Consider the following 144,179-nt stretch of genomic DNA (forward strand, 5'->3'; position numbering starts at 1 on the left):
ACCTGAATTTTCAGAATGATATATGGGTCTCATTCTCTGGTTTGTGCCCAAAAAACAGAAATACATTGCCCAAAAAGTAGACAGTTCATCAAATCTGGGCTTCCAACACCTATGCTCTAGGGAAGTGGAAGGATACTGGTAATTGGATTGTTAGGTAAAGACAATCCTGAAATCTTCCCCTAGCTCGCTTTGTGTTTGGCTTTACTTGAATAGATCGGTTCATGCTGACAATAGTTCATGTCATTACTTTTGCTTCAGTTAGTACACATAAAATAATTAATGTAGAATTGGACAAAATTAATGCATTGCATTTGTATCCAAGGACAGGAAGAGAGTTTTGGACAGCTCCCAATTACAGGCATTTCTGGCAATTCGATGCGCCAGAAAGTAGGATGGGGTTACTCTGAAAATTTGCACCATGTTGAATGTTGGCTGCTTGCAAAATCGTGATTTAGCACTTGCGCTCTCAATCCCATTAAAATTAAATCTTTCTTTGGGAATTTTCATATGATGTTCGTCATAAGGTCTAACCACTTCTCTCATAATCTGTTCCCTTCAAAGTCGAATTTGAGCGACTGATCGGGTAAACCATTGCCAAAGAAAAAGCATATTAGGTAAATCAGGGTTAGATCAGTTGCAACACAATCATCATATTTGAATTGGACTGGCACTCAGGCATTTGAATAGTCAATGTTGACTGGCTACAATTAAAGTTGGGCTGCAAAAATCATCACATAAAACAAGTTTTAATTGTATTTTGGGTGTGTAACATAGGGGCCGCAGTGGCTCAGTAAATAAGACACTGGCTCACTAACCCAGATATCTGGGTCAAGATAGTTCCCTGGGATCCTTCGTCTGTATTGAAGTGACTAGTTGTTCGAATGGTACAGAAAACACTGGCATTAGCGCAGTCGAGAATGACGTTAAACGCCATTCCATTTGTCTCTATAAAACAGTGCATAAAAACAGGAACACTGCAGCTCCCCAACCCCTATGTTCTCGAAGCGGACCAGCAGGGAAACAATTTTGAACTCTGAAGAAAAATAGATGGTTAATGGCCCCTGCTCGAATCCCAAAATAGATGACATATTAATTACTTTCACATTTATCAGTTTCTGTAAAGCATTGAGCAATGAAGTTAATTATCATTCTGCTTCAACTGAGCATACACCCAAGTTTCATCACTTTCACTCATTTAGAATCAAAGTCCAGTTTTCTAAAGTATGACAAATTTAACTGCTCAACCCATGCAGAAAATGCTTATCAAGCTCACACTGACAAGACTATTCACCTCCAGACCATATACCTTGATTAGAAGCAGAGAGAAATGGGATTTAACATCCACTTGACACAAACTAGGTCATTTCGGGACTAACATATGGTTTAATTTTATTTCAATAATTCGCTTGCGCACAGGGGTCTTTAGCAGTCGGAGAAAACCCACGAGGTTGGATTGATTAGAAGCAGAGTTTTGCATTCCTAAAGTTGACCGACCAACATCCATTTTGAGAAAAACATTCAGATTTAAGTCTTGTACACAACTATCAGTGTCTATCTAGGTAAATACTGGTTAAAACTAGACGAATTGATAGAAAAATGAACAAAAAGCTCCCGTATGATATCATTTATTTACCATTCTTCCTACATTTAACTACACCAATAAACTCCAATATAATATATTGAAGTGATAAATAAAGTGACAATAATGGTACAAATTGGTTAAAACAGGACCTCAAAATCTGTTCTTATTGTAAGTTTAAAAAATAATATTGAGAACACAATTTCAGAGAAGAAACTAAATACAAATGTAAAAGTTAATACACTGAAAAGAAATACGCTACAAAGTTAATAACCCACATACAATTAGTTTATTTGTATCCACGGAGATAATACAGATGATTGTACAATCACTGTTCTATTTAAGGTAAGCGGAAGACTAAAGATTATTTTCAGATAGGTTGGTAGAGAAAAACGCAAGATATTTTAGTTAGGAGAAAACAGGCCTCTGAAAAATTCAAATGATTTTTGTTAGCATATATGACGAATATCATTTCCTGTTAATCAGATTTTTGTTGTACTTTTACATTTGAAATTATTTTAAAATAAAAATACACCAAATTCATGGTATTTTGTTACATAAAGTACAATAGTATTACATTCGTCTTGAATAATTTTCTGAAACATAATCTCAAGAAATTCTTAAGCTTTGTTACTTACATGGAATGGTAGAAATAAAAGGACAAGACAATGAGGATGAGCAATAATAAAATATTTATAAATACTCAAAAACAAAAGAAACCATAAATTAATACTAGTTGACTACCATAAAGAAGCAATGTTTTGGGGATAGAGTAACACAAGTGCAAATATTGTATGATTTTTGTGACCAATTAAAGCATCTAGTTTAATATTTTAAAGAACACAGTGAAAATATATAAATTATTAATGACAAATGGTCTGCTAGGAGATTGAATACAAACTAATCAAGTTGCAAGAATATTGATACAAGAGTTCTACTAGCAGCAAAGATCATGTCATTGAAATATACAGTTGTACCTGTACTGATACTCTAAAAATTTTCAACTTCTATTTAAATGCAATTGAAACCCGGGTATAACAATAAAAATCTCTAATTCCATTGTAAGATTATCTTGATATACAGCTTGGATATATTTTATTTTGTCAAATATATACTCTTCAAAAAAAGTAGGGGATATTGAAATGCAAATACCTATGCAGGTTGTGAAATGATATGATAGTCATGGACATTTGACATGCTTTGAGAGTATGTTCACAGATGAAGAACTTATTGCCCCAACAGAACCACTGAGCTACACATGGGTTGATGAAAACTGCTGCGTGCTGGTTTATCTATCCATGTTAGCATTCCTATTGGTTCTTGCATAAGATTTACTGTTTAGCGTATCTTTGCCTTAGTGTGTTACGTTTATTTTCATCAGGAGATGTGTTCGTCAACGTCAACACTGCAAGGGGAGTGGGTCAGATTGCCCCAAATGCTTTAGTGTGTTACGTTTATTTTCATCGGGAGACGTGTTTGTCAACGTCAACACTGCAAGGGGAGTGGGTCAGATTGCCCCAAATCATGACTGGACGGTTGATTAGGAGCATGCCACAACGAATTGCTGAATGTCTGATGATTGGTGTAGCAATTACTCATTATTAAGACAAAAATCAAAAAGGTCCACTCTCTTTGCGAGTGAAATGGGGCTGTCAGATAAGCTGCCCATATGAACTGTTTATGTTCATGTGTAGGCAATTGGCCGGTTATTAACATACACTGGTTACCTCTAATAAAAACAGCAGAGCATTTCCGCAGTTTTGTATCTGAATATCCCCTACTTTTTTTGAAGAGTATATAATACTTGTAGTTGGGTAACAGTTGTAATTTAAAGACTAATAGAATAACGAAACTCGCCCCCAAAAAATACTAACAATGTGTCAATGGTACAGAGCAATACAAAGCACATACTTTTTAAATTGAAATACTACCCACAGATTGAGAGAGAAAAAAAACTCTACTTGTACTAACGAACTCAACTGGTATTTCCAGATTGCACAAAGATGGGTAAAATTGTTAACAATTATTTACAACACAATGCATAGTCCATATTATAGGCATTAGCGATCAGGCATAAAAGCTGTGTTTGGCACTGACTAAAACAAAAACAAGCACATCTACAGAATTACGTTTAAGGGAATAGTAATATATTAAATTTTAGAATGCCCTATATATCTTATTTATGAGAATTTAAATCACCTGCAATCAATGCATTATTATCTACATTGTTATTTAGCTTTCTTCACATCTAGATATTAAAGATATATTCCCTTGAGGTTAATTAGATCAACTAATGCAACAGTATATTTTTTTATGACCTAGAAAAAAGAACCTATAGACTAAAAGCGATTGGTAAGTTTACTGATAAATTGTGCTATATAAAAGTTTCAGTAATAAGCAATAAAGTAACAATCTGTTCATTTCAAGTTTGGCAGATGACAGTTTGTGTCTGTGACAGGTCACTGTTAATCATTACAACATAGGCATGGGTTTATACAGTATGTTAGGATTTTCCCATCTTCAACAACAAATATAGTTTTCCCTGTAGTCTAGACATAGTGTCTAACGCATGGTTACCAGTATGTAAATAGGATGTCATACGTCAATGGAATGTAAGTTTCCATGAATAAAGCACCTGTGCATTCTATATTTGAAACTTAGAAATACTCGTATGTGTTTATGACATGCTGAAGATGTTAAGCATAATATAAAATCTGTCAATTTCTCCATATATACATGTACTTTTTAAATACAAAATGACAAAAAACATTAATACTGTACTGAACTGAAAACAACATTTACAAGCGTTAGGTTTATAATATATATTATTACATTGGTTCTATAATGTGAAAGTTTTTGGTTCAAGAACAGCAGCTTTACCAGAGATTATGAATTTCACATTTTAAAATTTTAAAAAGAAGTACAACTGCTAATACAAACTAAGATGTAGAAGAAATCCATGCACCACTTTTATAAAACAAAAACAAATCTTTATTTCATATCAGTTTCTGTAATTTCAATGGCCTACATCGCATATCATAATTTGTTGAAGGTTAGAAACATAAACAACCAGCGGTTGCCAGGCAGGATACGCCCACATTTTGCAAGAGATAGATGAGTACAACCTTAAAAAAAAGCTATTTTTCGAACAATCAGGGGACATAATCCAGGAAGTTATGGTCCGATATGGGCAAACATAAGGAATCGAAAACTCTGGGATATAAACATAGCCGATATTTTAAGTTACATCAAAATCAGAGGCCATGATCCAGGAACTTACAGTCCGATATGCACGATTATTGAAAGGAACCAAGATCTTTGGAACATAAACATACGTTTTAAGTTTCATAAAAATCGGATCAAAATTGTGACCTCAAAATTGGATAAGAATTGTGACTTGTGAAGTGTACACAAACGGACGAACAGGGGCGACGACAATATACATCCACATGAGAATGTCGGGCGTATAAAAATTAGACTTTTACCTATACTTAAAGAACACATAAAACTTGTGATATGACAATTTCAGACTACTCTATTTAAACCATTACAACCCATCATCTTTATCACAATAATTAATGACTCATTAATAAGAATTATAATAAATTAATTATCTGACCAGCAGCTCTAATTTATTTGAAACTAATTATATTAAATTATATATAGAAATCTTGTTTTACCTAGTACTACATCCAACACCTCAGATTCAGAACTTCCAATAATTAACATTTAAACAAAAGAAATAAAACTGTAAAATAATTGCTATATACAACAATCAAATTTATCACTTGTGCAGTTTTATAGACAAAGAAAGATAAACAATTTATAATAGACAAATTATTCTGTTAAAAAAGAATCAAATTTAATTTATTACTACAATGGGACAACTCAACCCCTCTCACTCCTAATAACATTCCCATTAAGTAGGTAAAATTCTAATATTTTCTATTGTTTATTAATTTTTCTAATATTTAATACTACATTGTGTAAGTTTTAAGTAACCTATTCTATCTTGGGGTTGCTCCAGAAAATTATAGCCCTATGAAAAATATACAAATCGTTTCAAATCATTTCTTGATTTTCATAGATGGATATAATTTTACAAGAGCAACTCTTTCCTAATACTAATCACTACAGTTTATAAATTTGAATATTTACAATTATCTTAATATATCTTAAAAATAACAAACATTTCTTATCTAGTAACAGGATATATTGATATTGAGCCCAAAATTCTACATTAAAGTACACATTAATTAAAGAAAAGAATAATTTAAGAGAATAATGTTTTCATGTTAATTGATTTATTAATCAATAATAACTTATAACATGCCAGAATAAATGTTAAATATATATAAATCCATTAATTATGTTCATTTTAAGTTTACATTGGTTTCCATTGATTTCACATTGTGCATCTTTATATCTCTGACACAAATATAATAATTATAATTGTGTTATATTTTTCGTACAAGCCGCTCCATTCTTCATGAAAGTGTTTATACTCAGATGGGCTTATAAAATCAGTCTTTACATTAAAATAATTTTAGAAATACATGTCAACAATCTGGCTCGTTGTGTCATTAATTAATAAATCAATTAACATGAAAAAACAGTAGGTAAACAAGCTGTCATCCTCTTCAAGTCATATTTCTCACTTAACTTTCTATGTGAATGAAAAACAAATATATACAGTATGTTTAGGTGTTTTTATTTTAAAAAAAAAACTTAACAGTTTCATAGAAGAAATATGAAATGTACGATGGTTAAAATAATATTTCAAAAACTATAATACATACATATATATATATATTTGAGAAAACTTGTGTCAATTCTAAACTATACAATGCATATATAACATTACTATCTAAAATAGTTCATTGTTTTTAATATTTTTATATATACACATGATTATACGGGTTTAATCGTAAAACATTAGGCCAAAGAAATTTGAATTCTAGTTCTTCTGGAAAGGACATTAAATTGTTGCTTCCTATTTCTTGGAAAACCAAGCTCTTAGATCTAAATTTATCAAATGAAAAAAAACTGAAATGTGGTTTAAAGTCCTAATTTTTGCAGGTTATTTATCAAGATCCTGAATAAATTAAACTTCAAATTAATTTGGCCTTAATAAAAAAAAAACCTGTTTAAATTAACTGACACACAGAAATCAAAGAATCTAGGTATTTACTTTTAGCTGCTCTAATTAAACCTAGGGACTTGATATTCTATGAATTAAATGCGGAACTATTAAAATTTGTGGTGGGTAATGTGAACATTTATAATAAACAAATTAAATATTATTTCTATTTTGATGGATTACTCAATAATTTGTGTGTTTTCCCTACTACATTGTAGAATTTTTACAATGACAAAATTTACAATTTACAGATTTGCACAAGAACGATCTTATGGTTCCTAATGTTCACATTAAGATTTTTATTTTTTAAATAAGATATGACTTCCGATAATGCCACAAACACAAACAACAATTTACATATCATTTGATGATTGTGTAATCAAAAACATCACCGTAACGGTACAACAACATTAACATAATTAACCGGGAAATAACCCACTATTCCATTTAATGATCCTTCAAACCAATTTTCATCAACTTGACTCAACAGAGTTATCATGTCACCTTCACGGAATCCAAGTTCTCCTTCATTTTCTGGTACAAAATCATATAGAGCTTCAGCAGACGCGTCTTGCTTGTTAGAGACTGAAAAATACAAACAGAAACCATATCAATATTTGTTTTAATAATATTCTTGGTCAGTTCAAATAGTTCGAACGGTTATGGTTTTATTTAAACAAATCTGTTCACTTGACAAAGATAATTTAGTAGTGTAATATAAAACTAACGATTTAGAATGATTAAATCCCCATTGGGTCAATTTCATATGTTAATTTGTTTTGTGGGATGACAGTCTGTCTTCGATCTTTAGATAAACCGTAATTGAGAAATAACTGATTTTGTAAGCCAAAATTGAAACTAAAATAAAAAGTCGGCTTCCATTTCATTTTTTCACAAACAAAATTCAATCAAATACAGTCTGACATATCACTCATTGAAATAATACATCAGATCAGCCCAACTGAATACTTTATTTTTGTCTAAATCAAAGAGGCTTAGCTCCCTTTAAAATCCAATCAAATGGTGAGCACTGGGATAACTCTGTCAAGAACTCATACCATGGTATATTATGCGGAGTTATAAAATATATTTATGCTTTGATAAGATACAGGTAGTGTAATTTAAAAGAAATCCTGATAAAAATAATAACTGCTGGTATTTGTCAGCATGCATACATCTTTTTGTCAAAATAAAACTCATAATTAACACAAAATATCAGCTTACAGAAGTTGTCCAGAAGTTTTTAATATAGATTTTTAAAAAATTTGGCTTAAATTTCTAATAATTTAACACAAATAATGATATTACAGATGATCTCTCAAGGACATATATGGATGACAACAATACATGCCCATTTTATTCATATAAAAATGATATTACAGACGATCTCTAAAAGACATATATAAATAATAATAATACATGCCCATTTAATAAAGTAGGTCATCGGATATGCGATGACTATAATGTATTCAAGGGGATATACTTAAAAGATACAAATTTAAACACAATATAAGCATGAATTTATAAGAAGAATCAGAGAAAATTGATGTAATATTCATAAATATCAAAGTTAAAAATATAGATTCATGCATTATAACTAACTACTTACTATGTGCAGTCATAACTTTTAAAAATATTCAGAATTTAACTATAAAGTCATGGATTAAATTCAATCAACAAGTTTATTGTGACAGGCAGATGAAATAGTGAAAATGGCAGAGATGAAAATCTACAGTATACAATCAATATTTCTATTAATATATTCTGTAGATATTCACAGTCCTTATTTGAAATGGATCAAGCTTTTTGAAATGAAAACAATATTATATAAAACTTTTCTAAAAAGCTATTTGCATTCCTGTAAACTAAGACTTTACGACACTGAGTGTTTAATAACCATTATCCGAGCCTTTTTATGAAAAGTGTACATACTTTTTCAAGCGAAAACAAAAATCATACAAAATTTTCTAAATTAATGGGCATTCCAGTAAACTATGACTTTACGACACTGAGTATTTATAACCTACTCATTACTTACCATCATAATTATTATCAAACCCGTCAAATCCTACGATGGCATAATATAAATAATTCAAACTTTGTATATTAAAAGAAACTATTTACAACAATGGGGTCAACATAGACTCTTGCTAGGGTCCCTGCGTGAATTTTTGTTTCAGGCCACATATACAATAAAATTAAACCATATTAAACCATATAACATTTGAATTAAATTCTTTATTACTAAAACCGGAGCTGTTTGATATAATTTTAGTATGTACACTGTTTTACAGAATCCATGGCAAACTACAATATTGTGAAAGTTTGATCTCTCAGAGGAATGTTTAAGTCCAAAAATGAATTTAATTTAATCTGACCGAATCCAAGCAATTTAAGTACATCGTAGTGTGGAAAAGCTTTTTTTGAGTGAAATATGCTCATGACAATCTGTGCTTTTAATAAACTTTGATCATGAGTTAAAAGTCCTGATGTGTCATTTTAGCACTCTAAAATCACTTGCTAACTACAATATTGTGAAAGATGAATCTCTAATAGGAATTCAGTCCAGTTCAGTATTTACATAGATATGTAGAATTGAAATTTCATCGATCTATGCTGCTTGCTCTGTAATAATCCCGCTGCCATTTGTTCTCTGCAAGAATTTATTGATGTTTTTTTTTTAAATCCAAATGAATCCAAGCCGGGACATTATCTACCGTTGGTATTTTGAATTTGGTTTCTTAATTAAATGTTAAATAACCGATTTGAGTACATATTAGTGTAGATTAAGCTGTGAGAAACTTGATATTTTGGTGAAGAATGCCAATGACGCATCACGACTTAAATGAATAATGATGTTGCTACATTTTTAGTAGCTGTATAATAATGATATTTTAATTTGGCAAGTTGCCAATTTTAATTGTGTAACTCTATATTACTATTAGTATTGGTGTTAAAGTGTATTAGTCATGCACATACCAGACTGATTATAAGAAGGTGGTACATTGGACTGGAAGTTGTAGCTACCTGAACCACCGAAATTATTATCATGTGGTGTTTCATACAGTGGTGATGGTGAGGGGCTTCGTCGGAATGACGCCACACGCTTTGGAACATGTTCAATTCGTGGTTTGTTAGCAGCTTCATTACGTCTGTAAAAAAAAGATATAAAATTTACATTCAAAAACATATATGAAATCTCACATAAGCAAAACACCATCATTCAGCAAAATTTTTTCTCATCATAAATGATAATGGAAGCTGCGGCTAACCAGGAAATCCCTGTGTTTAGCAGTAAGTTCCTCAGAATTTTCCAGTCTGGTTTTCCTTTGTAAGTACATGTAGTGCAGGAACAGAGGGTCTTGGCAAGGAAAAATGTCTAAGTCATTCAGATTGCTAAAAAAGCGAAGGTCTGGTGTATATCATTGTCAGCATGCTAATGATTCCCTTATAGTTTGAAATTGAAATTTCCCTAATGTCTGTCTTAAACATGCATTATGCAAGAGCAAAATCTGCTTATTACAAGTCTTTCTTTAGGCCTGAAATGTTATCTAAATTATCAATTAGACATTAATTAACTTATCCAGACCATAATAAACTCTTGATGTCAAGACTAGCCTTCGATGTTGGCTGGATTAGATTCCTATATGCCGCTAACGGCCATTGATAATTAAATCAAAAAAGTGGATAATCGAGACTATGCTGTTTATATTAATGATTTTAGTAATGATCACCGAGACTATGCAAAAATTTCACCCGCTTCTTTCTCGGCTCATAGTGGATCAATTTGACTGAAATTTTCAGCAAATTACCTTTACACTATCTAGTTTTTAACTATTATAGCGAGAACTGCCATCTCTTTATCTTATCTCCCATAATGTATCTTTAATTATCTCAGTTGGTGCACAAAAAACATTTCATTAACAATAATTCCTCAAAGGTTTTAATTCTGACTTAATCCATGACATTTTTAATATTAAGTCCACTATTAATGCAAATTACTTTACCGTCATACTCCTCGCAGTGTTTCGTTTGATTAGACCTAATCCCACTCAAGCACTGCCGTAATGAAAGCAAATTTCTGTCCTAAATTATGACTGGTCAATAGTCAGATCAACAACCAATGCCGAACTGCGTAACAATGTCATTCGGGTTTAAACAGAGCTCCACATTGTTTACATAATGTTATGTCATGACTTTTACCCACAATTAACCAGTGCATAGCAGAATATTGCAGAAAAACTAATTGCGTGACAAACGAGGCTATCAACGGTTACAATGTAAAAAATACTGATTGGAGATGAACAATATTTTCACCGTTTTTAATACCCTAAATAACTGTCCAAAGTTTTAGGGAAGACCCGAGATCAAATGAAGGGCTGTCATGTTGCTGTAATTAGGAGAGATTTGATTGAACGTGAAGAATAGACACACTCCCTCAAAAGCTCAAGTATCATAAGTCAATCCAGCAATGGCCAGAGAGGGATATCTCAGGAATATGCTTTACCGTGTGATCTCATACACCTCTAGATCAATTTGTTGATGAAACATAACCAAACTTACTTTTCTTCTAAAGTCTCACATAAACTCTGTAAAGCTTCCATAGACTGTCTATGATAATCTGTCTGAGCTTCAATAAAAGACTGAAGTTGAGCTATTTGTTCAATCTATAATATATATATAATAATATTTTAATATATAATATACAACAGTTCATCATTTTTAGAAATAGCTTGGGAAACTAAATCGTCTGAACAGGAAACTAATCACAGCATACCAAAAACTAATCAATAACAAAAATGTTTCTTATCATAACCACAATTATAGAATGTTTTCATTAAAAGTGATCAAGAGCAATAACTCTGAAAACAATTATCAGAAATTGTTGAAAATCATCATTTTTGTCGCTAACATGATGAGTAATAACATGAAGTAAATTAATCAAAAACTCCGACTTTTGAGATAGTGAAAGTAGAATCCTGATTTAAATATACACTGCCTGTTCCAGCTGTCGTGATTGGTTGGGGTGTTTTCTTTTTCAGAGAGAGTGAGAGAGAAATGGGGTTTAACGTCCACTCGACACAAACTAGGTCATTTCGGGACTAACATATGGTTTAATTTTATTTTAATAATTCGCTTGCGCATAGGGGTCTTTAGCAGTGGGAGGAAACCGGAGGACCCAGAGAAAACCCACGAGGTTAGACAGGCGACATGTACAATCGGGAAATCGAAACCACGCCAGTTGACTCAATGACAGACTTTATGATACAGCCATCCACCCCCCCCCCCCCCGTTTTTTCAGTAAACGTGTACGTTGTAGCGCAAAATCCCTTTTTTTAATTCGACTGTCACTATTTGTATTATGGAGAGAATTGAATTTTGAAACGTTCAATGGAAAACCTCAGGTTCAAGCTTCGAGTTTGATGCCAAAATCAATGTTATTAAAGTTGAAGAATGACCTAAATTTATCCTGTACTTCAATTTACTTAAATTTAAACTCACCTCATTGTCCAATAAATTATTCATAGCTGTTTCAGCCAATGACTTTGATTCATCAAATTTTTCTTCAGCAGAATATAAATCTTCTTCCGTAATATTTCCACCTGTAAAAATACACATTAATTAATTACGATCTATCTTTATACTATGGTCCATGTTTTTTTTTACTAAATGTAATTGGTACACAAGTCAAATTTTACTTTCAAGTATGATGATGTATGAAGAATATGGCGTATAATTTAACTATATAGTTGGTCTAAAATAGTCCTTACATATGGTGACCACTTTTCTACCACAAGCGAAGAAAACCATTATAAATTGACTTTTTAAAAATCATTTACAAATATCATATAATATGTGTATATGTGTATAAGCGCATCCCATTCCCAAAACAAGCATGCTACAAGAGTCTAAATATCATATAGTATGATATAGGCCAGCATTTTTCATCGAAGTCTGTACTTAGTATCTATTTTATTCTATTTGCAGTTTTCAAAAAACATACAGTTATATTATAACTACAGTTTAACAGGCCTATTACCAAAATCAACATACGACCAAAATCAACCAAATAAGATCCATTTAAAGCTTATCTAGTCAAAAAATGTTAAATTACAATTTTTCATTTGTTTATATAAAGGGAGATAATTCAAAAGAATCAAGAAGTTCACGTAAGAGCTAAATCTGCCCAGTCTTTTTCTGGGGTTCAAATGTTACATAATTATTATTAAGACATTTATTCACATAACAAGTTGTTAATCAACTCTCTAGAACATCTAATAGTAATGGCTGAGATATTAAGTGGATTAGACAATTTCTGCCACATCTTTATTAAACGTTGAAATGGAAAATCCAGACTATTATTTTAACAATGGTACTTGACAATCTAGACTATTTACACCATTTCTTGTCAAAACTTCAAACCTTCATAACTTCACTTAGAATAAAGTAATTTGAATGATTCTTTTTTCATTATCTATTTAAACTATAAAAGCTCTTTATCTAAATCTTAAATAATTACACCAGCATTTCCTTCATTGTCTTATTTGGTTGAATATGATACAAATTATGTTGTAAGACATTTACATGCAATTTAAGACAAAAACATGCTGAAAATCAAGATGTACAATAAATGCTTTTTTTAACATTCAAAATCAATTTTTATGGTATCTTGATTGCTGCACCACATTGTGATGGACATGTTAATGTGTATCGCTCATGGTAGAAGTAAAATTATGGAGCAGATAATTCTGTTGTCGATATTGTGATGAATAGCTGCATAAGTTCATAAAGTATGGTAATGACAGCTTGATGCAACTTTATTCAAACACACATCCTATTTCTTTATGTTTTTTGTAGTTCAAATTTGGTTTAGTCTTTACAACAAAGGTAGCCTAGGTCAGAAAAAATTCTGATCTGTATTTTCATCAGATTTGGGTCCGTTAAAGCTGCAATGTCAATCAAGCTTTTTCTTATTTAAATTTAACAAAATTTGAGATGAAAAGTGTTTTTATTGATACTGTAGTGATCAGGTCTACGAAAATGAAAAAACAAACTAGGTTAGATACAATCTTGACCTTCATGTGTGCAGACATAATGAGTTATCCTTCAGACACTGACGGACAATTATAAGATGATAGAAATGGTGGCATGAAATCAATAGAAAGTCATGTGATATCTTCTGAACCAATATATTATTTGTGTCAATTTAAAATCATTTCGCAATTTGAATGGTTTTTAAATTCCCTGCGCTAAAATTTACCGTAAAGTCCGAATATGTTGTTTATTTGTAAATATTAATTTGAGAGACGTTTGAACTAATACTACATTCTCAACCCATTTACTATATTAAGTTCAGCTTTCTACTATTTTAACTGATAAAAGTGACAATATCTGACTGAGTATTGATATATACCACATGCTTTACTCGTAAGTGTATTTATAATGATATATTTTTTTTTGTATGTTTACTAGTTAATAGGTTTACAAGTTCTATTGTGAAAATCAATTTTGGCTATAAAAGTTTATAGATTCAATTGTTGATCATTGTAATTTGGGAGTAATATGTACAGTAGTAAAATATTCTAATAGTACTATTATTTACATTCTCATAAACTGAGACATTACTTTTGGGATTCTTGTCTTTTGTGATATTTTCTCAAAGTCACCACTAAAATATATTATGGGCCAAATAGATGACCTAAAAATGCTGGAGAGACTCTATCTTTTAAGTGTAAATAAACACTGAACAAATAGACACTTCTACCAATCCAATACCCGACTTATAAAAATCTGTCTTATGTGTTTCCTTTTCAATTTGTTATAATGAATGGCGTAATTTAATTCAGTGAGTTATAACAATGATATAACCAGTTATTAAAATAAATATGGTGTAAGAAACAATCTGTGTTGATGTTAAAAAAAACATAATTTAAACCAGAACACCCTAGAAATTAAGTAATGACGCAGTTTGAAACAAATGCCAACAGAATTTATGCAAAGTTTAGTTAGAGGAGAAATACTGTATGTATTTCAGTGAATAAAACTGTTTAATTATGTTTGGAAGGCTCCCAGAAGCCTTTATTTTAGTCTCACCAGCTTCCTAATATGCTGGATTTATCTATAGGCTTGACAGGTTTATAGCCTAGGGCACTAGGGTCTCAAAATCTATAAGGGCCCCTGTTCAATAATATAAAATTTTTGACACCGTCATAAACCTTTCTTACATGCAGTCTTTTAGATCGATCATCTTCCTCAGATCTGCTCAATTGTGTTAAAAACACATTTACGTCTTCCACTAGTCGTGAGAGTTGGGTATTGGGAGGGGCTTCATAAGTGTAATAGCCTAATGCCTCTTGGGTGGAACTGGAGACAAGTTTTTTTCACTAGCAATCACCTTGAGCCTGGATAAACCTGTCTACAACTTCTCGCTATACCCTTGGCTTTTGCTTTCTAATGTGTAATCGAATTTTGATGCATTTGAATTACCTCTTGGCAAACTTTACAAATGATATCGAATAGTCACATTTATCAGGTCACTTATTGAAAAAGTTGAGGTGAACACTCTAAAAGAGTTCTGTAAGACTGCAAACTGTTGGTGATCATTACCAAATAGATCAATATTTTGAGCAGCAACTTTCAATTTAGCATTTGATTTTATTAATCAACTTTTTTTAAATGGAACATTCCTGTTAGTTAAGCTCTTATAAATATAAATAACTTAAACCAAAAATCACCATATAATAAGAAACTGTGAAAAGCATAAACAACCCTATACCATTATATTAAAACAATAATTTTCCCTGTGTATTCTATTCATTATAATCTTTCATTCTAAATTACAGCAATGCATCATCATAAATAAGATATGCACACTTAATTTGATTCCTTTTCTCTTGGCACACATTTGAATATTTAGAAATCCCTTTTACACTAATTTTTTTTTCTCTGAAAACACGTCACAAGAAAGAACACTCAATTTTCTACCAAAGTGTTTAATTCTGATTGATTCAGCATGAACAACTGTAGGCTACATTATAAATCAATGACATAAATTTAAGCCAACCTATTTTAATAAATGCAACCTATTATAATAAATGAAGGTACGAATTTAGAAAAGATAATCATCTAAGGATATTAGACAATTCAACCATTTTCATGAATAAATGAAACTGTATATTAATAACAGTATTTATATGATCTAGGTTCTAAAAATTTCCGTTGTTATAATTTGGAAATAAAAAAAAATAATTTGAAAAAAATAGAGAGAAAAAATTCATCAACCCAAAATATTATATCATATTTACCGGGTACTTTGATAATAAAAAAAAAAACAACAACTGAATTAGAGTGACATTGTATAAAACGAAAAGCACAAGTTTTTATACTAACAAAAACATATATATAAGCTTATATGGGGGGGCATTTAAACTAAATATAATTCAGTACTTTGTATTATAACTTTCACACTTTGTTTTATTTTTCAATTAATGTTAATAGTATCCACTTGTAAACCTATTCAGACATTTTGAATATCATTTAGAAAAGTAACATGCATTAGCAGGCAAGTTGTGGATTAAATAAATGAACTGAAAAGACATACTACCTGTCACTGTTGGGTGCATGCAGAGAGAAAGATAGATTATATGTAGACAGACATGTCATTGTAAACAAAACTTTTTGTGACAGAGATAGTACATATATTAAATTATGTAGTTAAAATAAAACATATTCTTACAAAATAAAAGAGACAAGAGGCTGGTTTTTAAATTATATTTTGTCTTCCTTTTTTTAGGTGTTAAAACATTTTTTAAAAATATGTTCTTCATCTTAAATATTTTTGTGGCAAAAATAACTCTTTGCATTGTTAATATTTTCCTTGTACCTACATTAGGATAAGGATAAGGATGAGAGATGACCTATATATTTGAATATGATGATTGATGAATTGATGATACAACATAGTCCAAAAATGAGATGCAATAATTATAAAACCATTTTTGTTAACCCACTATTTAACCTCTCTTGTTCCTTTTCATGAAATAAAATATTCATTTACATTATAAACAAAGAAAAATACAATAATTATTAACTTATTATATATACACATCAAAATAAAGATTATTAACCAATCAATGAATTAAGATAAGAAGAAAAGAGAGAGAGAAAAAAGACAATATGAAATCAGTTTACTACTATTCATGCACAATAAATTCTATAGAGAGAGACAGGTTAAGTATCTCCTTCAATTACCGCACTTATAGCTACCCGATAGCAAATGAAGCTGCTTATATGTCACATGATTTCAAGAAATGAAATAGGTTTGGTTTAATAACCAACTGTTCTGTATTATACGGGCCACATTTTCACAAGAAATGAAATAAGGTTTAATATCCCACTTTTCTGTATCATTTGGGACACATATTTTCAAAATGGCAGAGTGGTACCCTCTTGTTATTAATAATAGGCTAAATAAACAGGTTTCGGATTATAGTTCATCTGTTCATCAGAATATGTTCAATTTTTAGGCACAAAGATGGTCTTTTCTTGTTAAATATTTTACAAGGAAGGATATTTTTTTTTCTACCAAGTTCTACTCCCCTAACGAACTACCAATTTGAAAATTTAATATCATTGTGTGAACTCCGAAAAATACATAATTAATGTTCCAATTAAAGAAATAATGGAATAAGCCCTTATAATTTGTGCTTATAATAGCTAGTAGCTATTAGAAATGGCACCACAGACATGATAGAAACTGTCACCACAAGCATGTGAAAGATAAAGACTGTTTAATTAAATGACAAAGTTTGAGATTTGAAAAGTGAGAGATGATGAGTACAAGAATATTATATTGAATTATGAAATACTTAGCTGACGTCAAACCAACAGCAACGTAAACATTACCAGGGGTGAAGGAGAGAATGATAATGGAAGACACTTACCGCCTGTAGGGGGGAAAATAATGAAATAATATTATAATAGAACAAAATATAACATAAATAAAACTCAGTTAATCAATCAAATATAAGTAAATGGTTCATCTATTCAAAACATATCTCAATGTGTCGATTGTTGGTTTCTTACGTTAAATATTGCCTGTCGGATTTATACACGCTGTGAAAGGCTCTGTGTTAGGTTCGATAAATCATACCAGTATTTGGAATTTGGTATTAGAAAACGTTTTATGTATCTTTAAGTTTTTTCTACAATACATTTTTAAAATGAACCGCGGTTGCTATGCAAGATACGACCACATTTTGCAAGAGATGGATAGAGAACAACCTACAAGATTTTTTAGTACAATCAAAGGACATAAGCCATGAAGTTACGGTCCGATTTGCGCAAATATTGAAAGGAACCAAGATCGCTGTGATATAAACACATGTTTTTCATATAAATCAGATCAAAATTGTGATCTCTAGAGGGTCCGCAACTTTGATATTACATACATTAACAATTTTTGCGTACAGGGAACGGCCATTTTGTGCAGCAGTTTCAGCCCGATTTTCACAAAATTCAAACTCAATCATCAATTTGGTGTAACAGTGATATATTGGAACATTTTTTTTGTAAATCAGGTAAAAATTGTGACCTCTATAGGGACCACAAGCTAAAAATGTGATTTTTCGTACAATCAGGGGCCATAATCCATGGAGATAAAACCACATTTCAAGTTTTGTCAAAATCAGATAAACATTGTGACCTGTAGAGTGTCCACAAACAAATTGTGGATGGATGTCTGTATGAACAGGAGCGACGATAATATATGCCCAACGCTCACATTTTCAATGTATAAAAATAAAAAAATAGAACTTTGAGGATTTTAGATGTCCCAAAGTCTTTCAAAACTCAGATAAAGAATTTTATTTTTCAAATTGAATTGAATTAAAATGGTTTTTGAAGACATAAAATAATAATTTTGATATGCACAAGTTTGGGTAGACAATAAGTAGTCCATAATTTCTGATTCAAACTGCATTGTGGAAATGTAATTTAGAAACAAGGATATTGAATTAAGTGTGTTGGATTTGTTTACTAAAATGACTGGAATTTTAATATTATTTAGCAAATGTAAATTAGTGAGTGTAGAAGGAAAAGCAAAGCTACATGTAATTAAGTTGATACAATAAGGAACACACTTACAAATTTAAAACTAATTAACTTTCAAACTAAAAAACCCAACTCTAACACAAAATTAATAGTACAATAATAATAAAGGAATTTATATACCAACAAGAAAACTTTGAAGTGATTTAATGCTATAAAATTTTCTACATTTGTGTTTTAAATTTAATTACCTTTTTCTTTCTTTCTTCTTTTACAATCATAATCCAATCTTCTTCCTGATAACTTCTTTCTATGGTGCTGCAATACATAATTCAACAGTGTATAGTAAGTAATTCAACACTCTATTAAAAAGTGCTGAAACACATGTATGCAATTTAACACTGTATTAAATAGTGCTGAAATATGTAATTTAACACTGTATTAAATAGTGCTGAAATATGTAATTTAACACTGTATTAAATAGTGCTGTGCTGAAATACGTAATTTAACACTGTATTAAATAGTGCTGTGCTGAAATACATGCAAGTTATTTAACACTGTAGTAAAGAGTGATGAAATATGTAATTCAACACTGTATTAAATAGTGCTGTGCTGAAATACATAATTTAACACTGTATTAAATAATGTTGAAATATATAATTTAACACTGTATTAAATAGTGCTGTGCTGAAATACGTAATTTAACACTGTATTAAGTAGTGATGAAATATGTAATTTAACACTGTATTGAATAGTGCTGAAATTTAACACTACATTAACTTCAGGAAGTTGAGTAGTTAAGGCACATGACTCACTTACAAGAATGTCCTGGGTTCAACCCAAGTGGGCCAAAAAGGCCCTTGGGAATGACAGTTGAACAAACCTGCATGTTCTGATCATGTGACGCTATGATTCAAACCCAAAGTGTAATCTACATGTAACCTATTTCTATCAAACTGTGTTCTGTCTGTGCTAGTTCTATTAACATCAACCAATAATGGGCATAAGCATACACAGTTATTAGTTAGGACTGTGAGAGGATGATCCCTATTGTTTTTCAGCTGCAGGATGAACCCTGGTGTGAAGCATGGAGATTGGAAAGGAAGAATTCTACTTCTAAGACTTCTTGTTCCAAAGATAAAAATACATGGTCGGAAAAACTTGTGATCAGATTTCTCGAAGGCATAAATAAAGGATCCTTATGTAAAAATCCAAGTATTCCTTTCAGATAACTTGCTGTCTACAAATATCTTTTTATCAAGATATAGCTACTGTGTGGGCATATTTCAAAGTGCGACTATCTTTCAATTTCTAATCATTATCTGATGGAAGTTATTTTTAAAAACATACAAGCTTATAAAAACTATATTGAACTGGGTTTGTTTATTTTTAACTAGTTATTTTCCACTTCACTGGGCTAATGATTTTCTTATTACTATGTAATCAGTGAAGTGTGTAATGATTGCCATTTAATAGAAATGTTGACAAGATATAGAAGAATATTACATTGATACTGTTAGGACGACATGTATGTATATTAGCTACAACCCAATAAATGCATTAGGGCTGTATATAAAATGAAATGAAATGGGGTCTAACGTCCTACTTATCTGCTCAGACTGGGCTAATGAAGACGGGCAAGCGTAATATGGTGTGCCATAACTACATGTATAAGGGGAATTTTGCCCGGACAGCCTACTCTTATATAGAATTCCAACGGTCATGGGATCTATTAAGTGCATGCCAATGTGTACCTCGTTTTTGTGTTCCATCCGAACACCGATACATTGTCCCTTGCCAGACCCTCCGTCCTGCGCCAGACAAGGAGGAACCACGTCAGAATATCCTGATGAACTTTCTCGGCCAACGCAGGGACTGAACATGGAACCTCCAGGTTAGCAAACCAACATCTTACCCACTGAGCCATCGTAGCTCCAATTAGAGATGTATACACTAGGTGGTTGGGGAGAGGGGACTGCAGTAAATTTTACTCAAACCCAAATATAATATGAGATGCTGAACCTAGATTTTATATCAAATATTGAATTATTCAGTTTCTACTGCATTAATTATCAGCAATCATTGATTTTTTTGTCATCTATTTTTACAATTTGTCATTATGATGAAAATATTTAAACCAAATACTTATATAGTACACAGCCTGTTATACAATTAATAAAATGAATTTATAAAATCTGTATTTTTAAATCCATACTGAATCTCCTGTGGACAGTTAATCGTGAGTTATAAAGGAATATATAAAAATATAAATACATTGACTTCTTTGATCTCTTTGCTTTGAAGTTGTACCCAGGGATCAAGGAAATTCTGTTTGACAGTATCTTCTAAACTGTATTTTACTTCTGCTAGATGTTTAAATGTTTCACCACATTCAACTAAACTACTACCTGTAATATAAAAAATATTTCATATTTATAATTAATATGTAAATGTGATATGATTTATCTACCTGTTTTCTCTTCACATGATCAATTTAATGGCTTTAGGTGTGACATTCTTTATTATTGCTTCCATGCCCATTCTATAATAAGGAGATTAATATGAGGTCATGATACAATCTATCATTTACATACATTGTATATTAGTATGCATGTATTTAACTTTTCAAAAGTTAGTTTGCCAGGCAACGATGATCATGACAACTTTTCCTTTTTTAGTGCAACGAAGTAATTAACAGAAATTGTTGACATCCGATAGGCTGCCTGTTTTACTAATCTAGATAAAGCATTTAAATTTCAAACAGATCAGGTGAGCGTTCAAAAGATTCTACAAAGTTACCAGGGACAATAACTATCAGAATTATTAGAAATATTCGATTTAATAGGTTTAAGGGAGGCAAGTCTCTAACTCAATATCATCCACAGTCTTTGACATTGCAAACACTACTTATTAGTCAATTTAAATCAACATTGATGTTATCTTACAATGAAAAGATGTGCTTCTGATTTCCAATATTTAAGACAAAATGAAAATTTTAAAATTGGTGCCAAAGACTAGGAATTTAGCTCCTTTAATCATGTCACTTATGTAAGCAACACATATAAATTCTAAAAAAGATTGATGACAAAAGTAGTCCTAGAGTGTTCACAAGATGTTGTAGATTACCAATAGAAGGATTATGGTCGACAGAAATATACAACATTTCAATGAAGGTGCACTACAAATATAAACAGGAAAGCAGTCTTGCATATAATCTGCATTCTGAAAGACCGGACATACTTGCCAGTTTCACAGGTTTAACTGACAAAGAACTGGGATAAAAAAAAACAATCTATAGTTCTTCTCCATCCAACCATAAATTATAAACCAAGATTGTAGAGTCATTTTATTTGTTTCGTTTCATCTCAAGTTTTGATTAAGGAAGATTTAGAACATACTTATTATTTATTTATTTATAATATAACCCTGAACAATACATCAAAAAACTACAATCAAGTGAGAAACAAATGGGGTTTAACATCCACTCAACACAGCTAGTACATCTTGGGACTAAGATAAAATAAATATTTTATTTATATATTATATAGAACTTAACTATAGGTGTTAACTAAGTTATTATCATTCCCTTGATGTGTGTCATATCTTAAATATCAATAGGGGAATGTACGACTTCAGGTGTCAGTAACAATTTTGAATCAATTACAATACTTGAACTGCTGGAGTTTGTCATGATTTGAAAAAACATTGTAAAATTTTGAGGCATTTAGCTACCTCAATCTTCAGACTACCAATATCAATGACTAAGCACGTATATGTCATGGTCTATCACAGTGGCTCAGTGCTGGCCAAGAAAGTTCCTTAGGATTTTCTGGTGTGGTTTCCCATTGTCAGTGGTGCAGGACAGAGGGCCTGATAAGGACAGTATCTAGTCATTCGGATGTTACAAAAAAATGAGGTCCCATTTCCACATTGGCATTCCCGAAAAAAAAAACCACCTTGACAGTTGGAATGCAAATTAAAAGTAGGCTGTAGCGCCACTGTTCGGGCAAAATTTCTCTCAAAGCACATTGTATGACTAATGCTCATCTTTATTAGCCCAGTTGGTGCAGAAAAGTAGGACGTTAAAACCCATTTCATTTCCTTTCATTTGTATCACCTTGATTGGTAATTTTAATAGATACACTAAAATACTAGAGGCTTTATTACAGACTGAATAATTGTGATTAGAAACTAGAGGCTTTATTACAGACTGAATAATTGAGATTAGAAACTAGACAATAATTATATAACTACGGTATATTCTTGTTGTTTATATTTGATTTGATATTTGTTGTTTATTTCTTGCAATGTCTATGTAGTATGTCTTGTCAGCAAGTTTTGTTTTTTATTTTGTCTATTTTGTTTTGGTGTAGTGCCGTCCTTCTGTACTTACTATAATAAGAACAGAAAAGACTTGATTAATGATTAACCACCAGTATGTAATGACTATAATGACTAGTGTGCATGGTGGTACCAGCCTATATCATTATAATTAATATACCATGTTTAATTATTTAGGTCAAAAGAATACTCATTTCCCTTTCTCAGCTTTATATAATTAAATACAGTATTATATATCATGTACAGGGCTATACATAAAACTCATGACCACAATTGTTTGTACCAGGTACTTAGCCATTGTGGCTCTGTGTGTATGCTGTCGGCTCACTAATCAGGTCACAGGTTCAATCCCAGTGTTTGCCCAAAAGTTCCTCTGGATTGTCCAATCTGGTTTACCTATAGCAGTGGTGCAGGACAGAGGACCTGACATGGAAAAGTATCTGATCATACGAATTGGACGGAAAAAAAAGATTGGAAATCGAAATAAAGAGTAGCGCCAGTGTCAGAGTAACCTTTCCCACATAGCACACTGCATAGCGTATGCCAATCTTCATTAGTCTAATTGGTGCAAAACGGTAAGATGTTAAATCCAACATCATTTCCCAAATTTTCTTATTTATGAAAATTAAATCGGAATGAATAATTTTTTTGTCATTAACCTCGTTTTACATGTGCTAGGAATGGTTCCGAGAACAGGACAATAAAATTTTGTGTAGTGTTAACGAGTTCCAATCTGGACAACACAGTTAAATTTCTGTGGTGTCAACTGTATCCGCTCTAAGAATGCTTATCTGCACATGTGTCAGTATTAACTTTTTCCCCAGCAACTTTTACCCAAGTAATGCAGGCTATTTATAAACAGTATGACTATTCGTTTCCTCTAGTAGGGTCATATCTATCATTGACAACTTGAAGAACTCTAGTATAACAAACAAGAGCATCGCTAACGCAGCAATATACGTCCACATTCCTGTTTTGTTTGATATGGTCCAGTTTGCATTGAGGGTCTGTGAAATAAAACTGGGTTGTAGGACTGCTATCAGTTTAACGTTTCGTTCACATTAACAGAACACAATTTTTATTTTAAAACAATCGATGTCTTTATTCTAAAAGCATGACGTTTAGAATAGGTATCCCCATTTCAAAAGGATCGGTTAAGAATTGCGGCCTGTAGGCAAAACACAAGACACACAAACATTAGGCGTGACTCTGTCCCAAGGGGTTGAGCATGCACCAAAAATAATAATAGAGGCCAGCCTTAGGATTAAGGAATAAGTGTAAAAACGTAGCCTTAGGCTATAAGGAATAAGTCTAAAAAAAATTTCAAGATGATCGATTAAGAAATGCGGTCTGCAAGTGACACACAGACATAAAAAAAGAAAATGGGCGTAGCTCTGCCCCTGGGGGTTGGGTATTCACCACAACTAATAGGGATGTTCCTTAGGATAGAAGGAATATGTATGCTAAGTTTCAAGGTGATACGATAAGAAATGCGATCTGTAGATGACAAACAAATAAATAAATATAAGGGATGGGCGTGGCTCTACCCCTGGTGGTCGGGCATGCACCAAAAACAATAGGGATCATACTTAGGGTATAAGCAATTCATATGAAAAATTTTCAAGACGATTGATTAAGAATTGTGGCCTGTAGGTGACACACAGACATAAAAAGAAAAGAAAATGGGCGTGGCTCTGCCCCTGGGGGTAAAAAAACAATAGGGGTCATCGTTAGGGTATAAGCAATTCATATGAAAAAATTTCAAGACAATTGATTAAGAATTGTGGTCTGTAGGCGACACACACACATAGAAAAAGAAAATGGGCGTGGCTTTGCCCCTGGGGGGTGGGCATGCACCCAAAACGATAGGGATGTTCCTGAGGGTACAAAGAATAAGTATGCAAAGTTTCAAGATGATACGTTAAGAAATGCGGCCTGTAGACGACAAACAAACAAATACAAAAATGGGCGTGGCTCTGCCCCGGGGAGGCGAGCATGCACTAAAAACAATAGGGATCATCCTTAGGGTATAAGGAATAAATATGTAAAGTTGATACGTTAAGAAATGCGGTCTGTAGATGACAAACAAATAAATAAATATAAGGAATGGGCGTGGCTCTGCCCCTGGGGGTCGGGCATGCACCAAAAACAATAGGGATCTTCCTTGGGGTATAAGGAATAAGTATACCAAGTTTGAAGAAAATCCAGTAAGAATTGCGCCCTGTAGGCGACACAAAGACACACGAAAAGAAAATGGGAAATGGGCGTGGCTCTGCCCCTGGGGGTTGGGCATGTACCCCAAACGATAGGGATGTTCCTTAGGGTACAAAGAATGTGTATGCAAGATTATAAGTTAAGAAATGTGGCCTGTAGACGACAAACAAACAAATACTAGAAATGGGCGTGGCTCTGCCCCTGGGGGTCGGGCATGCACCAAAAACAATAGGGATCTTCCTTGGGGTATAAGGAATAAGTATACCAAGTTTGAAGAAAATCCAGTAAGAATTGCGCCCTGTAGGCGACACAAAGACACACGAAAAGAAAATGGGCGTGGCTCTGCCCCTGGGGGTTGGGCATGCACCCCAAACGATAGGGATGTTCCTTAGGGTACAAAGAATGTGTATGCAAAGTTTCAAGATTATTAGTTAAGAAATGTGGCCTGTAGACGACAAACAAACAAATACTAGAAATGGGCGTGGCTCTGCCCCGGGGGGTCGGGCATGCACCAAAAACAATAGGGATCTTCCTTGGGGTATAAGGAATAAGTATACCAAGTTTGAAGAAAATCCATGAAGAATTGCGCCCTGTAGGCGAACCACAGACACACACACACACATACATACACACACACACACACACACACACACACACAGACAGGGGCGACGGCATAATACGTTCACATTATGAATGTGGACGTATAAAAAGGAATGGTTCCATGAACTGTTATATAGTAATGTAAATAGTGCACATTTTGCGAATTTGACCGTTGCCTGAATCAGTTCTGAGAACAGAACCATTATAACAGCAAAGAATAAACACAGCTATTGTTGGCTACAAAAATGTGGGCCGATTTGTTTAATTTAACACAATAATATGCTGTTCAGGTTCACATTGACTATAACTGTGTAAGTCAAAGCAGGTTAAATGTTTTAACAGTCAACATTTTACGGTCATATACTTAACTACACATGTGCATATATATCCTATTTGAAACAGAAAACTTCCACAAAAAGGTTTATTCGTCCCACCTTTGCATTTAAAAATTAGATGACAAAATTAAGGAAGCTTAATGATATCACTTTTTCTAAACCGGCCTTAACTAAATTTAAGTCTATGAAAGACATTTCCCACAAAATAATTTTGTAGAATTTGAAATTGTTAATGGACAGCAAGTATGGCTCCCAGGGATAGTTTAGGTTACAGAATAAAACATTGTGTAAAGAAAACCTGTTGTTGATATGTTTGTTTATTTATATTAAACTAGCTGTTCACCCAGCATCGCACAGGTAGTGCCCTACAGGAGTTTCACGAGACCAAAAGTAGTATAGCTCCCAAATTGGAAGTGGGAGCGTAATGCGACCAGGTCTATGACATTCCCAAGATCCAGATGTCTTCTAAACAAAAGGTCAGCTGTTGGGCAAATTTAATGTTGTTCAATCCAATTCAATTTATTGAATAAAATATTGTTTAAACTAACTCTAATGTAGACACCAACCCTGAACAGACAAACAACAATAAAAATATGTATACATATCACATAACATTTTAATATTTGAAGAAAACAGAGCCTAAATCACAGAAATCGTAGAATAAAGCTGAGCATATGTGTGCATCTAACCTTGGAAATAACCCAATTTACCTCCCTTGTCGTTTGAGAATGCGTTTACAAACAATATTACTTTGATCATTTGCCATCAAAATAATGTGAAAGATGAAACTAAAGTCCAGACTACACTATGCCATTTTTGTATTTACCGTAGTATGGAGAATTTTCTAGCCACATTTTGGGGGTCACTCGATCTCTTAATCATTGACAATACCAGGTATGTTATCATTTATAATAACCTTGGTTAGTGTGTACTGGCCTTATTTGATTCAAAAAATGATCATACATGTCAGGAAGTATCTTCAAATGTCTGACAGCAATTCTGAGTTGAATATTATATATAAGCCTTTTATCTATCAGAGATGGTTGAAAGTAATTGCTGACACTTGAACAAGATCCTTGGTCAGTAAATTCGCCATATGGTCGCTAGTAGTAGTTCTATTGTCAGACAAAAAAAGTCAATTAACTTCATGAAAAAAGTGGGTAACATATGGATTATTTTCTTGTACAAACTCCTTTTGTGGATAAATTCCAAAACGTTCTTTTGAAAAATAAAATCTTGTAAAAACTCTTGTGTGCACAGGGCTTAAGACAGTAAAGGAGATTTATTGGGTAGTACACAGTATATTATACATGTATGTGTGTCAAGTCAGTGAACCAAGAAATCTATAAGATATTTATTTATACAATGATAATAACACATGTTGTTGTACACCTACAACACATGGTGATCACAGACAGAAATAGAAAAACTAATGAACACATCAATTATTGATAAAATCTTTGGTGATTTGACTTAACTAAAGAGAATATCACGAGTGGTTAGTAAAGGAATTCTACTGCTAGTCTCACTGGCTAGCCAATTCACCATTATTATAATCCTTTTACTTTCTTATTACCCCTGTAGGCCAGGAACAGTAGTCAATAGTCAGACTTATAACTACGTATGACCTTGTATGGGCAATGTTAACAATTCCCCTCTATATGGTGAACATTAGCTTATATAGTTGGGTCATTCTGTGTCAGATCAACCAAATAGGTCATTCTCCACCAAGAAATATTATCAATCATCATCATGTTTTGTAAAATGAGCAATAATCATACACTAATATTAATATTATTAATTTTTTTTTTTATCAGGAAACCTTGTTAAGTGAAATCTGGTCTGAGACAAGCTTCATAGTCAAGTTGTAAAATCAGTTTAAAATAGAACAATCAATATTATGTGCATTACAAGATATTTTAAGTACATATTTCTCAATAATGACCTACATGTAGATTACATGTCATTGTCAGATGCTTGATATACGGAAAAAAAAGCCACACCTATTTATTACACAAATCCTCCTTTATTACAGTAACTATTGTATTTTTTACTACTAGTTTTTAAACTGGTATCTCTACATGAAGGCTAAATAAATTAGAGGAAATAAATTAAAATATATGAGGCTTTATGTACATAACTAAATGTCAGCTCTACATTAAAACTTAACTGTTGTTAAATAAATCAAACATTTATAGTGTGTTTAGTGTAAGTTAAAGTGTAGAATTATTCAATGGACTTGTAACACTTCCTCTTTCTAATGTGGTTATGTATTATTATCTAAGAATTGGTTTCTAAATCAATCTTTTTATGTGCACTGTGTAGCAAGATATTATTTAAGGAAAACCAGAAAGAATTGTATTCAAACGTTTCAGATAAAGATATTTAAAATCACCAGAGCTATTAGTCAGCTATGATCAGTCTAGAGTCAACATCTTACAGTAATAAGTGAGTCAACAGTTTTTCTGTAAGATGAAAATCACTACAATTACAGTCTTTGGAATAAAATAAATCTATATGCTACTCGATCACAAAAGTATAAAAATAAAGATTTGTTTTGATTTCTTCACACATAAAAATAACATAAAAATCATAAAAAAAAATGTGATATGGTAATTTATCATTTCAAATTTAACTTTATCATAATTTGATTACCCAGTAGGTATTTGACTGAACACTGTATGTTTGTTTATATAATACATGTAAATGAACTTTCATGACTGTTTTAATCTCACTGGGAAATTTTAATACATAATTAAAACCTAATGATAGGTACATGTTTATATATGATTAATGAATGATAACCTTGGATGAAAAATTTGACCCTTTAGATAAATATATTGTTATGGTTGTATCATTCATTTTATCTACAAATCAAAGGTTAACACATGGACTGACATTGTATCAATAAACTCTCCTGGCCAGAATACAGAAAAAGTCTAGGGCTGAACCAGGGTTCTTAATCCATTTTGAAACCAACCGGCCAAAATAGGGTAATTAAGCTCCCATTCCCTTTAACATAGCCAGACTTCCACAAAAATAATTCTTGGTAATTTGTTATATAGAATGTCCTATTCTGAAAGACTCTCTTAAAAATGAAATGGGGTTTAACGTCCTACTGTTCTGCTCCTAAACTGGGCTAATGAAGACAGGCATATGCCATACAGTGTGCTATGAGGGAAATTTTGCCTGGGCAGCGGCGCTACGGCCTATTCTTGTATCGAATTCCAACTACAAAGGGATCTGTTACGTGCACTCCAATGTGTACACGGGACCTCATTTTTTTTCCCATCCGAACGACTAGACAGCTGTCCTTGTAAGGCCCTCCGTCGTGCATCACTGACAAGCGGAAACCACGCCGGAAAATCTGGATGAACTTTCTCTGCCAATGCAGGGATCGAACACCCGACCTCCAGGCTAGCGAGCCAGCGTCTTACCAACGTGATCCCTGACTCTCTTAAAATAAAATACTCACAACTGAGTTGGCAAATTCAAACTAAGTCATTGATATTGAGATATGAACTACAAAGATGAGTGAATAAACTATATTTATGATCTTCAGACAAGTCTTTTTCTTATCAAAACTACAAGTAAATTTCTAAGGATGACACCAATAGACAAGACAAGGACAAGTTGACCTAACTAACTGCCCAGTGTCCATCACTTACTTGACCAGTCTATTGATTGCAGAAATATAGCTGTGTGTCAAATATTCTAGCTATGTTTAATTTGCAATGAAGTGATCAGAGTTTGCCTGTCAAAGATTATAATTAAACACACATCACTCAAATCAATGTGAAGATGTTCTAATCTGCCAATTATTTATATATGTCCTAATCATTATAGTATGTTTGATGTGTAAACAGTTCAATTTGTGTTGTTATTTAATTTAAACAGACCCCATATAACATTCTTTTATTCCACAATATAAACAGAGTAATATATGTCATAGATTTCAATAGTGAAGATTTTCTAACCTGTCAATTATGTCCCAAACATTACCCAGTATGCTTGATGTGTAAACAGATTAATTTTTGTTTTTATTTAATTTAAACAGTGCCCATATCATATTCTTTATTCCACAATCTAAACTTAGTAATATATATGCCTTAGAGAACAATTATGATTTAAATTTAAAGGATAATGTAACAGGTTCCCACGGTATAATCAAAAGAATATAATCTTCGTGCCACTGTGTTAAAATATTGACAACTGCATCCTGTTTTATTTTAGGTAATTTAACTGTGGTGATGTTAATTTTGAAAGTTGTAATCGAAGCCATTAATTATGTTTTTTTCCATTCGGTTACATCCAGAAAATTATTAAAGGGATAACTTTGAATATAAGAAAGAAGACTTCTTGGAAGTCATTTTGGAGGTATTAGATATTCCATTGGAAATTATGACAAACGCTGTATAGCCTAGGCAGAAAATGCTTATCAAACTCAGTCATTATATTCAACTAAAGAACATCTAGACCAAATTTTGAACATTTTCCGTCAATTAAAAGCAGGTTTATTGTGCACAAAGTCTCGAACAATCAAATTGCTTCTCTATGTTTAGCCTAAACAGAAAATGCTCACAATCAAACCAGATGAACATCTACACCAAGTTTGAACATTCTATCGCAATTAGAAGCAGAGTTATTGTGTCCCAAAAAGTGTGAAAGACAAGCAGACATACAGAAGGATGAACCCATTTTAATATTCCAAGGCTATATTCAATGGCCAGGGAAAATAACGATAAAGCATGACTGAGACAGTCCCTATAAATATTGGTAGTTTTCTTTATTCACTTTGTACAAAATAAAACATTCATTGATTTCCCTGATATATATGATAAGGGATTAAGATAATTGTCCTTCACATAAAAATAATAATAAACTTATAAATTATGTAGTTAATGTGACTAGTAAAAGTACAATCAGAATCCTTTTGTTTATCTACAGTTATTGATAGATAGAAAAAAATATTCTAATAAATATCATCACCATTAACAAAAACAATTTGTGTATTCCATCTACACATCTTACCGACATGAAACAAAACAGTCAAATATAGGTCTCAAAAATGTAATTTATTATTTATACCTAAAGTAACCATATAGATGATGATTCATTAACTGATTAATTGGTGATCTCAAATGACTGACCACACAGTGGTGATTTTTTTTTCTCTTTGTAATTCTTAGTAAGATGTCTAGAATATAACTAAACTATAATTTCCTGTTCAAACAAGCTCAAGAACCATATAAGTTAACAATCTGATTAAAGGCTCAATACCACTCTTGTTGTAACTGAATTATATGTCCCGATCTCTATTCTGGTCAACAAATTGCGCTATTTTACAATATTCCAATTAATTGATGATACAAATTTCATCTTAACACACCTAATTTAAAAAATTGGAAAAATTCAACGTAAAGTTTTTCAAATGTGACTTGGATTTAAAAATATTTTTGAACCTCTGGACAAGTAAAATAGGATTTAATGGATAATTTACACAACAGATAGAACACTAACACATCTAGAATAAGGCTATTTTTTTATTTTTTGGAGCTGTCAAGCCAGCAAGAGTGTTATTGTCCCTTTAAAATCAGATGTCAATTTACTCAATTACCTTTCATTTAATTTTTTATGTGATATATATACATTTTCTTTGAAGATGGTGTTCAGATCACATGAAGTTACTGATCAATCAAATATATTAGTACAAATGTATACTGGATTAGGTTAGGTGGTGATTTATAGAAATTTTAATACCTAAGCTTGATGCGTCTTCAGATTTTGTGTGATATAGAAATGACACTGACAGAATAAAACTTAAGTTGGATGTTGTAAAAACCACCCAAAAATATACAAAAAAAAATTGTACTCGATTAAGAAAGCTTAATGTTTATATATCTAATTGTTCATAAAAAATAATATTCTAAAATTCAATCAAAAACATTTGACATCTTTTAATTTTCAGGTATTTTATTTGTGAAGCAGTGTAATAAAAGTGTGAGTAAAGAGAAATAATATTGACCATCAAATGTCCTTGGTTTAAGGAAGAGGTGAACAAACAGACTGATATAAAATCAAACAGACTTGAGTAATCAAACCACCAATTCTGTTACATCACACCACATAGCATCATAATCTATCTCTCAAATCTCAATCATTCTTAAGTTAATTATTATGGATGACCAAGGTTCACTTATACAGAAAAGTATATAAACTGTATGTAAGAGTTAAATCTGTCCATTTGGGGGTTTTTTTGGTCTCAAACATGATATAAATTATTAATCAGACATTTTTTCACATGACAAGCCTATAATCAACTCTCTAGATCATCGGACGGTTGTGATTTTTGATGGACTGAAACACAATCGCATACTTTTGATTCACTAACTAAACAGTATAAAGACACAGTAGTTTATTTGAATGTACGTAATAAACCAAACGTAGGTAAGAATATTCTCCACAGTAGAATAGATATTATCCACATTATTATAAACTGTTTATTGATGTCTGATCAGGTAACTTTAAGCATAATCAGGTCATCTATTTAACCCCCATTACTTATCTTTATCTATATGTATGACATTTCCAGGCCTGGAAATCACCATTTTTTTTTAATATCATCTGATGTCCGGCACTATTGTACGTGATACTATTTTAACATTGAGTCAGGCATGTATCAATAAAATCAATAAAAACCAAGGCTGGAAATAACGCACCAGTCACAAATTCAAGCTTTGTCAGGTACAACCACTGTTGCCTGTCATTTTGTGTGGCACAGATTTGGTTTTTTTTGTCTTAATTAATTAGTGTCGGATATTTTGCAGATACAACTAAAATCATTATTTCATGTCTGATAAAAACACAGAAAATTGATAACCTGTTATAATATTGATATCAATAAACCTATCTTGTAAGTGTAACACGTTTATATTCCAATAATTAACAGATTATCTATTTTGAGTTAACAATTCAATAACTAAGTCACAATTTATTATGATTATCTATATATTAGCTTATTCATTATACTTACCAAATACTGATTCATCTCCTAAATCTTTTCCATGTTTTATCATATGTTCTCCTAAAATACCTTCAGGTTGTGGATAGGGTGCTATTTTGCCCTGTCCACGAATCTTTGATATTGTGTGCATGGTTGATAATTTAGCTCTTGATGCTATAAAATTGAAAGGAAATATTTTTTAAAAACTTTTGTGTCTTAAGTTAGCTTAAGAATTGATATACTGAATTTAAAATATCAAATTTGAAAACAAAAAATATTTATCTAATAATTACCTGGGTTTGGTTGGAGATATTCTTGTGTTTTAATAATAAGATCCTCCACCAATTTGCCCATAACATCAATTTTCTGTTTGAAAAAATAAGAGATTCATTACAAGAAATATGATCACGAAATGTAAGCATCGACATTCCCTTGAAAATTTGTACTGGTATAATATATACAGGACCACATTTTCCAATAATATGAGTAGATTGAATTAAACTCGGGGGACCTCAATTCCAAGTGATAATAAGAAGACTCAGTCACCAACATCCCACACCCTTGCACATGTTTGTATAAGTTACAGAGAGAGAGAGAGTTTAACGTCCACTCATCCACTCGACACTAGGTCATTTCAGGACTAAAATATGGTTCAATTTTATTTCAATAATTTGCTTGTGCGTAGGTCTTTAGCAGTGGGAGGAAACCGGAGTACAGGGATAGTACTAGTAGTAGTGTACATGATGTATAGCAAATAGTATCAGGCATCACTTATTTTATCAATTTCAGTTACAAACTACCACAACCATATTTCACAATTATGCTACCTGGTTATATCAGACATAAATTGAGTTCAATTACAAACTAATGCCAATGTTTTATTGTAGAATTGCACTGTCCAAATATCAAAAGATTGAAAACAGTTCTAGATCATCCATGTATGAATGATGCAAGTTTGAAACAAAATTTCGAGAAGTTTCAAAACATTATCTTGAATTGTTCTTGATATGTGCTGTGGAATAATAATTGCAAAATGTACCAAAATAGGTTGATCCGTGTACAAAGTTTTATAAACATATCATGAAAGGTTATGAGATATGATCTGGAATAAAAACTGTATGCCAAATAGTCAAATACTAGGTCAAATTTGTTAACAATGGCTAGTGTGACAACTTTGACCCTTGTCTCGAGAAGAAGGAACGGAAGTACCATAAATTGTATTACATCTGTAAACAAAATGTTCTGTGGACAATCTGAGTGTCACAAATATACATCTCAGTCAATATTGTAACAACCTTCTTTTATTAACAAAGCCTCCCATATATGTACATTGAGAAGAATTGGAGACAAAAAACCTAATGCTTCAATAAATACATTAGGTAAGGTCTAAAGGGGGCATAAGGTCGACTTTGCAACTCAAAGCAACTAGTTGCAGTCAGTTGCAAGTGCGCTTATGTCGATCATATTAGCAACTAAGGGCAACTGAGAGCAACTAACTTCAGAGTGCTCATATCAACTCGGAACTGACAGTGGTTACACTTTACACGTGATCAACAAAATGGTGAATACCTTAGAAAAAGCACCCAAAAGGCATGGTCGGTCTTGCCACAATTCTTTTAATATATCATTGTCAACATCATCAACATTTGAAAAGTGGGTGTCTTCGTTTGCTTCCATTTGCTTATTTATAAACTCACATGACACATGTCTTTTATCATGTGATGTTATTTCCATGGAAATGTGTCGACTGCAACTGTGAGTTACAGAAAGTTGAACATGTTCAACTGACTGCAACTAGTTTCTTTGAGTTGTAAGGGGCGCTCAGGTCAACCTTTTTCAGTTGCATTCAGTTGCTTTCAGTTGCTCCCAGTTGCCAAAGCACCAGTTGCTTTCAGTTGCAAGGTCCACATAAGCCCCCCCTTTAGAATCAATAATTTTTGAATAACCAAAGTATCAAATATCTCATATTGCGACATTGCCATGGTGTGTGTTCAATGCTCAATGGACCTTTAACAAGTTAAAAATCTTGATCATTCAGTATAGAAATTTGGTGCATTTTATTGAAAATTATGAATCACGTAGAGCTATTATAAATACCATACTATATTTCCAATGTGTGTAATTTGTTTATTGTGTTATCTCATTGCCAAAAACTATGGAAAAGGAGATTCTCTATCATGTGTTCATTCAAATAAAAGATAAGCTAATGTATCAGCTATACACATATGTACATGTATATCAACTTTTTGATAAATTCTAGTAGCCAGTGTTCAAATGCTACAAATGATCATGCATATCATGAAATTTGGCAGGTCTCTGTACTTAATTAATAATTATAAAATTTTCTGTATGGGAAGATACCATAAATGAGACTCAAACCTAAGCCTATTAAAAATATGCAAGTCTGATCAAAAATATGCAAGGCTATGGAAACAACAACCAATGCTAAAAGACTTCACAGACTGTGGTCTTTAACAACAATCAACATATCTAATTCAATAACACAATTAGCTATACACAGCTTTACATTAATTACATTTACAGAAAAGAATCATGGCTATCTACATAACTGAACACCAAACACTGAATAAAAATTAATGTCAATTTTAAGATTAGCTAGTAGCCACCTGTGAAATATAGGAATTGAGAAATCAATACTTGAAGGTCTGTTTGGTGAGTTGTGGAGGTTGAGTACAGGCTAGTTATTAATAGGAAAGGTATAGAACCTACACACTATCATATAGACATAAAACGTATCCTCCAGTCTTATACATTAAACTACCAGTAGCAGGAAGAAAATAAGATTGATTCTTACAGCACAAACTAGCCAAACTTATAGGCTAGTTCCTGTGAGAATCTAGATCTCTAGAGGAAACTAGAAACAACATAAGCTCTCAAGATATCCAACAAGAATGAAAAACAATTAACTAAATTGAAGACTTCTCTTCACTGACACTGGAGAGAAAAGCAACAAGTGGTATGGGAATCTCATTAACATCTACAGTCTTAGTTATTTATTCAAATTTCACTCTCTAGCAATTGTGTCATGAATGAATTAAATAGTCAAAATAGATGTCATAAAATAATCTATAATCTATAGGAAAAGACACCAAATAAAATACTAAAATTCAATGCATTTCAAATGGTTTATGAAGACCAACAAAGGGTTATTTTAATTAAATGTTCAATTATCAAAGGTCGATCAAGGACGTTTAATTTTTTTTATAAAGAACAATTAGTAATACTGTGTACTCCTGTTGTAGATTTTACAGACTTTGTTTATATAAGCTTGTGTAATTACACAATAGACAATAAAATCCTTCACACTTAAAGACAAGAGTTAACAACATTGTTATCATCATCATGTTTATTATTCTTAATACCTAACAACACAACATTACTATGAAAAAATAGACACTATTTAAAATATCAGCATAGAGGTTTAAAAGGATCATTAATTCATACAGACAAGAGCAGTAACATTGTAATCGGCAGACTAGTTACATTACTTCAAAATTTTAAAATGAAGTTTAATGTAACAGTACATTGTACTTACATTTTCTTAACCGTGAAAGTAAAAGCCTTAAAAATGTGGTTTCGAACTCTTAAACGGAAAGTAGATTGGACATCAAGTGGTTTGACTGTATAACTATATTTCTACAGGGGAATCATCAATCATTATTGGTGACAATAATTGAAACTATTCTTTTATAGTTCTGACATGTACTGGAACATTAATAAATAAAACAGAATAGATTTTATTATTTATTAACTTACTCGCTCCATTTCCATAAATTCTTCATCTAGCTCTGTTCCTTTAGCACCACCAATCTTTTCACTCATATACTGTCAACATAAATTTAACAGAAAATAACATTTTATTTTAGTTTTTTTTGGTTAAAAACAAGAAGAAATCTCCATGTAAATTATACATTTCAATACAATTACAAAAGTGTATCTTACACAAAACATTGACAAAAAAAAAATATAAATAAATAAGCCAACAGTGAGGCTGATGTCCCCTCGCCAAAATCCAAAAATAAATAGATGACACATATTAATTAATAGCACATTTATTTTTTTCAAAAGTATCAAGCAATCAAACAGATTTTCAACTACAGTTGTATACACGTAGTTTCATCACTCTCTGTAGAATCAAAGTTATCTTGTCCCAAAGCATTGACCAATGAAATTGCTTAGCTCTGCTTAGCTTTAGCTCGAAAAGGTAATCATTGAACTCAGTCAAGACATTCAGCTAATGAACATCTACATCATGTTTAAACATTCTACCTCAATTAAAAGCAGAGTTGTTATGTTCCAAAGTCTTGACTTATCAAAATGCTTATCGCTCCTTAGCCTAAGCCGAAAATTCTCATCATCGAACTTAGTCAAGATATTGATGTGATAAAACTATACACCAAGTGTATTGCTTATCGCTCCTTAGCCTAAGCCGAAAATTCTCATCATCGAACTTAGTCAAGATATTGATGTGATAAAACTATACACCAAGTGTATTGCTTATCGCTCCTTAGCCTAAGCCGAAAATTCTCACCATCGAACTTAATCAAGGTAATGATATAATGAATCTATATTCAGAGTTTCATCACTCTGACTTCATTATAACCAAAGTTATCGTGTCCCAAAGCATCAACCAATCAGATTGCTTATCTCTGCTTACCGTAAGCAGACAATGTTTATCATCGAACTCCATCATAACATTCACCCAATGAACGCCAACACCAAGTTTGAACATTTTACCTCAATAAAAAGGAGAGTTATTGTGTCCGCAAAAGTGTGACGGACAGGCGGAGGGACGGATTGACAGGCAGATGGTCAAACGGACCCATTTTAATAGTACCCTGCTTTCTTTAATAAATAAACATTAATCACTGTCAATTACCTTATTTATTCAAAGCGCTTAGTTTAAAATACATTATGTATTTTTGAACATGATTAAAAATGATTTCGCTGTACGAGTATAGCACATGTAACTGTCGTTGGGATCCTCATCATAAAGAAACACTTTTGTGTGTTTGGAGAGAAAAAGAGAGAGAGGGAGAGAGATAGAGAGAGAGAGAGAGAGAGAGAGAGGTGGGAAAATTTCCACTCAACACAAACTAGGTCATTTTAGGACTAAATTTGTATATTGAAGCTTACTTGATAATATCTGAACTGTCAAATAATAAAGGCCAACAAGCAAGAATAAAACTTCAGGGAGAGAGAATGGGGGGGGGGGGGAACAAATGTACATGTTGAGTGCAGATTTCAGCTCGCCTACAGATTACCCCCTTGCAAATGTGCAAACATTTATTTTCATGTATAACTTTTTTCCATATAAAAAAAAAGTCACATTTTGTTTGAACTTTGATAGAAGGTAGCACACTCTAAAAAGTTTTTTTTATTTTCTTATTTTATTTTTTTTTTTTCATTTTTTTTCTTATCAACTCCAACATGAATTGAGGGTAGCCCCTTAACTTTTCAAAATTTTGCAAAATAAGGACCCTCTATTGTAGGGGTATCTTTGAATATTTAAGGGCGGACAGAAATTATTCTTATGGAAACATATATGTGTATGAATATCATTTATATCATGAGAAAGTAATAAAAGAATAAACCAATGGATTATCTAAATCCAGCCAATTAAGTAATAAGAAAATATAAACTAATTAATTGGATAATGTAAAGTTATATACAATAATCAAGAAGGTGCTGATGTGGAGATTAATCATTAATTGCTTGTCAATTATGATCAATTTAAAAGGATTAGATCATAAATCATTTCAACACTAAAGCTACAGGAATATATGAACTAAGGACATTCATTAATAAGCTGTTAAAATACTATAGTATTTACAAACATTATCTTTGTGTACTGTAGTTGGAGTTGTTGTAGAATTTCACAGTTCTTTATTCTGAAGTGAGGGATGTAATATAGGACTGTCATACAAAAGGGGTACAGGTTATATTTCTCCTCAAATTGACACATTTCATATTCATAGTAGGCCTATATAGATTTATGAATTATTATTATTATTATTATAATATATAATTTAATCTCTCTCAACTTACAAGTAAAACGTAAAAGATTTTGAATGGTAGTGGTTGTTGGTAGTTCAAGTTGGTAAGATCATATTACACATCCGTTTCAAGGAAACTGTTTTCATGTTACACATGATATTGTCTGATATGCAAGAATATCGAAAGGAACCGAGATCTTTGGGATATAAACATACATTTCGAGTTTCGTCAAAATAGGATAAAAAATGTGACTTGTAGAGTAAGAGTGCCCACAAACAAATTGTGAACATTAACTATAAAATTGATCTGTCATTTAAAACTAACAGGCACAGTCAATCAATGGGGATGACTTATATGGATATGGGCTAATGGATGGGGATTCCTCCTTAAAAAGCTGTTAATAACCCATATACATAAAATATTAACTGGTAGAAGGTTTCTGCTATTCCAAATAAATTGCTACTGTTCAATACAACTGTTCCTACTGTCTGTCAGTCAGAGCAGATCATATTTTATTGAAAGTTACGTTTCCTTCAAATTCTAGTAGCAGGCATACAAAATGTTAATCACATAATTTGTGATTTGTCAGTCAAAATATCAGAATTTAAATAATATAAACATTACAAATATGTTTCAAAATAACTTAATTTTGTCATGCGTACCTGGTTAGCCTTATTGAACTGTTTCTTTAAACCTGCTAACGACATTTTGACAATTTATATCAGAATAGTCGACACACGTCTAGTGTAAAATAACTCCCACTGTTGAGCTATCGGGCTTCCCTCATGACGTCACAAAACAGGTGCCCCGCACAAAGTTTATAAATAGGTCATTGAATAAAAATTTATGTTTATCAAAATTATTATTCCGAAAATATGAAAACTTTTTTATATCATAAAATAATATAGAACATTTAAAAAATACTATAACCTGCTAATAATGACCAATAAAATGTCAGTGAAATTAGAGATCCGGAAAAACGCGCGAGATCAAAACATTCGCGCCAAACTTTGAAGAATTTAGACTCAATAGAGTGAAAATGACATTCGGTCTAGTCATATTTTAATTTATATTTTTAATTCTCTACTTTCGGCATTAATTACACGTATTTGAAATAATCTAGAGAAATGGACTGTGCTGTCGAAAAAACAGGTAAATTTGTAAAACACTGGCACCAGGAAAAAACTATTTTTATTATTTTTCAACTCATCCCATCATTCGTAATACATACTGATACTAATAATAACTCTAGACCGATGTCAACAACGACAACAGACAAACTCAACAACGAAAACTTAATCCGTAACGTGACATAAATAACAACATAGTTTTTGAGAATTATGTCAAGTCTGAGGGTCTAAACCTAAAATTACAATTTAATGTTCTCATTCACAAGATAATTTATCTACGGTAGCCGTAGAGTCTATTTACCAGCCACCCACCTGGGCCTGACCTGGCTTGACTTGGCTGAGCGAGACTGTCTAGACAAAACCCCACCAAATTAGTACGGTACAGTAGTTCCATAGACTGAACAGTTCAACACAAGACATGTAAATATATCTTCCAATAAGAACCACATTTTGAGATAAAAAAAATAAGTTTTGATCGTTGGTACAGTACTACAGTAGGCTATACGTGTAAATTAATCCTGGGAAGAAGAGACCTTCTGGATCAGTCTACTGCTTCAGTTTTCAACCTGGGGAACGCTTCCCGCTGGTGGAACATTTTGTGATTCTGCGTGGGACGTGAGCATGGTCTATATTCCAATAAAATCTTCCCAATGACAGACGTTCAGCCAACAGGCAGCGAGACATCCAACACGGACAACTGTGTTGAAAATGTGGGACTAATTATTTTCTTGTAATGTATGTCAATTCTGCGAGAGAGACTGAATCTTCATCCATTGGACGAGGTAGAATATTTGGTACAGATTTGGGATGTCGGCTAACAAAGGTTGTAAGCAGGGGGTTGTCTACTATTATTAATGATACCAGAAGGAATCTTAAATGAATGGAATTGAATTATTTTACAGATACAATGGATGAAATCCTTGAAGTAACTGATGCTCCACCCATGAAAAAATTTAAACAAGGTTAGTGAGATTAAATTAACATTTACTGCTTTTGAAATATGTTATGAAAGAGTAATATAAGATCAGACATTTTGAAGCCATGTGAAAAAAAGCAAGTCTGATACAGAAACATACCAAATCACATTGGTACAAAATTTTACAATCCATTGTTTTTTACTTTTCAGTTTGCCTTCAATTTAAACCAATGGATGTAAAAGTCCAAGTTAAATCAGCATCAAATACAAACAAGAAAAGAAAACTATCTGATCAAGAATCACCGAGTGCCAAAGCTCCTAAAACCATTAAACCAATAGTTCAAGAGAACTTTAAGACTCCTGTTTTAGAAAATGATCCTGAAGTAAGCTCAAGCTCAGAAGCTGACAACCTACAAGTAAATTCAATGCAGAAAAACAAAACAACACGGTCAAATATTTTAGAAAAATTCATTCGGAAGTCATCTCAGGAAGAAATCACATCAACTATTGATGTTATTGATATAGCCAAAACTGAAAGCAAGACTGCCAGTAGTGCTGGTGATCTCACAAGTCGTAAAACAGCAGGAAAAGTTTCACCAAAACAGAAGACTTTAAATTCAATGTTTATTCAAAAAACTAGCACACCAAATTCCAAGGTTATCCGTAATAAAAAGCCATTTGATCCTAAGGTTGAAAAAGAAAATGTAGATTCTGCTGAATCTGAATCAAAAAATGTGAAATGTGACATTGTTGAAGTTTCTGAAGAAGACCAGTCTTCACAGAATGATGAAGATTGTTCATCTGATGAAGATAACACATCATTAGATAAATCAACAAGTTTAGATGAAAGTAAGATTGACTTGTCACTCATGTCAACTCCTGGTAAAAGTTCTACAGGCTTAGATAGTTCAATTAGTGAAGCGCCAATTAGTATAGATTCTAAATCAGGTAGTGTTCCGGCAAGTGATGCTTCCACAACACCTCTCACCAAAAAACCAAGAGCCTCATCAAAGGTTAGTTTTTAGTTCCATTGGTATATTGCACATATCGGAAATAACAGCAGTAAAATTTTCTACATTGAAGTAGCTAAGTCTCTAACTTAATATAATCCAAAGTCTTCAACATTGAACACACAAATTATTTGTCAATTTAAATCAACATTGATGTGATCTTGCCAGGAAAAGATGGACTTCTGATATTTAAACATACATTATGCAAGAGCTAAATCTGCCTATTTCAGGTCTTTCTTTAGGCCTGAAATGTTATCGAAATTATTAATTAGACATTAATTAACCTATCCAGGCCATAATCAACTCTAGATGGCAGCGCTAGCCTGCGATCTTTAGTGGATTGTAAGCCGATTTACTGCATGACTTTCCTTCTCGATTAAACGATTAAATGGATAATCCAGACTATGCTGTTTATCGTACTGACTATAGTAATGATGACCGTGGCTTATGGGAAGTTCAGTCGCTTAGTTCACGGTTCATAGTGGATCAATTTGAATGAAATTTTCACCAAATTGCCTTTTAATACATTATCTAGTTTTTAACTATTATAGTGAGAACTGCTAACTCGTTACCGAATCTCCCATAATGTATCTTTAAGACAAAATAAACATTTTACCATTGGTACACAAAGAATGAGGCTAGACATATTCCACACGTCAAGTCAAATGGTGACGCTATATTCATATCTGGAAAGCATGTGCAATAAATACTATAGGTGTAGTTTTGAATAACCAGATGCTAGAGATTGCCATTCTATATTAAGGCTTCTGGCGTAGTTTGCCGAACATAACTGATTGAAATACAGTAAAAACGGAAACGAATGAATGTAAATCAGTTTATATACATTCATATTACATTATTATATGTATTGTGACCCATTTGTGTCAATTTCTAGATCCCAAATATTTGCGATTTAGCTACTTTAAACCATATTTCATTAATACATATATTGTCTCAAGTTTTTAAAAAGATATTGAACTAACCACATTTGGATATTTTTTGTAGATGTCTGAGAAAAAGAAGCAAGAGAGATCAGAAATGAGAATGCGTATTAAAGAACAGAAAGAAAAAGAACGCATGGAGAAAAAACTCCAAAAAGAAAAGGAAATTCAAGAAAAGAAACAAAAATTAGAGGCCATGAAATTAGAAAAGGAGAGGTTAAAGAAAGAAGAAAAGGTACTTCTTCTATTTGTGCTTAACATCCACTTCCACAGAGGTTGATATCTCAGACAAGTTGTCTTATTTTTATTATCATATTGCACATGCAGGGGCTTTCCTGCAGGAGGAACCCGGAGTAAATCCATGAGGTTGAGAAGGCACCCCTATCTCCAAGCCATATACAGCCACACCAGGAATCGAAATCATGACCGTAAGCAAGAGGTGACCGGCCAACTAGTGCAACACTCTAGACCATCCCAACCCCCCTAGAGAAAAGGTACATTGATAATTAGTTTAAATACTTGAATGCAATGGGATTGCACTATAAGCCAGTAGTTGGTGAACTTTTTATATGTCGCATTACATTGACATCTCAATACAGTTTACTTGTTACTTTATTTTGTCATATTTTTGTAGGAACAAAAAGAGAGAGAGAAACAAGAAAAGATAGAAAAATTAGAGAAAGAAAAGTTAGAGAAACAACAATTAAAAGAAGAGGAAAAGAAAAAAAAACAAGAAATGTTAGAGTGAGTATCTGATAGCTATTGATTTCAAGTTAACGACCCTACATTTGAAGATAAATGTGAATGTTAGTATGGACACGTCAGGAAATGAAGTGATGCAGTTAAATTTCAAATAAAATAAAACATACATTATGCAAGAGCTAAATCTGCCTATTGCAGGTCTTTCTTTAGGCCTGAAATGTTAACTAAATTATTAGACATTAATTAACTTATCCGGACCATAATAAACTCTCGATGTCATCGTTAGCCTACGATATTTAATAGATTACAATTCGATATGCTCAACGCTCATCGATGATTAAATCAAAAAATGGATAATCTAATCTCCCATAATGTATCTTTAATCCAATAAATTTATGTACGCTCAGATAATCACATGGCATTAATAATATAGATTAAGAGTGAATAAAGATATATCAATCAGTGTTAATGAAAGCACATTACATCCCCTGACTGTAAACAACTATTTAATTATTGATATGTCTTATGTTTACCGGGGGGTGGGGTGGGGGGTGGATGGCCAAATGGTTAGCACATGCGCGTTGTATCATAAGGTCTGTCATTAAGTCAACTGGCGTGGTTTCGGTTGTAGTGACAAGGAGTTTGGTCGCCTTTCCAACATGGTGGTGTTTCTTCGTGTCCTCCGGTTTTCTCCCACTGCTAAAGGCCCCTACACGCAAGCGAATTATTGAAATAACCTAGTTGTGTCAAGTAGGCGTTTCACACCATTTTTCTCTCTTATGTTTACTGTTATAATTAACAGTGCCAAATTGGAAGAAAAAAAGAAGAAGGAAGATGAAAAGAAAATGAAAGAAGAAGAGAAAAAATTGAAAGAAGAAGAAAAAAAGAAAGAAGAGGAAGAGAAGGTATTTACAAATTATCACAAATCAAATATTATTTGCAAAATTTAAATGCAATCTAAATGAGTCACAATTAACAGAACTTTTGACTCTATTTCACCTAAGAATTTGACATTTTAGCATACTGTCTCTCAAGGACGTGTGAACAAAGTTTGTGTGCAGCCAGTCAGGACAGACTAGTTATTATCATGTCTTTCTGTGATGTAGCATGGAGTAAGATATAAAAAAAATTCTATTTATTATTTCAGTTGAAGAAACAGAATAAAGTAAAACAAGCATTTGAAGGTTTTTTTGTAAAACAGAATACATGTGTACCTAAGGTTTGTAGATGGAAGTTATAGCATCTAAACATTGAACGTTGACTTACAATATGAAACATTATTATTAATATTAATAATAACATGCATATAGCCCTTCAGATGGCAAAACCTCATCAAAACAGTATATTGAGAAATCAAAAACAATCCTGGTTTTGTATTTAGTTATCTATTGCAGATGTGTTTAAACCTTGCAGTGTGACCTTTTTAAAAAAAAGTATAGATGTGAGGATTTTATTTGGGGATTTATGTCATGCCAAACCTCTAATGTATTGGTTGGGAGGGGGGGGGGGGCAAATGGTCTAAGATATGCACTTTACATCCCTTATTTATTTGAAATAAAAAAGTCAAGAAATATTGCCTAAAATAAACATGTAAGTAACTTGTATTTCTTAAATTATGTACATGTATGTCCTGTTTTATTTGATATCAAGCAAAACTTTATAATAGTACAATATATTGTGTTATTACAGCCAGCTGAAGTAATAAAGACAGATTTGTGTAAATATTATGAAGTAAAGAAAGATACATACAGAGCTCCACGAGTTTGGAGAATATTAAATACAACAGAAAAATCAAACTTAGACAAAGTTGTGCAATCTCAGGTAAGGAGATTCATAGTATTTAATAAAACTCTGCATCCAGTTGTGAAGCAGTTTTCGGGATTGTCCTCCAAACTAATAATGTCGTTTAGCACCTAAGATCTTTTTGGGAAGAGTTGGTTGGATCTTTTTGGGGAGGAGTTGGCTAAAAACATTAAAGATACATTATGGGAGATTAGATAAAGAGCTGGCAGTTCTCACTATAATAGTTAAAAATTAGATAATGTAAAGGGAATTTGCTGAAAATTTCAGTCAAATTGATCCACTCTGAACTGTGAATTTAGTGATTGAATTTTTGGCCTAGCCAGTTATTCATTTCATGATTTAATCATGTATGAAAGTTGAGCAGCAAATCAGATCCTAATCCAGTAATTCAAGAATTAATTGCGACATGATTTACTTAATATACTTCATATACACTGGGGTGAATTTATTTGTAAAGAATGTATATATTACTGTTGCAGGAATCTTCCCCATTATACATTGATAGTATTAAATGTAAAAGTCATCAACCTCTTCATGCTGATCCTGATCAGTATCAGTAAGTTCTTGTCATTAAATTAAATATAAACAGATAAATGTATAGTTGTCATGCATTGAATTAAGTATAGTTGTTATTAACCAACATTCCCTTTAATTAAACATGAAGACAAACATTACTTTGTTGCTTTTATAATCCTAGTCTTACAACAAAACATACTATAATGTTTTATCTCCCTTTCCCCACTCAAGTCATATTTTTGTTACCGAATATGTTACGTGACAGTTTCTTCATAATACAATCCTTGTAGTGTTAGGATATATTTTAAGAAATTGATGATTCTTTTCCAGACCTAAGAAAGATAATGATGAAGAAATAATTATTCATGATTCTGAAACTGTTAAAAAGATGACGCATCATGTGAAATATATATTTTTTCACACTAATTATCGACCACCATATTATGGTACATGGAGAAAAAAGAGTGATAAATTGACGCCTAGAAATCCTTTCAAGATGGATAGTGTAAGTATCATACTATTAATAAGTGAGACATAAACCTATAGAATATAAAGAAAGACAGTTTTCTACTGGTTATTGCAGAACAGAGAGTATGTTGAAGGGGCCGTATTGTATGAAATAGTGATGATGTTTATATATTTACAGGATTTGTTAGATTATGAAGTAGACAGTGATGATGAATGGGAAGAAGAAGAACCTGGTGAAAGTTTATCAGCTTCAGAGGTTGGTTATTTATCTTCAATTAAATGAAAATTAAATACACCAACCGGGCTAATTAATACTGATGTATTTGTGAGACAGCTGCATTTGTATTTATTGTCCCCCGCCTTTCGAAGAAAGCAGGGGACTATTAAAATGGGTTCGTCCGTCTGTCTGTCCGTCTGTCTGTCCGTCTGTCTGTCCGTCTGTCTGTCCGTCTGTCCGTCCGTCTGTCTGTCCGTCACACTTTTTGGGACACAATAACTCTCTTCCTAATTGAGCTAGAATGTTCAAACTTGGTGTATGTGTTTATTAGGTCAATGCCTTGATGGAGTTCGAAGATGAGCATTTTCCGCTTAGGGTAAGCAGAGATAAGCAATTTGATTGGTTGATGCTTTGGGACACGATAACTCTCTTCCTAATTGGGCTAGAATGTTCAAACTTGGTGTATGTGTTGATTAGGTCAATGCCTTGATGGAGTTCGAAGATGAGCATTTTCCGCTTAGGGTAAGCAGAGATAAGCAATTTGATTGGTTGATGCTTTGGGACACGATAACTTTTAATTGAGCTAGAATGTTCAAACTTGGTGTATGTGTTTATTAGGTCAATGCCTTGATGGAGTTCGAAGATGAGCATTTTCCGCTTAGGCTAAGCAGAGATAAGCAATTTGATTGGTTGATACTTTGGGGCACGATAACTCTCTTCCTAATTGAGCTAGAATGTTCAAACTTGGTGTATGTGTTGATTAGGTCAATGCCTTGATGGAGTTCGAAGATGAGCATTTTCCGCTTAGGGTAAGCAGAGATAAGCAATTTGATTGGTTGATGCTTTGGGACACGATAACTTTAGTTCTAATTAAGTGAGATTGATGAAACTTGGTGTATAGTTTCATTACAGTAATACCTTGACTAAGTTTGATAATGAGCATTTTCTGCTCAGGGTAAGCAGCAATTTGATTGGTTTATACTTTGGGGCACGATAACTCTCTTCCTAATTGAGCTAGAATGTTCAAACTTGGTGTATGTGTTGATTAGGTCAATGCCTTGATGGAGTTCGAAGATGAGCATTTTCCGCTTAGGGTAAGCAGAGATAAGCAATTTGATTGGTTGATGCTTTGGGACACGATAACTTTAGTTCTAATTAAGTGAGATTGATGAAACTTGGTGTATAGTTTCATTACAGTAATACCTTGACTAAGTTTGATAATGAGCATTTTCTGCTCAGGGTAAGCAGAGCGATACGCAATTTGATTGGTCGAGACTTTGGAAAACAATAACTCTCCTACTTTGATTGTTAGACTATAAGTAAAGATATACTGTTTGATTGTTCAATACTTTGTAAAAGATAATTTGTGATAAATTTATATGTGTCCTCTAATTATTTTCCTATTTCGGCGGGGGACATCAGCCTCACTGTTGGCTTGTTTTTAATAACATTGTCTGTGATACTTGTTTTTATTTATTTATATAAATATATTTATGTGATATTGGTTTAATTTGTCTCGTCAAAATCACCATATGTTTGGCACCATATAGCCCGGTTGAAGCTGACATGCCATAAAACTCCATTTCATTCCATTCATGTCAATAGTATAATGATTTTTGTTTGCATTTACTTGGAAGATTCTCAGTATCTGATAGTCTTCATGGACTGTTATGACAGCGTAGTTGCTGTGGGTTTATGTCGTGTTGCCTTTTATTAGAAAATTAGATTTTGAATTTCAACATCTTATTTCATGTGAAATAATTTGAGGTACCATAAGGATGAAGCTGTGAAACCTGTATTTATGATGGCTAGATTCAACATTTCTTAATAAACATAAAGAGAATTGACAATGTTTTGTATCTTTAGGGAGAAGATGGAGATGATAAAGAAAAGGAAGATGAAGAGGAAGGTGATGATGGGTGGATGGTACCTCATGGTTATCTATCAGAAGATGAAGGCTGTGATGATGATAAAGAGGTGAATTATTATATCTAATCATACCCTGGAAAATATATTCTAAAAATCTAAAAACAGATAGCAGAAAAAGTTTCTTTCTCAGATTTTCTGGCAGCCTGTTTAGTGTCACAAACCCCAAGCAAACACCCACATTATGTAGCCAGTGGAATGTATTAAACTTATTATGGCCTTTAATGATATAGTGGTTTTATTAATTCTTCAGTTGGAAATAATTGAATATTGTGCTAGACAAGATAGAAAAGCATTACTTGCTTTAGACCAGTGATTCCCAATGTGGGGCCGAGGAAAATGTGAGGGCGCGTAGGTCGCACCAGTGTAGTGTTGGTTGATAGTGAGGTACAGGTCCGTGTATCTGCATTTGTTTAAATGCCTTACATTGTATTTGTGTGAATACGCAAGTGAATTTAATCAGAAATACTGTTATTGAAGGTATATTCTGATCATGAACTTATAAGTTTTTATTTGAATTATGGGTCTGTGTAAATATGGGGGGTTGGATGGCTGAATGGTTAGCATGTGCGCGCTGTATCATAAGGTCTGTCATTGAGTCATCTGGCATGGTTTCGAATCCCCGGTTGTATGTCACAAGGAGTAGGGTCGCCTGTCTAAACTCATGGGTTTTCTCGGGATCCTCCGGTTTCCTCCCACTGCTAAAGACCCTTACGCACAAGCAAATTATTGAAATAAAATTGAACAATGTGTTAGTCCCAAAATGACCTAGTTAGTGTCGAGTAGACGTCAAATCCCATTTCTCTCTGTGTAAATGTTGTGGGGCACCAGATTTTTTCTTATCAAAAGGTGGGGCACGGGGGGAAAAAAGGATTGGGGAAACACTGCTTTAGGCGTTTACAAGCTCAGTACTATAATGGTTATTTTAATACTATAGATTACTCCCGAAGTATTAAAAGCTCGACAGCAAGCTAAAGCTGATCAGTGGGAAGCAGATTTAAAACGTCAATGTCAACCAGTTAAAACTGTTGTGCTTGGATGTTATTGGGAAGAGGAGGAAAGTCAGTTAAGTCAAATAGATTTAGATATTCTGGAATCCTTTTCTGTAAGTATCTTACTACATATTTCTATATTCAATATCTTTCTGTTAAAGGGGCTGGATATATTTTAGTAAATAAAACTGTCTAATTCTGTGAGAAAGTCTTAATTGACCACAATAGTGCTCTAACAACATATATCTAATCTCTGACTTTATTATAGGACCATTCCCTTGGATAGTTGGTGGCACTTTTATTAGGCTCCCCTATCGATATGTTTTTATACATCCCCATTTAACCATTTAATGTAAACATATATGTACATTGGCATGTTACGGCAGCCGCTCTTAAAAAGCACTATATAATAGATTTTACAAGTTTTGGAGGGGACAAGAGTTCATTGATGTGTGTTAACAGGCCTGTCTGATTCTTAAAATCATGTGTAAGGCTTTATCCTCCTTGGTAATTTTTAAATGAGCAGCACCCCTTATGATCTAGTGAATACCATTATATTTATTTTTGAAGGCTGTTTGCTTGTCAATGGTACCTGTAGATACAACATTATCTATAGATAAAACTAAATCTACAACCATGACACAAGGTACAGAAAGATGTGCTACGCCAAGTGGTTCAAAAGGAACAAAACCCAAATCAGTTCCTGAAGAAGGTATAAACATTATTTTGATGAAAACGTGATATAAGATGTGGTTTAAACAATAGACATTCAGTTAAAAACATTGTTTTTGCATTGGAATGACACTTCCATTTGACACAATGGTAAACAAAATGTGTTGATTTTTCAACCCATCTGCCAATACAATTACTTTTAAAAATTGTTTGCCAAATAAAACCTAAAGAACTTAATTGCTCAAGACCCCATATTATATACGGTATAATACCTTTCAACAGAATGTTACATTTCTCACACCCCAACAAGTTTGAAAATGCAATAGTCCTCATATAATCCTTTAGTGGCATTTAGCAATTGGAAACATAACAAAACTATACAGTTATATGGGACAACAATCACTGGTTTATTATACACAAGCACGACGTTTCGATAAGTGCTTGATAACGATAAGAAAATACTTATCGAAACGTCGTGCTTGTGTATAATAAACCAGTGATTGTTGTCCCATATAATAGTCCTCATGTTTGATAGTATTTTGTTTTTGATTATTAATTACTCTTAATTTCAGCAATGCCAGAACTAATTAAGCTCCTTCATGGTAACACATCTGGAATAAAGAAATTAATTCATGAATTCCGTGTTTATTGGAAACAGAAAACGGGTGGATTAAATAATGTGAATGGTGATTCTACTGTAAAAACAGAAACAGCCATGGAGGTAGAGGAGGAAGACTCACCTAAGAGAACAAATTTAAATGAATCCTTAAAGGAAGAAAACACCCCAGCTAAGGAGGATCAATTTAGTATAAGTAAACGTCAACTTGAGTTGAAAATTACATCTGTAGCAGTGCGTGAAAAAAGAAGTGCTTACAAAAAAATCTGTTGGCATGTGCATGACACTATTTTAAAACAATATAATTTAGAAGATCTCAGTTATCCTAATACATGGGAATATGTGACAGTGACTAAAGTTAAACGAGATGATAATAATACAGTAGATGTGGCGACACCTACTACTGGTACAAATAGTACGGAAGCAGATTTAAATATGTCTGTTTGTGATGAAAACCAAACACCTGTTAAAGTATTACCTAAAGATCAGCGATCTATAATGGATTTTACTAAAAAGTTGGCTCACCCACCAGAAATTGTTGCTAAGCCTGTGGAAATTATTAATGGTGCTAAAATTAATCCAGAAACGAAAAAAGTTGTAAAACCAAACGTTCTTAAATTATTAAATGCTGCTGCAAAACAGCAGCCAATTACTGTATCTACTTGTGACAATAAAAAACCTCCAACTACTAGTGAACCTGCTATCAGGGCTCCTGAACTTGTTCCAGTAGTAGAACGTATGGAAATTAATGAAGACAGTAATGGGTGTATTTTATTAGACTAGACCGGGGTAAATTATTTTATACCAAGTATGACTATTCTATTTATACTTTTATCAAAATGTGGTCTAGCCAAATTAATATTTAATTTTAGTTATCAATGATCATTTATTAATAAAATATTATCATGGCATAAATAACAAAGAATTATTCTGAATTATTATTTTGGGTGTATAAATTAACCTCGTGGATAATTTGTTTTTCTTGAATACTTTATAGCATGAATTAATACATGTACCGTAAACTTTGCATAAGTCGGATCTAAGTGGACTGACCAATTTTAACTGAGTTAGCCGAAGACCGAAATTCAATCTTAGCTTGATTAGAAATAAACTGCATGAGCCGGATAATAATTGATTCAAAGGCACATTTCAAGCTTTTATTCGTATGTGCGAGTAGATAACTTCCGTTTTGTTGCCATCTTTGAAAAATGTCCTAAATTTTTTCGGAAAGTGTATTGTACAGCGAGTTTCAATTTTTCTGGGAAAATTCTATTATTGCGTCGCGTCAAATAGGCTGATTTGAGGCAAAATGATAGAGGAAGGTATTTTGGGCTCTGTGCATAGAAAACATGTACCTAACCGCGATTTAGACCATTCCATTGGGATGAAACAGTCAAATACTGCCGATCCGACATGGGCAAAGGAAAAACGTCGGAATTAGATCAAATGGACCAAACATTTTAATCCAAGTTGAGCAAAGATCCGACTTAGGAAATCTGACTTACGCACAGAAATTTAATAAGAAAACCATGCAGTATCAAAGGGTCCAAACGATTTTATCCAAGTTGAGCAAAGATCCGACTTAGACAAATCCGACTTATGCAAGGTTTACTGTATCTTCTTCAGATTTATCAATCATAAAATTAATTCTTTATTCTTTTGCTTCATATCCTTTGCCTGTGAAAAACGTGTTTACAATTTAATCAGGAAACTGTTGTTATGGTAATATTTTATCCTATAAATATACATGTATGTATGTAAATCCTCTATTTTAACAGATATAGTTTTGTAGTAATATTAGTATCTTTAACTAATTTATAAGTCACTTGTGTATCTGTTGGCATCATTTTACAGTCTATGTGGAAGAATATTTTGTAGTAATATTGGCAGTAAATTTTTAAGATTGGCATAAACTATTGAAGTGCCATAAATATTCATTAATACATTGTTATGTATGTGTCGTGCAATATGACCAATCATTTTATTTTCATAATTTCCAGCATCACAAGCCTTTGTTAAACCTGATGTGATATAACCAATCCATTGATTGTGATCTTAATTGTTTATTTGGAGACTGTATCTTATTGTATTAATTAAATAAATACTATCAAATAATTATTGTGAATAAAAACATTTTTCATCTACATGTACTTACGTTCAAGTAATTTTTAATAAACTATAGTTTAATTATATATGTTAGATGTCATGTTAATGATTCATATAAAGGGATTCATAATTGTATTCTCTTAATACAGATATAAAATTTACTTATTTATTATTGTCTTAAACTCTTTTTTATGGTTGCCCTTCAAAGATGTCATTATGTACACAAATGTTAAGGCGCGGATTCCAATTGTGCATTTTTCGGACAAAATCTAATTTTCACATCTTAATCTGCATTAAAATATATTCAGAATTGTTAAAACATTAAGAAAATGCTGAATGTTGTGAAATTTTCAATTGTTCATAAATACTAAACTGACATTTTATTTTTTTTTATTTAGAGATTCAATTTTCACAGTATTTTAGTTTGCAAGATATTCTAATTTCATCAATTGACAATCAGCATCTTTAATCAAAGAATGTGCATTCTTTAGCCAAATCAAATCCAAATTATTTTGTCATGCCCAATAACAGGACCTAACCAATTTAATGCTGTTTTGGGGATATTTACATAACACTGTAAGAAATTGAATGATTTCTCCCAGAATAAAAAGAGTTCAATTAATTTAAGCTGCCAGTAAAAGAAACAAAGCACTGCTTCCCACCAGGCTTAATAATCATGGGTTTAACTGGGAATAAAGCCTAGTAAGAACTCTTCTAATATGTAACATTAGGAAAACCACCTTTGAAAAAAGTTGATGAAAACTTTTGTTCTATATGCAGCATGGGAAAACTGATGCATATGTGGGTAAATCTTTCAAGTCCTCAATTGCAGCTTTATTTTAATATCTATTAAATAACAAACAATAATATGATCAGCACTGAACACTTGACGTATCGGCAAATTTAAAAGCTTTGAAATGTCCAATTTTATTGCCATCTTCATCATAGTGTAAACTGGTTAAACAACCATCACATAAATAACAAGGTTCAACCGGGGTAAACACACTCTCTTCAACTTGCCATCTGAAATGTGATATAAATCATACAATTAAACTACATTCACTTGTAATGCAAAGATGCAGCTTATTACAGTTTTCAATAACATAGCATTGCCAGTCAACAAATAGACGGCCACCAGCAATATTCTAAGACTGGCTTACAACTTTCGATGATACTTAGCCCCACAACAAACTTTAGACCCTTAACAGCCAAACAATCCAAGAACATTTTATAGTTCCAAACTTCAATTCAAGTATGCTTTTATTTGTCTTCACAACCCCTAAAACCCTTTGCAGCATTATAAGAAACATGGACAGAATCACAATATTATAATGCTAGCATATAAAAACCCAGAAGGTGAATGTTCATTGGAGTGGAGTAGTTTCAGGATCTCTCCACTACCAACATCACCTATATTACACAGAACAGCAATGAAGGGAGGTATAGTCATACAGAAAATTTGAAGCACAGACTCTGAAATCGATCCAAAAACTCTTTAAATTACAGTTGTACACTGGTTTAGAATTGTTCATTTTTGATATTCCCTTACACTAATCTTATGTGCGTGTCTATTAAACAATAAGCAGTTTAAATGAAAGCATACCTTGCTGTGTACATCATACAAGATCTACATAGAACGCGCCTTCTAGACACCTGCCTAACAACAAATGGATAATCATCAACACACTGTGGATCATCTGCTATCAGCATTCTAACAAACAGAAATAAAATACATGTATTTATGCTTATACTATCATTTTTCTTATATAAAGCAGATAATGAGCAAATACTTAGTAATGGGAAGTAACTCTTTGCATTTATCCTTAACCCCATATTATCTCCCCTTTGACCACACAACAACTTGGGTACTGCTGAAAATATCGTTATAACTATGGATAGTTATAGCACTATAGTTATACATGTACATACAACAACCGTTTTCTGGATGATTGACAGGTCTCGGTTATCAATATAGGTAAAATATCCTAATTCAGAACATCACAAGCAAAAGGAAAATATGGCCAGGAATCTATTCTTGCCGACAAACTGATCATAAGAGATGTTTAATTCTTTGAAAGCAAAATAATCTACTCGTCACTGGAGAATTAAAACAAGACAACAGTGAGGCTGATGTCCCCCGCCGAAATCCCCAAATAAATAGATGACACATATTAATTAATCGCACATCTATTTTTTTCAAAAGTATCGAGCAATCAAACTGATTATCAACTATACACTAAGTTTTATCACTCTCTATCAGATAGAATCAAAGTTATCTTGTCCCAAAGCATCGACCAAGGAAATTTCTTATCTCTGCTTAGCTTTAGCTTGATATGTTAATTATTGAACTCAGTCAAGACAAACATCTACACCAAGTTTAAACATTCTACCTCAATTAGAAGCAGAGTTGTTATGTTCCAAAGTCTCGACCAATCAAAATGCTTATTGCTTCTTAGCCTAAGCAGACGATTCTCATCATCGAACTTCGTCACGGTATTGATGTAATGAAACTATACACCAAGTTTCACCACTCTCACTTAATTAGAACTAAAGTTATCGTGTCCCAAAGCATCAACCAATCAAATGGCTTATCTCTACTTACCATAAGCAGAAAATGCTCATCAAGGCATTGACCTCATAAACACCTACACTAAGTTTGAACATTCTAGCTCAATTAGAAGGAGAGTTATTGTGTTCCAAAGTCTCGACCAATCAAATTGCTTATCGCTCTGCTTATCCTGAGCAGAAAATGCTCATTATCGAACTTAGTCAAGGTATTGATGTAATGAAACTTTACACCAAGTTTCATCACTCTCACTTAATTAGAACTAAAGTTATCGTGTCCCAAAACATCAACCAATAAAATTGCTTATCTCTGCTTACCCTAAGCAGAAAATGCTCATCTTCAAACTCCATCAAGGCATTCACCGAATAAACACATACACCAAGTTTGAAAAGTCTAGGTCAATTAGAAGGAGAGTTATTGTGTCCCAAAAAATGTGACGGACAGACAGATGGATGGACAGACAGACAGACAGACAGACGGACGAACCCATTTTAATAGTCCCCTGCTTTCTTCGAAAGGCGGGGGACAATAAAGTAACAAATAACTGTATGTAATGCGCTACACATGTAGCCACAACTGAAAATCCAAATACTACTGTTTGAAGGAAAATTCTGGATGTCAGAACAACACTTGTATTTTAGATTTGAACTTACCTTATATCTGTAAATGAAATAATATGTTCACAGTTTCCTTGATGCATATACAAATAAGGTTCACCAAGTTTTACAGTTAAATCATTAAATCGGACAGATTCCATTGCAGTTGTCTTGTGGGGTGTTCCACAATTATTTGAATTTTTCATCCATTCAATGATAGGTCTGAAATAAAATGATATATTTTACAAATATTTTGTTAATAAAATCATCAAATCTTAAATTTTCTGCCAGCTCAAATTCATAATTCTTTCACTATCATGTAAATTTCCATACTGTGTTAATTTTTCTATATAACTTTATTCTTTAGAAATATTTGTACTTGTTAAAACAAATAAACCTATATCAATAGGTTTTCCGAATATGTAAACAACAATTTACTAAGTCAATGCATAACCATCTTGTTTTCCGAACAGTATTGGCATTTATTTGCTTTAGTATGGTCACCTGACCATATTTTATTTGGCTGTTATACTTCGTTCGAGGTAGGAAACAAGTGAATGGACAAGTGTGTAATGTCTTTTATAAATTGAAACATCGTACTTGCTATAATCTCTGTTGTCATCATGTCTGAAATCATTATAAAATGTACCCTCTATATACAGAAAACCAGACTTAAAAGTTTCCTGAAAAAATATAAAATATGCATTATAATCAAATATGCACAATTAGAATCAAAATTATTGTGTTCCACAGCATTGACCAATTAAATTGCTTATCACTGCTTAGCCAAAGCAGAAAATTCTTATAATCATTCAGTCAAGGTATCCACCTAAGAAACAGCTACCTGGTATATTGTGTTCTAAAATTAGAATCAAAGTTATTGTGTTCCACAGCATTGACCAATTAAATTGCTTATCACTGCTTAGCCTAAGCAGAAAATTCTTATAATCATTCAGTCAAGGTATCCACCTAAGAAACAGCTACCTGGTATATTGTGTTCTAAAATAAAAACAGATTGACGGACCCACACACAAACTGACCGATGGACAAAACCATTTCAATAGTCCCCTGTGTTCTTCAGAGGGAAAGGGGCAATAAAAGAATTGTGTAATCAAGATTACTATACTTACTCCACATGTAGGCGCTACCTGAGCTGCGGCTAAATTCTCACTAAAATCACCAGCAACCGCTAAATTATTTACACAGTCTATAGCATCACGGAATTCGGTTAAAAACATATCACCCCTCACTAATATTTTTTGATCTACCATTGGCTGAGAAAAAAATAAAATTATTCATTAATCAACAGGAAATATAAACATATGATGAATATTAATTGACAGTAATAGTGTCAGGGATGTAGATGGGAAATCCAGTCAATACATAGGTAAAAGAACTGAAGAGCAGATAACCATTTTGGAATACAGTAATCCCAGCCCCCGGGGGTAAAATGATCAAACCCGAAATGGACTTTAATGTCATACTTTTCTACACCAACAAGACTCATGAAGGTGGGCGTAAACCATGAAGTATGTCTAGGTTGTTTCTACATGCAAGTCAACGTGTAAAAGGCACTTCAGTTTTTTGTATCATCCAAATGACAAGAGACTGTTCCTTGCCAGGCCACGGACAAAGGCAATCTGATTAAAATACAGATCTATATTTTGTTTCGTTTTTTTTTTTTATACTTTCGATGGCCTACAGTACATGAAGATCTGACCGCCGTGACCGGTTGTAATGGAAGTTCACGTCAGAGGTCATACAAGCGACTTTTTAACCTATGACGTCAAACATTTGATTAACCAATCAGCATTGATGTTTCTAGTGGTTTACCCACAGTTCCTTGCACCTCACAGCAAAAACACGTTGTAACAGACTGTTTCATTGGCTAATCCCTTATATCATCCAGAATGCAGGTTGTATAACAACTCATCCAGATCATAGTGTAGTAAAGACAAGTAAAACAAAATTTTGAGCTATAAAAAATGAAACGAAACGATTGAGGATGAGGGGAAACCATTCTGTAAAATCACGAGAAACTTGCTTGCCACAACTAGAATTGAACCCAGAACGTCCTGGTTAGTGATCCTGTGCCTTACTCCCTGAGCCATTGTGGCTCTGTGATGGAACACAAATATCCATCTTTAGAAAAAGTGTTCCAATAGTGAAATGTTCTGGAAAAATACTATGAATTGGGTACCGAAAAAATTAATAATAGTGTAGAAGACATATATTATAGTAATAAACATTATCTTAGCATATGAACTTACATGGGTTAACTTGAAATTATACGGTCTATGTATATTAATAGATAAAACAACATTAGGTGTTGGCACTTGTTTTTCTGGAGGTAATGTTGCACGATTTTGTAATTTAGGATTCTGAAACACAAATTGAAATACATAGAGGGCATTACACCTGGAAAGTAATTTATACATATTCTCAATTCTTAAATAAAGCACTTCAAATTTCACAAAAGTAAAGCATATTAAACAGAGTGGCAGTAGAAGTATGTAATAATAAATCCATGTACAAAAACATTACAACATTATTTTTATGTGACATTATTGTCAAAATTACTTACATGTACAGTATCATTAACATTATATTTCATATTTTTTAAAACAGAGTTTTTATAGAAAAAGCTTTCCTTTCTTCGTTGCAAGTCTTGACTCTGGTAACTGAAATAAAAAATAAAATGTATTGCAACAGTATTAAATAAAATGTATATTTATCTCAAGACAACATTCCAGATCATAATTATATCCTCAACATTTCAAATCTTTAAAAGCATATCATGAACTATTATTGAAGTATTCATGATTCGCTTTAATTACCCACCAAAAATTAAAATTATGAAAAATAAATGGGATTTGTGTGTGTGAAATAGCTTTATTTAACCTCCACTTCCACCGAAGTGATATCGCCGGCAATAAATGGGATTTAATGAGTTCATTCATTTATACTCCCAGGTTCTGCTCACTTGAAACACGATTGTTTCAAGGTCAAAATGTCATTCCAGTGATTCTTGTCTCACATAAGTGTTACCGGTAGTTTTGTTGCGTTATTAGATGACAGATCGTATTATTATCGTAGTGTACCGTACTTACTATAATGTTTTTAAATCTGTTTCAGGTATAACTTGATAATATAGCTTTTTATCTTCTGGTTCACATCCACACAGAAGTGTCTCCAAACTGAAATATAATAAATTTTACCATTAACCACAAAATAATATTACATCTTGCAAGTAAATTTATAAAGTCTACAATTCAATTAGATATATTTCATAAATCAAAGCAAATTCTAATTATGTTTATGAATCATAGATCATGTCCAAGCAATAGCATTGTGAATCACTCGTCTGTCATCTATACAAGCCATGATTTTGATTCCATGATCGTATGTGAAATGTCAAATTCCTAATCTCAATGGGTCTTCTCTGAATTTTCTGACTTTCTTCCACCCTTAAAGATACATTCCCACAAAAGTGGGTTGATAGCCGATGTGGAAAAAGTGAGAGACTTAAATGTACAACAGTTTCTGAAATTAAAACTGCAGAAAATGGACAGCGATTAAAGACAACATCGTCTTTTATATGCAATGAATTCTCCTCTCAAAGATCACAATGGAATTTATCTTACCTACATACGGCAGATAAATCAGAAACAGTTTGTACGGGTAGATCTATATCTTGAGCAATTTGTTCAAGTGGTGATTCTTTCTTTTCGAGTGCTTTTGTGGTGAAATCTTCAATTTGACTCCATTTTTCTAGAAATTCTTGAATATTTATCAAGTTTGTGGAATCTTGTTCATTGTCACTCTTTGAATCAGTCATTCTAAGCGTAGGTATCTGCATTCAATACTACAAATATGTTAACAGTCAAAATCTGTAAGAAATAATGATGGAACTCATGAACATTAATCAAGAGGGAGATACTACATTCCTGGAATTTTGGAAGGGGTAAATAAAGTTAGCAAGCTTGCCCCTTCCTTTATAAATTTCTGGTTGAAGTAGACTAGCTGTGCAAATAATCATATAATATATAATTAAGAATAAAACTATTAGATTAGACTATTACCAGACCAGCATTATTTTGATTAATTGAGTCAGTTAATGTGTTTTTTTTTATACAAAATCATAAATGTGCTCCCTTAAATTGGTGATCGCCTACCCTATGAAGTAGAGTTTGTAGGCCTATCATGTGTTCACTTCTCAAATTTTATCTATAGGTTGCTTTTTTCTCAGTACAAACACAAGCAGTAATATGTTAAATTATGTATATCATGCATAAGTGTCAATAGTCATTGATATTTGTATGTACCTAATAAATACAAAAACACCAAACTACAGAGAGTTTGAGAGAGAGAAAGAGAGAGAGAGAGGGGTGTGGTTTAAGTCCACTCAACACAAACTAGGTCATTTTGGGACTAACACATGGTTCAATTTTATTTCAACAATTTACTTGCACGTAGGGGTCTTTAGTAGTGGGAGAAAACCCATGAGGTTGGACAGGCGACCCTACTCCTTGTCATGTACAACCAGGGAATCGAATCCATGCCAGTTGACTCAATGACAGGCCTTATGATACAGCGCACACACGCTAACCATTCGGCCATCCAAAAGAGCGTTTAAAGATTATCAATCTATAAATAATCCATTGAATCATCAATTGTCAAAATAATGGATAAAGCTGAATGATTGTAAAAAAAAATAATGCTGAATTCAGAAATGTTCTGTGTTCTATCATCATGGTGCATGATAACATTTACATATGAATAATGAAGTGCATGATCGCCTAATGTCCTATAGCCTATAGCATAATAATATAGAATTTTCAGTGATTAGGCCTATTTAAGCACATTTAAGCCACTCTGGTGCACTATAGTCGTATTTGAATTTTCGGTCATTTTTTTTTTGAACATGCAATTTTGTTTTGGCAACTGTTGATAAACTTGCTCACCTATCTTGATGTTATGTTTCTTTTAACGGTACCGGTATTATTCGTTTCAGTGTGTTGATTCCCAGTTTTTAATCGGAAGTAAACTTAGGCGAGTCTTATTTTTACGTGAGGGTACATTTTGTATTAAAACAGTATGAATTTTGTTTTTAAGAAAAGCGTGCAACAACACATTTCCTCACATGTATTCTCTGTATTATAAATTCATGGATGGAAAAGCTATCTTATCAAAATATTTATGGATTTTGCCGTATACGCCAAAGCTCGAAACACCATTTTACACCAATGGACTCGTCCAAATTGCCACGGGTTGGCGGGAATCTTAACTGTTTATTTTGCGGTAACTGTTGATGCAGCTGTCTGAAATTTGTTTGAATTGTCAGTTCTAACAGGTATAACATTTAGATCATATTTTGGACAATACCGTCGATGGGCCTATAGCATACAGCCGGCCTTAATTTTCACTGTGTAAATACGGTTATTATGACTCTAGTTACAGTTTGTAAACCATGTTGTAATTAGAATCATGTATATATTCACTCTACTTAATATATCAAGGCATACCTTGACATTTGGTGACACCTTTTAATCCCCTGTTTTAACAAGGGGGAGGACGAAAGATAATGATGATAAACCAATATGTTAAGTTAATTAAGCCATTAGTCCACAGTTTAACAGATAATGTAGGGAAAGGGTGGGTTGTAATAGAACCACTAGCTGTGAGTTATTCTATAAATATCACGAGTTGTGAAGTATTGTACATGTATATTAATTATGTCCCATGGGTTATGTTTTATTGGACTGTACATATATTCTATACCAGCTAACACCAGGGAATAGAATGTCTTTGACTACAATCTATGTACCAATATATCAGTACTTCATAATATAACCCAAAACCCCGCATCATCAGATCCATGCAGAAAAGATTGATTTGTAAAATTAATTCATAATTATTTACCATAACACACAATTTTTTTAAGGCTATCAACACAGAAAATTTTAAATAACATGATCTGAACATGGTTTGAAAGAAATATCACTTGACAATGTAGTTCAAAGTAAAAAATATAATGAAACGTAATTGATATTTAATTCAAATTGATTTTTTCCAAATACTATGCTCTGTATATTTTATATTACAGACTAACAATGGTTCTTGGTGCTTTAATTGGTGCAGCTTTATCCTGTGCATTGGGTGCAGTATGGTATGCACCAGTTGTTTTTGGAAACGCATGGATGAGCGTAACATTTCCTGGAAAAAGTGCTCGACAAATCCGAGCTAGTGGATCAGTTGGTGTTTCAATGGGTGTTTCTCTCCTAAGTAGTGGTACTCTTGCACTTTTAATGCAGTGTATCTTAGTGTAAGTAATGTGTATGTGTAACTTGATAGATGGTGCTAATTCTATAGGTCTGACTGACCTAAACCTGATAACCCACCCACATCATGATCAAAAATATGTTACATGGAGGAATCATCATATATAAAATATCAAAACGTTCTAAAAAAAACATGATAACTTAAGAATGGACACTTGGAATGTCATTTTCTCACTTTTAAAGTTAGTTTTATCATCTCATCATTTTTCCTTTCAGGAACTTTTTCAAAGTACAGAGTCTGACTGAAGCAGCATCTGTTGGTTTTGGACTGGCATGCCTTTCAATTCTGTGTGATATTTCACATTGTACTTTCTCCCAGAGATCAATTCTTGGTTTTTTCATTGATCATGCTTATGATGCTGTTTGCTTAGTTATCATGGCTGTTAGCATTGTATATTTTAACAAATTAGGACTCGATATTCCCATACCTATTATAGGAGGATCCGGTAAAAAATCAGGCCTTTAGTTTCATAACTTACTGGTATCTCAAGATCAGTAATACATTTATTATACATTACATTGTATATTGTCATTTATTTTAAATCTTATCCTTAGTATCATTTATCTAGGTTATGTTTAGTCTGCTTAATGATTTCTTTAAGTTTTATTATTTGTTATTCATTGTTTAAGGCTTATGTAAGACCACTTTGCTTCTGAGATTTTATTCATCATACATTTAGCAGTAATCTTAAATTTCTGATGAATAAGACCCCATGTCATTTAGTTATATTTACATATTTTATAGTGTTTTGTAGAGAAATAATATTTTAGAATAACATTAATAATGGAGATTTGATAAAAAATTTATGTTGGTTATGTAAAGACATGTAGATGATCGTATTATAGTACACTCCAGTTTATGTATCATAGTTAATCATCATCATTAGGTCAGGAACTGCAGACATGTTCGCATTCCATAAATTTTATATGCACACGTTTTTTGGTTTTTTTTAGGCCAGTCATTTTATTATTGTTAATATTTAGTCTTCATTAAATCTTCATGTAGCTGTTTTATACATATATTTGTCACTTTTAATAGATATTTAATAAAAATTCAGTAGGAAAATTAATACAAACTTATACTCATTATGTTTATACGGGTTAGCTCAGACCAAAAATTTTTGCTTGAGGAAAATTAAAAAAGTAAAAATAAAAACCTTGCAATTATGCAACATTCCAACAAAAACAAGTCCTTATAAACGCTTGCATTGGGCACTACATAAGCGCATGAATTGTGATATCAGGATTGCAACCATGTTTGGTGCACAACCCATGTCAGTACTTCTATAGCCAAAGAATGCTGCAGTTTGTACAAATACAAATACACTGTACATTATATGTAATAAATCCTAAGCACTAATCAAAGGCAAATGATCTAATAAAGATACATGTCATTTCATTTTTCAGAAATTTTTATCCATTGTTATTTTCTGTTTAACTTTGTAGGTCAGGCTCCAGAATTTTGTATACAATGTACAGTTAATTGTGATAAAATATTTAAATAAAATAGTTTTAACTTTATGCAATAAATTAATTTTTTCAGTTATTTCAGAATATAAAGTAGATAACTGTTTATAGTTTTGCAAAAATTAAATAGTGGTTTCTGCACTGACTGGGCTAATAAAAACGGGGAATACACCATGAGTGGTGCGGCACTTGGGTTAACACTATTTACCTTACTGTCCATATCACTGGACCCTGTTCCTTCCCAAACCCTCCATCTTGGACCACTGACAAGCTATATTCTTGGTTCCTAAAGTTGTCTTTGAAAATTTATATCCTATCTATATTTATAAGACGAAGAAGCCTATGAAATTTCAGCAATGGATGATAATTTCCAGGGTTATTGCTCTTGATCACTTTGTAGACACTATTAAATGGCATCTTTTTGCACTTCTGTTTATTCCACCAAAAGTTTTGAATGTTATTGATCAAATTCAAACAGGAATCTTCCGGACTAATATTCCAATATATAGTACCAAGAATCTCAGTAATATTATTGATCACTGTGATTCAGGTAAATAGGTGCCAGGCTATATTTGGAGTAATCGAAGCATCAAACCTGTGAAACCCCACTTCCCTGGTCAATCAAATAGTATCATCCACCTATGATTGTAGTAGTGAATGGGGAAATAATAATTATACACGACATCTAGAATTTCAATGATTTTAAATATTCACATACATTTTTACCTTGCTTCCTTCTAAATGATTGTTGATGCAAACTAATCCTTGACTGAATCTATTTAGTGTTTAATTATTAAAATATATTAAATTACGGACCATCTATTAAACATACATTTTGCAAGAGCTAAATCTGATTATTGCAAGTCTTTAATAAGGCTTCAGATGTCATAGAAATTATAAATTAGATCTTTATTTACACAACAAGCACAAAATCAACTCTGTAGACCCACGGATGGCTTGGATTTAAACAGGATTTCGTTGACTGATTTAATTTTAAGTAAACGTTTGTCCAGATCACAGGATGTTTGAATGGTTGTGACCCGATTTATGGAAAGTTATAACTTATTAACCTTGTTTAATATTAAATATGAAGAAAAACTAAATTATACTTTTGTCTATACACAATACAACTCACTCAGCAATATGGGTTCAATAATCAAAACCAGATTAAATATTTTTCAATCGTTTTTATAACCGCTTTAACAATCGCCGATCAATTATCGGCAATAATCACAACTCACTATATATATAAGCAGAATGGGTTCAACTTATTTCAATTTATTTAAACAACATATAGAAAAAGGTAAGAATTTGAGGTACGAAGTGAGAAACAATGAACTAAGTACGAAACAGCTCGGTTACGAAACAGCCTGCACCCATTAAAAACAGTCTTTGAAACAAAGCCAATATAAAAATTCGGCGCAACCGAATGGGACCACTTATATGAAACGCACTATAAACTATACTGACATGTACAGTTAAAGCAATGTGAACGTGATAAAAATAGTTTACCGGAAGAGCGAAACTGTGAACATAATTATGACAATGCATTTAAACCTGAAATAAAAAGGGGTAAATATATATGTAACTTATTTAACGGTATCGAGCAATAACTATTAATAAGATGTTTAAAGTAACATAACTTGGAAGCGTATTTGCTGTAAGATACGAATGTGGAATACGGGCCATGATCCGTCATACTATTACTAAATTATAGTAAATATTGGTTCGATCGGTGAACAGTGATGTAACGAGTTGCATGAACTTCGTTATGAATTATCCAGACCGAGACATAAACATTTTGTTGTAGATCTAATGATTACGATACCCTATATAATGATTATGATTCTGAAATTTCAAGATATTTGGCAATTATATATATATACACCTGTTGACTCTTGTGTTCTCTGATGTATATTAATGATAGAAATATATCAACGAAATCTTGGTCAGGCATTATGTTGCTATCAGTAAAATATTAAAGGTAATGACCCCTAGCTTTGATATGGTAGGAGTGTGGGTAATTGATTTGCGATACTGATACTTTGAATTTTACATTTAATTGCATGGAGCCACGGTGGCTAAGTGAGTAAGATGCTGGCTCGCTAGCCTGGAGGTCGCGGGTTCACTTTCGGTGTTGGCCAAAAAAGTCCATCAGGATTTTCCGGCATGGTTTACCCATGTCAGTGATGCAGGATGGAGAACCTGACAAAGACAGCTGTCCAGTCGTTCGGATGGGATGAAAAACCGAGGTCCCTTGTACACATTGGCATGCATGTAAAAGATTCCTTGGCAGTTGGAATTCAATATAAGAGTAGGCCGTAGTGTGCTATCCGGGCAATATTTCCCTCATAGCACACTGCATGGCATATGACCATCTTCATTAGCCCAGTCAGAGGAGAACAGTAGGATGTTAAACCCTATTTCATTTAATTTCTTACATTTGCGACATTCATTCTGGAACACCTGATACAGGTTCTCATTTATTTAGGATGTTCAGGAAGTTGACATTTAAAATTCCTTGTATAAGTCAACAGTACCATCGGACACTCTGGTAATTGGAATATTTTGGGGGATCACGTGGCTAAGTGGGCAAGACGCTGGCACGCTAGCCTGGAGGTCGGGTGTTCAATCCCTGCATTGGCCGAGAAAGTTCATCCAGATTTTCTCCCTTGCCAGTGATGCAGGACGGAGGGCCTGACAAGAACAGCTGTCTAGTCGTTCGGATGGGACGAAAAACTGAGGTCCCGTGTACACATTGGCGTGCACGTAAAAGATCCCTTGGCAGTTAGAATTCGATATAAGAGTAGGCCGTAGTGCCGCTGCCCGGGCAAAATTTCCCTCATTGCACACTGTATGGCGTATGCCCGTCTTCATTAGCCCAGTTAAGGAGCAGAACAGTAGGACATTAAACCCCATTTCATTTCATTTCATTTCGGTAATTGGAATAACATATTATACAGTTATATATACTAAAATCAAACGAGTTGTTGTCTTTCAACTATTGTTAATCCGGCTACTGATAAATCTCAGTTTGAATATTATTATTTATTAACAAGTGACATGTTAATTCTTTTTTTTATTTCAGATGAGCAATAATGAGCATGATGGCTTTTATTACTACATAATGTGAACAAATACAAGCAATAAGCCAAGACAGGCAAAATGTCACAAGGTGAAGAAAAGGGAGTTATAAAGGTGAAAGCCACCACACCAATGTGCAATAAAGATTTCAAAAGTAAACCACCCCATGAAAATTATATGGTGTTTAACATATCAGATTCTTCAGTAACAACGGTGCACAATAGAATCACAACATCTTCTGATACTTCTGCATTGTCTGTTGCTGCCATGTCGTGTGGTAGTACTTCTACATGTGGTCAAAGTTCTTCTTCGTGTGGTTCTGGTGGTGCAACATGTGGTCCTGCATGTGGGCCATGTGGACCAGGATGCTCCCCTTGTGTGCCCAAACAGAAACCAAGGACTGATTTACCACTTAGTGAAAAATTGCGGCTGATACAAGTTAGTGAAGCAACTGGGAAAAGCCAGAGAAATCTAGCTCAGGAATTTAACATATCATTAGGATCTGTCAACAATATATTAAAAAGAAAAAAGGAATATCAAGATGCATACGAAAATAATGAAATTCCTTTGAACTGTAAAAATTTTAGACGGTGCAAGAAAGGTGAATATTTAGAAGATTTAAACAAGTTAGTCCTTCGATGGATTGGTATAGCCCAAAGTAAAAACATATTACTTAATGGAGCTATGATACAAGAAAAAGCTAAAGATTTTGCCACAAAGTTAGGTGTATCGTTTACCCCTTCAAATGTATGGTTAAGTGGTCTCAAGAAAAAGTTCAATATCCAATTGCGCACCGGTGGTTGTGACTGTGCAGATCCAGGGAGCAGAATTTTTAGCACGTGGGCAAAGATGTTACCATATCAAGTTCAAGGTTGTGAACCCGAGAATATATTTACCTGCGGTGAGACAGCTTTGTTTTATAAAGGTCTTCCCGATCGTTGTTACGTTGATGGTACTGTTTGTTTTGGTTCCCATCACAATTTAGATTTTACCGAAAACAAACTTACTATTTTGTTTTGTTGTAGTGCTGCAGGAGAAAAATTGAAACCACTTGTTGTTGCTAAGGAAGGCCGACCACCATCTTTACAAGACTGTAACATGGATGAGTTACCTGTTCGCTGGCTTCAAAACAAAAACTCTTGTATGACGGCTGAAATATTTTCAAACTGGTTAAGAGAATTAGATGAACAATTAGAACAGCAAGACAGACACATAGCACTGTTTATGGAAATGATTCCGGGCCATTTAGCTAGTGTTGTACTTAAAAATATCAGCATCAAATACTATTTAGACAATTCTGGTACATTTCTTCAACCTTTACAACAAGGGATTTTAACCAACTTTAAGGCACATTATCGTAGACGATTTTTACAGGCTGTGTTGGCTAGAAATGAGTATAATGAGGATACAAGGAGTGTGCTTCAGGATGTAACTGAGTTGGATGCTGTTTACTGGATTAAACAGAGCTGGAATAATGTTCGTAAATCAACCGTCGCTAGTTGTTTTGAAGCAGTTGGCTTTGCGGCAGATACAGGAGGAGAGGAATGGGAAGATAACAACCCAACTGATTTAATAGAGCTTGTTGAAGAAACAGGAATGGCCTTCAAATTCATGCCCATGTTTACAGAGGTCTATCTTCAATTTGATTCTCAAATTCCATGCCATGTTTATGAGACAGAAGATTGGGAGAGTCAACTTATTCAGGAGGCTATTGCCAGTAATGTCAAAATGGAACCAGAAGACCCAACTCCTGAAACTAGTGGTCAAAATCAAAGAGCAATAAATCAATCTAATGAATCATCTACTTCCAGTCAAACACGGACTCAAGAGATTGTGCTGCCCGAGGTCACACAAGAAGATGCTCTGTCTTCTCTTAAAAATCTGAAAATATTTGCTAAAGGTGATAATGTACTTCTCGATAAAATCTATCATTTGGAAATATCAGTGTTAAATCATATAACTAAATTAAGGAAAAAATCTAAAACACGCTTAAGAAAACCAATCTTTTACCAAAAAGAAAGTACTTCACTCAACAGTTCAAACTTACCACAAGTACAAGTTCACGTGACTGAAAAGAACTAAGCTGAAAAAAATACATGAAACTGAATGAATGTGACTTGATTTCTGTGTTATATATATATTCAGTAGATACAAAATTTGATCCATGTTTGATGACTCTATTAATTTATAAAGAAAATTTTGCCAATTTAGTAAATGGGCTAAAATAAAATCTGATCTGTGATTTAAAGGCTTTTGATTTGTAAAGAAAAATGAGTTTTAATTTATTGCTGCAGTCTATATTAGGGGTGGTGTAGCCTCTGTGCCATCTTCACAATGTCAAGGTATTATGACTTGCATCCGACCCTAAAGATATTTTAACAAGATTTGAGGTAATTAAAGATGCATTATGTAAGAGCTAAATCTGCCTATTGCAGGTTTTTATTTTCGCTCAAATGTTATATACTGGTAAACTATTATTTAGACATTTAAAAATTGAACAAAAAAATGGATGTAAAGTAGGCCTACAGTTGCTACTGCTAATAAACAACCTACACTACATCTTGTCAAAACTTTGAACATTCATAACTTTGCTTAGAATAAAGTAATTCTAATTATCTATTTTTAAATAATATAGTAAGAATGGACAGCCTTTTCTCCAAATCATACGTAATGCATCTTTAAGAGCACATAAAAAAAGCTGCACTCAAAGACAGTAAATGACCAAACAGCACCACAGTCATCCATACAAGCCATATAAGATTTCATTAAAATTTAGTCCTTCGGCTCATATTCTAGTCTATATTTCCATGAGCAGAAGGACTGAAATTACATCACAGCTTTTTTATTGGTGGAAATGTTACCTGTGGCAGGTAACATTGACATTCAGGATCGTTTTATACTATGGAAAGGATATGTTGACATAATTACTTCCTATTGTTCTGCTTCGACTTGGCTAATGAAGACGGGTACATGTATATGCCATACAATGTGCTATGAGGCGCTACGGCCTCCTCTTATCTTATATCAAATTCTAACTGCCAAGAGATCTTTTATGTGCATGCCAGTGTGTACTCACAGGACCTCAGTTTTTCGTCCCATCTAAATGACAAGACAGCTGTCCTTCTCAGACCCTCCGTCCTATACATCTGACACGGGGGAAACCACGCCGGAAAATCCTAATGAATTTTTTACGGCCAACACCAGGTGCAAACCTGCGACCACCAGGCTAGCAAGCCAGCATCTTACCTGCTTGGCCACCATGGCTCCCAGAAGATGTCATTAAAAACCCTTATCGCTATTCCCTAACTGAGTTAACATAACCTAAAAAAATTCAAAAATTCTAAAGTTGTTACATAAGCAATGGGTATCTGTGAGTGAATCACTGTAGAAAAGTATCAAATAATAAAACTGATATCTATGCTTAGTCTAAGCAAAAAATATTCACTATCAAACTCAGGTTTTGAAGTACCTTGTAGTGAGTGAAACTATACACTAAGTTTCATTACTCTCCATCAGTTAGAATCAAAGTTATCTTGTCCCAAAGCATCGACCAAATAAATTACTTAGCTCAGTCTAGCTTTAATAGGAAATATTATTCATTGAACCCAATGAACATCGATACCTCAATTAAAAGCAGAATTGTTATGTTCCAAAGTCTTGACCAATCAAATTGCTTATTGCTACTTAACCTAAGCTGAAAATTCTCATCATCGAACTAGTCAATGTATTGATATAATGAATCTATACTCAGAATTTCATCGCTCTCACCCAATTAGAACCAAAGTTATCGCGTTCCGAAGTCTCAACCAATCAAATTGCTCATCTCTGCTTAGCCTTTGTGGAAAATGCACATGAACGAACTATCAAGGCTTTCACGTAATGGACACCTACACCAATTTTGAACATTTTACCTTTTAAAAGGAGAGTTATTGTGTTCCAAAGTCTCGACCAATCGGATTGAAGTCTGACTTTGCCTAAGCAGAAAATGCTCAGCATCGAACCTTGTTAAGGTATTGATATAATAAAACTATACACGAAGTTTCAGCAGTCACCACCATCACTCAATCTGAATCAAAGTTGTCGAGCTCTAAAGTCCCAACAATCAAATTGTTTATCTCTTTATTTACCCTGAGCCGAAAATGGTCTCATATAATCAAACTTAGTCAAGGTATTGATGTGATGAAGCTATACACCAAGTTTTACCACTATCGTGTCCCAAAGCATCAACCCGTCAAATTGCTTATCGATTCGAAGGAGAGTCGTTGTGTTCCAAAGTCTCGACCAATCAAATTGCTTATCGCTCTGCTCACCCTGAGCAGAAAATGCTCATTATCGAACTTGGTCAAGGTATTGCACACTGATCAGAAGTGAATATTCGCTAGGCCGCTACAATCACTGATAAGGATGACATCAATGCGACTTAATGAGTCTCAATTAACTTTTTTCCACCGACAAATTAAATTCTAATTTTGATTTTGTACAAAAATAAATAAAGACGTTTGACGTATTTTTAGATAAAAATTATTTCCTATTTAGTGTAAATGGGTATTAAAATGGCTAAAAGGCGGAATTCTGCCCGAAGCAGTAACGTCTTACGTAAACAATGCACACGCCATTCAGCCAATGCGCTGTGACGGCACGTGTTAAAGGCGGTCATCTTTTACAGAGATATTAGAATACTCGTAATTCTCTGTGAAACAGATTGAAGGTATTGATCTAATGAAACTATACACCAAATTTCATCACTCTCACTTAATTAGAAGTAAATTTATTGTTTCCCAAAGCATCAACCAATCAAATTGAATATCTCTGCTTACCCTAAGCAAAAAATGCTCACCTTCTAGCTCAATTAGAAGGAAAGTTATTGTGTCCCAAAAAGTGTGACGGACGGACAGTCAGACGGACCAGGACGAACCCAATAAATTTAATAGTCCCCTGTTTTCTTCGAAAGGCGGGAAACAGAAATTAATGAGAAGAAGATTTTTTTTTAAAAAAAGTTCTTAAATACTCCAGTATTTAGAGCAGGCCCGTAGCAACCGGGGGGCAAGGAGGGGGGCCTGAATAAATGCCCCCCCCCCCCCCCGAAAAAAAAGTTGCCGACCATCACTCTAAATCCACTGTAGACTGTGCACCCACCTAAAAACTGGCCTGATTTACGGTGTGGCTTTTGTAGGACTCTAATTGGCTACTGACTGGTACTGTGAGGTCCTTAGAAATGCAGTTATGTCTTATAAATTTATGAAATTTCTACCCAATTAGACACAGGATATCTTTTTGCTGTATTATGTATACAACCAATATTTTATACAGTATATATCATTGACTTTAAAAAGTACAAAATAAAGTCTCTGGTTATCATTTGAGGGATTTTTAATATTTTAAAAAGTTAACTTCTAACATTCCAAAAATGGTTCAGTTCCGTTTAGTATTGAAAAATAATGATGTGAACAGGGTATATTGTCAAAACAAGAAGCCTATCATATTTTGAAATTTTCTGACATTTACATAGGTTGTTGCCCATAGCTCATTTTTATTGTGCCATTACCCCATTAATACATGTACTTACAAAACAAGTAAAATATGACCGATTTTATGGACTAGCTAGGTGGACAACTTATAATTGGCTGCTTTGAGGGTATATGTGTGGTTCTTACTTATTTGCACTGTATGAGCTATTAACCTTACACATGCCATACTGTGCTAGTTATTTGCTATAAGGGATATTTAGCTCGGGCAGTGCTGTGTATACACGTTTTAATGCACATAAAAGAACTCTGGACATTAGTATTGTCCAGAGTTCTTTTATGTGCACTAAAACGTGTATACGGTACTTTGCTTTTTGACCCATCTCATGAGCAACTCTGTTCCTTGCCAGGCGATCCGTTCAACAAATACAATAGGACTACTGCCATTTATATGTGAATTATTTGTGGGCTAAAATGTGGCAAATTCATTTGAAGATTCAGATATATTTTATATTTATAATTCCTGAAAACAATTCCTAGCAATAATTGAATTAATACTGGTCGACCTAATTGGATACTATTACTAATTAAATTGTAGGTACAAATAAAATGAATTAAAACAAGTACGTTACCGGCGGGGCCCTGTTACCGGTACTTAATTGATTCATAACCATTTTTAAACATTTTAATGGTAGTTAAAATTAATTTATTGTTGAATAAGCTTATAAAAATAACTTATATTAAGTTATATGATAACCGTTACGTTGGGATTATACAATGTACTTTTTTTTATTCAGTAGACAATGTAATCTCGTGGACCTGTAGGCCTACATTTTGAAGTCCAGTGTGATACTCCACATCATGGCACATGGTGATTTTACTATGTTGAACATTGGACCCATTCCGTTAACTCCAGTTTCACGCAGTTAACTCACAGGTTATTTATAGATTTGGAAAAACATTTGACTCATGCGCCAGCAATAAACTATCTTTTGACCAATCACACACTCTCTACCGCTCACCCAAACTGACACTACTCACAGTAAACTAACCGTCACGTAGAAATCACGATTGACCTTTGGACTACGGCTGACGAAAACAGTATTTATAAAAGCAGTGGGGTCTCAAAACGGTACATTTATGTTGGAGTTGTCTTCAATAATAGTTCGGTGAGTGTTAATTGTTTTGGAAGCGTTTGTTATTCTTGATAATGCACATGTAACATTTTTGTATTAAGCCAAAAATAGATGAAGGAACTAAAACGATTACTATTTTGCATATTATTATAATTAATGCTGGACACTGGCCGGAGAATTTTCTTTGTTTACGTGTAGTGGCCATCAGGCAAATCATTGAAACCTTGACCATTGCACCGTCTGATTTCTTTCGGGACGAACAGGGGTGGATTTATTATGTTTGGGTGCACGCAGTAGGTCTTAATCAACTGTAGTAATATAATAATATTAATTAATATAGCTGTTTTCATCTGTTATACAATTGAGAGAGAGAGCGAGGAATGGAGGGTAACACAAACTAGGTCATCTTGCCCTTGGGACTAACATGGCCCAATATTTCACAAAATACATGTCAATGTCAATATAATTAATTTTTTTTGCTACAGATTCGAGATTTCTTAGTCACGACCCATCCCCAACATAAGTGTCACCCATCCCTTTTTAACAAAGTGCATATTTCTGGAAACTGTTTCTCCAAAAATTTGTCCAATTTGTGTGATCTAGGTCTACCAGTATAGGGCCTACAAAATTTAAGCCTGTTCAAAATTAGGTCTACATATTGGGTCTAGTTTTCATTTCCTTGTAATAAATAATCATATCGCATGTTGTTCAATATAAACAATTTTTTCTTTTGTTACAGAAAAAAGTTAATGTATCGACAAAGTATAGCTGCTGAAAACGCAAGAATGGCTGAAGAAAAGTTTATTATTCGACTAGGTAATCTACCAATGGTTCATTCTGCCTGGAACGCAGGATGTGGAATGTACCAGAAAACAAAAGAAAGTAATGCCCTGTTTAGAATGTCTTTGAATATTGCAGAAGGCAGTGTTAAAACTGTAGCAAGCACCGCAATGCCATTGGTTGAAAAAGTTCAACCTCAAAGTAAGATTGATTTTATTATAGATTTAATAATATGGAAGAAGTGTTCAGAAAATCACTTTAAAGCATGATTTTAGGTCTAACAGTATATAATACATGCCTAGCCCAAGGCATGTCATACTATCATGGTTGAATGCACTTTGATGATATTAATTCTTTTATTGATTAATGGACAATATCTTTGTCAGCACACTTCAGATTTTGATTAAAGCCCTATTATAAATAAAACTGTCCAAATCCCATTTAATACATTGAATAATCTCAACCAGAATGTAGCTTTAGCATAAAGTCAGAGCATAAATTCTTGAGGATCCATTCCTTTTGCAGAGATTTTCTGATTGATGGTGCTATATTTTATCAAATGGATTTGTATTTAAAGCTACTTTACCACATACAAACTGTGTGATTTGATGATATATTTGGACTAAAAACATATTCAAACTAATTAATCCATCAAAAATTGACTTCAAATCCCTCTCAAAACTTTGTATTCGTCAGGAAATACCTCAAGCTATAAATAAACTGTTGTTAGATGAGGGAGGTTCCATTTTTCAGAATGTATTTTTTTTCGTTACTGTCTATTTATCATACCAGTACATATTGAGGTCTAAGTAAATTCTCGATCATTTTCTGTCAACTACTTTTTCTGCCATTTAATTGCAGAGTCTTTCGTACGTTGACACCCCTGAATGTTCCCAAAACCGCCTAACCATTTGATCAAGAAATAACAACCGCTCCCTCAGTCAAGGTAGCACACAATATCTGGCAGACAACAGTCGGGGTGCCAGTTAGTGAAACCCTGACATTTTTGCCCAGTGCTTGCCCCATGGGTGTTTTTCGGGTAATCCAGTATTTTTCTAGTAAGATTGGGTGTCTGTACTTTCCATATATACCAAATTTGCCATGCTTTCATTGGATATAATCACCTGATAAATACTTTTGGAACAATGTATCTTTAATTGTGTATCATTTTATTTAAGTTGATTATGTGAATAGTATTGCTGTTCAACAATTGGCGAAACTAGAACAAAGATATCCTGTTATTACGAAGCCAGCTGATCAGGTGAGTTTAATCTTCATCTCTTACATTTAGAATTGACCTTTGTCCACTTGTTTAATTGATCAGTGGAAGTTGAACTTTTCAGGATTCACAGACACCTAATATGACATAATATTGTACATGTATGTATCTTATCAAACTTATCAGTGGAATGCCTATTTAGATATAGTTCACAGCAAAGTTAAATGCACATTTCATGATACATTATCACATGAGAACTTTGTACCTCACATTATTTCCTTATAGGCCTACATTAATATATGGTTAGTAATAGTGAAACCTGAACTTTGAACTTTGTGTTCATATGAAAAAAGAAGTAGATCATGTAGTAGGCGGAAACTTAAAACTTTGCCTTTATGTAAACAAAGATGTAAATCCTGATATTAACTTGACCGTTAATAATTGTAAGCTTATAATGGAATTTTATTCTTTATAGTTCATTTTATTTTTTTTAAAGTTTATCAATAAATGTAACTTATTGTATTTAATAGGTAATATCAGATAGTAAAGAAGTATGTGGTAATTTAGTCAAGCCTGCTGTTGATCGATATAATGCTGTAGTATCTGTTGGAACAGACCAGGTAAGCTTGATTCATAATACATTTAGCTAGTACTTCTTTCCAAAAGCAGTAAACCCATTGTCTATTTAAAGTATATATATAGCTGATACTTAATGCTCATGAAGTGTATAAAATTAAAAATTTTATAGTTAAGAATTATATAATCGAAAATTTTATAATAATTTTTCTAAAACAGAATTTTGTCTTATTTTTTAGGTTAAACGTGTAAAGAAAATTGGAATTGATGGTTTCACCAAAGTACAGAATGTTGGCCAGGGTGTTCTTAATAAAACTTTGGAAACATCTTATGGAAAGTTTGTTGCTAACCAAGTTGACACTGTTCTAACATTTTCGGAAAACTGTGTAGATAAATATCTTCCAGAAGACGAAGGTATGTGTAAATGACCCTGATTTAGTTGCTAATATCTTCAAATTTATGAAAAAAAAAACATCCACTTCAAATCTTTGCATGAGTTAAAGCATAATACATTATGGTTATCAACAAACTCAAATATGACATTTGAATAGTCTAATTCTTAAATTAGTAGGCAACCAAAATATCGTTTGTTTAAAGTAAGTGACGTTAACATGTAAACAATGGCCATTATTAAAGAGTATTGAATAATGTCACTAAACTAATAAACTGTGGTAATTTCTAAATAAATTTGTATATTCAACAATCAGTATGATTAAAAGCTGATAAATGACACCAAATTATTCTGGCTGAGTAGACTCCTTTTTGCATTAATATCTATTAATAATGGATTTTTTTGGTACTTTTCAATATTTAAATAGATAAGTTTGTTAAAATTTTGAGATGAAATGTGCAGTAAATGAAGAATTCAGTGCAGTTTAGTTTTGATAAATATGTATTTATCTTGTGTTTTTTTCAGATGAAACTTCTAAAATGGAGGTGGATATGGTCACTAAGAATCCTATTACTAGAGTTTCTGCCATGAGTAATAAAGTTAGACAAAGAATGTACAAACAAGCCATGATAGATCTGAAGCAAGTTAAAGTTAGAAGTCAAGACGCTATTAACAAATTAAAATTTAATGTTGATTTGGTAAGTTATGCCTGGTTTGGTTTGACTCGAAAAATAAAAAGGACTGAATTCCAACACATTAAGAGAGCTTTAACTAACACTGATGTTAGGAAGTTGTTCGAATTGAAACAGTCTTTTAGGAAATTGGTCGAAATGAAACCATCTTCTAGAATCTAAGTCTCAAAATGGAAGATGATGAAACAAACAATAAGGACCATATGCGATTGGTACATTGACCCTTCTTAAGCATTTTAAATGTCAGATTTAGGTATCAAGTTTAGAAGCAGATTGAAATTAATTTAATAAATCATAATTTTCACACAAATTCTATCCAGTTCAGCTGACGTCATTAACAGTTTGTTTTATTTTATAAATTGTCAACAGATTGAGTATGCAAGATCAAGTATCGATGGTGCCAAGACTCATGCAGGTCAGACATGGACCAAACTAACCATGGAAGAAGATATTGCAGACCCCAAGGTAATGCATTTCAGAACTTATTTCCACATTACCATATACCCATTTTTAACGAGTGTATGTATTCGTCACCTTCTTGCAAACTTTCTAAAGTTCAGAGCTCATTAATTCTTCCATGTTATTTCTTTGAAATTATAATCTAAAAACATTAGTGATTTTGAAAACCATTTAATATAGTAATTGTTTTAACACCAATAAATTTTTTTTTACAGACTTTGGAAGACAAGAGTATCATCATGGCTAGAAGTCTAGCTCGTCAAGTCAAAAACAGTGTAACAACTATCACATCCTTCGCTGGAAACCAATCTGAATTTTTGAACAATCAAATGAAACTAGCCAAACAGTATGCTGATGATATCTACCAATCATTCTCAAAGGTAAAATTAATATATGTACTTACACTCAGTTTGAATGAATATTATAATATTATTAAATTAATCAGTGTTCAGAGAAATATTCATAATTTTAGTGTGAATCGAAATCGAATTAAAACTGCCAATGACAGAAAATGTTGACTTCAGTTGAATATAATGAATTTTCATGCATAATATTATTATACAGACATTTCTAAAAATGTAGTGCAGAACACGACTTGCATAAAATAACTTGGAAGAACACAGCACACCCTGATTTAGATATGGAACTTTTATGTTACAAATTATTTTTATAGGTTAACAGTTACGATGAAATTCCAGCCTGGGCCCTTACGCAAACAAAAGACAAATTGGGATATTTGACAGAAACGCTTTCCTTCGCAGCAGACACCTTAATTATGGCACCAGTGAGATGGATGGTTAGTATTTTGTTATAATTGTTTGTTTTATTTAAAATTTGCATGCACACCACAATCACAGACCTCTTCGATGTAGTATTTAATTAGCTTCTAGTATTGATAACTTTAAGGGAAAGGGAACTCTACAATAACAATATTTTATGTATATTAACTAGAATGAATGTTGATTGTAATGAATGGTAAATCTAACACAAAATGGAATAATGATTTATGTATATAAAACTTACACAGAACACCAAATCAAAAGCTTAATTAAAATCTATGATCGCCATTTCAGGGATTTTGGATCCCTTGTAAACAACATTGTGAAAGTTTAATCTCTAAAAGGAATATCAGTCCAAAAATGGTTCCGTTCCATTCAGTATTTACTAATATATGATAAACTGATTATTTTTCAACATTAGGCATTCTCTGCCGATGATATAAACAGGATATCTTTAAAACAAATTAGCATCACTTTGCTCACATCCTTTAATTGACCTCTTTTTATTCACCTCCAAGCCAAATTTTCTTAATTAAATGTTAAATAATCAAATTAAGTACAATTAAGTGTAGAAGTCCTGTATAATGTGGGTTTAAGAAGTGAAATACATTTGGTTGAAGTTGTTCATGTACATGTACCTGCAGAGAGTTTGGAATAATAAGATGTCAGACAGAAGTAGTTTTATGTTCTGTATAAACAGTTTTTATTCTAACAACCTGGGGTTATGTGTAAAAGGTGATTTTGGTATCTTGTTCTGTCTTTCAATATTTTGTTTATTAACAACACTTCCTAATTTGATCTTTGTTTATTTTGTCTATCAGATCTTTATGTCGAACCTTTCTTTGTTTTTGGCAGGTGGGAAGTCAAAAGAAGTCTGAATCTGAGGAAATTGAAATGGAGAATTTAGAATCAAAATCTAAATAATTATTACTTTAACAATTTTAAATAATTATTGAACAATTAAATGTGTTTATGAAAGTCTGTTGTCTTTATCCTTTAAATATTTTAGCTAAAAGGTCTTTTAAAGTAAGAAATTTTGAAAACTAAACGCATCTTAAATTTGTATTGAACTCTTTCCAAAGTTTCAATCTTGTTATCATTGGTTTTAACTTGGAATATGATTTTAGTCAAGTTAATTTTAAAGGAATTTAAAAGAACATTTTGAAACTGGGTCTATTGTCTTATGAAATTAATCACGAACCATTGTATCACTGTTGTTAGTAGGGCTTTCTTAATGTCTAGGAGTTTGTGATCTATATATTATGTTGTCACTGCATGTACATGTATATCAAAACCTGTATTACAGTTTATCTTAAATATACTCATACACATCGAATAAATATTACATTTTTCGTAACATATATGACTGTGGTTTATCTTAATATTTGGAGATATAAAACTTTCATTCTTCAGATAAATTGAAGTCCCGTTTCAAATATGCTAGTCAGATATGTATTAACAGTCCAAATAGGTTCCCACAAACAAATTCCAGCATGATTCCATCCCAACAGCCATTGTCTAGAAAAATCAGACCTGTTGAATCTGATCAACTTTTATGTGCATTAACTCTGCAATTGTTATATTAATTGGCTTCAAAACTTTGACAATAGAACAATCAGAGCAAATTTTAAAAAGGTTGCAAAAACTCCAAAATAAGTTGCGGAGGGACTGACATAGGACACCCCAGACTTTCCTCTATTAAATAAAGTCGAGTTCAGAGATTGGGACAGTGGTGTAAGTTCTGATATCAATTCAAGTGTTGTGGTTTTTATTTTACGAATGTATGTGACAAAGAAAGATTAGCATTGCCTGCCAAACCATGTGAATTTCCTTAGTTTGCTTTCACTGCTTAAAGCCCTATACTTAAGCAAATTACTGAAAAATATATGCCATAGGTTAGTTCGTAAATCTATCCGAGGTGAAGCATAAATATCCTAATAATAGGTCTGTCGAGGGTGAAACCTTTCATATCAACAACACAATACTTAGGAGGGTATTTTTCATTTAAATGGTTATGCATGCAAGGGAGAGGGGAGAATTTGGCTTGACTGCAGTGTTTTGGCTTACCCTTAATTGGATTCTAACTGGTAAGGTACACTGTCAGCCCCACATACGCAACCTCTGACAAGGAAGTACTGAAAGTGAAAGAATCCAGGATTTAGTCGCGAGGCCAATGCCCTATGGCTTAATCATCACAGCCCTTGAGATCTTCCATACATAAAGGCTTTCAACGATTAACAATGATTATGCAATATAATTTTAAGTATCACTGGAACCAGTCGATCAGGGACTTCATGAATATTCATGAATCTTATCAATGAAGATTCTTCTTCAGACTTAATTTGACTGAAGTCATAAGAAGGATTGAACACCCACCAGAGCCTCATAATGGCTGCATTTACTATGGGAGCTTATTCTTGCCATAATTTACTGCCTGCTGTAGCTCAAATTTTTATCTTACTGTCAATACACAAATGTTATATGAATAGATGTTCCTTGAATTTAATTATAATCACATGATCCTTAATGCTGGACTGCTAGTAAACCATTTATTGTCCCAGTTCTATGATTTTTGAACTACTGATCAAGTGAAAAATAATGAGAAACAAGATATATTGAGATAAAAATCCTGTAAACCAAGACAAATGCAAGCAAAAAATTAACTTTTAAATGCTACTTTAATATTGCATTATTTTAAAAATAATAATTTACGAAAAGCATTATCTTGCTACTCCTGTAGATGAATTTTATGACAGACATTTCTCTTACCCAAAAAAGACACTGATTGCCACAGCATTTTTGGGAGTTGGTAAATTGCACTCTTACTGAATATTTAACATTTAGAAATCAAAATATGAAAGGTAGATAATCTTTTTGCTTGGATTCATTCAGATTAAAAAGAGGAGCATCTTTGTAGGTGGTGGTGTTTTTTTTTTGACCCAAATTCCTTTTATACATTTTTGTATTTGATCACATCTTTTTAAATGCCGAACGAACCATTTTTAGATTGCTATTCCTATTAGAGATTCAGCTTTCACAATATTTTAGTTGGCAAGGGACTAAAAATCCCCCAAATGACATCAGAGACTATACAGGAAATTTAACATCTTAAAAATACGAAAATTACAATTTTTATATTCTAACCACCCGTGGTCTTATTGACCTTTAAAATATTATAAATCATTATGAGAGTTATGTTCTTTGAAATTAGATATACATGTAAATTACTGTTAAAAATGATCATATAAATCCCTTGTTTATTTTAGTCTTTAGATTTTGATGTGAATGATATCCAACTTGAAGATCCTGAGATTGTGAACTGTAATGGTGTTGGTGTGTACCAAATTGATGAAGGAATGGCTAGTGACATTGAAGCATAATCTAACTCAACACTTTATATAATATGCTTCATATTGCACATTCTAATTAAAATCATTATTAGATGTGGTACACATTATTTAAATTATATTTATGTTGTGATTATGTTAATTAATGTTATATTACTGTAATTTATAGTTAATCTAACCTAACTCTTTCTTTAAGATGCTACATATCATCTATTCTATTTAAAATCATCATTAGATGTGGTACACATTATGTAAATTATTTTAATGTTGTGATTATGTTAAGCAATGTGACCAGTATATTAATTTAGTCACAGTAAATAATTATTAAAGTCTAATGCAACTCTTATGTTTAAATATGCTTAATGTTCTAATTATAATCATGAATAGATGTGGTACACATTATTTTAATGACGTGATTATGTTAATTAATGTTATGTTAATTTATAGTTGAATATTTGTAATAAAAATATATATTTTTCTTGCCGAAAAATCCAATTGTATTATGCTCCTTATTTCATTGAAAACATCTTTTTCATTGGGTTAGATATAATTTTCCTTGCTGAAAAATCCAATAAATTGTATTGGGTATCTTATTTTATTTAGGATATAAGTTCTAAATCATTTCTTCGGTTTGTTATATATATTTTCTATTATGATATTGCTTTATTTAACTTAAAATTTGTTATCCAAAGTTTTTTAACATTGATTTCTTTGTTTTATTTAGTGCTTGTTAAAGTTGGAAATCCATGAAATGAATTTGGTATTCCATAAAGATAGATTTTTGGGGGTATTTGTTATGTTTAGCTGTTAAGAATTATTGTAGAAAATACAACCAAACAGAATTGTTTTTAAAGGGTTGCAATCAAGTGTCTCACCCCTGTTCTTGATATCTGAACCGCTGTCCATAATGTACAAATGTACTGGTAATATTTTATTTTGGGGAATATGGATTTCTGAAACAAGAGTTGTGTAATGAGTGTTGGTTGGTTTTTATCCATTATACCATGTGGAAAGCACAATGATACAGAAATTATAATTCATGGTTAATATTGAAAGGAAGCCCTCGTTTAATTTGTCCTTGGCAAGACAATAATTACCATAAAGGAATGAATAGAAGCCTTCAATATTTACAGTAATCAAAAGCAGACAAGTATTTCTACTATAATTTCAACTCTGTTTGCATATTTAAGGATTTAATAAATTGTTTTAATAGATAATATGCCTGCTATTTTACCTGATTTTCTTTATAATTTTAGCTTTGATTTTTAATTAGTTATTATTTGATGTTTTTGTGAGTAGCATAGATTTTGTGCACCAATTTATGTTATTTGTTCAATACTGTTATACGCAATTTTTAAAAATCTTTTGTAGATCTCATTTATGCATCTTTCTTTTACAATAAAGTTTTTAACGCAAGTGCTGGTCTTCATATTTATATTCCATGCTTAATAAAGTCAGGGAGGGATATTGAAATTGGCTCTGTCCTTCCCAATTTTCTTCTAAAGCATATGTCTATCTAGCAGTGGGAGAAATGAAGAAAAAACCTAAAGGACAGACAGGTAACCCCATGCCTACCCTTTGTCACATACAAACATTCTGCAGGTAATATTTGTATACTTTTACTTCAGCACCTGGATAGCTTGAAACTGTTGTTCCCTCTAGTGCCTTAAACCACCCTAGTTATGTGAACTTCTATGAACTTAAGGATCATATAATATTTTGTGACCAGGGCAGTCGAGATAGCAGAATTCTCTAATTTTTTGGCATGTATTTGCAGGTGCTAATTAAATATATGGAAGATTGGAGATGAGATTACGACAGGACACTTCAGGTTGTTACGAAGAGAGAGAAATGGGGTTTAATGTCCACTGACACAAACTAGGTCATTTCAGGACCAACATATGGTTTAATTTTATTTCAATAATTCGCTTGCAGGGGTCTTTAGCAGTAGGCGAACCCGGAGAAAACCCACTAGGTTGGACAGGCACCCGACTCCTTGTCACGTACAACCGGGGTATCGAAACCACGACAGTTGACTCAATGACAGACCTTATGATACAACGCGCACACGCTAACCATTCGGCCATCCAACCCCCCTTGTGATTAAGAAAGAACATAATGAAGAAATAGTTTTATTGATAATGATATACATGTATATATAAATTCGAAAGACATGAGACTAATCCCTACACATATATTCTTTATTTACAATAATGTAGATGAATATATTTATGTACAATTCATTGACCAAATTTCCTAAAAGATTTTAAATTTACTTATTTGAAGTCGTTATAAAGCAGTGCATTCTGTGATTAAAAATATTATTGTTACACGAAGAAAATTTTTCATTAATTTTCCTACATAAAAGGTTGATTTTCCAATTATAAATGCTTTAATTCATTACTGCTATCAACAATACCATCCTACGATGAGTACACCATACACAAACTTTCACCATCCATTGAAATAAGCATGTATTCACTTCATTCATTCAGTAAATTCTATAGTACTCCATGCATGCACACACACACACACATACATTAAAAGACTAGTCTTTTATCTATTAAATGTACTGGTCCTGCTATCCAAGTATTAATTTAAATGCTATCACTGCTATATTTATTGGTATTAATGGAACTGAAAAAAAGAACACACTAGATGTAACTGCTTTGAATAAATATTAATTTTATTTTTCAGGTCATAGCCCCAGACAAATTTCGGTACACTTTACAGAACAGAGAAAGGGGTGGGGTTTAAGTCCACTTGACATAAATAGGTCATTTTGGGACTGACATATTACAATTTTATTTCAATAATTTGCTTTCACTTTAGCAGTGGGAGGAAACCGGAGGACCTGGCGAAAACCTACAAGGTTGGGTAGGCGACCCCACTCCTTATCATGTACAAGATTTGGACTGAAACCACGCCACATGTGACTTAACTCAATGGCAGACCATATGTATGATTTAATGTGCAAACATTAGATCTTTTCAGTACAGACTGTGAACATGTAAAGTCATTAAATATAGGTAAGTGCCAGTGTCTACAACTGTGAAGTCATGAAAAAAGGTGTTGAAAAAAAAAAGGTGTGTGTCCACTGCCCATGTCAGTCAGCCCTCACAAGAACATCACATTTTTTAAAAACCCCATGTCCAACAACTGCATATATACTCTTCCAAAAAAGTAGGGGATGTTGAAATGCAAATACCTATGCAGGTTGTGATATGATAAATAGTCATGGACACTTGATGAAGAACTTATCGCCCCAACAGAACCACTGAGCTGCACATGCGACACGCAATAGCGCCATACACGTGGGAGAGGTTCATTGTCAAATTTGACACTTCAAGGAAGGGTTGATAAAAACTGCCGCGTGCTGGTTTATCTATCCATGTTTGCTTTCCTATCGGTTCTTGCATAAGATTTACTGTTTAACTTATCTTTGCTTTAGTGTGTTATGTTTAATTTGATCGGGAGACGTGTTCGTCAACGTGAACCGACAACACTGCAAGAATTGGCCGTGGCGCTGCAAGAGGAGTAGGTCAGATTGCTCCAAATCGTGATTGGACGGTTGATTAGGAGCATGCCACGACTAATTGTTGAATGTCTGAGGATTGGTGGAGCAATTACTCATTATTAAGATAAAAATCAAAAACATCCATTTTCACTTTTTACGGTGTATCTCTTTGCGAGTGAAATGGGGCCATCAGATAAGCCGCCCATATGAACTGTTTATGTTCATGTGTAGGCAATTGGCCTGTTAATAACATACACTGGTTACCTCTAATAAAAACAGCAGTGCATTTCTACAGTTTTGTATTGTTTCTGAATATCCCCTACTTTTTTTGAAGAGTATATAACGTCAAAATACCAATAATCCTTTAGAGAGGCATTTTGTAACTGGATATAGCAATAAACTATAAGACATACTTATGGAAGAACAATTTCGAAGAGTATTTTTATAGTGATGAATCTCAACAGTTTTCGAGGGTCAAACAATAGCTTCTATTTGAAGTTATTGTTATTATTGTTGTGGCAGAGATGGGGTATAAAACTAAAACTACATGTATATAAGACATAACAAACCTTGTTTTAATTTTTATACTTACATCTTACAACAGTTCTGATAGATCGAATTAAATTTAATATTTGTGTTTTAACTCCTGGGTCTTCACCAAAACCTCTTTGATCCATTCCCCATCCAACTAAAAAAAATAAAAAAATATGGCATTTAAAATATGATTAGAACTTTTAGGAATTTCAATTAGTTCTATGTTTTGAAAGTCTAAAATATCAAACTCCTCTAGTGGCATATTCAGGTGGTTTTTTTTAAAAATGGACCATATAGAATTTCAAAGTACATGTATTAAAGATGCATTATGTAAGATTTAGATACATAGCTGACAGTTCTTGCAATATAAGTTTTACAAAAAATAATGAGCGGGGAATATGTTGAAAATTTCAGTCAAATTAATTCTTTCTGAGTGGTGTTAAAGAACAGGGTAGTCTTGGTTGTCATTGCTACCATTATTACGATAATTAACAAAGTTTCTATCATACATTTTTAATTAAATTATTAAATAGCAATAATGTTTAAATCCATTGAAAATCCAAAGAATCTGATGTTCTAGAGAGTTGACAATCTGGTTAAAACACAGATCCTAATTCGTTTCGTTTTTATAGTTCAAAATTTCGTTTTACTTGTCTTTACTACACTTGGATCTGGAAGAGTTTTTATTTAACTCGTGTTCTGAATGGTGTCAGGGATAAGCTGATGAAACGGTCTGTTACGGCGAGCTTTAGGTGTGTTTTTTTACAGAACTGTGGGTAATCCACTAGTAACATCAATGCTGATTGGTTAATCAAATGCCTGATGTCATAGGGTCATAAGTCGGTCTTTTGACCCCTGACGTGACCTATCGCTATAACTTGTCAGATCTTCATGTTGTGTAGGCCATTGAAAGTATAAAAAAACGAAACGAAATATAGATCTGTATTTTAATCAGATTGAGAGAGTTGATTATGGGCTTGGCATGTGAATTTATATAACATTAGATGGAGGGCAAATGAAAGATCTGCATTAGGCAGATTTAGCACTTTACATAATGCATCTTTAAGTGAGGTTGGAGGGAGTGGGTAGTACATCCATTTGAGGAATCTTTATGGGGCTAAATATGAAAAGAAACCCCCCCCCCCAAGATTCTGTAACTTAAATGAAGGTTAATCAAATCAACAGTCTGTCTATGAATGTTCAGCAATTTTCCCTCACAGCACACTGTATGCTAGTCTTCTTTTGTCTGGTTGGTGAAGAAAAGTAGGATATTACATTAATGAGCATTTCATTTCATTTGTACTACCTATCAGTACTAATATGTACCGGTAGCCTACCCTGGGCTCTGTTGATCTTTCCAAAACTAGATAATAGATACATTGTCCTCTGTATCAGTCCTGCCAAGGCAAGATAAGGCTTGCATGGGGCCTCTGGCTGAAAATGTCACTGGGCAGTGGGGTCCTTGCATCAATCATGAAAAAGGGGGCATATTCTGGTCATTGTTTGTCACACTCATATAGAAATGCAATTGTATGTCAGTATGGTAGCTAGACAGATAGATTTTTATATACAACAAAATAGATGACATACTTATAAATATGGCACAAAATCTTTTTAAGAACTAATTTGGGTGGCCCTTTAACTTTGGGGCCCCTGGTGTAGCCTAATCCCCTCCCTTCCTTAATCCAACCCTGAGCCAGGTTTACAAAATCCTGATGGTTCTTTTAAATCCAAGACATTTTAGTTTTGGGTCCCCCTGGTAAAAACCCATGTAGCATAATAGCAAATGCCAACAACACACCAATAGTGATGCCAATGGCAAAGTACAGCATGGTACAGTACCGGTAGGCCTAGTCCTAATTATCAAATTGCACTATTGAACGTCTGACTCAACCAGTTCCAGAGACTAGAAAATTTCATAAAGTAGGCCTAGGCTACAGTATTGGCCTACTATTAAACTGAAACGACTGTAAGTACTACTAGACTAATACGGTATTATCTATAGTTACAAGTGAAGTAGGCCCTACACTACTAGTACTACTACTACTACACTAGGCCTAGTGCCAGTTGGTCATGGAACTTCAGTCACTCATAACTTTGTTAACTTAGCATGTAACTTTTCGATGTTCTAAGAAACGGGTAAATTTATATAGATATTAGATCTCAATACTTTTTGCTAAAAATCGTTGTTCGTGTAAAACACACACGGCGTTCAAACATAAAATAGCTGCTTCAATCAAAGAATACAGAGAAATCGCCATGTTGGCAGTTGGCTGGTAGAATTGATTATCCAGTCATCAATTATTTAGTTCTAGCCTTGAATGTCCAGACTTGGAGCACACTGAAAACATGTTTCATTTTCATAATATTATCTCATTTATAAACATTAAGTAAGCCGATTGGTTATTGATTCGGTGGTATGAATATTAAAAAAGGAAAGTCTCCAAAGCTAGATGAATAAATGTTGAAAAATCTGGAAAGACAGTTTCGTTTCGTTTCTAGAAATAGTAGTGTCACCTTATTGAAATAAACCGCGACCAAATTACGGCAGATAAATATAAACAGTATAGTTGTCAAGGCTGAAATATTCGATAAAAATTCATGTTTACGGTTAATATTTAACAGTTGTACAATAAATCTTATATAGGTAGTACCATACAGTGTATGTTTATATGTTATTTTTAATTCTTGCCAAAGCCGTAAGGTATACCGACTTTTCGGGCACCTGTAAACTAAGTATAATTGTGACTGGCCCAATATTAGTAAATATAAATAAGATAAGACATAATAAATTTTTATGTTTTCAAATTCCTCACAAAACACAGTTATATAAACCATGACAATGACAATGCTATTTAAATTAGAAACACATTCTCAGAGAAACAAATATTAATGGTGATCATTGAGAAGGATGCGGATAGTTTATATATGTGACCTGGCAATGAGGCATGCATCAGCATAGCCTAAGATAGAGTAGGCCTACCTGTCTTTCAATGCATGGAATTTAAAGTTAACTGTATAAGGAATGTATAATTGTCGTGCTGTTGTGTTTAAACTTAAAAATATTAATTAAACTGCATCTCTTATTTTGATAATCTGAAATGATAATCTTACATATTTGATATGTTTGTTTATAAATGTCCCTAAAAATGGAAAGTCGGATTTTTGCCCAGCCCACTCTGAAAATAGTCTATGAAATAAGATGGTTTCAACTCATCTGACAGAGGGCCTTGATTGATTGAGTAAAGAATCTGACATATAGAGCATTCTTCACACTGTATACTTCTCAGCACTCATGTCCCACTTATTTCTTATTGATAAACAAATCCTTTTAATATTCAAAATATTAATTTTGTTTAATATTTTTATTTTTTTAGGATGAAAAAGTGGTTTTTGAAAATTTGAAAGAGTAGCCTACCATGTATAAACAGACAAAAAAAGTTCCACGACTTAAATCTGGTTCTAGTGACAGTACTGCTCCAACATCTGCAGCTTTAAATAGCAAAACAAAACCAAATAACGCAGTTAAGCAATCAGATCTATTCCCAAGTCAGGGAAGAGGAATAGAGTCGAGCAGTGAAGCACCACCTTTGCCACCATCAATTTTAAAATCAAAAAAAGATACACAAATTCCACCTAACAAACAAGCAGTTGTAGGCTCTACCAACAAATCAAATAATGCCAAAAGAACAGAATCAATATCAGTACCACCGCCTGAACCGCCTCCACCTCCCCAATCTCAACCTGCTCCACCTCCCCAACTTCACCCCCCTCCACCTCCACCTCCCCAATCTCAACCAAATATTCCAACTGTTCCTTCTAAATCAAAAAAAAAGAAGAGTGCCAAGGTTGCTGTTTCTATAAATGATAATGAAGCACCTAACTTTGATGTACATAGGTTGCAAAGTAAAGAGGTACAGAAAGTGCTAGATTTGAATACTATTTTGTCACCAAGTAGTTTACTTTCACAAAAAAGACGCCTCAAAAAAGTTAATAGAAAAGAAAATTTTTCTCCAGGTATGAGCAGTTATTACTTTATCTGAAAACTATGTATAAAAAAGCAAGTTATTACTTAATCTAAAAACAATGTATAAAAAAGACAGTACTGGTAATCAATTTTTAAATTGAATACCGGTACTTAATCAATAAAATCATATTTCAAATGTAATTTTATTCCATACAAGATTTATTTAATGTGGGTATATCTTGTCCGTACCTTGTTGGTCTATCCACTCTGCTTGCAATCTCTTTACTGTTTTATTGTGATGTTCAAAGAAACTATGCTTTGATAGAAACCCTAATATTGAAATTTTAAGACAGGTATCATTTTTTTTTCACCCAGTTATAAGTCTTATCACTGAAACCTTATAAATGCTCCACAGTATTATTTGACAATGACCTCTCTAGGAATGTATAGCAATAGGAATAATAAAAGTACTCTATTTTTTTTCTTGGTTAGTCCCATTTCAAAACTTCCTTTCAAATATGCCACAATACAGTTAAACATACATTATGCAAGAGCTAAATCTGCCTATTTCAGGTCTTTCTTTAGGCCCGAAATGTTATCTAAATTATTAATTAGACATTAATTAACCTATCCAGGCCATAATCAACTCTAGATGGCAGCGCTAGCCTGCGATCTTTAGTGGATTGTAAGCCAATTTACTGCATAACTTTCCTTCTCGATTAAACGATTAAATGGATAATCGAGACTATGCTGTTTATCGAACTGACTTTAGTAATGATGACCGAGGCTTATGGGAATTTCAGTCGCTTAGTTCTCGGTTCATAGTGGATCAATTTACCTTTACATTATCTAGTTTTTAACTATTATCGTGAGAACTGCCAACTCGTTACCGAATCTCCCATAATGTATCTTTAAGCCTTAATGTTAATAAAATTATGTATAAAATGCAAGAAAGTTATTTCCCATTTTGTTTCCTTCTTTCAGTCAAACTATATCGACGTGAGTTCTTTCGAAATCTTGAAGATCAAGATCCTGAATTTCTGCCAATACTGGAAATGAAGGTAATTATTATTTTCCAATTGCTTAGAATAAACTATGGAAGTTATTCACTTTTTATCATATGATTCAGTGGCTTGCCATCATTGTATCTTTTACAGGAAAGAATTATTAACTCTCTAAAAACCGCAGCTGTACTACTGGTAAATTTTAAGGTTCAGAGTTTTTTCACATTTAGGTCCAATTTATCCCATTTCTGATCAAATTTTGGCTCCATTATCCAATTTTATACCAAATTCTAGTAAGTCTTGCCAGTCTATAAATGATAAGATAGGGGCTTATTAAACCAACAGGGGCCTCGATTTTCATAAAATTTTCAACAAAGACCGATTTTCGTCTCACAAAACAAATCAAGAAATGGATTGCAAAGAAATCAACAGTTTATTATTTAACACAAAACAAATCAACATATTTTTGACATAAAAGAAATGAACAGATTTTTGACACAAAACAATTTATTTTTGATACAAATCAAAGAGGACTAGTCATTTAAACTTATCAATTCAATACTGTTTTAAGGATGTTTCCTTAACGTTACAAGTTAAAGTTGAACTATTCTCCCTTAAGTTTTTTAATTGAGTTGCACTCACCTTATGATTAATTATACTGGCTAGGATCATATTACTAATGTCCAAAAGAAAGTATACACTGTGCATTTCGTCCTGCTTCAAACAAAGTCGTTTTTCCATTGTATGCAGTATTTGGGTACGATGTCAATTTGTTTTGCTATTTATTTGCTTAGAAATATTGAGTTTGGACGCACGAGACATGTTCAGTGTAGTTTTATCAAATTTTGTTTCTTCAAACAAAACTTAATCATATTTTTAGTGTGTATACTTTCTTTTGGACATTGGTATATATTATATATATTTCAGTCAGTTATTATTAAAGAATCATTGGGAGCAGATATAACACAACTACATTTCAGTGGTATAGAACAAATGACAGATTTTATGTTTTATATTTTATTGATTTCGAAAGGAAATTTTGAAAATGTAACTAAATTAGTTTGTACAGGTAAGTGAAATTACCGCTTGTTTCTCAACATAATTACTTCCCAAAACAAACTGAGACTGAGGTATTTGAATGACATGGTATCCCTGCATACCCAACCTCATGGTTTTTCTCTGGGTCCTCCGGTTATTTCCGACTGCTTAAGTTATTGAAATAAAATTGCAACCATATATGTTTAGTCTGGAAATGACTTATTTCCTAGTTTTTTTTTTCAAGCATATTTTTTTCCTTTTAAGTAAATAATTCCATCATATATGTATTTATTGATACATTTTCAGGTTGTATACATTTAACAGATCTAGGAATGAAATGGGCATCAGAATTATTTCCTGCTTTGACAGCGGTTTGTTATTTTCTACTATTGATTTTATTGCAGTTAAAAACTTTTGATGTAGGATACGGCAAAAATCACACCTAGCGATAAAACTTTTGGTCTTGTAAAGTTAATAAATGTAATTCTTAACAGTGTAAAATAGACTATTTTTACACTATATGTCTAAATAGTTTACCCCCAGTCCCTTAGAAAACATTTTATATACCGGTAATTGTTTTTTTCAATGAATTCATAAGGTAATAATTCCCAACTCCTGCACTCACACGATCAAACAGAAAACTGAATGCTATAGTGATTGTTTCACTTCTATTTTTGATGCAGTTTGTTGTTGATGGCTGTTCAAAAATAACAGAAAAATCTGTTTATCATATGGTAGCTGAACGGACTAATTTTGCACATGCTGTATTTTCTGCTACAGATGTTGCTTGTATACCACCTGAAATAAGTAAGTTAATTTAAGTAGCCAGGACATTATAAAGTTTAGAATGGTGTTGACCTTATGTGTTTTTATTGTTTTCATATGCCCCCTTTTCGAATAACACTTATGATGCTATTGTCTGTCCAACTATTAAGTTTTGTAAATAAATAAGTCTTACATTTTTACACTGATTTTGTGGCCTCCTGCACTTACTAATTGAGACTGCTTTGTTGCTATTTATGGACTTTTAAAGTTGAGTAAAAATTTGAACTGTTTGTGAACTTCAAGGTAAAGGTTTTACAGTTTTTCGTGGATCAGTTGTTACCTACATATTATAGATACGCATCAACGATTTTCAGATTATTTCCATAATTTGTATGCTGTTTATCCAGTCTATGTTTGTCTGTTGTTTTTTTTTTATTAGCAATGAGCAGAATACGATCTGTTACTAATTCCATTTTCCTTTTAAAGACCATTTACTACTGAAAGGTTTTATGTCATCCAATTTGTCCTTTGACGATTGTGTTTCCACTATTTTCACAATCTTCTTCAGAATCATTGTTTAAAGCAAATGAAAAAAAAAAGAAATAAAATTTTACTAAGACTGATACCCTATTTATTAGCACAATATGAAAAAGGCAATCTGTGGAAACATACATCATATCAATCCATAATCTCAGAAAATTATTTTTTCCAGGAGGGGCAAAATTTAACCAATTTAGTATAAAAGGCTGTCCAGTACTATCTATGTGCCCTTATATTCAACGTCTGGGTCATTGTACTGCTGAAAAAGGTTAGCATAAGAATAAATAAAATTAATTAATGTGATGATTTTATTTTCCAGGAGAAACAAAAATAGTGCAATTCGGTATAATAGCCTGTCCAGTTATATCTATGTGCCCTTATATTGAACGAATTGGTGTTCACGGTGCCAAAAAAGTACATGAAGGTCAGCCAACCAATTAGCACGACTGTTATTTTATTTGTATTAACATTGTGTTTTGAGTTTCTAATTTCACGTTAGGCCACTAGCAACTTCTCAGACTAAAAGCAATTCAGTCCTACATTTGTATTAATCCCCCATTACACCTACAAGTTCAAACAAGTTCTCAAAAATGCCCTACCCCATCCTAGAAAATCGTAGAATATGTAAATAATGTCTATGATACGATCCTAGTTCGTTCATAAACATTCCTCAATACGTTCATCGCGTCTGTACCCCGTCAACAGTCAGTTCACATCAAGTTCAGATTTGGTAAATTTGCCATTTCCAAGCAGTCCAAGCCTGTCCGTAGTCACCACTCTGTTCAGAGTCAGTTCAACTCATCCTCATCTCATTCTTAGTTTGTTGGAACACGCTCCTATTGGGTGTGCAATACCATCCTTGCTCGAGGGCTATAAAAACTCAGCGCATTCTTGCCATTGTTCAAGACATTCACATATAGTACTACAGTTGCCTCCTGTGTTTCATCATGCCCCCAAAGAGAAGTTCCAGAAGGACTTCTCATTGGAAAGCACTGCCACTATTACTGCCTAAAGATCCCTAAGCTCCAGCTCCTCTGAAGGCCAGCCAGATCAGGCCCAAAAGTTGAGCCTGTCCCTGGACCCACTCACACTCTTCTCACCACTGAGCAAGAAGAAGACATGGAGGAATGGCTCAAGGTCAATGTAGTCCTCTATAATTGACCTGGTCGTACTGCTAATTGATGCTAGATCACGTCACATTGTAACACATCCCTAGTAGTATCGAACTCATCGAAGTATGTCAATTCTGTTCATAGAAATAGTATGGCAATTTGGTTTGTAGTATGTCCATCTCGTTTTAAGTATGTTGTCACTCCCTCTAATTGCTGGATGTGAAACATTTTGAACAGGCTCAAAGTTCTAGAGTATCCTCCCCGTCCAAGCCAGTCCGAGCCCGTCCAAGCCAGTCCGAGCCCGTCCATGAAGATTTTAAACAGATTGTAAACAATTGCTACCATGTTCACTTCTCTTGCTCATAGTCCGTTTGGCAACTAGTTTGGTGTGATGGGGGATTTACCTAGACAAAAATGTGTGTGTCAATTGCTGACAATTGCTGTTATCCGTCATTGTCTATCTAAATTATCCACAGAAATTGTTGCTTTTATCATACATTATTAGTTTTTCATCATTTCTCACTAAATTTTCCAAACAATTTAAAGTCCTTAATTTTGTTCAATTTAAATAAGGGAAAACAAAATATTGGCTCTCTAGCACTTATTATTAAATGTGACTCTTGCTCACAGTCCGTTTGGCAACTAGTTTGGTGTGATGGGGGATTTACCTAGACAAAAATGTGTGTGTCAATTGCTGACAATTATAGTTCATACATGCCCCATTGCTGTTATCCGTCATTGTCTATCTAAATTATCCACAGAAATTGTTGCTTTTATCATACATTATTAGTTTTTCATCATTTCTCATTCAATTTTCCAAACAATTTAAAGTCCTTAATTTTGTTCAATTTAAATAAGGGAAAACAAAATATTGGCTCTCTAGCACTTATTATTAAATGTGGCTGATGAAAGTTTTTAATGCATTGTTTATTGTTTACAACAATAATTTCCTGCTTTAAGTTTATGCGTAGTCCTCCAAGAAGCGCAATGTTTGTTTGAATATCACATTACTAATATTGTTGTTTCTTTGCAATTTTACACATTATTGACTTCTGTATTACCTTTTAATCAATGTGCTATCCTATTATAAGAAATCCAAATGATAAACTGGAAAGGTATAATGTAGCCACATTCTCACTTACACTTCCGATGTGTTCATTTTGCTAGACCTTTCTGAAAATTAATAATCATATGTGTAGTCTGATTCATGGTGTGTTGTTTTATGAATGATTTAGGCTTTAACTACTTCAGGACGTAAATCTTTAGAGAAAGAGAAATGGTTGTTAACATCCACTCAACACAAACTATGTCATTTCGGGACTAACATATATCCCAATTTTATTTCAATAATTGGGGTCTTTAGCAGGGGGAGGAAACCCAAGGACCTGGAGACCCTACTCCTTGTCACATACACATGGGGAATAGAAACCAGGCCACTTGACTCAATGACAGACCTTATGATCTAAATAAATTTTAAGAAAAATATCTAAATGTTAAAGATGCATTATGTAAGAGCTAGATCTGCCTATTGTAAGTCTTTATTGTGGCTTCAAATGTTATATGAACTATTATATAAACATTTATTTACATGACAAGCCTATAATCAACTCTCTAGACCAATGGATTGCCATGATTTACATTGATTAGAAGAGCCGTGAGATTAAATAATTTAGTGATTAATAATAAGTCTTGATTATTGAACACCATTGCTGCAATAATAAACAGTCTATGCAACCTCTTCAAACAATCATAACTTCACTCAGAATAAAATAATTTTCACTATATTCATATTTCATCATCTGTTTTTAAACTGTTATAGCAAGAACTGCCAGTTCTTTATCTAAGTCTCACATAATGCATCTTTAATTGTATGTGTAACTTTCACGAAACATAGTTTCAAAAAGAATGTAACATTTTATTTTTTTCAGTTGATTCCAAGTCATCATACCAGCTGTTACGGACACATAAGACAGTTATTATAACAGATACTAGTATTAACTATAGTGTTGGAAGTCTTCTTGGAGGAAAATCTGAAAGCTCATTATCCTGTGGTTTTAACCACTGGAAAAAATTAATAACATCTGAAAAAGGAAGAATGTATAATGTATTTGAAGTATCTATTGATAATGTAAGTTTATAGAACACCTAATACCACTTCTATTAATTGGTTAGTTAATGTAGTTAAGAAATGAAATGAAATAGGGTTTAACATCCTACTTTCTGCGCTAACTGTGCTAATGAAGACTAGCATACAAGGGTGTAGTGTACTATGGAGGAATTTTTTGCCCAGACAGCAGCTCTATGGCCTACTTCTATTTTGAATTCCGAATGTTAAGAATTCTTTTATGTGCACTCTAATGTGTAAATGGAACCTCAGTTTTTTGTATCATCTGAACTACTAGACACTGTTCCTGGCCAGTTTTTTGTATCATCTGAACTACTAGACACTGTTCCTGGCCAAGCCCCCTGTCCTGCACCTCTGAACTTTCTCCACCAATGCCAAGATGGAATCCCGGATATCCGCGTTAGTGAGCCAGTGCCTTACTCAATGAGCCACTTTCATTTACTTGCAACAAGGTTTTCATCTACCAAGTACCTAAGACTTCTGAAATCAAAGGCCAAAGGGTTGATCATTTAGCTAAAAGTAGTAATGAGTGACATAAGACAAGTTATCATTACTCTTTTCAGACCATCTGATAACACTACTAGTTTGATTTTGGATGCTCACATGATTAAGAATGTATGTGTTGTATTTTGTTTTTGATATAATTTTTTATTTGTATTTCAGCCTGTAGTGGACAGTCTTGTAAGTGAAGGAAGTATAGTTGTATTACCGTATTCTGTTGCCAGTACTAAAGAGTTGCCTGCTTATAGTAAACGACTTGCATTATCTTTAGCAGGTGTTTTATGTAAGGTAAGATCAGATACTGTACATGGAAATGTTTAATTATATATGGATGAATATAAAACAATATTTCATTTGTTCTTTTACTACTAAATACTATTAGAAATATGTTATATAGGTGTAAAGAACATAAAGAATGTATTGAAAAACAGAATGTAGTTTAATGTCTCATTTATTGAAAAACTAAAGGTTCAAATGGATTTATTGCATATTGCAAAACATCCTTTCAATTTCTTATTGCTTTGCTTTGTATTCAAAATTGGATAATATATTGATATCATCATACTTGGTTTAAGCTCTTTGATTTTGGTAAAAAATTAAGCATTGATCTGAAGTGTTATTGTGATTAATATTGCAAAGATTTCTTTGGGTTGTTTACTGATTTTATTCCATTGAAATCGATGATTTTATTTGTGACCAAAATCAAATGTTCAGGATGGAGAACCTGACAAGGACAGATGTCCAGTCGTTTGGTTGGGATGAAAAAACGAGGTCCCGTGTTCACATTGATGTGCATGTAAAAGATCCCTTGACAGTTGGAATTCGATAAAAGAGTAAGCCGTAGTGACGCTATCCGGGCAAAATTTCCCTCATAGCACACTGTATGGCGTATGCCCATCTTCATTAGCCACGTTCGGAGCAGAACAGTAGGACGTTAAACCCCATTTCATTTCATTTTAACCAACTTGATATTCTTCAGTGTCCATATGTTATGTTTATTCTGGTGGGTATCGAAGATTCACCTGTCTCTGATGCATTCACTACCAGTCAGTTGAAGAAAGAAATCATGGATAAACTCCTAGTATGGAGAGGGGGAGTCATGAAAGAAATTGGAACTATTACATTGTAAGTATTTAAAGCTGTCTAATAGTAGATGTTGCTGTATACCCATTAAAATGGTTCTGATTACATGTAATACACATTTTGAGCACACCCTCCTTTAGAAAAAAACTGCATTACTTGAATGGAAAAGTCAAACAAAAATATGATTTTTTTCATGATAATATGTGAACTCCTCTTAGGAAAACTGGTATCATTCTGTCATTTTCAGATTAACATGCAGGTAAAAGTAATTTAAACTATTGTCGTATGTGCAGTTCTAGACTGGAAAATTTTGTCTGAACCATGCTGTGTTTCCTTTGAATTCCCAACATCAATGTTTCTTTAACAGATACGCTATTGTTTTCTTTTGGAGATCTCAGATTGTCGTTTCATTCACACGAATATGCAACACACCATGGGTTCCATGTCGGTTGTATTGTTGGTCGGGACTCGGGGATTTTGAAAATGACCAAAACTGGATCAGACCTGTAGGTCATTTTGCACGCCGAACAAGACGAAACTCTGTTCGTGTCGTGATGTAAATGTTGGGTATAATAAAATTAACAGTGTTCAGTTCAGTAGTCCATGAATGGAAACCACTGCCAATTAATTATCCTTTTGTATGTTGCTCTGATCACAATCAACGGAGGATCAACATCAAACAACTTAACATTTAATCAATTTAATTAGCTGTGTTTTGTTTTACATTTAGTACTGTGTGATCATTCTTAAAACCAAGTTTCATCGCTCATGCAGCCATATTTACTGTAAAAACTTTACTTTGATATCTTCACTTGATAACAGGAGTTAATCATGTGAATGATATCAGAAATGTTAGCATTCTTTACACTATTTCAAAATGTTGAAATTCCAAACCTCTCAGAATAACAAAATAAAAAGCGAAATGATGATACTGTTGTCAATGAATCCGACCTCCCTTCTTCAACATCAGCCCACGACGAAGAGAGTTCCGCTCCGAAAACCAAAGTTTGTCGTAAAATCTCAACTAAATGGTCACAAACATTTCCATGGCTAAGATATGATATTCCCACAGAGGTGGAAGTCGACATTGAAAAATCCCAGAAATTGTTCTTGTCATAGGTTTGGATTCGAACCCAGGACATTCTATTAAAGAGTCTAGTTCACTGTCACGGTTCTGGGCATTACATGATCTTGCATGAACGGAAAATTAACTTTATAACATCTATTAAACACCCCTCACCCAACTTTCATATTTTTATTTAATGATGAATATTCTGGGATCAAATCTGAGCTATGTTTTCAATTCTTTGTAATGCGTTGAATTAAATATTTTTTAAGGCGTGATTGGAGACTGGAACAAGTGAATTACACAGCACAGATTTTATATGCATCCGGTGTTCAAATTGCAGAAGAAATTGGAAGCTTTAGTCGAATTAGACTACAAAGTCATAGCCAAGTAAGAATATTTGAGATATTGGTAGATTTAAGACGTGACCATTACACATATAACATCTACTTCAGTGATTGGAGTGATTAGCAATTCTGTTATTGCACACCCTGATTTTGTTTTATTGGTGAGCTAATATCTCATTAGGAGAAACTGACATAACTTGTACAGTTCTCACTTGTAGTTTTAGTCTGCAATAAGACATTATACTTCAAGTAGTCAGGAACTAGACATGCAAGTCGAGTTGGTTTTAATCCAGAAGTAGACATTCAACCCAATTAATATGTTGTCATTCAACAACTAAAGTTATTGGTAGTCAGGAAGTTGTCATTCAACTGAATTTGTCAACAGGAATCCGACATTCAACTCAGATATTTCTAGTCGGTCAGGAATCTAATGTTTAACTCAAATATTTGTAGTCAGTCGGGAAGCTGACATTCAACTCAGATATTTCTTGTCAGTCAGGAATCTGACATTCAACTCAGATATTTGTAGTCAATCCTTAAGCTGACATTCATTCAACTTAGATATCTGTTGTCAGAAAGTAGGCCTTCAACTCAGATATTTATAGTCAGTCAGGAAGTTGACATTCAACTCAGATATTTGTAGTCAGTCAGGAAGCTGACATTCATTCAACTCAGATATCTGTTGTCAGAAAGTAGGCCTTCAACTCAGATATCTGTTGTCAAAGACATTCAACTAAGATATCTGTTGTCAAAGACATTCAACTAAGATATCTGTTGTCAAAGATATATGGTGTCCGAAAGTAAACATTCAACTCAGATATTTGTAGTCAGGTAGCAGACATTATACTGAATTTGTTTGTAGTCAAGCAGCAGACATGACATGTACCTCAAGTTACTTGTGATCAGAAGAACATGTAAAAAAAAAAAAAAATCTTTATTTTTTTCAGAAAAAGAAAAATCTGAATTCAAGTTGTTTGGGTGAATGGCTAGATTATGCTGTAGACGGTATACATGCTGATTTTAAATGGATTCCCAAGGAATTAGAAACACACTGCTTTCAAGCTTTTGATGAAATTCCGCGAAAGATATTCTCAGACCATTTATCTATTTTTCGAGGAATGAAAGAAGAGACCTTAAAGCTGTTTAAAACTCATGAATGTTTTCCATTGGTTGGGAAATTGCTAGAATTCTTAGAGAAACAGGTGTGTGTTTATTTAATTAAATCATATACATTTTATATTTTAAAATACAATATTGTTTGACAGTTCTACTTTAATTAAGATACATGCAATTGTTTTTCAACCAAGAAACATTTATCTGTGATTGGAAAATGAAATTGGTGCTGCAAATAAGATTATGGTAATTGGTTAAGGATTCTCATTTATTTGAAATATGATAATGTTTGATAATGCTGCTTTAATTAAACTTTTGTTTCAACCAAGAAACATTTATCCATGATTGGAAAATTAAATGGACTCTACAGATAAGATTATGGATGAGAGTGTAAACTATACAGATGGGAATTGGTAAAGGATTTATTTGTTCAGAAACATTTGAAGTTCATTTAATGTCTGTATGAAAAACTAATACATGCACAGCAGGTACATTGTAATCAATTATTCAAAATATTTTGAAACCAAATTTTTGATATTTCAGGGAGGTGCAATATTTGTTAAAGATGAAGAATTAAAACATCATTGTGTTACGGATATAGATGGATTTAAAAACTTGGTGATGAGTGTGTTAAACTGTAATCCACCAAGTAAAGCAGATGTACCATCTATCAGTGATTCTATTATACCAGTGTGGACAGAAACAGACTTAAAAGAGAAATTCTCAAGTAGCGTTCAGTCAGATGAGGTAATAATTCAGAATTTAAAAGAAATTTTTTTTATCTCTAGCAAAAAGACTATCTATGATCTTAAATTCAGATTTCTTTTAATTGTATTATTAGATATAATATGCATGTACAAATTATAGAAAAATATTACATTATGCATACAAATATATATACTTAATGTTTTGATGTTTGTGTCAAAAGTCAATAGGAGTTGAAGTTAAAAGATGTAGCATTAGCAGCTACACCACCTTTTTCTCCCCTAAATTTGTAAAAAATCCAAATAATCTTATTAGCTGTTGCTGTTCACAAATGATCCATTTTTCTAAAGCACATAGCAACCATAACATCATTGGGGAATTTAAAAAAAGGTTATTTTTGAACAAAGATATGAAGGAGTGGAAACTCAAAATTTGTAAAATTATGTTTTGTTTCCCAAAAGGGTCTGTGATGTCTCTTAACCAGAGCTGTTCACATGTTATATAGTTGGTTAAACTGGAGACAAGTAGTGTAGCCATGTTCCATTTATTTAATGTTAAAAATAGTGATGTTTTTATCACTTGATATTCTGGCATCATATGAAAATGCAATAGCTCTATTAGATTGCATATTACGCCTTTCTTATGATGTTTGGAATGAATCAAATGAAGACATCAGTGCTTAATAACATATATATAATATATTGCCTTTCTTAGATTTCAGATCTAATAGAATTTATAATAGAAATGAATCTATTGGTGCCAGTAAGATGTGAGATTGATGAGTTAGATATTAAAGTATGTGGTCCGATACCTAGAGTTTATATACCATATAGTAATATACCAAGCAAACCAGCAATTGATCTCGTAAGTTGTATAATTTTATTTTGATCTCTGTGTTCATTGCAAGTGTTTAATATTAGGATTCTTTTGTTGTTGTCGCAAATGTTGATCATAACAAACAAGTTATGCATGTTTAAATAGCTTTCTCAGACTGTAACAGATGAATTTATTGCAGTAACCAATACATAATTTACATAGTCTAGCACAAAAATTTCACAACCTCTTGAAGAAAAGAGAATATTGAAAATTCAGTGATATGAAGAAATTCACTGGAAAGAACATTTCAAAGATTTGTCTTCAATGTAAAATTCAAATTAATTTGTTTTATTTTGTAAATCTAATAAAACAAGAATGATAGTTCTATATGGATCATTAACTGAGCATGATGTCATTGCCACCATCTTGGAATTGTGACATAATATAAAAAGTCTGTAAATTTATGCACAATTGTCCAAGGGACAAGCATGCCAAGTTTCATGTCGCTTGTACTTGAATTGGCAGAGCCATATGTTTTTTTCGAAGAGCATCACCCCAAGAATAACAATCTCATGTTTTCGGTGTTTTTTGAAAAATGTGTATGATATTACCATGAATGATTTCATTGTTTTCTTTTAGTTGTCATTATATCCAGAAACCCTACCACCTAGAAGTTATCAACGAGAGAAAATCTACACATTTCTACCAGGTTTACCAGCTTCATTATTTCCAACATTTTTAAGGTAATTTATTTTAATATCTTTATATTAATGATTTTAAATAATTTATTTTAGTATCTTTATATTTAATATTAACTTTTTTGATTTTGTTTTGAATGAGAAATCATAAATAAGTGTGTTTGACAAATAAAACTGACCCAGTGAATATGTGCATCTATATATGTACAGTAGTTAGGGTTTAGAAAATCATTTCTTGTCCATTTAAATCAGGAAGATAAATTCTAGATTTAAAATTGTGGCAGTTCGGCGTGTTTTGTGATCAGAACTGCTTTAGTTGAATGAGATGACCGATTGAAAACCCATAAATATAGTTCTGTCAATTCCGATAACTGTGAGTAAAATCGTTACATGTTCAACTCAGCAAACATGTTGCAGATGTTGTGACTGTTTGGGAGTTTAGACATTTTCTTATTTATTTGATGCATGATTTGTTTTCCAAAATCCATTTATTTGATTGTCATTGTTGTTAGGATTGAGAGAATTTAATTCATATTGTAATTTATTATAGGAAATGTGGAGAAATATTTCGATTCACACTGCTGTGGAAGACTGGTGCTCTCATACAACATGGACCTGTTGATGTATTCATAGAACTAACTGAAAACAAACATGGATACTTTGAACGTAATTCTTTTTAAAATTTCTCAGAACATAAATACCATTTGTCAGTAACAATAACAAGATCAGCCATAAATTAAGAAACTATAAGTTGATGACATGTGATTGAAAGGGGACAGTAATATATTTATCACTTTTTCACAAACTGAATTTAATGGCTATTTTAATTTTTGCTCGAAACACACGGCTAAATGCCCTGCCTATTTTTTAACAGTATAACAACACTTTGTGATTAAGACTCAGATAATTGAAATCTTGATTGATGTGACATTTTTGAATTTAGAATCTCTTACACTGGAACAAAGTTAGTATGTCATTATGGATTATATTTCAGATGCACCAGTGATAGCTGTACAGGGAAGAATTGCATTATGGGATCAGCTTGTAGACAGTAATAAAGAAAATACCCACTATGATGGTAAATGTCTGTGGGCGGTATTAAATACAATAACAACAATACTTGATTCTGTTTGCGTTCAGTTACGAACATTTGCCATGGTTAGTTTTCTATTATGTTTACTTTCAACAATTTACTACAGGTCAAGAGACTGGGTTGACAGGACATGTAACAGAGTTCTTGTGACCCAAATGATTTTATCAAAGTTGTATGCAAGACATGGTTATCCAAGTCTGGGTTTATGTCGGTTTGAGCCAGAGTTTCAACCTAAAGAATACCATTAAAATGTATTAAAGATCTGGAAAGATATGACATTCTATTAGTCTCTTTAAATTTTAAGGAACAATGTTTGTTTTTTTTAGCATGTTTTTTTGTCAGAAAAAGTGACTATCATAACTGATCTTGAAACAAGAGACTATATACTTGGTTGTCAAGAATGAAATGTCTAGTGACGTATCAGTTTGAATCATTTTTTATTTCAGATAACTATACCTTGTTTAACATGTGTACCAGATGGTAACAGAAAGAAGACTTTGGGAAACTTTTCTTGTTATCATTTTAACTACTTTGTCTTCTTAGCTGGATTTGATCGAGGAATGGCTTGTAAGAAAGAAGTGAACGCTAAATTTGTCAGAAAGCCTGAGCTTACAGGAGAAGGTACATTTGTATGGTTGTTATTCACTTTATCAACCAAAAATTCTACCATCTCTCATTTTGGTTTTGGTTTAAAAAGATAAATTATTTCTGATCGAAAGATTCTATTACATACATTTTTAAATTTTTTTATTCTTTTTCTCCAGATATGGCATCTATTGTACCATATCATAACTACAGTTTTATGATGGAAGCTAATAATTTACTGAATAAAGATGATTCCTTGTTCCCATGTGGTGTGCCGACAGATCCATTTGGTGAAAAACAATGTTGGAAGTGAGTGCCGATTTTTATATGTGTTACTTGTTTTATTAGATATTTTCAGCAATTACTAAAACATGTTGTTCTCCAGTTCAATACAGATTGATGTGATTGTTCAAAACATAAGGCTGTGATACTTACATGAGCACCTGGAATTGGGTGGAGTTGGGGTGGTTATCAATTTGAATTAAATCATGTGAAATAGTCAGCTCTTCACATTGCAGAAGAACAGAACAGTAGGATGTTAAACCCCATTTCATTTCATTTCACATTGTAGAAGGGGGTTGGACATTTATTAGAGTTTTGAATGAATCTTTTTTTTTTTACCCCAAAAAGTATGATTTATAAAGGAATTGTATGTGTAGTATGCCCCTTCAAAGTGTCCCCTACGCTACCCCCTAAATTACTGCAATTTATAATTATCCCGAGATAATTAGATTTCAGTTTTGGTTGAGGTTCCCCCAAAAAGCAACTGGCTTGAAACTACGAATTGTAAAAAGGAAATGAATAATGATTTAACTTTGAAGTTTGATGTTAAGGAACTAAACCACTTTGATTTAGATAAAAGAAAAATGTATTGTATTGGGTTGATCTTATGTGCTATTTTGAAAAGGTAATCTATATGCAATTAAAATTTTGTTTCTAAAGAATAAGTCACAAAGTAAGCCCGTGCCAACAGTGAGACAGTAGAACATTAAATTGGCTATATCTCAACATTGGCTTTATCAGTATCTATAGACATAAAATCATCCCACAAAACAAATCAAGACATTAAATTAATTTTTTTTTGACCCATATGTACAGGTTTTCAATGTACACTTTTAAGTTCAGTTATTAATAAACTACTGTATGATTATAGATGTTTTAACTGTTGGAGAAAAGATGATTTGGTTTGTCATCACTGTGGTATGTGTCAACAATGTATAACCTTTTTAGCGGTATGTCACTCATCTTTTTTTTAAACATACATTATGCAAGAGCTAAATCTGCCTATTGCAGGTCTTTCTTTAGGCCTGAAATGTTATATAAACTATTAATTAGACATTAATTAACCTATCCAGACCATAATCAACTCTCGATTTCAACGCTAGCCTGCGATAATTGTTGGATTATGATCCGATTTGCTGCTTAACTTTCCTTCTCGATTTAACGATTAAATGGATAATCGAGACTATGATTTTTGTCGTACCGACTTTAGTAATGATGCCCGAGGCTATGCGGAACTTTCGATCACTTATTTCTCGGTTCATAGTGGATCAATTTGACTGAAATTTTCAGCAAATTGCCTTTACATTATCTAGTTTTTAACTATTATAGTGAGAACTGCCAACTCGTTATCTAATCTCCCATAATGTATCTTTAATATAATTTTCTTAAACTAATAACCTTCCTATTAATTGAAAATGGAATTTTCTGTTGTAGATTGAACAACAACAAATAGAGAATCTCCTACGAGTCTTTTTTTGATATCCAAAAATATGAACACAAGTCGATAAATTAAATAAAAAAATGAGGCTTTGCCGAGGTTTTTTTCTACTTTATTGACGAGTGTTGAATTTTTTTTTTTAATATCAAAAAAGATAAGTAGGAGATTTTATTTATCACCCAACCCTTTCTTACACGCACAAATAAATAAATATAATTTTTTGGTATAGATTTAAGTTTACTGAAACTGGTTTCATTACGGCGTTGTGATACATCATTTTTTGACAGCAAGTCACCCATTGCAAAGTCCTATATATTGACCTGGTGTTTCCATTAAGGTTATGGGGAGTATTGTAATTGTTGGTGGTAATTGAGAACTGCTCTCCAACAATATTACTGATCCAAAATTCTTTCCTTTTTAATATAGTAGAATATGAAAGTTATCACACAAGCGATATATCTACTGTAGAATGTGTTATTGGGTGATAATAAACAGAATTCATAGTCATCACCTAATTTTTATTCTCCATTTTTTTAAATCAAATATTTTCAGAAAATTGACCGCACTGTGAAACCAGGATATGTTGCCAGTAAACATTACAATGTGAAAGACTTTAACCAATCAACAGTCAAGAATACTGGTAGAAAGAAAGCTAAACTGATACAGGCAGAAGAAGGTGATTCAGATGAAGAAACTGTGAACATGATAGAGAAAGATATTGATGCCAATGCCCTCATGTCCGGATGTCTAATTTCTCTGTTAAGATCACAAGAACTGAGATTACAGCAGTGTATGAATGGAACATATTTTAATGAATTGTCTTTAGTAATTATCACAGGAAAACAGTTTATTCTCACTTTAGAAGTGTAAGTCAATGTTTAAGATTTTCTAATATTTTAATTCCACTTACAAGATACATTATTATGATAGTCGAACAACAGTGTGTTAAATGCTGCTGGGAATTTTCAAGTCTGATTCTCTCTTAGATGATACGAAAAGTATGAAGTACACCTGTGTACACATTGGTATGTAGTATGTACTAAATAGACTGATGGCAGAATTCTCCTCATTTTTATTGCACATTACCATAAAATGACTGAAATATTGTGTTGATGAGACATTAAACCTCATTCACTTTCATTCTGTGCAAGAAAAATAGAAGATTAACTAAATTTTCTTTCTGTATAGAGATATATTCATGTGAAGAAGAAACCAATGATTAATTGATCTTTACCGAAGTTTATTATTGTGAGAATGAGAGGAGATTGTTATAATGTTTTATATTGTGAGATGAGAGATTGTTATAAGATAATGGGTTTCCTCCCACTGCTAAAGACCCCTACGCGCAAGCGAATTATTGAAATAAAATTAAACCATGTGTTAGTTCCGAAATGACCTAGTTTGTGTCGAGTGGACGTTAAACCCCATTTCTCTCTCTCTCTCTCTATAAGATAATGCTTTATATTGTGAGAATGAGAAAATTTTATAAGATCATGTTTTATGTTGTGAGAATGAGAGATTGTTATAAGATATTGTTTTATGTTGTGAGAATGGAAGGAAATTGTTATATGTTTTATGTTGTGAGATGGGAGATTGTTATAAGATAATGTTTCATGTTGTGAAATGGGAGATTGTTATAAGATAATGTTTTATATTATGGGAATGAGAGGAGATTGTTGTAAGTTAATGTTTTATAGTATGGGAATGAGAGGAGATTGTTGTAAGTTAATGTTATATAGTATGGGAATGAGAGGAGATTGTTGTAGGTTAATGTTTTATTTTGTGGGAATGAGAGGAGATTGTTGTAAGTTAATGTTTTATACTGTAGTCAGAATGGAAAGACAATAGAGTACAATGCTTCATGTGGTATATTTATGGATCAAGAGGATGAAGAACATAAAGAATTAGATTATAAAGCACATACAGGAGATTTATTTACTCTTAGAGTTGTTAACAAGGTGAATAATCACAATAATTATGTTATTGATTTTTAGTTCCAATAGTAAAATGTCGCTTATGTATGTTATGAGTGCATAGTATATCAGGTGGCCCAGGAAAAAACAAGTACATTATTTAAACATGCATTATGCAAGAGCTAAATCTGCCTATTGCAGGTCTTTCTTTAGGCCTGAAATGTTATCTAAATTATTAATTAGACATTAATTAACTTATCCAGACCATAATCAACTCTTGATAACATTGCTAGCCTGCGATGTTTATTGGATTAGGTTCCGATTTGCTCTTCGACTTCCATTCATGATTTAATCATGAAATGGATAATTGAGACTATTTTTTTTATCGTACTGACTTTAGTAATGATGATTGAGGCTAGGCCGAAAATTCAATCGCTAAAATCTTGGTCCAGAGTGGATCAATTTGACTGATATTTTCAGCAAATTCCCTTTACATTATCTAGTTTTTAACTATTATTGTGAGAACTGCCAGCTCTTTAACTAATCTCCCATAATGTATCTTTAAAGGGGAATAATTAAAAAAGTATTGTACCTATGTCATTAACCTTTGACAAGTTGAACGATATGGATGGTTGACAAATTCACTCCAAATTATAAGTCCATCGCTCAAATAGTTAACAGTACAAATTTTGTTTTGCTGGACTGAGAAGTCACATCACCCTGACCTCAGATTACATAAACAAATGATCAATGTGTCCCCTGTTTTTTTTTTCTAGGCCACCCAATATGGTTGTGGACCCTCTAGAGGTCACAATTTTCATCCGATTTTGATGAAACTTGGAATGCATGTTTATATCCCAAAGATCTTGGTTCTTTTCGATATTCGCGCATATCTGATTGTACTTCTTGAATTATGGCCCCTGATTGTACGATAAGTTGTGCTTTTAGCTTGTGGTCCCTCTAGTGGTAACAATTTTTTTTCCGATTTTAAAATCTGTTTAGATATATCAGTTATCACCATTCCACCATAATGAAACTGCCTGACAAAATGACTGCTCTTTGTACGCAAATTGTAATACAAAGGTTATGGACCCTTTAGAGGTCACAATTTTTATCCAATTTTGATGAAACTTAAAACATATCTTTATATTCAAAAAATCTCAGTCCCTTTTGATATTTGCACATTTCAGACCATAACTTTCTGGATTATAGCCCCAGATTGTACAAAAAATCGTTTGTTTTTTATAGCTTGTTCTCTATACATCTCTTGCAAAATGTGGACGTTTCCTGCCTGGCAGCCGGTGGTTTTTTGTTTGATTCAAATTTGAGTGAGCTAAATCTGTTTTTATACACCTATTGAAAGGATATGTTGAAAAGATTACACATACCAACATGCAGGACATATTGTCTATCCTGCAGACTTTACTTCCTTTTCAAATTATTTGTTTCGATGTCGGAGATCACTTATATAAATATGAACACACAGATATATGTTTGATTTATGTTTCAAATTAATTTCTTCTTTGTGCAGCCATTAGCTCGATCAGTGGTGTATTTTTATCTACAACAAAAAAAGATTTATCATGAAGAGGTAGATGCCTGTCAGATAGCTGTTAGTCTAAGAACTGGTCTGAAAGCCTCATATATCATTCATTCCCCTGGTATAAAGGTAATCATAATGTTATACATCTTTATAATACAATGAACACCGTTGACCATTCGCGATATTTTGATGTCATAATGTAATACACAATGTTTCTAGTATATCAGTAGCTGTGGTGGCTCAGTGAGTAAGACCTTAGCCCGCTAACCTGAAGGTCCTGTGCGATTCCGGTGTTGGCCAAGAAAGGTCTTCTCGATTTTCCAGCATGGTTCCCCCTTGTCAGTGGTCAGGGCTCACGCTGCTGTCGTACGGCAATGTCGCAATTTGCGATAAAGATATGCAAGTGGCAATTAAAATTTGATTTGGGCAATAATTTTGGCGATGACATTTTGAGAATTGGCTGAAAAAATTTTGAAAATTCTTATCGTATTTATCCCGTCCTCATTAGCCCGGTTGGAACAAAAAAGTAGGACGTTAAACCCCATTGCATTTGGAGCCACAGTGGCTAAGTGCAGGCTCTCTAGCCTGGATGTCGCGGGTTGGCTCCCAGTGTTGGCTGAGAAAGTTCATCAAGATTTTCTGCAGTGGTTTCCCCTTGTCAGTGGTGCAGGACGGAGGGCCTGACAAGGACAGCTGTCTAGTCGTTCGGATGGTATGAAAAACCAAGGTTCTGTGTAAACATGGCAGTCCTTAGCGCCACTGTCCAGGCAAAATTTCCCTGATAGCACAGTGTATTCATTAACCCAGTCGCAGCAGAACAGTAGGACGTTAAACCCCATTTCATTTCAGTTCCATTGCATTTGCCTTTCTAGTATATTAAATATGGGTGTCTGTAGCAAGAAAACTAAAAGTGAAAGACTGTTTCTATCATAGAAATTTTTGTTCTTTATAAATTGTATCTTCCAACCCAAGTTTGCAAATCCAATTCCAGCTGCTGCATGTTGGCTTCACGGATTTCAGATCTTTCCTTAGGACTAACGTGAAAGGTTCTAAGAGTCTTCTATGCAAAATTAACCAGTTTTTTCACTGAAATAATCCGAGATTTTTCATTTAACCACTAATGGGCAATAAAGCCCACTTGAGCTCTTGTTTTATTATAAAATTATATTAAACCATGTATATAATTCTAGATGACCTGGCAGTATACAGATGCAGTAAATTTTAAAACTGGTATGAAAGTTGAAGTAAAAAATGAATCCGGTGAAATGGTAGCAGCAACTATAGATACTGTTAATAATGGTATGCTGAAAATATTACCTGATAATATGATGTCTAACAACGATATGGATCTACTAGGTAAAAAATACCATCGATTTGTTACCTTTTTATGTTTAAAAGCTTATAGCATGAGTAAATGTTTCATGATTTTAATAAAGTTATTTGTGCAATATAATATTTTGAAGAATTGTGTCAGTTCTTTCTTGTTATTTATTCCAGTTATGCCCGAAAGTATGTCTATTGGTCGTGTAAGAAGAGAGATTGGTCCACGAATAAATCCAAATAACGATGGTAAGTGAAAAGATCCATGATTGCATAAAAAATTTACATAAAAAATTCAACTTAGGACATGCTATTATTTTTGGCCTCATATTGTGAAAGGTATTATGTAAAAGACATGCTTAAACTTTCCTGAACACCTTATCACTAGGCTCCAGGGCTGCCGACAACCAGTATCGCAGCGCAATTTGCGATACATATTTTGTCCGTTGCTAACCAAAAATTAAAATCTGACGTTTTTGATTCGCAGTTACTGTGAATCATTAATGTGCCTGTCATTTTGGATATTGTCACAAGAATAATCCACATTTTGAAGACTAGAAGGCTTACTCAACACTTTCAACGTGTATAAAATGTTGAATAAAATTTTATAAACAAAACTGAATTCTCCGTGTGACATTTTCTTCTCGAACTACCCAGACACAATACTATATAACACAGGGACATAACTCTATGAATAGGGACTATTAAACCGGAAATAGGGAATCAAGTAGTCGCACTCACGTTGCGAGACATCAAGTAATTATATCATATTCATTTTGAAATAAGTAACTCCAGTGTATCGCACGTATTGTAAATAAAATATAAAAAAATAAATACATGTTAACGTATTGTAAAATGATAAACCAAAGTAAAAATTCCCGTAAAATATTATTGTTTATATCGCGTGTGTCTAGTTAATCGAGGTGCGCCCGATTGAACAAAAATAGTAATACACGATAAAAAGCAGACGAGATCGTTTTCTAACGAAGATTTCTAACGTAACAAAAAAATAACAATTAAAATGAGTGCGGCTTCGGAAGTCACTGTCAAGAATTGGCTTCAGACATAAGACCTAACTAAATGTCTACATCACATTTTAAACTGTCACAAGTACTTGTGGCAGTGCTAAAAAAATCTAAGAATAGTCAGAATGGAATCTAATCATATTTGTTATGAATTAAAGTAATATCTAGGTATTTACATTGAAACTGAAAAACTGCTAATCAATTTTTAAATTTGCTAATCAAATTTGGCAAAATTGGACTTTTTGATTAGCAGTGCTGCTAATCAACTGTGAAAAATTACCGACAGCCCTGCTAGGCTCATCTGTAAAAGGATAGATGTCCTGTCTCAGGCTCAAATAAGGTATAACCTTGAATTTTGGGTTACTTTTGACAGTTGTTACAGTATATTTGACATTTTGAATAGACTATGATGTTCTGTGTTCAGCTAGTACAACTCTGTCTATTATCTTTAATTAGATTGTAAACTGTAACCAAAGTGTTATAAACATTACTTACCTTCTTGAATAAGGCTAATCTGTATTTGCCAATAGACATAGATTCCACACAATAACAACTTTATGAAAGTTCATATTTGGTGACCCTATTTCACTAAATTATCCCTTCCTGTTTACTTTCTAATTAGACAGTGTTTTGAGGTCAATTTTTGTCCCCCGCTTATTGAAGAAAGCAGGGGACTATTAAAATGGTCAGTCCGTCTGTCTGACTGTCACGCTTTTTAGAACACAATAACTCTCTTTCTAATGGAGCTAGGTGTTTATTAGTTGAATGCTTTAATGGAGTTCGAAGATGAGCATTTTCTGCTTAGGGTAAGCAGAGATAAGCTATTTGATTGGTTGATGCTTTGTTGCACGATAACTTTAGTTTTAATTATTAGTAAGTGCAGGGGGACTGCACCACACATAATTTACACAAAACAAATCTACAGACAAGACACAATACGTAGAAATCACAAACAAATGTACATATCAAATTAAGTGAATAGATCCGAGGGCTAGCCATAAAAGTGATGAAACTTGGTGTATAGTTTTATTACATCAATACCTTGACTAAGTTCGATAATGAGCATTTTCTGCTCAGGGTAAGCAGAATGATAGGCACTTTGATTGGTCAAGACTTAAGAACATAACAACTCTGATTTTAATTGAGGTAGAATGTTTAAACTTGATGTAGATGTTTTTTAGGTGACTGAGTTCAATTATTAACATTTCCCACTAAAGCTAAGCATAGCTAAGCAAGCAGTTTCATTGGTTGATGCTTAGGGACAAGATAACTTTGATTCTAACTGAGTTTCAAAACCATGACTGAGTTTGATCGTGAACGTTTTATGCTTAGACTAAGTATCTAGGTATAGATAAACAGTTTGATTGCTCAATAATTTTGAAAAAGATAAATATGCAATTAATCAGTTTGTGTCATCTATTTATTTTTGGATTTTGGCAGGGAACATCAGCCTCACTGTTGGCTTGTTTTATTTTGGTTTTATAATGAGCACGGACAAATTGCTGCTAGTGTACATGTAATCATGTTTTATGCAACAAGGCATTGACTGAGTAATTATCAAATATGAATAATTGTAGCTGTTGTATTTTTACAGACAATGATGTTGCTCCTCCGTGGCTATTTAACCAAGTAAGTAACATCAAATAGTTACAATTGGAAATGTTTAAAAGTGATAAAAGATGAATCTCAATTATTAGTAGTTTTCCCTTTATTATAATATTATCTATATTTTTGTGCTTGGGATCATAAGGTCTGTCTTTGAGGCAAGTGGCATGGTTTTTATTCCCCTTTTGTATGTGGCAAGGAGTAGGGTTGCCTGCCCAGTGGCGGCGCCAGCCGTCGGTGATTGGAGGGGCAAAGCTCTGGGGCAAAGTCCAAGGTTAAGGGGGCAAAGGCACAAGCTTTAACTAGGGGTAGAGGGCCTCCCCCAGAAAATTTTGAAAAACAGGTTGCCGGAAATGCAGCCTGGCAGTATTTCAGGCACTGATCGATGAGGTAAAGTGTAAAACGAATGGACTTGCGAATCACGACGAAGCCCACTCAAGAGCGTCAAAGTAGGGAGTCCTCCCCCAGAAAATTTTGAAATATAGACTGCCAGAAATACTGTCTTACAGTATTCTGTCAGACACCAATCGTCGAGATAAATAGATCTGACCAGATACCATCCGTCGCCTGATCACTAGTTTATCCGACTAGAGAACAAAATGTCAAACGAACGGACTTGCGAACCTCAACGAATTCCCCTTGTGAGCGCCAAAGTAGCGAGTCCATTGGGGACCTCGCCAAGAAAATTTTGAAAAATAGACTGTCGGAAATGCTCTACAACATGCAAGTTTATGACTGAGTGGGGATGTGGGATTTATTCACCGTAGAAGGTATTGATTACCGAAACGTATCACAAATCCTTTTTTTTATTTTCTAAAATTATTGGGGGGGGGGGGCAAACAGAGGGCAGACCAGATCTTGCCCCCCCCCTGGCGCCGCCACTGTGCCTGCCCAACCTCATGGGTTTTCGCTAGGTCCTCTTGTTTCCTCTGACTGTTAAAGAGCCTTCTCGCAAGCGAGAAATTGAAATAAAATTGAGTGTTGAGTGGACCTTACCCCCCCCCTCTCTCTCTCTCTCTCTCTCTGTATTGAAGGATAAATATATTTGTTAATGAGATAAATACAGTTAAACCAAGTCAAATCAAAATATAATAGAAAGTCTTTAAAGAAACTATAATACCTATCCCATTTTCTCAGAATTAGAATCTTGTTTGATTTGAATTTAGCTACAGCTAGAAGGAAGATTAACAGAATTATTGAAAGGAAGAAAAGCTCAAGATTTGGTCCAAAAATGTACAAACTTCTTACATCCATCAGGTTGGCATTTATATTTGTTAATTTTTGTGTTCACATTTTATATATAGATATATCGTAGAGTCACCTTCATCTGTTATCCGTCCACAATTTCTTGAGAACACTCTACTGATCAGAATTCAATTTGCAGGTTTTTCATGGTATTGTAAGGAAGACCCCTATCAAAATGTTTTGGTTGCAAATCAACATAGCTAAGTGCGTAAAAGGGCTAACCAGTAGTTCCTTGGGATCTTTCATATGGTGCAGGAAAGAAGGCCTGGCCAGGTACATCATCTAGGCATGTAGATGGGACAAAAAACTGAGGTCATATGTACACATTGATTTTAAAGAACCTTTGGCAGTTGGAACTTGAAGGATAATAGGATGAAATTTCCCTCATAGCACACTGGATGGTGTATGCACATTTTATTAGCCTAGTTGGTGCTGAATATTACCTCATTCCATTTCATTTATTAAGGCAATTCTTTTCTCTTAAAATGATCTTATTTTCCAGTACTCCATGCTCAAATGACATGTTTAGAGCCTGAGATAGAAGATGTAATATTTCGACAAGGTGGTATAGATTTTTCTGGAACTGCTCTTCTGTTGTTTCCACAAAATCTTAAAGAAAAAGATATATTTTATCCTTCTAATTTACTACTCACCCAACAATTAAAATGTCAGCCATTGTGTTATCAAAGAGGTTAGTTGTTTTAGATAACATGCTTAGATTATTCCATATTATTCCATATCTGTCGTACAGATGATATAAAATATATTTTTATGACACATAAACATTCAATTTTGTTCACGATCTAATTTGAATTGATTAAAATTAATAGAAATCTCCAATGATTGACTAATGCTCATTATGTTTCTGCTTGTATTTCTCCTTTAATAATTTTTCAAAATATGTTATCATGAAGTCTGTAGGCTATCTGAATACAGAAAAAATTGATCCATTTTTAAAAGAACTATCCCTAGCATATTTTGGTCAGTAATACCTTTTAATTTATATGAAAGACTGATAGATATGATCATAATAGTATACAGGGACTATGCAATTATTTATTTTAATAAATTGTTACCTGAAGATTTTTTAATTAGTAACTGTATTTGTATATTTTTCTGATAAATAAGATATTTTACCCATTTCAGGTGATATGAACAGTGTGATGACATTTCGACATGTTCAAGCTATGAGTAAAACTATTACACCATATAGAACAGTTCATATAATGAACACAGAAGGTTTTATCTATGAAAGTAGTGCAGGAGGAATTGATTCTTTCTTTAGTTCTAATTTCTATGAAACTATGATACTCTGGGCATGGCATTTAATAGCCATGCAAAGACAAGAGGTAAGTAAATATGATTTGCTGTGTCATACTTTTGCTATAGTTTCAGACTATGAATTAAATTATTGTATTTAAACTTTCGTGTAATTTATCTGTCTACAGTGGAGTAACTGGCCACCCTGACCAAATCTTTATTCCTTTTCCCAAGACCTTATTTCAAAAACCATATCATTGTGGCATAAGATGGTACCAGTACATTTTTTTTATGCCCTTGCGTTAATGTACATGTAGTTTAATATTGTTCTGCAATCATATCTATATAAAGTATTTACAGCTGATTAAGTTTATTCCTGTTCCTTTATTTACAGCCTGTTGAACTAGAGTTATCTGCAGTTTTAAAGAAGATAGAACTATCATCTTTATCAAAAAGAAAGGTTAATTGAATTGGCCTTTAATGTAAACAATTAAATATAATTCTTATATTTTAGTATGATTGACGATTGTGTATATCGTTATCATCCATAATGTAATTGGTAGATTGGTTTATTTGATTTATAATGAACCTTGTTGTGAATAATCATCTAGTCATGAAAATAGATAGTATTGTGCAATTTTGTCTGACGGATTGACTCGATATTTAAAACATTTTGTCGCCTGTTCAATTCAGTTAACCTAAGCATTCATGATAGCTTTTATAGGTGGCTTGGATTGGATTACTTGGTGGCTTTGTGTTTTGTAGCGGGTTCTTTGGGATACTTAGATATTGTTCAAGGCATTGGGTTAGGAGCCATGGTGGTTCAGTAAGTAGGGCACCAGCTCACTAACCGGTTTCATCCTATTTTGATTCCTATTGATCAAGGACAGAAAGCCTGGCAAGGAACAGTGTAAACATTGGATTTCGATGATCAGTAGACAGAAACTCCACTGACCATGCAAAATTTCATTCATAGCACACAGCATAGCTGATGCCGGTCTTCATTAACCTGGTGAAAGTATGTTAAACATTTTTTGATTTTCCTGTTACCTTTATATGTTATCAATGATTTTTTTAATTTTCAGTTGACAAATGCTATTTATAGATTGATTCAACGAATGTCCTATCACCTTTACTTTGGTCTTGGACCAACGTTTGATCCAGTTACATTTAATAAAGATAATTCTGATCTTAATTCCTCTGCAAAGGTAATATAAAGAATTATATTTTATGCTTACTTTCATTGAAAATTTTTGTCCAGTATTTTTTAATTATTATAGTTTTTAAATGCTATAAATGTGTATATATCAAGGACATAATACATAATACATATTAAAATGTATATGTATGCATAAGCAATGATGTAGATTTCAAAAATGAGATCATTGATTTCATATATATGTGAAAGCAAAAGAAAAAGCACATGGCCTTGTTTGATTTTTCTAGTGTACTCTAATTATGACACTTGTCAAGTTATTAAAATTTCATTGCTTATATCCTCAGAATATTTGTTATTTCTTACATGAAAGACATAGATTAGAATCACAAACCTTAAAAGAATTAAATATGATAAAAACATATTTTGTTTGTTCTCTTTAAAATTCGAGTTTAAATTGGAATTTATTTTTCAGGAATTAGAATCAATGCTTCTTGACGAGTTTGATAAATCTGGGTTAAAAAAGGTTGAGATCATGTTTAGTGAAGATCAAGTGTATATGTGTGAAACTCACGCAGCTTGTTGGCAAATTAACAACAACTTGACAGAAATTCCCTTAAACTTATTCACCAATAATACAATGTATATTAAATCACTGCATTTACAAACAAATCAAATCGAGTCTGTCCCTGATGAACTCTTTACTAATTTACCATGTATAATGGACCTTGATATATCCAGTAACAAGCTTACACAAATTCCAGATAGTATTGCCAATTGTACTAAACTTTTAACATTGGTAATATATAACAACAACTTAACGACATTGCCCAACACACTAGCTTCTTGTAAATGTCTGGAGAGACTGGACATAAGCAAAAATTTAATGAAGGAATTTCCACCAGTTATTACAAAATTGAGCAAACTGACCCGTTTGTATGCTCAGAATATGCAGCTGACTGATTTACCAGAAGATATTGGTAATCTTACTAAACTAGATAAACTAGGATTAAATGGTAATTGTTTCACCTCACTACCCAAAAGTTTCAGCAATTTAAAGAATTTGACCGAGTTATTTATGAATGGAGTACCATGGTATAAAGCTAAAACAAATGCTATCATATCTAAAGAACATTTTGAAGAACATTTACATACAGCTGGGTTGCAGTCATGGTTAAACCATCATGATCAGGTAAGGTTCTTAATAACACAGGGGGGTTGGATGGGCGAATGGTTAGCATGTGCGTGCTGTATCATAAGGTCTGTCATTGAGTCCACTGCCATTGTTTCGATGGTTGTACGAGACCTGGAGTAGGGTAGCCTGTCCAACCTTGTGGGTTTTCTCCAGGTTCTCTGGTTTCCTGCCACTGCTAAAGACCCCTACGCACAAGCGAATTATTGAAATATAATTGAACCATGTGTTGGTTCTGAAATGACCTAGTTTGTGTCGAGTGGATCTTAACCAGGGTTCTTAATCCATTTTAAAACGAACCGGCCAAAGGCCAGAATTGTGTTATTGGAAGTCTTTATGGATCAATAAGCTCCCATTCCCTTTAAATTAACCAGATTCCCATCAAAATAGTTCTTGAAAATTGCTTACTTAGAATCATATTTTGAATAGGTCAACATTTATGATTACCACAAACAAATAGGTCACTGCTGCTAGATAATTTGCATATTTACGGTAATTAACGTACTGGCTTCAAGTTCATGTCTCTATAATTACAATTTCTATTTACAGGATAAGATGTCTATATTTAAATATTTTGATGAAGATACCAATGGTACATTAGATCAGAAAGAATTAGGAAAACTTAATGCAACCATGTTTAATGTATTTCCTAGGCTTGGTTATAAAGGGACTGAACCACCAGGTTAGTGAAATTTATTCAAATTCTTTGCATTAGTGAAGGCAGTAAAATTAAATTATTGAAGGTTGATAAGATAAAAACATTAATTTCTCTATCCATGTAGCATGCAGAGTCTACTACTGCCGTTTTTAATCAAGTTGGGCTAGTCTATTACTGGATAAAATTGATCAGTCGTCCCACTGTTGATATTGCTTTGAATCATTCCCTTTACTTGTAGAATGTAATTGATATTGACTAGGTTTCAAACTTTAACCTCCTTCAATTAATGTTGCCTTTTTATTTTGTTACAGATGATGACATGCCAAGTGGATTTCCAACAGAACTGTTAGATCTTCCTAAACTATCATATTTAGGATTACAATTTCAAGGATTTATTTCTATACCAGAACAAATAGAGAACTTAATTAGCCTGACAACACTTAATGTTAGTCATAATCCTAATCTATTATCTATACCAGCTCAGTTAGGAAACTTACCTTTAAAACGTAAGTTCTTATAGATATCATATAATCCATGTAATTTGATAAATATCTGTTTAAGGACATTTTGCCGGTTTCATGAATCGTATGTAATGTTACAAGCTCGCTCGTAAGTTTGATAGAGTGTATTTAAGTCTTATTTGTCCTGTTTGGAAACGAACACTGGCTGTAATGTATGTATATTATCTGAAAAATACTTGAAACTAATTCTTCCTTGTTATGTAGTTGGCTGAGAAATAAACTCAATATTGTAGTCCACATGCTATTACAAACCTTTATACTTTGTTGTAGAGGTTAATTATATTGTATTTGGGGGCTGCAGTGGCTCAATGAGTAAGGTACTGGCTCACTAACCAGGAGGTCCAGGTTTCAATCCTAGTGTTTGCAGAGAAAGTCCCCTGGGGTTTTCAAGCATGGTTTCCCCTTGTCAGTGGTGCATGAAAGTCGTCTTGACAAGGACAGGGACAAATCGTTATTCAGATGGGACAAAAAATCGATGTCCTGTGTACACATTGGTGTGCATGTAAAAGAACCTGTGACAGTTGGAATTTGAAATAAGAGTAGGCTGTTACGCCACTGTCTGGTCAAAATTTCCCTCATAGCACTCTGTATGGCATATGCCAGTCTTTATTATCCCAGTTGGTACAAAAACCCCATTTCCATTTCATTTTATTTGTACATGTATTATAAATAAGCTATGTTAAATAATGTTAATCATTTGAAACCATTTCTAGGACTTGAAATGGATGGATGTCCCTCGTTGAAAACTCCGCCCAAAGAAATCCGAGCCAAGGGATTTGCTACCACATTTGCATATTTACGGCGTCTGTTGAGTGGATCTACAGAATGTATGAGAACTAAGTTAATGTTAGTAGGTCTAGGTGGAGCAGGAAAAACCAGGTAAAATATTACATGTAGTTATAGATGATATTTATCTTTCTTCATAATCTTTTAGTTCGATCACTGACTACCGGTATATTCATTACTGTTTTCATATTTTGCAGTCTTGTAAAAGCTTTGTTAAGTGATGATGGTAGAACTAAACTGACGGTTGGTGAAGATATTACAGATGGTAAATAAACACTTAATTTGGTATTTTCATCTTTCTGTTACACTCTTTGAAATACAAAAACTTTATTTCTAGCCTAAGTTAGAACATCAATGCCATATATTCATTTTTAATTAGTCTTCTGCAGTCTGATTAGTAGATACTTCGGAGAGCAATAATTTTACTTTTAGTCAACAAATTTTGATAAAACTTGCAATATACCTTCACTATCACAGTGTATCACCTAAGTAAGAACATCAATGCCATTCATGTATATTAAATTGGCCCACTGCAGTCTGATTTGTTGATTGTTTAAAGAACAATAACTTTTTTTCTGGTGAAAGGAATTTTTTAAAACTTTAAATATACCTTGATTATCACCATCACTAAGTATGATCATCAACCCTATCTATTTATATTTAATTAACCTACTGCCATCTGATTTGATCCTTTGAAACGTAATAATGCAATCAAATAAACTTAAACTATACATACCATTAGCCATGCACATTTTATTGGTGTATTAGAATTCATTTTGTCAATTCTATCGGTAGTTAACTTTACTGACAGCTTATATGCTTTTATTTTGACACAGACATTGTGTTAAGTGAATAAAATTGTCTATTTTGAACTGTATTTTATCAGACCAGATACATGTATCTAATTTCATTGTTATTATGAAATGTACATTAACCGTATTACAGGAATTGATATCTGTCCATGGAAGGTAAAGACAGAGGAAGGGGAGCTAACGTTTAGTGTTTGGGATTTTGCTGGGCAGACAGTCTACTATAATACTCATCAGGTAGGTCTGAATTAACAACTAATAAATATTGTTATTCCATTAGAAATTTAAGACAAATTAGACAAATTTCTTTGAAAATACCGGAATCCAAGACCTAAATGTGAAATAAAACGTTTGTTACCCATATTCTAACTGCACAAACACCATGAAGGGAATCTTTATTTTTGTGGAATGGTTGACATTAAACTGCTACAGAAATGTACAGAAATACACAAGGTTAATCTGATTTAAACCAAGGATTTATTCTGTAACATTTATCCTCTAATGGTATTCGTATATCCTTATTTTTCAGTTTTTTCTATCTGATAGAGCTGTGTATTTATTATTGTGGAATATCAGATTAGGTCATGAACATGCTGGTTTAGATTTCTGGTTAAGTTCTATATCTGTTCATGCACCCAAAGCTCCAATATTTATTGTTGGTACTCATGCTGATCAGGTAAGAGGGTAGATTATAAATGATATATTATTAGTCATGGGTATTTCTGAATCCAAAAAAAATACCTTGAAGCTTAATGCTCCTGTAGGCCAATAAACATATTTTTGTTTTTCCTTATTTAGATTTAGAACAAATAGAAGCTGACAATTTGTCATTGAATATTTTAAAATAAAAACCTTAGGTTGGATACTATCAGGACCTCAATGTTCATGTACAGCAATGACGTATCATTAAATGGCAGTTAGATGGTCTGAAAATCTATGTCATTTAAGATTGTATTAATTAGTAAATGAAAATTATAGCCATACAATTAAAAAATGATTATAAATGTACAGTATATTATTGGATTCTATTTATATACAGGTAGCAAAGATTGAGTTACCAACTAAAGCTATGTTAGAACGATATCCACAAATAGCAGGATTTCATTATATATCATCACATACAGGACAGGTATTAATACTTTCTTTTATCAATACGACATAATTGCAATATATATTTTGAACTTTATTTTATTCTATTTAAGACAGATTATTATTACACAATATAAGTCAATAAGTAGAATCCAGTGAAATGATCAATGGTCTAGCAAATTCAAAGTCTCATCATTAGAGAGATGAGCCGATACGGGTGATATGGCTAATTATAAGCCAATATTGATATGCACCAACAACCTATTATCGTAAGATATCAATGTGTTAATCGATGATTGGCCCATCTCTATTTATTATCTTGAACAGTTTGCTTTAAGAACCGGTCATACATGAAGATTATTAATAATATTCTACTTCTGTTTATAGGGTGTAAATGAATTGAAGACAAATTTAGTTGAAGAAACAATAACCCAACAATATATGGGTGAAAAAATACCTGGTGTATGGTTAGGATTGGAAAAATCTTTACAGGAGTAAGTACTATTTAATTTATGAAATCTAATACCTTTTTCATTAAAGTTTTTTTTAAAAATTTGCATCCAACACGATACCTTAAAATCAAATAGTTTTTGAAATAAAGATTTCATATACTGGTAGATGAGAAAATTCTTTTCATGTTGTTATTACATTTCTCTGAAATATATTTGATTTTTATTTTGTTTGAATTTTTTATAATTTCAACAGAATTCAAGAAAAATGTGTAATAGAATACAGCGAACTAGAGAAAAGAGCAAATACATCAGGAATATTTGACAAATCTGAGGTGAACAGTTAAATATTAACAACTATAAGTTTGAAAAATCGCATCTGTAAATGCAACCAGTTCATACTGACTGTGTACACTTTATTTGAATACTTTTGGAAGCGAATGTCAACAGATATTTTTCATATTTTTTACTGAATATAAATAGAAGAAAGGAATTTGTTTTGCATAGGATAATATTTATATGTATTTTATATTGTATTTAATCCAGGTTTCTCAAGCTCTTCAGTTTTTACATGAACTTGGTTCTCTACAGTATTTCCAAAACGAATTTCTTAAAAAACATGTTGTTATAAGTCCGCAATGGATTGTAGATGTAATGGCTTGTGTTGTCTCTGTTAAAGATTCTGCAATTAAGGTATTTATGCATTAATACACTAGTCACCAGTGTTGAGAGTTAGATTTATCAAACAAAACACTGCGAAAATATGTGCTTAGAAATACAATAACAGTTTGAGTGTGTTTCTGAATTTATCTTGGAATTTATTAGTTGTTTGTTGGGATTGTATGGTTTTCCGAAGGTTTTCTTGTATCAAATAAACCTAGAAATGGATCTTTACAAAATTTAATAATTTTTTTAGGATGGCCGTCTTCATCATGATGACATCAGTAAAGTCTGGTCCAAATATCCTGAAAATCTTCATTGGTGGTTATTGAGGTTAACCGAAGAATTTGATCTGACTTTTAGACTTGCTGATGAACCAGTCAACATTGTTCCTTGTCTTCTGCCAGAAAAACAACCAGAGGTAGGCAGAGTTATTTTCAGATCCTTTGAAAGACTTTAAACAACCAACAAAGATCTTACATCATAGTTAGAAATTAGATGTTTGAATGTATATATTTTATTTGTTCAATTTTCATTTTATAATTATAGATAATTTGGCCAGAAATTGATAAGAATTCATCAATGAAGGAGACTAAGATGGTGTATAAGTTTGATTATTTACCAGCTGGTTTATTTAATCGAGGACAGGTACGTCTATATCTTTGAAGGTATAAGACTTTTTTTTACCAAATGTTTTAATTTCTAGATGTTTTGTATCTTATTCTTGATGTTAAACAAATGTGTGTTTGTTTGCAAGTAGATCAAGAGTTTTGGAGTTGAATAAATGGTTGTATTTTTAGAATAGGACAGTACTAATAGTGATGATAGCATTTGACTGGCACTAACATTGAAATTAATCACATTGTCATAAATAACATATGGGTTATTTGTTCATAAATTGAATGCTTTATTCTCACATTTCATGTTACACATTTTAAATGAAAAAAAATGACCTTTTTTTTTTAGGTTCGTCTTCACCAGTTTTCAGATAGTGCCTTAATATGGAAGAGGGGATCCTTTCTTAAGAAAAATGAACATATATGTTTACTTCAGCAAACCAAGTAATTTCAGATTATTTTTGGCTTTTCTAGTTGGTGCATGTTAATCATAGTGAAGTACTTGTGAACAAAATTATCCAGTTAATTATCTGTACATAATTAACTCTTTATTTTTATAAGACTACATTTTAATGTGGTCGTATGTGCTATAACATCTAATTATTGGTTTGTCCACCCATCCATTTGTCCATAATTTCTTGGGGGATTGGATGGCCGAATGGTTAGTACCTGCACGCTGTATCATAAGATCTGTCATTGGGTCAGCTGGCGTGGTTTCGATTACCCGGTTGTAAGTGACAAGGAGTAGAGACGTCTGTCCAACCTTATGTTAGTCCTGAAATGACCTAGTTTGTGTCAAGTTACAAAATTTTATTACAAAGGGGTATAACTATGAAATTTAATGTCACTAATCCCTAAAACTCAATAGGGTTCTTCCTCTCAAATAGCTGATCTTTCCAAGACTTAATCTTCATTCATTTACAAGGCCATTATTTCCTCTTCTTAACACAAACCATTTTTGCCCTTAGTTTTTAACTTATCCTAACCTTTATGGAGTTTGCAGACGACTCTGCTGCTGATCTGCATATCAGTTGCAATTCACAAAGCTTTGTTTGATTTTTTTGTTTGTAATTTTAATTTGACAAAAATTATATGATTATGTTTTCTGTCTACTATAAATTTTTCTCAGAGAATCAAAATTAGTTGTGAGAGCTCAGGGTGCCAGGCCTGATAATGTCTTATTTTTGGTACATGAAGTGTTTGAAGGATTGATAGCTGAATCATTTCATGGTGTAACTTATGATTTCTTCATACCTTGTCCAGATTGTCAAAAGCAGGTTAGTCTCAAATTTCCAAATTATCCACAAATGGTATATAAATGCCTTTCTCAATACAGCCTCTTCTTCAAATAAATTTTGAAAAAAAAATGTTGGGGGTTGTCTTGAAGTTTTGAGGCACATTCTTTGCCTATAAAGTATAGAACCTGTGAACAAAGCAAACAGACTGAATATAGCTGAAATATTTACAGTAAAAACTTGTTTGTGAATATATCAAATAAATTGCTTTTTAGATGTTAAAAGATCCACACATGTTTGCTGCTTCTACCATAAGACGAGCCAGTGAACTTAAAGCACCATTTCTACAGTGCCTTAAATATTTTCATACCATATCAATCATTGATCTACAATGTATGTTTATTTTATATTTGTTGCAATATTTATTTTATATGTGTTACAATATTTATTTTATATGTGTTACAATATTTATTTTATATGTGTTACAATATTTATTTTATATTTGATTTGTTAAAATATTTATTTTATATTTGATTTGTTACAATATTTATTTTATATTTGTTACAATATTTATCTAATGAACCGAGCAAGAAAAATGGAATGTAAGGTTTATCCCGACATTGCTTAGCTGTATGTATAAAACTGACTATTAGAGACAGGAAGGCAGTTTTCTTAGATGTTCATTTTAAGCAGTTGCCCCCCAAAATATATATACATATATGATTTCTTTGTAATTGACATCTCATTTAATTACAGCTTATATGCCTCCTGATTCAAATCTGGACTATGATTTACATCTGGTTCAGGCTGTTCGAGGATTAAAAGAACTTAAAAAAGAATTAGCCACAGGTATGTTTATTAGTGTAGGTTATTGTATCATTTGATGGGTCACTTCTCATACTTTGAATCAACCTGAATCTAATTCAAACCCAGAATTGATTGTGGTGCACTATACCATACATATAATTCAACATTAGCAATGGGAAAGAGAGGGTGTCGTACAGTTTTGTCTCTTCTGCAATTCTGTATTATTTCTTTCTTCTTTCAGATATATTTATGTCATATTGTGCTCAAGATGTTAAGAAGATTGCCGGTGATTGTGTATCAACTAAAACTATTGTTACAGATATATGTAAAGCTGGATATAAATGGTAAAGATATAATTTGTTACTTACTGATTCATATTAGGAACAGACAAAAAACCAGTGCTCCATTCATGTCTGCAAATGACAGTTCCCCAAAAAATTGTTTTATACTTGTGCATTACCAATAGAAATCTTTTAGTGATCGTAAACCATTTAGATTAAATAAATAAACATGAAGCTACTGAACAGTAAAAATTCTCTATTCTTCAGTCATTGTTTTTTTTAAGGCCTGTCGCTCACCTGAATGTCGACTGAGGGAAGTTTTTTTTCCCTCCCCTCAAAATTGAAAATTGCTCTCCTTTACAAAGTCATTGGGGGTTTATTATCATTTATGAAACCAGAATTGACCCCATTACATGCAGTTGTTGATCTTCAGAATCATTTCCCATACACACAACTAATCACTGTCCTTAATATCCGATCACTCTCCTTAATTTCTAAATCACTTTTCTTATCGAAACTGGGAGAGCTTTTTTAGGGGGGCGATTTTTTCAATTTGTTGATTGAGGGAGCTTTTTTCGACTCTCCTCTGAAATACAAACAACAACGACTGATTCTTCTCAGTAAAATTGCCTGAATAATAAAAGTTATCATTCCCTCTGACCCTCTTTGAGGTTAAGTGCACAGTATAAAAATATAATATTTATTTATAGTTGGTATAAAGAAGATGGTTCGGCATATACATCTGATGAAATGGCTCGAGCTTTAATTGATTCATCTGTATTTGTTGCTCTTATATCAAATGATTATGTGAAAGATGAGACTTGCTGTAATCTGTTCAAATATGCTCGATTGACTCTACACAAGCCTATAATCATTATAGCTATAGGTGATGGACTAGAATGGAAACAGAGCAGATTAGGAATTTTATTGGTAGATGAGGTAAGATAAGTAGGGGTTATATTTGGCAGAATAAATGCCTGTGTTTGCTCAAAAATATCAGAGACAATTTGCATTTGAACAAGCACACACTTTAAATGTCCTGCATGCATCCTGTTACATCTGGGTGGACTTTAATATACATTGGGTCATTTAAAGCTTTTGGTTGAGCAATGTTGAGTACAGTTAGTATAGAGTTAGTGTGAACTCTCAGGTGAGTTATTCAACAAATATACCATATGCTGTGCATTTACACACAGATCTTTAACACACAGATCTTTAACACACAGATCTTTAACACTTCTTTACAACTGAGTTACTCATATGTTTACTTTTGGCTTTACCAAGACCTACTTTTTGAACTGGTCAACAGTAAAAAAGTATATAAATTATAAACCCATGCATGTATTGAAAATTGCAGGTTTTTGTGGACATGAGGAAAATGGAGAGATATAAACACAAATTGCCAGAACTGTTGAAAACTATCAACAATCGTATAAATAGAACAGTACAAACAATAACATCTACACCATGTTTTGTTAGCTATTGTTGGCAGAACTCACAGGAAGCCATTAATAAAGGTTCAAGGTTAGATTTCTTCTACATGAAATAAAAGTTAGAGTTGCCAGGCAATGAAACATGCCACCTTTGTAAAGCAGCAATGAAAAGTTGTGAGAATTGTAGTGTTTTTTGGTGAAATGGCAAAGCATACTGTCAGCTGTATAAAACACACAGGTCACAATTCTATGGAATACAATTACTGCTTATTACTTTTGTGGTGGTGGTGGGGGAGGGGCAGGGCGAATTATTAAAGTGTGCACACTGGTCTGGCATTGAGTCATGGTTTCGATTCCCCACTTTTACATGACAAGGAGAAGTGTCGCATATCCAACTTCGTGGGTTTTATTGAATAAAATTGAACGAGATATTAGTCCCAAAATGACCTAGTTTGTGTTATGTGTTGTTAAAACCCATTTCTCTCTCGCTCTCTCTCTTATTACTGAGTGAAGTTTCGACTAGGCTTCTGTAGTCTTCTTGGATCATTTTTGCTTGTTTAATACAATTATGACTGGTTTTGCTAATTTTAGGGTTATTCAAGGTGCAATTGGAGCTGCTGATCCACGAGATATTAAAGTTTATCTGGAGAAAAATAATATTAAATGTTGGATTGATGTCGAGAGAGCTGGAAATGTAAATTATTTTATTTTTACACTATATGAATTATACATCAACATGTTATTTAACATTTGTTCTTCTCACTAACAATTTTAACAATATTACAAGTAAACAGCTTTTAGGATTTACATTTACCCATTAGTAAAACTTAATTTGAGTAAATATGCATTTAATATCTTCTTGATTTAAAGTATAATTCTTTGTTATTGTAATTTGGCTGTGCTTGTTTATTGTTATTTTTTGTTTTTGTGTAATCCTATTGTATTTTATTTATATAGAATGGTCTATTTGACGATATTGCTGAGGGTTTGATTAATGCTGATGTAATGGTAGCCTGTGTATCTGATGAATATTCTAAATCATCTAATTGTCAATTTGAGTTTCGATATGCTGTTAATACATTAAAACTACCCATAGTATTAGCTATAGTAGGTACTGGTAACAAATGGAGGGCATCAGAGGTAAACATTTTATAATATGTTTAATTATATGCCATTATCACATAGTAACTGTTTGGCAGCATGATAGGGTCCATTGAAGGGGGTGGTCTAGTGGTTTAATGTGTGCACGTGAAATCACAAGGTCTGTCATTGACTCAAGTGGTGTGGTTTCAGTTCCCCGCTTGAACGTGACAAGGAGTTGGAAGGTTGCCTGTCCAACCTCATGGTATCCTCCCACTGCTCAAGACCCCTACGCACCAGCGAATTATTTAAATTAAATTGAATTTGTTAGTCCAAAAATGACCAAGTTTGTGTTGACTTTAAAACCCATTTCTCTCTATATATAAATTGAAGGAGAAGGGTCCTCTAATTTGAAGATTTTATGAAATATTTGTCATGGACAATGCTCAATGCATCAGAAATTACAAAAAATGATTTCCAGTATCTCTTAATGATTCAAACTTTATGGTCATTAGAATCTCTTAGCCTTCAACATTCGAAGGGTGACGGCACTACACACAAAACTTAAAAATTGAACCTGCAGAAAAGACAAACTACACAGACATTGCAAGCAACAAAAAACAAATATCAAATCAAGTGAAGGGATCAAGGGCGCAACCATAAGCATCCACTGTGCTGTACAGTAAGAGGTTCTACTGACGATAACTCGCCAAACCATTACAATTACTGACATTTTTTCCATAATCTTGATGTTAACTTCAGCATACATAAACATAAATATGAATTGGGATGCCCTGGAAAGTAATAACTATTCACTGCTCACAATTTGATTTGCATTGCCTATTGATTTTTTTTTTATTCAATCAAATCTACTAGAAATGGTTGAAAGTCTCCAGCTTGTAACATCTTTGTTGTGGATTGTCATTACTACAAATCACCCTACCCTCATCTTTTGGAATGGTAGCTTTTTATTTAAATATGTACTTTCTAACAGATAGGTATTTTATCATTGGATTGCCCCATGATTAGTTTTCAAGAGAAAAGTGAAACAGCTTTACCTAAACTATTAGAACAAGTTAAGAATTATTTACCTGAGAAAGAAGAGAAGAAAAAAACAGACAATAAACAACCAGAAAATAAAGAAAAAGATTTATCATTTCAGGTAAATCTTTGTTTACAGACTTCACTTGTTTTATTTTCTGGAATTTGTTTGTACAGACAAATCTGTAAAATTTTGTAATGGATTGTGAATTTAACTCAATTGTAAAATTTCTAAAAAGTTCCAATTGTTCAGGTGACTTGAAGAAATGAAAGACACCTTTGAAGGAAACCAAATTGAACACTGTTTCTGTATTTGTTCTTTATAGGAACTGTTTGAATTAGCTCAGAGAAAGTTTTTACGTCAGATAATGCAGTATGCTGAAAAACAGGACATATTACCTTATCCTCGATTATTTGTAACAGATTTTATCAAACAAAAGCATGAAACAGAAGGTACGTTTTAAGTTGATTATGTGAATCCTGTGATGTCACAATGGTGTTTTAGCTTCATAATATCACTGAAAACCCTAGTGATATTACTTCAGATATTTTTTGCAAAGAAATATGTGACAGGTCGTTGTATCTTTTTCCTTATCCCACAATCAGTAACGGAAAACCTGTAACGATAGAGGTGATACAGCACTGTGCTGGTCCTGGCGAGACCTATTTTGTACTCAGGTCCCCGACGACTATATAAAGGGAACATCCGACACAATCTCACTTAAGCCTGATGAGTTCGAACTAAACGAAACTAGTCGCCTTATGAGAGAAATCTGGAACGGCTACTCGCCACTCACAGATTTCTAATTTTATTTTGTGAATACAATCACCAGCAAAATGCTAGATTGATCTAGTTCCTGTTTCATGTTTGAATCCTAATATGATTGCAGGTCATTTGCATAGGTATCAAACAGCAGTATACAATTTGTTAACAAATTTAGATCTTCAAAAGTTTATTAGACATACCTGTATGTAGTACGAAAAAAAAAAACCCAAGTAAACAACTGCTTTATTTATGGGCACAATATACCAGACTAAAAGATAAATATAAACTTACAGAAACATACTGGTTCAAATCGATCTAATGTAACATAAGTTATGGCCATCTAAAGTTCACATTGTTTTTTTTTTCTTTTAATCCTGTAAATCACTACTTATAAACAATATTTAACCTTATTTTTTGTTAAATTTAATAAGGCAAATAATTATTGGCCTTCTAGTGCATTTCAGCTTATAAATATGGTTGTTAAACCACAGGAGTCTGACCTTCTATCCGTATATATATGCATACACCATGTCCAACCAGACAATATATAATAAAAAAGATATATTGTCTGGTTGGACATGGTGTAATCATATATATACGGATAGAAGGTCAGATTTCTGTGGTTAAACAGACAGAGGTAGAAAGAGTACCTGTATTAATATGTGTATAGAAAGCGTGATGTGATCATTTGTCTGTTATATTTGTAGATGGCGAAGAAACAGTAGAAAAAGATAAACCAAAAGTCAAAGAAACTCAGGGTTTAAAGAAGAGACAGAGTGGTGTTACTGTAATAGAAGATGATACAGACTTTCATAGACAGAAATATTCTGTTAATATTCTATGTGAAAGTGATGAGGTATTCACGTTTAAAATGGCTAAAACTTTTTGATTAGTTTTGTTGGATGACTGTCTATCTGTAGATAAAGTCAGTGTTGATATATACCTGATTTTTTTATTCAACTAGTGAGCCAAATTTGAAATCAAATTAGTAAACAAACTAACTTTCGCATAATTTTGGGATAGGCCTAAAAATAAAATTGTTGATTTCATTGAATTATATATGTTAATTTGTTTATTGGGATTATTGCCTGTAGATACAGTCAGTGTTTAGATATAATAGATTTTGTCTTTCACTTTCGATATAGTTAGACAAAATTTAAGCTCAAGCTAGTCGACTTCTGATTAATATTTCGAAACAGAAATTTATACTGATTACTGCTTGACCAATAACTAAAATTTAAAATGCATTCTCTGCTATGGTTTGACATCTTAATTATATTTTATTATATATTTTCAGGGTTGGCATAGTTGTTGTAACCCACTACCTTTACCAGATGACTTTGGCACTACAAGTTTAGAGAAGTTTTCACCGTATATTGCTCGTATTACAGCTATATCTAAATATAATAAACATATGTTATTAAACTGTTTAGAAACTGAGGAAGGACAAAAATTCTTGAAATGGTTGGAAGAGGTACAGTAAATATTCTGTTTGTTGAAAGCTACTGCAAAATATTAATACATGCGATAATTCACTTATTATGAAATAGCAGAAGAGATATTCGTTAACATATTTCAATAGCAAAAAATCTATCAATACATTCTGATCATACAGGTGAACTTCAGATAATATCAATCTGATTATGTCTTCCAATTAGCAAACATGCTCAAAATTTGGGCAAAGTTTGTATTTTTCTTTTATATTAAATGTTCATGTTTCAGAGTCCCCAGATTGCTGCAGTATCTGATTTTGAACAGATTTACTATGAGTTAAGACAAGAAGTTATGCAGGCAGATGTTGACAGAAAAATGGGAAGTTTGTCAAGGTCAGTAAAATTTTCTCTGGAATAAATTTAGATTTAAATACTTGAGCTTTATTTATCAAGTTTCTTGTTAGTGTAATGACAAAGTGTAAGGTTGTTTGTTATTTGCAGAACATTAGAACTTTGAGGGCTAATGTTCTTAGTATAGAAGTATTAAATGATGTTAATTTTTAAAATAAGTTAGATAGTTAAAGTCAATTTCTTTTTTTATGTACAGATGTCATTTACCTAATGGTAAAACTATATGGTTATGTGAAGAACATCAGAAGACGATGAGAGTTACAGTTCTTAGTAACGAAGTATTAACTAGTGTTAATATGGTAAATGAAGGATTAGTGACCGACTATATGTTAAATGCTTTACGAGATCTGGACGTTTCAAATATTTCAGCTAAATTCAAAGAAAGAAAGAGAATAGGTAAAACTTAATTTTTTTTTAGTGATAGAATGCTATGCCACAATGATAGATCTGAATATTTTCATTTATCCCACTTTTGTGGTTTACCTTTCTACCTGGTTTGGTTCAGTAGCTCTACTTAGGTTCCCCCCTCTGCTTATCGAAGACTTAGAGGATTAGCTCCTTTAAAATTAATGCCTCAGTAACTTAGCCCATCAACTGAGGGCTTTCCGATTTTCTCTCAACTTCCTCTTTCTTTCACATTTTTTATGTAAAATCTAGCTTCAGGTAAAAAGGTAACTGATGAAAATAAAGATCAAACTGTCATTAAAGAACCAGAAAAGGCAGAGAAATCAGCTTCTACATCTAAAACTGCTTTAAATAAACCTAAAGCAGTATCTTCTACTGGAGACAATAAAACAGAAGGACCCACTGCTAGTAATCAGGAAGTACAAAACACATCGAAGAGGCCATTGACACGACAAGCCAGTAAAGCTTGTTCTCTCATGTGATCTACGTCACATACAATGGTAGTGAACTTGCAGATTAAATATTGTTAAATATTTGTTTATTTTGTTATTTAAATATTAAATTGTATACCGGTAAATGTTAAAATACATATTTGGAGAAGCTAAACCTCTTTGATTTAGATAAAAAAAATATAAAGTATTGAATTGGGTTGATCTGTTGTATTATTTCGATTAGTGCTGGGACAAGCTCTGTATAATTAAATTTCTGTTTCGAAATTTTAAGCAAAAGTCGACTTCTTTAATGATTATAGTCAAATTTTTGGCTTACTGTGTTCACAATGGAACAGAAAATCGGTAATATCTCAACACAGGCTTTATCTATATTATAGATGTAAGATTTTTGATGATGACAGATTGTAATGCACGAATAACAAATCAACATTTAAAATCCAATGAAATTGACAATTTTATTTTTGTTATAAATTGAAGGGGCCTACTAGCTATTTTAATATGTTGCTACTTTTAAATAGTTATTTATTAATGGTTTACCTCATTATTAGTTACATAAATTAGCTGTGACAAGAAGTTATTTATAATGTTATGTGTATAATAGAACTATTTTATAACCTTGAATGTAGATCATTCATTATCTTGACAATCTATTGTAAAATATAATTAGAAAATACTATGTTGATGTAAATTGCATATGAGGATCTCATTCTATTATAGTATAATTTTGGATATTTATTTTTACATGATTTGTCTTATTTATGAATACTGGTATATATATGTATTATTTAATTAATTTATTTATACAATTATCTTTATATTTCCATCCCAAAGTAGTGGATTTTTAAAAAATTACTTCAACATTCTGTACTCAATACATCCGTCCATGTTTTTTCTTTATTTTTGACTTTAAACTATTTACATCTTTATATTTTACATCTTTACACTGATTTTTATATGAAATATTTAATTTACACTAATATGCTAATCAGTTAGTATAACCAACAGAATAATTCATCATTTTGATATACATATAAAACAATATAGTTTCATACTATTTTGTTATTGTTTTGGTCATTTGATATACATATAAAACAATATAGTTTCATACTATTTTGTTATTGTTTTGGTCACTGTGGGGTTGGATGACTGAATGGTTAGCGTGTATGTGCTGTATCATAAAGTCTGTCATTGAGTCAACTGGCGTGGTTTGGATTCCCCGGTTGTACGTTACAAGGAGTAGGGTCGCCTGTCCAAACTCGTGGGTTTTCTCCGGGTCCTCCAGTTTCCTCCCACTGCTAAAGACCCCTACGTGCAAGCGAATTATTGAAATAAAATTAAACCATATGTTAGTCCCGAAATGACCTAGTTTGTGTTGAGTGGACGTTAAACTCCATTTCTCTCTCAAAATTCACTTGGATATATTATTTGATCTTACATTTGTGGAACCACTGACGCAAACTACGCAGTGATTGATAAAAAAATTGTATTGACAGAGAAACATGACATTTGTCTGTAAATTAATAATATTAATATGGTAGTATATCGTACTGTAAGGAAGTATCAGTGTATAAAACAATGTGGAGTTGCCAGTTGTTTGTCTTTTATCATTATAACCTTTATATTACTATATTATTATATCACTTTTTGATATATTTATACCTTTAAATAAAGCTTTTGCATACTGCATCACATGCTCTATGATTTCTTTACTTGTTATTGACCCATAATTTGTTCATCAGAGCTTAAATAACTTTGACAAATATTGACATGTGACCATGTTATGGTGATGTTGACAATAGTTATCCATTAAATGAAAAAAAATAATATTCAGCCTAAATGTATTTTTGATGATCTGTATTTTTGTACACATGTGAGGTTATATTTGAGTTAATTTGAAAAAGGGTGGTATAACCCGAAATGTAATGATGAATAAACTACCTCTCTATTAAGTTATTATTGACATAGGTTTAGATTTATTTATGTTTACATGCACATGTATAGACAGTTTTAGACCAACTAATAAACTGTGATAAAAATATAATCAAGTTATTAACCCCATTTAATAGTTTGTTAGTCCCTTGTCGGTGAAACTGGATGAGACTCTAGGTTTTCTCTCCTTGTTTTAACTTTGAGATATTAGATTGAACTATGGATAGCAGGCTGGTCACAAGAAAGTCGTCAATTACACACGGAGGATATAACAACTTTACTTTACAGTAAAATGTATGCACAAGAGGTAAAAATCAAGCCAGTATCAGAATGTGTGCGTCCACCTCTTGCAGCCAGATGCCATTCATATAAGTCTCTGAATGGCCACGTGTGGGATCATTCTCCACTCTATTTGCAATACTGCTTGCTGTTAAAATCAAGCCAGTATCAGAACGTGTGCGTCCACCTCTTGCAGCCAGATGCCATTCAGACAAATCTCTGAATGGCCACTTGTGGGATCATTCTCCACTCTCATTGCAATACTGCTTGCTGTTGACATTGCCTCAACATTTTCCACCTACATACATGTATGTACGATTAATCAATTAAAAATGCCAAAGTTCTTTCAGGTGCAAGTCCCATGTTTTTCGAACCACTAGACACTTTTTCTTGTCAGGCCATCTGTCCTTCTGCTCGACTGTCATGGTGAAACGAATTGAAATTAATCTTGACTATATTTATAAGATGGCTATGTGCAAGTGTACAGTTTATTGCTCTCCAATCATGTTGTTAATCAACTATATCTTCCAAACTATATAACAAAATAATGCATGCTTGATCATTGTCTATGAAAGATGAATCAAAATATCAAAATAATGTAGGATTTGATAATTTTATATGAAGGATGAATCACATACCTGCAGTTATGTGTACATGTTAAAAGACCAGCTCTATATGATTATTTTGACTGGTTTCTTAACCTAAACCTGAACTGACTTTTGAAAACTGGCAAAATTCCCTCATATCACACTGTAAACCCCATTTCATTTCATTTGACTATAAGACCTGAGATTTGAAACAATTGCTGAAAAACTACAATATTGTACCGGTATAATGGGTTAAATTTTAATAAAGAGCTAACAAGAACAAACATTAACTATAATAATCTGTAGCTACAGGTCCAGAGTTTAAATAGCCTACTATCTTATGTATATCTGCTCCCTTAAATGATGTACAGATAGTCTTTACTTGATCACTAGTTAAAGATTCACTACATTTCCATTTATGCTGATCAATAGCATGATATTCAGTCCTAACAGGTTTTTGGTTTAAAACATCAACAGAACCATTACAGTTAGCTTCCTTTTTTCTCAAACCTTTTTTCTTCTTCTTCAATAACTTGTTTTTAGTTTGTTCAACTACTTCAATTTCTTCCTCTTGAACCTTTTTCTTGGACTTCTTTTTCTTTCGTTTTGGAACAGAATCCTCATTTTCAACTTCTTCTTCAACTTCTCTGACTCTTTTCTTTGATTTCTTCTTCTTCTTAGTTTTAACCACGCCACTTTCAACTTCTACTGCATTAATTTCTGCATGAACTTCTTCATCCATTTCAGTCTCTACTTCTGTGACCTTTTTCTTCTTTTTGGATTTTTTATTAGACTTCTTGGTTTCAGTTTCACTGTCTTCAGAACTAACTTCCAAATTATGTTTTTTCTTTTTCTTCTTAGACTTAAGGGATTTCTCTCTTATATTAGTATAAGTATTGTCTTCAAAACACTGATAATCAAGATTAAAACTAACACGCTTTGACTTATTCATGGAAGAGTTCGTACGTGTATGGATATCATCATCACTTTTGGCTTCATCATCACTTTTTATTGTCAGCTCAGATGAGGGTGGTGATGGATCACTTTTCTGTAACGTTTGTTTCCGCTGCTTCATTTTTAGTGCAAAATATTCTTGAATACTGCATGAGTTGGTGAAAGTTTGAACACCGTGATTGTTTTCGATATCCTCATTTTTTGTGACAGTTACTTCTTGTACTACTTCATGTATAACTTCTTCTTCCACAGTTTTCCTGTCTTTTTTCTTATGTTTTCTTTCACCAAATATACAGGCTAGATCTTCTTTAGATCGAGAAGACAGGTCTTTACCTTTAGTAAACTTCATATAATGAACTCTACTTCTCGATTTCTTGGATTTATTTTCAAGACTGGCAACCGAGTGCTGATCAGGTTCGTCTTCTTGATTACCTGTAGAAGTATCATGATTTTGGTTGAGGCACTGCAGAAGATCATTAAAATCATCTTGATGTTCTATCCAATTATCGACATACTTATTGGAACAGCCCACACCTTTATTGTCGGCTTTAAATTTAATTCCAACGTGGTCTGTTCTACCATCTTCGTTGGCTCCAAGACCCTTTCCTTTATTCCAACCCATCTTTTCCAACAATTTCTGTCCGAATTTATTGTCATCTTTACTCCAATCTGTACCCCGTGGATTGACCGAATATTTTTGTTTACGGCGTGGTTCTGCCAACATCGCCATTTTGAACTGTCACGTGACCACTGCATCCGGTTTAAGTTGTTTCGTATCTAGCTAAAAGACATTTCGTCCGCACCCGCTTTTTTTTTATTGGCATTTTATAAAAACATACACACCTTCACTACAATAAAAACGTTTCTCGGTTACTATATTATTATCATCATCAGTTTATATTTAATTGCGACACAAAAACGGCTCGAGACGTGGACCGACCATTTGGAAAATGTTCTAAAATCTGAAATGGCACAATCAACATGTGCTTGTGTCACACACAACAGATTGCACGTTTTTAGTCCACTTTGCCATTGGGTGTGTCTCTGAAAAATCGCAACAAAAGGTCCCAAAGAGTTGTCAATGCTATTACTGGTCTGTTTATAAAATCTGAAAAGGCACAATCAACATAAATACGTAAAAAGTATATTTATGTATATATCAAGCAAGCTTCAAAGAGCTAGAATGAATGTATTTTGCTGGGTCTGTTCGGGGTTCTTTCTTTACTTATATATATCTTTGTCGGAAATGTCTAAAATACCAATTGGCACAAATTGCACCCTTTAGTTCACTCGCCGTGGGTATTATTCTGAAAAAAGGGACCAAATATAATGTACCCTCCCTCTTTTAAATTTCCTGTATCCGCCTTATAATAGAAAATAATGTTGTCAAGAAATACAAATAGATGCTATAAAGATAAATTAAGACTGTTATATTAAAGATACATTATGGATGATTAGATAAAGAGATGGCAGTTCTCACTATAATAGTTAAAAACTACATAGTGTAAAGGTAATTTTCTGAAAATTTCAGTCAAATTGATCCACTATGAGCCGAGAAAGAAGCGGGTGAAATGTTTGCATAGTCTCGGTCATCATTACTAAAATCATTAATATAAACAGCATAGTCTCGATTATCCACTTTTTTGGGGATTTAATTATCAATGGCCGTTAGCGGCGTATAGGAATCTAATCCAGCCAACATCGAAGGCTAGCCTTGACATCGAGAGTTTATTATGGTCTGGATTGATAATTGATAATTGTCTAATTGATAATTTAGATAACATTTCAGGCCTAAAGAAAGACTTGTAATAAGCAGATTTTGCTCTTGCATAATGCATGTTTAATCGAGGTATTTAAGAGGTCAAAGAAAGACGATGAAGTAAATAAATTAAATAAAATGTTTAGATTGATACCCGAAAAATAGTATGGTTCTAAACACGTAACTCTTAATGCCAAAAAATCCTTTATTCAGATATTGCAATCAATCCACTTCTACTTTGTTCGAAAGATTTCCTATCTAAAAGAAAAAGGGGCGAACGTGTATATTTTCTAGGCCCCTGGGTCTTTTGTTTACAAAATTAGACACAAAATGAAAGTAGAGTTTATCTTCCAATCAGAAGGCTCAGATATCCCGAGTCCGAACACGGGATCTCTCAGATAAACATTATGGCGGCCCTTGCAATGTGGTAAACAAAATATGATTAGAAAAGTTTTAAAATAATTCATCACACGATACTTATATCGGTAAAAACAATGCTAAATAAGATCGTATGCATATCTTCAACCATTGAATTTGTTGGATTTAAAAACTGTAAATAGTTTGCACGAGGAATTTGAGTGAACTTTTCAAATTATTGTTTTTAGTTTGATTTTTGAAGAGGATAAGATAATACAAAAGTCTGAAGACCTGTTTTGACATGCTTCATGTCTGTAACTTAAGATAGTATCGATATTTTAATGATGCTCAGATAAATTGCAATGAAGGATAATTTATACGAATTAGTAATTATGACTATGGGTCGTTTTCTGAAGGGACTTTGATTTCTAGGAAATCAAGGAGTAGGTCTTAATTTATGTAGAATAAAGAAGTTTAAAACTTTTTTCTAGTTTGAAGATAGACTACTGTCAAACACTAAAATGACAACCGAGAGCAACCAAATGGATGGTGACATCTTTAATCAAGCCAATGAGGACAATGATTTTAAAAACCAACAAATAGAAGACTCTCCTATTCGCTCAGCTTACAGACATGTAAGATTTAATTTATGTTGATAAAATAGTAACAGTGACATGATAAAATAATGTTTAAATCAAAAAATTGTAATGATAATGTTTCATAAATGTACTTATAATTTTTTTAGTAATAATACAATTGGAATTTCATAATAATTTGATCAACATTACCTGCAGTTACGTGTATTGTATTTTTATAAAATGAAATATTAATTTATATTTAGGATGTGTCAGTTGGAATGTTTTCTCCCATGAATGCAAGTAACATGACGGATGCAAGTGGAAGTTACCAACCAGAGTTGACTAACCTTCGTTTACAACTTCGACAAACCAAGATAGAATTACAGAGTGAACAAGGTTAATATTAATACGGTATAGAGTTTAGTAGGAAGAAGGTACTGGTACCGTATTCTAGAAATTCTGTTTAACCGATGCAAAAATTATCAAGACTTCTCAGTACTGAGAATTTATGTAGGTTTTGGTTAGTGCTTGTATTATTCATCGATGCATGAATGCATCACTGTCCTGTCGACGATGTTACTATCAGCCAACTTGTTAGACATTGATACATAGTTAGAACAGATAATAAAGATTATAAATTTCACGTAAGGTCCAGCTTCTTGACTTGGACAGTTGTTATTTTTGCTGATGCAGAAGAAACATCGATATGTAAAATTTTACTTGATATGAGCACTAGTTATGGGAAGAGATATATGTTTTTGTTGTTCTATTCTGTAGATCAAGTTTCTCAATTAAGACGTAGATTAAACACAGCTGAGAAAGAAAGACTGGAAGCAACAAGTAAATCAAATACAGAGGTACAGATTTTAATTTTAATTTAAACCAAGATGATGTTATTAAAGCTAAATTCTACGGAATGTCATAGGTGTAATTATGTTATAATATTAGGATTTTTGGATCTATGAATGGTTGACAATATTTCTGCATGAAGTTTAAGATTTGACACTTGAAAATTATTACATCAAAATTGAATTATTGCATTTAAACGTATAAGTCAACCATTAATTAAAAATCTTTATCAACAAATAATGGCATAATATATCTGTAATAATGGATATTACACCATGTACATGTATATGTAGGTTGCAAACCTAGAAAGTCAACAAGCTAGATTGAGAACACAAATAGAGAAAGGTGAAGCCAATCGTCATAATTTGGAATATGAATTAACACGTGTTAAAAGAGACTGGTCTCAACATAAACAAGCGCAATTAGAGAAAGAAAATGTGTTAATGGCAACTAATGATGAATTAAAAGGTAAATTAATGTATTATATTTTTCATTTCTTTTCAAAAGCTACATCTGGTGTTTAGTAACATTTTTGCATGTGTCAGGTATTCTACATTGTATATGGTTGTCCGGATATATTAGCATCAGTATTACCCTATTCAATTCATACAAGGTTCTGAACATTCAGATATAATAATGTTGCTATTACTCGACTATCTGTTCTTTCATTATATTTTATCACCCAATAACACATTGTACAGTAGATGTCACTTGTGTGATAACGTTACATGAATTTGATTTATCAATTATTTGTTTTTTGGTGCATGTAAGAGAGGGTTGAGTGGTAAATAAAATCTTCTATTCGTCTTTTTTGTTATCAAAAAATATCAACAAAGGTCGATAAAGTAAATAAATCTTGGTAAAGCGTTGTTCTTTTTTAGATTATCAACTTGTGTTGATATTTTATGATATTAAAAAAGACTTGTAGGAGATTCTCTATCAAACAAATCACTTCTACGTGACATATGTGGAGGTAATTATACTGAGGAGCAAATGTATTGATATTTTGACACATCCTAAAAATACAACAATTGTAACCTAAATAAAATGAAATTGTTTCCACTTATAAAATACTGTTCATTGAATTCCTTCTGAATCCAACTTTTGCTTGCTTGTTTGAAATCAACAAGCAATATTTTATCCTTGATATCAGGGCGTTTGGATGGCCGAATGGTTAGCACGCGCGCGCTGTATCATAAGGCCTGTCATTGAGTCAACTGGCATGGTTTCGAATCCCCGGTTGTACGTGACAAGGAGTAGGGTTGGCTCTCCAATCTCGTGGGTTTTCTCCGGGTCCTCCGGTTTCCTCCCATTGCTAAAGACCCCTACGTCAAGCAAATTATTGAAATAAAATTAAAACCATATGTTAGTCCCGAAATGACCTAGTTTGTGTCGAGTGGACGTCAAACCCCATTTCTCTCTCTCTCTTTATCCCTGATATCAATAATTTAATGTCATTTTAATTCATTCTCAGATTATGAAGAAACATCAAATTAAACACATTGATTTTCTTTTCATTTTGTCTAAAAATGATTATTTTTAGTAAGAGTAAAGGAATTGAGTGATGAAATTAAGAGTATGCAGAAAAAGATGCATTCCTTGAAAACCTCAACAGAAGATTCTGATAAAAGACTCAGCAGAGATTTAGAAGAAAAAGTAAGTATTCACTAACTTTTTATAAAAACAGAGACATTTTAGATGCAGTGAAATAGAATAGAATTTATCCTCCTGTGGACTTACCTAGCTCGTCTAATGAAAATATAGCGTCCCTGTATTACTTTTATCAGCTGGATGAAGTTAGATTTTCTTGTTCTTTTTTTTTTTTACAGAATCACCTGTTAGCCCGCTACCATGCTGAACAGGAAGTGCTTCGGACAGAACGAGATAAACTTAGTGCTCTAGCTCTTCAACAAGAAAGGTTTCTAATAGTAGAAATTATTTCAAATTGTCATTACTACTACTGGAAATTGTGTCATTTCGATAAGCAATATTGATCTAAGTTTTTTTTTACATATTAACTCATCTTAACCCGCCCCCCCTTAACCTCTTCCGATATAGGAAACAATGAGTATTATGCTTCATGCAAAAATTTATATTTCTTCAGTTTTTATTTTACAAAACAATTTATTTCATTCAATTTTCTATTACACAAGGCGACTGAAATCATTACAACAGAAAATGAAGTTCCCTTATAGCCAGCAAATATGCAGGAAACCCGGTCAATTGTTATGAACATTCTAATCTATATTCCAGTATATTGCAGTACAAAGAAAGTGGATCAAGGCAGCTTTGTTTTTATTAAACTTTGTTTTATTTACTTTTTCAGTGTGATTGGAGAATTAACAGATAATATGAAAGATCAAGAAAGTTTGTACATATATGTTAATTATAATTTTTTTTTTTATGTTCACAATTTATACTACAATGATAATTTATTTGTCATTCAATTCATAAGTCACTATTTGCAGCACATTAATGGTCTGCCATGTTTTTGTTTTTATTAGTTATCCATGTTCAACTAAGTATTATTTAATTATTTGTTGCATTTTAGCTGAGATGAAAAATCATACAGAAAATCTGAGAAGAACATTATCTGAATTAGATTATTCTAAAGAAAGAGAAACCAGACTGAAAACAGATTTAGAGGTATAGATTTATATTACTTATTATAATAGTAACACATAACAGAAATTTAGTCTGTGTCACAAGTTTTACCATTTTATTGCTTTTGTTGATTTAATGTTTACTAGAACTTAAATTAATTTATTGCTTTTGTTGATTTAATGTTTACTAGAACTTAAATTAATTAATCAAGAAAATGCTGGTTGCTTTGGAAAAATTGATATTTTAAATACATTAAGTTATGATAATTATTTTGGTTCAATTCCAGTTTGAAAATACTTGATTAAAGTTGTTTGTTTCCAAAACTGTTTTAATCAAGTGCATTTCGTGTCAAATTCATTCATATATAAATAGATCTGGGCTTTATTTTCAGCTATCGCTTCAGAGAATAAAAACATTAGAAGATAATATAGAATTAGAAAGAGCAGCCCATTTAGAGACAAAATTTAACTCTGAAATAGTTCAGGTAATTTGTGTAAATTTTTTATATAATACTCTTTCATTATTTTGTTTAAGTGTTAATAGAAACCCAGTGCAGCAATAAGATGCTTAT

At 32.8% G+C, this 144,179-nt stretch overlaps 10 protein-coding genes and 1 long non-coding RNA gene across 18 annotated transcripts in view; 8 read left to right on the plus strand and 3 right to left on the minus strand.

The window, feature by feature from the left end:
* Positions 1–1,609: 1,609 nt before the first annotated feature.
* LOC126817459 (endophilin-A3) lies at positions 1,610–40,080 on the minus strand. 3 transcript variants are annotated; one of them, XM_050544446.1, is made up of 11 exons: positions 39,941–40,080; positions 37,038–37,106; positions 33,554–33,626; positions 33,291–33,434; positions 21,042–21,175; positions 19,019–19,085; positions 12,222–12,322; positions 11,283–11,386; positions 9,699–9,871; positions 8,758–8,787; positions 1,610–7,304 (listed from the first exon to the last, which is right to left on the minus strand). In XM_050544446.1, exons 1-11 carry the CDS (start codon positions 39,983–39,985, stop codon positions 7,108–7,110), a joined length of 1,137 nt encoding a protein of 378 aa, XP_050400403.1. In that variant the 5' UTR covers positions 39,986–40,080; the 3' UTR covers positions 1,610–7,107. The 3 variants fall into 3 exon arrangements, with proteins under 3 accessions (XP_050400403.1, XP_050400406.1, XP_050400404.1); XM_050544449.1 differs by lacking the exon at positions 8,758–8,787 and having other exon boundaries at positions 9,747–9,871; XM_050544447.1 differs by lacking the exon at positions 8,758–8,787.
* A 188-nt stretch (positions 40,081–40,268) lies between these two features.
* Positions 40,269–53,462, plus strand: LOC126817441 (chromatin assembly factor 1 subunit A-B). 2 transcript variants are annotated; one of them, XM_050544418.2, is made up of 15 exons: positions 40,269–40,430; positions 41,311–41,370; positions 41,535–42,337; positions 43,340–43,510; positions 43,910–44,019; positions 44,780–44,882; positions 45,125–45,196; positions 45,667–45,798; positions 46,260–46,336; positions 46,627–46,801; positions 46,943–47,020; positions 48,848–48,958; positions 49,845–50,012; positions 50,470–50,611; positions 51,144–53,462. In XM_050544418.2, exons 1-15 carry the CDS (start codon positions 40,406–40,408, stop codon positions 51,968–51,970), a joined length of 3,054 nt encoding a protein of 1,017 aa, XP_050400375.1. In that variant the 5' UTR covers positions 40,269–40,405; the 3' UTR covers positions 51,971–53,462. The 2 variants fall into 2 exon arrangements, with proteins under 2 accessions (XP_050400375.1, XP_050400376.1); XM_050544419.2 differs by lacking the exon at positions 40,269–40,430 and adding an exon at positions 40,578–40,828.
* A 657-nt stretch (positions 53,463–54,119) lies between these two features.
* Positions 54,120–64,493, minus strand: LOC126817457 (snRNA-activating protein complex subunit 3). 3 transcript variants are annotated; one of them, XM_050544444.2, is made up of 10 exons: positions 64,472–64,493; positions 60,100–60,345; positions 59,566–59,652; positions 59,040–59,136; positions 58,726–58,836; positions 57,586–57,729; positions 57,056–57,138; positions 56,513–56,677; positions 54,897–55,004; positions 54,120–54,316 (listed from the first exon to the last, which is right to left on the minus strand). In XM_050544444.2, exons 2-10 carry the CDS (start codon positions 60,312–60,314, stop codon positions 54,166–54,168), a joined length of 1,161 nt encoding a protein of 386 aa, XP_050400401.1. In that variant the 5' UTR covers positions 60,315–60,345; positions 64,472–64,493; the 3' UTR covers positions 54,120–54,165. The 3 variants fall into 3 exon arrangements, with proteins under 3 accessions (XP_050400401.1, XP_050400400.1, XP_055956620.1); XM_050544443.2 differs by lacking the exon at positions 64,472–64,493 and adding an exon at positions 61,420–61,508; XM_056100645.1 differs by lacking the exon at positions 64,472–64,493 and adding an exon at positions 60,631–60,651.
* LOC126817466 (uncharacterized) lies at positions 61,654–64,317 on the plus strand. The gene is made up of 3 exons (XM_050544458.1): positions 61,654–61,808; positions 62,562–62,780; positions 63,013–64,317. Exons 2-3 carry the CDS (start codon positions 62,569–62,571, stop codon positions 63,260–63,262), a joined length of 462 nt encoding a protein of 153 aa, XP_050400415.1. The 5' UTR covers positions 61,654–61,808; positions 62,562–62,568; the 3' UTR covers positions 63,263–64,317.
* Positions 64,494–65,697: 1,204 nt separating the features above from the next.
* LOC126817442 (tigger transposable element-derived protein 4) lies at positions 65,698–69,589 on the plus strand. The gene is made up of 2 exons (XM_050544420.1): positions 65,698–65,835; positions 67,352–69,589. The coding sequence occupies exon 2, from the start codon at positions 67,429–67,431 to the stop codon at positions 69,427–69,429; it is 2,001 nt and encodes a 666-aa protein (XP_050400377.1). The 5' UTR covers positions 65,698–65,835; positions 67,352–67,428; the 3' UTR covers positions 69,430–69,589.
* Positions 69,590–73,826: 4,237 nt separating this feature from the next.
* LOC126817454 (perilipin-2) lies at positions 73,827–83,607 on the plus strand. Of its 2 annotated transcripts, none has more exons than XM_050544438.2 (10): positions 73,827–73,981; positions 74,688–74,929; positions 75,907–75,989; positions 76,478–76,567; positions 76,763–76,937; positions 77,440–77,612; positions 77,976–78,071; positions 78,281–78,445; positions 78,739–78,861; positions 82,111–83,607. In XM_050544438.2, the coding sequence occupies exons 1-10, from the start codon at positions 73,953–73,955 to the stop codon at positions 82,222–82,224; spliced, it is 1,290 nt and encodes a 429-aa protein (XP_050400395.1). In that variant the 5' UTR covers positions 73,827–73,952; the 3' UTR covers positions 82,225–83,607. The 2 variants fall into 2 exon arrangements, with proteins under 2 accessions (XP_050400395.1, XP_050400397.1); XM_050544440.2 differs by lacking the exon at positions 82,111–83,607 and adding an exon at positions 79,700–80,205.
* A 7,603-nt stretch (positions 83,608–91,210) lies between these two features.
* Positions 91,211–93,059, plus strand: LOC126817469 (uncharacterized). The gene is made up of 4 exons (XR_007679019.2): positions 91,211–91,270; positions 92,141–92,282; positions 92,558–92,622; positions 92,935–93,059. It is a non-coding gene; the product is annotated as an uncharacterized LOC126817469 (long non-coding RNA).
* A 4,411-nt stretch (positions 93,060–97,470) lies between these two features.
* On the plus strand, positions 97,471–108,514 carry LOC130012378 (uncharacterized). The gene is made up of 14 exons (XM_056100203.1): positions 97,471–97,582; positions 98,274–98,419; positions 99,716–99,833; positions 100,738–100,992; positions 101,447–101,650; positions 102,323–102,472; positions 103,064–103,167; positions 103,673–103,788; positions 104,117–104,280; positions 104,662–104,836; positions 104,980–105,109; positions 105,954–106,032; positions 107,073–107,386; positions 108,349–108,514. Exons 2-14 carry the CDS (start codon positions 98,286–98,288, stop codon positions 108,512–108,514), a joined length of 2,109 nt encoding a protein of 702 aa, XP_055956178.1. The 5' UTR covers positions 97,471–97,582; positions 98,274–98,285.
* A 1,454-nt stretch (positions 108,515–109,968) lies between these two features.
* Positions 109,969–135,401, plus strand: LOC126817438 (uncharacterized). The gene is made up of 38 exons (XM_050544413.2): positions 109,969–110,102; positions 111,167–111,332; positions 111,474–111,545; positions 113,916–113,950; positions 115,093–115,183; positions 115,674–115,862; positions 116,318–116,520; positions 116,826–116,891; positions 117,517–117,639; positions 118,063–118,779; positions 119,329–119,461; positions 119,749–119,943; positions 120,672–120,837; positions 120,942–121,009; positions 121,690–121,790; positions 122,083–122,229; positions 122,593–122,682; positions 123,030–123,136; positions 123,348–123,426; positions 123,638–123,784; positions 124,008–124,172; positions 124,301–124,399; positions 124,718–124,812; positions 125,498–125,645; positions 125,879–125,996; positions 126,360–126,452; positions 126,652–126,754; positions 127,402–127,630; positions 128,049–128,215; positions 128,716–128,818; positions 129,082–129,264; positions 130,199–130,366; positions 130,572–130,698; positions 131,719–131,867; positions 132,309–132,485; positions 132,734–132,837; positions 133,052–133,251; positions 133,513–135,401. The coding sequence occupies exons 2-38, from the start codon at positions 111,167–111,169 to the stop codon at positions 133,740–133,742; spliced, it is 5,553 nt and encodes a 1,850-aa protein (XP_050400370.2). The 5' UTR covers positions 109,969–110,102; the 3' UTR covers positions 133,743–135,401.
* Positions 135,402–136,752: 1,351 nt separating this feature from the next.
* LOC126817451 (PIN2/TERF1-interacting telomerase inhibitor 1) lies at positions 136,753–138,203 on the minus strand. The gene has a single exon (XM_050544435.2). The coding sequence runs from the start codon at positions 138,189–138,191 to the stop codon at positions 136,794–136,796; it is 1,398 nt and encodes a 465-aa protein (XP_050400392.1). The 5' UTR covers positions 138,192–138,203; the 3' UTR covers positions 136,753–136,793.
* Positions 138,204–139,615: 1,412 nt separating this feature from the next.
* Positions 139,616–144,179, plus strand: part of LOC126817439 (coiled-coil domain-containing protein 171) — a 22,239-nt gene continuing 17,675 nt past the window's right edge. For both annotated transcript variants that reach the window (XM_050544416.2, XM_050544415.2), the window contains exons 1-10: positions 139,616–139,705; positions 140,069–140,212; positions 140,419–140,551; positions 140,933–141,012; positions 141,298–141,472; positions 142,548–142,660; positions 142,834–142,922; positions 143,331–143,371; positions 143,556–143,650; positions 144,000–144,092. In XM_050544416.2, the coding sequence (XP_050400373.1) occupies positions 140,099–140,212; positions 140,419–140,551; positions 140,933–141,012; positions 141,298–141,472; positions 142,548–142,660; positions 142,834–142,922; positions 143,331–143,371; positions 143,556–143,650; positions 144,000–144,092 (933 nt within the window). In that variant the 5' untranslated portion in view covers positions 139,616–139,705; positions 140,069–140,098. The remainder of the gene's footprint in view (positions 139,706–140,068; positions 140,213–140,418; positions 140,552–140,932; positions 141,013–141,297; positions 141,473–142,547; positions 142,661–142,833; positions 142,923–143,330; positions 143,372–143,555; positions 143,651–143,999; positions 144,093–144,179) is intronic.

The sequence above is a fragment of the Patella vulgata genome, chromosome 4 (assembly GCF_932274485.2).
Source record: "Patella vulgata chromosome 4, xgPatVulg1.2, whole genome shotgun sequence".
NCBI classification, from domain to species: domain Eukaryota; kingdom Metazoa; phylum Mollusca; class Gastropoda; family Patellidae; genus Patella; species Patella vulgata.

Coding starts and splice junctions, on each gene's coding strand:
- LOC126817459 (XM_050544446.1), bottom strand. CDS start 39,985: ATGTCGTTAGCAGGTTTAAAGAAACAGTTCAATAAGGCTAACCAG. Junction 33,435..33,553: donor ATATCTCCAACCAAACCCAG/GTAATTATTAGA, acceptor TCAATTTTATAG/CATCAAGAGCTAAATTATCA. Junction 12,323..19,018: donor AAGAAGAAAGAAAGAAAAAG/GTAATTAAATTT, acceptor GTATTTTTACAG/GTGGAAATATTACGGAAGAA.
- LOC126817441 (XM_050544418.2), top strand. CDS start 40,406: ATGGACTGTGCTGTCGAAAAAACAG. Junction 43,511..43,909: donor GGTTAAAGAAAGAAGAAAAG/GTACTTCTTCTA, acceptor ATATTTTTGTAG/GAACAAAAAGAGAGAGAGAA. Junction 50,612..51,143: donor CAAATCAGTTCCTGAAGAAG/GTATAAACATTA, acceptor TCTTAATTTCAG/CAATGCCAGAACTAATTAAG.
- LOC126817457 (XM_050544444.2), bottom strand. CDS start 60,314: ATGCAGATACCTACGCTTAGAATGACTGATTCAAAGAGTGACAATGAA. Junction 59,653..60,099: donor GATTTATCTGCCGTATGTAG/GTAAGATAAATT, acceptor ATTATATTTCAG/TTTGGAGACACTTCTGTGTG. Junction 57,730..58,725: donor ATAATTTCAAGTTAACCCAT/GTAAGTTCATAT, acceptor TTTTTTTCTCAG/CCAATGGTAGATCAAAAAAT.
- LOC126817466 (XM_050544458.1), top strand. CDS start 62,569: ATGGTTCTTGGTGCTTTAATTGGTGCAGCTTTATCCTGTGCATTGGGT. Junction 62,781..63,012: donor TTAATGCAGTGTATCTTAGT/GTAAGTAATGTG, acceptor TTTTCCTTTCAG/GAACTTTTTCAAAGTACAGA.
- LOC126817442 (XM_050544420.1), top strand. CDS start 67,429: ATGTCACAAGGTGAAGAAAAGGGAGTTATAAAGGTGAAAGCCACCACA.
- LOC126817454 (XM_050544438.2), top strand. CDS start 73,953: ATGTTGGAGTTGTCTTCAATAATAGTTCG. Junction 76,568..76,762: donor TATCTGTTGGAACAGACCAG/GTAAGCTTGATT, acceptor CTTATTTTTTAG/GTTAAACGTGTAAAGAAAAT. Junction 77,613..77,975: donor TAAAATTTAATGTTGATTTG/GTAAGTTATGCC, acceptor AATTGTCAACAG/ATTGAGTATGCAAGATCAAG.
- LOC130012378 (XM_056100203.1), top strand. CDS start 98,286: ATGTTTATTCTGGTGGGTATCGAAGATTCACCTGTCTCTGATGCATTC. Junction 102,473..103,063: donor GCAAACCAGCAATTGATCTC/GTAAGTTGTATA, acceptor GTTTTCTTTTAG/TTGTCATTATATCCAGAAAC. Junction 103,789..104,116: donor CAAACATGGATACTTTGAAC/GTAATTCTTTTT, acceptor ATTATATTTCAG/ATGCACCAGTGATAGCTGTA.
- LOC126817438 (XM_050544413.2), top strand. CDS start 111,167: ATGACCTGGCAGTATACAGATGCAGTAAATTTTAAAACTGGTATGAAA. Junction 122,683..123,029: donor TATCATCACATACAGGACAG/GTATTAATACTT, acceptor TTCTGTTTATAG/GGTGTAAATGAATTGAAGAC. Junction 124,173..124,300: donor TGCCAGAAAAACAACCAGAG/GTAGGCAGAGTT, acceptor TTATAATTATAG/ATAATTTGGCCAGAAATTGA.
- LOC126817451 (XM_050544435.2), bottom strand. CDS start 138,191: ATGGCGATGTTGGCAGAACCACGCCGTAAACAAAAATATTCGGTCAAT.